Raw genomic sequence first — 144,179 nt, 5'->3', positions numbered from 1 at the left:
ATATATTTATACAATCACGAGTGGTGGAAAAATTATTCCCTTAAGCAACAGTAGCAATGCCAAAACACTCAATTTAAAGTAAAAGCCCCACATTCAAAATGAATCAGAATTACTGTATTACCGTGTTAAATTGTTGATGCTTTATTCCCAACTATTTTAAAGTGTTTAAGCTGTACAGTAGGTGGTCCAGGTAGCACTCGGTCTGACCACCTCATATACTGCCGGGTTGTTTAAACTCTAACAATACATTGTATTTTGCAAGTTTATTGGTTGTATTGAATTTTAAAACCATATTCTGCAAAGTAGATGTTAACTACAGCAGACAAGTAGTGGTGTAATGTGTATAGTATTTCCCTCCAAAATGTTTGTGCCGTAAAATTATCGTCTCAGAAAATGGATATACCCTAGTAAATTACCAGTATCACAAATGTACTTCACCGTTTTTTCCCCCATTATTTCAAATCCACGATATACTGTATAAATAAGACAGCTTCGGAGTTGCTGTAAGGTTCTTTTTTTTTTTTCACTGTGACAGAGCTAGGCTAATGACTCCTATAGACTTCAAGTCTTTATGCTAAGCTAACACAAAGCATTATCCATAGGAACCGAACCACTGGGTGTACAGAGGTGAAAATTGTACCGAACATCTTGTTTCGGTTTGGTTAAGTCTGAAAAAGCTTATTTTACTCTAATGGCAAATTCCTTTACAAACAGTAATTGAGTAAATACACTTACAGTAGTTACTTTCCACTGAAAACAGACAGCCATTGGAATGCACTATATAAAATGCTGTATATTGCTGCATCATGCCACAATCTGCGTCCATAAGCCCCATAGAAATCTATGCAACATAGTGTAATCCAATGTAACATGATGATCTGCACCACAATTCATCATGCCCTGCTGCATATATTTTTATTGCAACTGTAATACTAATTACTATTTAACAACCGTAGCACTGCGGTAGTACTGCCAAGGCTGAGCTTTCATCGAATAACTAAAAAAAAAAAAAAAAAAAAAAAAAGCCTACTGCATGAAGAACTGACATCTGAAAATACATGGGTGACTACACACATACAGACAGGCAGTCTGCTGTTTCCAGTGACAGACGGGCCTCTGTGGGCATGGTTACTTGTATAACTGACAGACGTGCAGACATTGGGCTTTAATCAAACGACCCTGTAACCCTGCAGTATGAGATCTGATCCGGGCCTCAGTGTGAGGTAACACGGGACAAGGGGGAGGAAGATGGAAAGTAGGAAGGAAAAGCACAGATGATGTATTCTGGAAAATGTGTCCCCATTTTGTAGCCACTGGAGTTTGTGAACCGTAAACCACTGCCAAGAGTGTGAGGCTGCCCCCTTTTAGTTGGCTACTTGATAACATGTTGTTTTGGTCTTATTTCACTAAGGGGGTTTAAGACACTACACTCAATTTGATCTCCTTTCCACTGGTCACACTGCTGTCACATCATCTGGCAAGTCTGTGCTAGGGGAAAAAAAGCAGACTAGTGAGTTAAGTCACAGCACCAAAACACCTCTCTGCTAAAATAATCATATAGGCTCAGATTAAGAGTTGGCACATGTAAGTCATAAAACTAAACTCCTGCTATATGTGCAGGGGAAAATATTGAAAATACTCCTGTCTCGCACTTGCAAAGGGTGTTTGTTTTTGAGTCAGCTGACTAAAGCAGGAGACAATGACAAGCTCAAAATAAAATACCAGTAAATGACAATATGAGATGAAGTGGGGGATCCCCAGTGGAGTCTTTTGATCACACATGTTACTCACCAAACAATTTTCAAGCAAATCTTCCTCCACTGTACCATGAGAACATCTCACACCAATCTCACTACTATGCCACGTCATCTCTTTTTAAAGGCATACCAAATAAAACTGCATTAAAGAGAGGACCCTTTAGACTCTCATCATCAGTTTTTTGTATATTTTTTTGTATACAGTTGTCCCTCGCTATAACGCGGTTCACCTTTCGCGGCCTTGCAGTTTCGTGGATTTTTTTTTGTGCAATTTTGCATGCTTTTTTTTTTTTTTTTTTACTGGACTTATTTTTCTACGAAGGTTTGAACTTGGAGAGTGTTTAAACAAGAGAGAAAAGTGAGAAAATGTTGATGCCTGTCTGAGAAAAGTGTATAAAGTGTGTAGTGAGGGGTTTTACAGCCTTAAAACATCTATAATAATTGTAAAAAATAAAGCTGACTACTTCACGGATTTTGTCTATTGTGGGTTATTTTTAGAACGTAACTCCCACGATTAACGAGGGACCACTGTATAACAAAAAACAAGTTTAAAGTAAATATCAGTGCCATTTTCATATAACATAAATACATACTCATTTTGCTGCTTTCTACCACTAACATAGTAATGATTCAGCCAATATCCTATATTCAATGACCACCTAGTGTCTGCTTTAGAGTAGGTGTGGGAAAAATGTGTTGTGTGTTTCTGGCAACAACAACAACAACGGCAGTTTGTTTGGAACAAATAGAAGGAGAAGAAGATGTGGGTAGTTAACATGAGCAGAGACAGCCAAAGGTGACACATAGAGGAACTCAAGCTTCATCTACAAAAATCTGAAAAGAAAAGGGCTACTGTACAGGACACACTGTTTGATGAGAGACTGAAATGAGACTGAAGATGAGCTTTCCACTTTAAATTTGTCATACAAAACACAATAGAGAGGGTTCTGAGTGAGAGAAAGAAGAGGTGTTTGACAGGAAAGAGTAAAGGTTAAACTTTGAGGGACTTACTGTCAGGGTTGGGGGATTTGCGCCCGGCATGGTTAGGCGAGGAGCAGCGGAAGGTGGTGACAATGGTGTTGTGGTGAGGGTTGGGGTGGTGTGGGTGGTGGACCGCTGGGTGGTGGCCGTTGTTCTCTGGAGGGGCTCTGGTGATGCTGATCTCAGGTTTGCGGACGTCACCGGGACTGGGAGGCTCAAACTTGCGAGTGTGATTCTGCTCGAGGGTCCGGCTGGTGCCGTTGTTGTTGTTGTTGCCCTCGTTACGGCGTGTCACTGGAGAATCGGCGGGTGTCTTGGCGAAGGTGACCTCCCTCTTGTGGCTCATCTCCGGAGTCTTGGAGTGGCCCAGGACCTCAGGGCGTTTCAGGGCGCTGTTGGTCACAAAGCGTGTGGAGGCAGGGCTGGTGGCGTTGTCCAGCTTGTTGGAAGAAGATGAGATGTCAATGGAGAGTTCGGAGCGGCGCGATACAGGCTCAGGAGTTTTGGAGCCTCCTCCTCCCATGATGGAGCGGGGCTGGGTATAGTTGTGGTTGTTGTTGTTGGAGACCGGGGCGGTGCCCAGGTCACGGTAGTAGATGCTGGTCGGAGACATGGCATTGCGATGAGGGGAGTTGGTTGTCCGACGTGAGCCAGGAGAAGAGTGAGACGTGTCAACATCCTCCACCTCAAAGGACCTTTTCAGAGCTGCATGGAAGGGAGAAAGACAGACACAGAAGCCATAAGTGATCAAGCATATTGTCATTTCACATAGGGAAAATGCTTTCTCTGAAGAAATTAACACGCTGGTTAACACAGCACGCAAAGTATTAGATTCTCAGGCACGAAGCAGTAGACGAACCATATTCTCATTTAAAAAAAAAAAACTCCTTATGAACTACATCCAAGTTGTAAACTGCCTGAGGTTTAAGGGCGGGGAAGCTGTAGAAGCAATTTCAGTGGCAACACAAAAGAAAAAGCATACACCAGCAATTAAGCCATACCTACCTAATCTGATTAACTCCACACCATAAACTGCTGAACCACACTGCGTTGGCCTTTTCTTTTTTCCACTGCAATTTTCACTATTTTGTATAAAACAGCACGTGGCATGTTTACATACATTTGCACGGTGCCACTTGTCTTTACTTGAATGCGTACGTGTGTGGCGCAGTACAGTGCAAAACGCCAGGGTTTTACACTTATTTGTTTAGCGGAGAGAGTTCCATGACGTATTAAGATACACACAATAAGCAAAGCATTTCTCACTCCCAAGTATCAAGACGGAAAACGTCTCTCGACATATGAGCATGCACAAAGAGGCAAATCCCTCCGCTAAGTTAATTGTGACATGAGAGAAAAGCATCATGGTCCAAGATGAAGATGAGCGATGGAATCGTCCCCCAGGCAGCGTGCAGCGGCTGAAAGTCGATTTGAATTTGACTCCCATCTTGGAGCCGCTGTGCCAAGCCAGTGGCCGTGAGCTAGTATCATAATGACACACTAGTTAGACCGGTCCACTCACGCATACCCATAAGGACATCTCTCTTTTACATCCAAAACACAGTGCTGATCGTGTGCTTGTGGCTTACTTGCAGAGCGCGTGTATGTGTTTGCGTATGTGCATGTGTCTTTTTACGACTGTGTATTTATGTTCAAAGTGCTTGTAAAACTGTGTCGGGTACTGTACGCGTGTGTTACGGGAATGTTTGTATATATGTTTGTGTTTATATTTATGCGACTATACGCCCACAGGGAGTGGACGATGCCCCAGTCCCACTCCCCTCCATGTAAAGCTGAAACTTTGTGACGGAGCGGAGCTGAAGACAATCACATCAAAGGCCTCCCTCAGCACACATCAGCCACCACCGCTAATCTAATTTACTGCTATAAGCTGTTTCGTTCCAACATAGCAGACATTTGATACAATTTACCCCCTAAGACAAATTCAGTTCTTGCCAAAAACTAATTTAGCATGCCGGAGCCCATGTCTTGGTCTTTTCTCGTGTGAGTCAGTTATCGGCCAAGCCAAGGACATTCTCATTCCACCATGGGGCTAAAGGTCCATTTCTGCACTCATGTTCTGCGGTGTATGGTGATTTGTGTTACAAATCTCCTTCATCCCTCCTTATCTAGACCTTTAATAGACTGTTACGGTCAACTTTCATCTTTGAAAGTTTGTTAGTTTGTCTTGGTTTCACTACAAGTCTCATTTTAGGTTGTAGAGCTAGTTTCAGCCACTCTGTCTGGACGGCATACTACTGATTAATATGTGAAAAGTGGAAAATGTCCCTGCAGAATCGCAAAAAAAGGCCTTAATGTCAGAAAAAACAGTAAACAGCCACTCACATGGACTTTAATAGTTATTTTCTCACACTCCCATCACTTATTTTCTTAGCTGAACTTTTGATGAAAACTGAGTTTAGTATTCAATGAGGCGCCGTAAAACGGTTTTAAAACCCGCCCTTTGATAGATATACATATAAAAAATTAAACACAGTAATAAACTTGCAATTTTCAAGTGGTGTCCAAACCCACGATGCCACTGGACTGTGTCCCTTTTAACCCCTGCTTTCCTCCCTCCTGTGTTTTATGATTGCTGAGAGGGAGTTCAAGGATGTGGCTACTTTCAACTCCGGCCAGCACATGAGCCGGTCTGCCAAAATCAGTCTGCAGATTTCATAAGGAGCCACAAGCCTGTGATGTGTGCTCTAAGACTGCACTGTGTAGCGAGGCATTCATTTTAGCCTCCACTGAGAGCCCCTGCAGTTTAGGAGCCTGCACACAGCCTAATATCTCCTGACGTTTGCTGTAGATGTTTGGAATGTGTTGGAGTAGCTGTAAATGCGAGAACTAAAGGTGATCATGGGAGAGATATCAGGATCTATAGGCACAACGTTTGCCAAAATAAGAGTGCTGATCAGAGACATTGTTTTGCCAGTGACCTGACCAATGATCTTAGATTAATATTTTGATTCTTGGCTGCTTTGTGAGTACATGGCCACAGGCAAAGGGACAAGAGTAGAGGACATGAACGCTTTCCGCTCATGGAGATTTTGTTTGTATTTACAGACCGTGCAGTCAAGAGTGTATGATTTAAGAGCAAAACTAAATTTGAATCTTGCAGTGGGTAAATGTTGTCTGGGAATAAAAAAGAATGGAAAGAGACATTCTGAGGATCTTTCGCTTAGATGATCACTCATCTCTTCTGTTTTCTAGGATCATGTTTTTCCCTGGAGACTCTGGGTTTTCCATGCGGCCAGAGGTCATTCTTTCCCTCATTCTTGATCAGCTAAAGCAAAAGCGCACAGAGAAAAGTGGGCTTTCATACTGTAAGTACAAGATCACAGAATGATAGGAAGAGCATTTCGATGTGTGCAATTGCAGGACAAGACAGACAGATGAATAAAGGAGTATGGTTCCCAGTGAAACAGCATTCCCAGACTATGAGCTGGAAAAGAGAGGTCCAGTCTACCTCAGAGGAACCCCATTTAACAGCAGCCAGGAGCCTAGTCTCCCAACGTACCTATCACTGTCCAGTGTCCAGTGTCTCACACAGTCTCATGTGGGAAGATAACACAGTGCAACAGAATATAGCTAAAAAAAAATATTGGGTCAAAAAAAAAAAAAAAAGAGATGGAAGCAGCTGTATCTTTGCTTTGGTTCATGCTCTGTTGTCCTAATACAGCCCAGGTGTTAGGTTAGGCTCCCTCTTTATCATCTAGATGTCTCAGCACATATTCTCAAGGACATCCCAACTAACGAATACAAACATACAGTATCATCGCAGCCCAGATGCACTAATAAGAAATAGCACTCTGTCTTCCAACTCACATCTGAAGACAGGGGAAGGGGGTGAGACAAAAACAGAGAGACACGGAGACAAACAGCTGAGACATGAACAGGTCAAAACAGGTCAAGACAAATTGGCCACTTCTACTGTACTCTGCTCACTTCAACTGTGCTCTCTAGGCTCTCCCAGTCGGTGCCATTAGCTGAGATTGACAGCAGTTTACAGCAAACCCCTTATAAAAAAAAAAAAAAAATAACTCAGTGAGAGGTTTGCTGTAGTTACAACCACAGCACGATTTACTCACAGATAAAAAAAATAGCTGAAAAATCAAACATGATAAATTCAGATATCATGAAAATGTACAAGATCTGTGTTCCTTTGATTTGGTTGACATGTTTGGTCTAAAGACAATGTCTAAAGCAATGCGTCATGTTCTGTGATTCTCTGTTGATGATGTTTCTGTACATAGTGCTTTTCTTTGTTAACCTCTGACTTTGCTTCAGTTTCCCCCTGGGTAGCTTTGAAATTTGAAAAATATATACATTTTCCATGCAATACTACAATGTCACTTGCAACACATCATGCGTATATTGATTGAAATATTCACAGATCCTAATGTTTTGTGGCCGTTCTATCAAATAGAAAATACCTGTGCATCATTTGATTTTACTTCCCTGTAATTCCACAGTTCATATTTGGATTTCACCAAAGGAACATGCATTTGTAATGACAAACCCTCCAGTGGGATCTGCAGAGAGGAAGAAGTTAAGCCAAGGTGGCTTTTGCTGGTCACGCTAACTTCTCAGTTCTTCTTCTGTTTATTCCAAACAAACGGCAAATGTAAAATGCATCACATCTTCCACACTATAGGAGTTTTCCCAGGGAAGACCTGCCAAACACCGGCTGTTTAGAATAACAAAGTTTTCATAAACTGTGTATAGGTTGAATCAATATTGTGTTGTATCAGCTGGTGATGGAGAGTCATTTATATTAGTCATTTATATAAATATGCCAGAGCTTATTAATTAATGAATGTAAAAAACAAAACAGACAGACAGAAAGTTTTGAAATCACGCCTAAAGCAACTCTGTGACAAATCACATTTTCCAGGTTTGTGTCTTTCTTTGCGACTGGGCTAGATCAGCTTTCTCAGAGAGGCCGGTCTAGACTGAGGCCAGGGAGACGACAGACGGTCTCCAACTGCTGAGGACGGAGACGCAGCCCCCCTGGGGACTGTTTAGTAGTCGACATGCTAAAGTCTCGTTAGCACAGAGACAGACCGAGAACATGGGAGGGAGTGGGGGACATGTGCGTCTGATTTCAATCGTTACTCTGATCCAGCGATATATTTAAAGTTGGGTGCACTATGACCTCCAGTTATGGAATCACAACCACTAATGCACACAAACATCAATCATATTTCCAGAAAAGCGGGCATTTTGGTGACATGTTTGGCCTAGACATCTGAGTTATTATGTTACTACTACGCTTTCAATTTGTATAATTAAGGACATTTTCACACCTGTAGTCCATTTGCTATGGTTCCAATCAGTGGAAACGCTGATACTCTGTTGCACTGTTCATTCGGTTCAGTTTCATTTCACATGACAAAAAATTCAAACAAACCGAAATGTATAAACAGAGGCCATGTGGGAGCTGTCAGCCTGCTCAGTGGTCAGGGTCAGACAAATATTTCTAGTCTGAAAGGTGGAGAAGGTAGGCATCTCCTTTGGGGGTGTTTTTTTCTCCCACTCTCACTGTGTTGTACAAACACTTTTGGCAAATCCAATATCCAGCATGGGCACTGAGCACCATCAGCAGCTTTGGTATTTCTTCATTAATGCAGTCGTCGTTGGGCCTAAATACCAAGAAGGCAATGTGTTTCTTGGTTGCTTCATGTCAACCCTTGCTTCATTGTGTTCCTGCAGTATGTTGTTGACTGCTAGTTGCTATTGCTACCGACTTTCTGTGTCAATAATGCAATAATTCAGCCCAAATGTCCTGTTGTGTCCTTGGATCAAACCTAGGTCAGATCACATTCACACTGGGAAAAAACAAAAAAAACAAAAACAACAACAACAACATTCTGCTCTGGAGTTTGGAGTTTGTTTGTCACAGTGCTGAGAGAGACCACCCCCTCGACAGGGTCTTGGTCCAGTTGTTGTGGTCCCGAGTGTGATTGCTGGTTTCACATCTGCCCAAATGTACCACACCGTGGGGGTAAACGCACCAGAGTTTGATTCAAACAGACTAAACAAGGCAGGTGTGAAAATGCCTCAAGGATCCTGTCTAAAAATGTCAGTAAACTGTTTATTTCAAATAAACGGGTAAACAAGGTTTCGGGGTGTTTTCGTGTACGTTTGACTGATAAAATTGACATATGACGACATGTCACACCTCGGCTTCTCAGAATATCAAAATGGCAAGAAAACCTACCAAACCTCACGGCAATTTCTGCATAAACGTTATGGATGAAAATACAGTATGTGGTAGCGTAACAGCAAAAGCCTCCGCTACACCAGCATTTAAAGTTATTGAAGACGTACTGCACATAACCTTGAACTCAAAACCAGCCTCATAATTATAGTCCCGAGCAATAAACAAATCGATCACTAGACATCACAATTATTCACAGTCAAATACTAGTTGAACATAACACCAGTCTGTGTATATCCACATATGAATTTAAGTGCTGTCAATAGCTGCAGAATACAAGCCCATGTGGTCAAAGTAGAAAATATGACAAAACCACCCGTTTGACAAGGCAAGGCCAAACAAAGAGCGGTAGAATTTCACTCCATGGTATTTTGCTTGGTCAGTCGAAACCGTAATGCTACGCTGTCAAACACATACTTCCCCCGGTGCCCATTGACAAAGTGGGATTGACTTATGCTGACCAACAGCAGCGCAGCCCACAGATTTACTGTGTGGTTCCCTCCTGGCCTGGCCGACACCCTGCATCCAGCACAAAGGAATTCTGGGAGTGTTGGAGGTGTTGGGTAAAGAGGGAGGACAGGGGATGGAACTGAGAGAGGGAAGGTTACTGCTAATCTGGGGTCAATATTTCCATTCTTCATAATAATGGGGAGGTGCCAGATGTCAACTTGACGGATCTGAACCCTATTCAGTGCCAAAGGGCAACTGTACCCTTGGTTGAGGAACTCAGAGTACACACACACACATGGACACATGCACACAAACACACAAACACACACAGTCGTTTAGGCAGCTGTTGTATAGCTGGCCTGTGGTGCTTGGCTTCGGGCTCTATTGGCTTCAACGTTTGGCAGGTAAAGCCTTGTTCTGTTCCTTTGATCAGCCACTGGTTAACTATGCCCCTCGCGAACAGATTGATTTACATCGCTGACCAGTGGATGTGGGAGAGAATGGCCGCATTCCAGTTCACACCTGTTAACACAGGCTGTTCAGAGTTTCAATGAGCTGCTGATAGAAGGGGAGTGGAAGGGAGAGAAGCTGGTACACACAGCCAGAGTGATATAGAGACGATGAAGCGTGTGATTAATTTGGGTTGAGAGGCCTCAGAGGGGAAATGAAATTGTTCAGACTGTGTACGCTTACTTTAAAGATTACACAACCCATCATGAAAACATGCTTCAGCAACAATTCACTTCTCAAGAAATCCAGACGCTGGGTTTGCCAGTAAGTCAGCAGGTAGACAACGTGATAACGCAAAGCTGTTTGTATGTGTGTGTGTGTGTGTGTGTGTGTGGTGATGTTCAGAAACAGAGGACAGCATGACTGACAGAGAGTGACATCATTCTAACCACACACAGATGTAGATATCCTTCATGCCTCTGTTTATAGTGATTGGCCCAGGACAGGCAGCAATACTTGATATGGTATTTCTTCCACCTGCAGCTGGATTATTACTTCCCTGAAAGCAAGACCACCGATAACTGTTGATTGATTCATTTATTACGTGTTTATATGTTACACACATAAGCCACTTGGACCGACTCGTCCACGCATCACCTCTCAGCCACATTTTGACAAGGTACCGCACTCTCTCTCACCCTCTCACATAGTTTCAACACAAGTTCCTCTCTCTGCCCCGATAGGTTGTACCATACCAGAGCAACAACATGGTGCCTGTAAGCAGATAATCAGTCCAAACAACATGGACTGCAAGGGAACCTCAGTTTGAGTTGGCAAACACAGAGTAAGCCCATGTACAAGCCTACAACGCCTCTCCAAATCTACAAATATGGCCTTACTCTGGGCTTATACTCTGGTGACTCATAGGTTTATACTCTGCAGGCTCATTTTCTACCTTTTAGCAAATCATATGACTGTTTCGGTTTATAGTTTCTGTGATAGTTTCTATCATCCACTATTAATCGGCCAAAGATGTCTGAGTCCAGCCAAGAAACATTATTACATTTGTATAATACCGAAAAGGTAATGGAGTGAGGCAACAGACCAATTAAGTTATTTTTAAGTTGTTTCTATTTTTCCTTCAGTGACTATTTCTTCCACGGAGCCAGACACAATGCAGCGTAATGTCCTGGCAAAGAATAATTGGGATTTACCCCTCAATGTGCCAGCCATGTTCCTCTCCCTGTGGCTGCTCCTGCCTCGTGTGTCAGCCCTGGATGGAAAAGCTGGTACAGTTGATTAAGACTCATTATAGTCAATGAAGGGGTACTATTACACTTTTTTTTTTTAAACAATGTTCTCTTACAGTATACATAAGGCATGCAACCTAACCATTGCCCATACTCCAGATAAGGTATTATTGAGGCTAATTTGTTTACATGAACCTTTCATTCCCTGCAGTTTAGTATCCATGTACACACCATTTAAGAGAATACACCTGTACATCAGCTGCGGTGTAAGGACAGCAGATAAACTGGTCCACCAAAAAATAATATATGTAATATAATATAATAAAAATAAGAATGAAAATATCCCGCTGCCAGCTACAGCAGACTCTGACGGAGCAGTGGTACGAGTAATTACTGCAAAAGGAGGAAGATGTTTACATGCAATATTAGACTAAGCAAAGAATCTTATTTCTCATAATCTCAGGGCACAATTTAAGTGGGCTCTTCTAATCCAGTTATGATGTTTGTATTTATATATGCAGTGATCAAAAAACTATTTAAGTAATCAGTTTTTCATGTATGTAAATGATTTAATGTTACAGCAACATGGGAAAGTTAATTTTTTATCCGGGTAATATGTATAATTAATAAGTAGAATTGCCAGCTGTGTGGGTAGGAATTTGCCCCCATCCTAACTATGGATTTTTGTTTATTTTATTTTTTCTGCCCCTAATCTGTGGAAGGTATTATACAGATGAGTAGTGTTTTTGTGTTGGTGGCACTGTGATGTTGTCATGAAATGTTTTTGTGATTATGCCACAAAGCAGTTTCCCTATGGGGACAAATAAAGCATCTATATACTATTGAAACTGCTTTGAAAGAGCCTTTAGCTGTTGCATGGTATAAAAAAACCTGCTTAACACATCAAGATTTTTGCTCATTTTTAAAAGTTTTTAAGGAATTATGCTGCATTCACACAACTTAGAAGTTTGAATTCCCAACTAGTAAAGCACAAACCTGCAACAACATTGCGTTCACAGTGCCAGCTTGGTTTCCAAGAAGGAAAAAAAAAACGAATTTTCCTCGAGGGGAGTACCAAAAGTATGAGTATTTGCTTATGCACACTTATACTGGTTCAAATTCTGCAATAAGCATCAAAAGAGAAACTGGTTTTCCATCATTTTTGTTTACTCTGAAATCACATGAACTGAAAAAAAAAACAAAACAAAACAGAAGCTCACGTTGCAGCATTTGTCTAATTTCTTTCAAGCTTTGCATGTCAGTCACCAGAAGCAGTAACTCTGATGTCATATTAAAGGAGCAAGCAACATCAAGCAATACAGGGGAGTGATGAGCGATGAAACAAATCCATAAACTGACAAATTCGTAAAATGACTTATCAGAGAAATTGTGTCACTTTTGATCATGTGAATGTTAATTGAAATATTGCCTTGGGCTGATTACTCCCTCTAAATAGGGTATTTATAGATGTAAAAGTATGTAATGGCTCCTGTCTTTTCCTCTCAGCATCAGTTCAAGGCAGCTGACGGTGACAGGGAGGCCCAGCTGGAGGAAGACAAACTCTGACCGGAGGAGGAACAGGAAAGAAGAGGGAGAGGAAGCAAGAAAGAATGGAGGAGGAAGAGGAGGACAAAGGGAATTAATGCCAGCAGCTCCACACACTGGCTTAGTAAACAAAGAAGAGACAGAGTTGTGAATGTTGTATGATGGGCCAGACAGATGTTTGCTCTTAGTGCTGAGGCTTCTAATGTCTCCCTCTCAGTGTTTTCAGCTCAGGGCTTTCCGGCACTGGAATCGTATTGTGTCAGAGCTGTGTTTGTTTCTATAATTGACGTAACGTGGATATAATCAATAACAGACGATGAGGCTACAGGGACTTGGCTAGTATGTGCCCACCGCCCTGTTTTCTTAACATACACAGACTAAGCAGATACACACACACACATGAAACAAGCACCCAAGTCAGATACTCACTCCCACCCACTAAATTCAAAAAATACAATTCAAAATCAATAGTATTTACGACTTTCACATTTGTGACAAATGTTATTTTACTTGTTCATGATCATAACCTGCCGGCACAAACTTTTAAAGTAAAGGAAAAATGGAAAATAAACAACAGACCTTCAAAATCAGAAATAATTCCCTCCAAGTGTGGATTGACTCCAGAATCAGACATCTTCTTAGGCATGAAATTTCACCCAACTGCTTTCCTTCTCAGTGTTCAGGTGGCCTCCTGATAATCCTTAACAAATTCCAAAATAGACTGAACAAGGAAAAAAAAAAAAGCACCACAAACTCTCTTAAAGGAGCAACTTATTTTGACTGCCTTCCTACTCTACTCTGTATATCTCTGCATTCAGACTTCAGAGAGAGTGAAAGGCAAGCCTCCTCCCTTCTCCTCCCCTCCCTGTGGCAACAAACTCACTCCCTCTTTTCCCCTCTCCCTCACTGTCGTCAGTGCATGTGTGTGTGTGTGTGTGTTCACGTTTCCCCTACCCCCTACCTACACACACACGCACACACACAGTCACACATATTCACATGCGTGTATGCGCATGCACTCACACCCTGTCATACCGCGAAACCTGCTCCCACCAAAGTGACTTTCAGGTTTGATTTCCTCCTCCAGCCTCTGAGCGCCTCTGACAGTGAGCGCGGACAACATGTCACACAGTCGCTTGAACCAAATTAACCTGTAATCAGACAAGATCCCCCATTACAGCTGCAACCGTCAGGCTCTCAAATGGCCTTCAGAAAAAAAAAAAAAAAAATGCACAGCTCGTTTTTACTCTAACACAAGCTGACCTCCTGTTACGGCTGTCATAGCCAACGCAGGGACTGTGGTTAAGTAAGAGTTTGGGTCTGCAGTCTTGAGTAAACAACCTCTACAAAACTCTCTGGCATGTTAATTGAAGTGCAATCACTTCTTCAGTAGATGCTTTGCTGTGACAGAAAAACCTGCAAGACTTTCTTTTAGGAAAATGACGTGAGGGCTATACAACAGTGCCTGTGGGCGATCAGAGAGTGATTTGTGCACCAACTCGTCCCCGCTGACATGGTATAATCAGGCAGAACACAGGAAGCTGAGTTTGGTGGACACCTCTAACCAAGTAAGCTGACACCACCGTTGCACAGGGCCCGACAATAAAGGAGTTTGGGGTGATGGGTACACTTTCACTTCCTGTGTTTGACACCATTGTCACTAATTTAATACTGACTCTTCGGGGAAACAGTAAAACGCTGTTGAAAAGGTGCTGACAAATTAATCGGTGATGAATATCAGTATTGTCCTCGTATTTACTTAACCAAGTCCAGCAGTTCCCTGTGGGATGTTGCTGCAGTGCTTCTTATCCGGGAATCTTCCTCTGGTTCTCAACAGCAACAAAGCAATAGCGATGCTATCGATGTAATTAGCGATGAGTGAGAGGCTTTTCCACGGTCACGGCTTCCTGTTTGGGACCAGACATGATTGGCGGTGAGGTCCTTGATTAACTGTCCCTGTTGAGGGATCAGTTTTATAATTCCCCCATTAATGGTTGAAGTTAAAAGGTGAATGGAGAAGCTGGTCTGTAGTCACAACTCCAACTCCAGCCCAAACCAAGGACCACAGGAAGTTGGCATTTCCACTTTCCATAACTAGTTCACATCGGCCATTTCCATAGCCAGTAACAAATATGACCAACCATGTAAGGCATATCAGCCCCAGTCGAGGCACAGAGGCACAATACCAGCGCCTGGTGCTTTTATAGGGTGCAAGTAATTGTGAAAACATAATTTGAATGAAAAGCTCCTTTCTGAGTGACATTAATAGGATGCCAGCCCACCTGGTGGCCCCTAACCTTAACACCTGAGAGGTCAGTGGAGCTACAGAACAACATTGTGTGTTTATGGCGTGGTCTGGTGACTTCATGTAACTGCCTGGAAGTGTTTCAGGAAAAGGAGCAGAGTGAGGCAAACATAGTTGTGTGTGTGTGTGCGTGAGTGCATGCACATTTTATTTGCCCGCATCCCAGATCCATCAATCAGGAACTTAACTGGGTTGAATATCTGTCCCCTGTGCTGCTTGCTGTCATGTGCTGTGTAATGAAGGCCTGCTGTGGCTTTGAGTGCATCTTGTTTGAATGTTGCCTATAATGTGCATCATACATCCTGACAGCTGTGTATGGGCATTTATAGTATGTGTGTGTGTGTGTGTGTGTGTGTGTGTGTGTGTGTGTGTGTGTCTGCTTGTTTCAGGCTTGTATGCATGTCTGTGTGCGGTGTGCAGCTCTACATGTATGTGTGTGCGTTTAAGTGAGGGAGCACATCTTTGTGCATGCATGTGTGTGTGAATTAGTGTTTACACATTACACATGTGCGTACATGTTAGACCTATATTTCTGTGCTCATATATAGCACAGTGTGTGGCCCCTGACGGTGCCCATGCAGGCCCCAGTGGGCTGCACTGTAAACCATATGCCACAAAGCCCTGTAGTCCTCAATTAAGCCAAAACACACGGTGTGTGAAATGCACACCTCCCCCAGCCAGTGTGTATTTATCTAAACATGGATACACACTCTGGGCTGGCTCCAAGGCAGAGCGAGAGAATGACGGAAAGCTCCAAAACAACATCTGGAGGAGTGTGTGTGTGTGTGTGTGCATGTGTGTGCATATATGTGTTCGTGAATAACTGTTCGTGTGAATATGTCCACGTGCATATATATGCTTGCGTTTATGTGACCATAACGATCAACGTGTGTGTGTGTGTGTGTGTCAGTACCCCTGAAATAGAACTGTAAACACAGTACTTGGAGGCCATAGAGCAAAGCAGGATAAATCTGCCTAACCAAAACAATACAGGCTGCCCTACATCTCAGCGGCACCGAAAGACGGCAGACTTGTGCTTGTTATGTGCCTCGTTAATATCAGCGACTCAGGGTGTGTACGTATGTAATCTAATTAGAGACAGAGTGGCGTTTTACAAGTATGTATAGTGGAAAGTTGTGAAGAAATTGTTTTCCATGGCAACGCTGTCAGTTCCTGTGATTCATGTTGTGTTCATCTCTGTGGGTTAAAAACTCATGTTGCAGCTTGTAAAGACCTTGATCTTCCTCATGATAGCTTTATTTTCAGTAAAGCTATATATATCTCCAATTTTGACATTTTGTTCATTTTTATTCTTATCTACAGCTGACCCTGTCTCCTATGGAATATGATTTCAGACCCCTGGAAAAACCCAGCATTGTAATACATCTGAAATACATGACATTTTTATTGAAATAAATTAGTTTTTCTTTGTTGATGAGATTTATGTAGGATAACAGTGTGCTATTATGTACTCTAATTTAAGGCTTTGTTGCTTGGTCAATTTAAGACAAACAGGAATTCAACACAACCACAAACATTCATCTGCAGGAAGCTGCACAAAACCAACCTCTCTTCTGTGTGTGTGTTATTTCAATTTGCCTCAGAGAGAGAGCTAATGTGGGTGGTTGCAGCATTTATCTAAATGACACCTTTCAGTGTTGATCGGTCTGACCTTATATTATGACCTTATAAAAATTACACTTAGGCTAATGTGTAATTAAATATGGTAAAAGGTAACAATTTATTAAGCTGAACAAATCTGAAGAAAATGACTAAGGAAACATACATACAACGTCAAAAACAAAAACAGAGAGGGACTGAGAGAAGAATGGAGTGATATGAAGAGTTCATTTAGGTGCGAGTAGCCATAAGCAGCATGTATGCAGTGCCACGTCTGAATGCGCTGCCACATCTATAACATCCAGTTGTAACAGAGAAAGTCAGTTGTGTGTCTTCATGAGTAAGCTTTTGAATTAGCTTAATAAGCCATGCAGCTGTTATTTTATGCTGACAAGCACAATACTAGTGGTCTTAAGACTTGGAAATGACTCATTGGGAGTGGAATTGCCCTTTCTTGCACAAATGATACTTGTAAACAGCTTTATATTTCTTGCAGTGTATTAGGACTCAAACACACATTCAAGTATCACAACCAAGCTAATCTACTGAAGCCTTGTGTATTTCCATCATTGTTGTGATAACATCAGACTTGAACCCACTTAGTTTCCTGTACATTACACCTACATGAAGAGGGGGGGAAATAGAGCATGTCATCGCTGGTTATCACTGGTATGTCATCACCAGCTGCTGGTTTTAGAAGTAAAGTCTAATCAAAAATGATGCTTTAATATTTTTAATATGTGAAGTCCATTTCACAAAATTCATACCCCTTTCAATCAGCACAAGGTTTGCTCATATGAATCAGATACCATATAGGCTATCAAAGAGGCTACTCACCTGGACGTCTGTCAAAGTCGACAATCTGACCATTAAAACCACTAAATTCCTCCACATGTCCTGACTTGTGATGATTCTTAACCCCCCAGGAACTTACTGCTGAGGGACAACATGGTTTCAAGGTGCATTTACTTGTTAACAAATAGGGTTTGCAGAGCTGGTGTCTGGAGAGCTAAGGTTCAACTGATCATTGGAAACAGATCAGAGGAATAATATTTATTGTACGAATTCTGTTACAGTATATAATCGAGGATTTGATGGCAAACCACGTGTCTCTGGAAATAATTTAACCCTTTGATGCATGAATTATGAAAGCCTGAGTCAAGATTTTTTTCGTATGTGTTTTTATTCTTCTTAGGGCATGAACACTTTTGTGAGTCTCCATACTTGTTTAAGGATGCAGGACTGGTATTACCATGTCATGATACTAGTATTAATATGTTTTCAGCAACAAGAATTGACAGTCTCTGTATAAACCTCAATGTAGGGGAGCAGCAGAGAGCATTCTAACAGCACATATGCAATTCCACCATTGAAAACATTGCATTTAGGAGAAATTACTTTAAAACAGCTGTCCACTGTAGTGACCGCTATGTGCCAAAGGGTTAAAAGTGAGGTGATGGACATATGACCTCTCTATAGGTACAGATCATAGAACAGGTCCATCTTTGGTGCAATTTCATATCCATACAACTGATGCATTTCTATCACAACTCCACACTAGTTTCCTGCTTGCACCTTCATGGCGTAGGCACAGCTGCATCTGACCAATCACGTGCAAAGAGCATCCACTGAAGAGAAGTTCCTCTAGCCCTGAAAATATCACCCCTCACTTGGCCTGTGTTTCCCTCATGTTGAGTAATGGTACCTGTCATAAACACTCCCTCAGGAGGACCGAAGGTGCGGCTTCCCTAACTTCGCCCGATCAGCTTCCTGTACTCCCTGGCCGTTTTCACGGGTCCCTCTCTTATCATTATTCGGGACAAATAATAATATGAGAAACAATATGAGGTGGGATGCCGGGAGGGCAGTGGGAGGAGAAGCGTGGGGCGTTGACTCATTGAGGATATCCTGTACACTTCTTTTATGGAACATGGTGAGCTGGGTGATTTCCTTGATTTCCTTCACTTGGCGTTTGTGTGTGTGTGTGTGTGTGTTAAGTTGAGGGTACACAGTGCCGTGAGCAGATACATCAGCACTTCCAAAAGTGTAGACTCACATCAGAGCATGCAAAAACAGAACAAAAAGGCTCAAAGGGACTCACAGACTGTGAGCTCATGTGCCCTTACAGTACCGCACTGAACATTATGTGCTGCCCTTTCTGCACTAAATACAGCTCGTTGAGAAAAAAGCATTCAGGAGCCCATTAGGCAGGAAGGGCTCTGGCATGACCAAAAGAAAGAGAATGAGAATGAGTCAAATGTTTGCATTTAATAGGGCGAGCAGCACACATACTAAACAGCCATGCATACTGTAACATTCAATATTATGTTAAAAATTGGTTGCAGCCCAATATGGGTCATGGGCCTGCTTCTGGCATGTCCCTCCATATGATAAGAAATGCTCATATGCTTTTTTTAATCAGCCTAATTCCCTGTGGGAGAGTACAAACACCACATTAAAAGGAAGACATTAAAGAGAGGGGTTTGAGTGGCCCACTTCTAATCCTCAGCTCCAACTACTGAACTGCTGTCTGTGTGTGCTGTCCACACAGGCCACACATGCACTAGCATTGGTGTAATTTTAGGAGACGAGACAAGGGTTATACTCGTGTCACTAGTAAGACATTAAGTGGCATTAACACAGCTCTTCTCAACACATTTCCAGACAGAAAACACTGTTTTCATTTCCTTCTTTTGTATTTTTAAAATCACTTGTCCCTCTGCGTCACTGACTAGTGATTACACCAAGTCAATGTGGGGACCATATGGGACAGGCGTGATGGATGACATGTCATATTGAACATATTATCTTAATCTTGAACAGGCTATAGGAGAGGGATTGGTGGCTGTAAACTAGAAAGCGCTTGACGCCAAAGGGGTGAAAATGTCATTTAGGTACCACAGCCTCAGCTCCTATCACTATCCAGTAAAGTTTAAGGGGATCTGGGATGCCCGTCGTCAAGACAAAATGTCTAAACAGAACCAAAGAGAGCAGGGTGAAGACCAGGAAGCAGCTCAGCCCAGGACTTCCTCAGCTGAGAGGAGGGTTGATCTGGTGTTGATGCCTGACACCAGTGTTTTGTTTCTTAGGTTGAAAAAATAATGCTTTGCCATCTCCTCTCTGCTCTCCGCTGTCCTCATCCCCCGCTGAAGTCAGTCTTCGCTAAATTCCTCCACCTCCCATAAAAAAATCCCCCTGTCTGCAAAATATGAATCATCCATGGAACATTTCACAGAACTCAGTGAAATGGTGGCTGCACAGACAGGACAAAATCACACAGCAACACTGCCACCAAGTGGTGATAACAACAGCTACATTGCGTTGGCATGCATCGTATCACTCGCTGAGCTTACCCACCTTATTAATGGATGAATTAAAAGCTAATTTGCAGATTGTCGCTCAGCATGATGTCCAGCCTTAATCATTGTCAGATGCTGGATTAGTCTTATCATCTCAGTCCAGACTCAACAACAGAAGTTCCATGGCATTAAGCCATCTCCATCAGCACAAAACTAACTGCACATTAAAATCAATAAAAGGTTCCTGATTAAAGATATCAAGGTGGATCACTGATGAGAAATAGCCATGCTGCTCTAGAGTGTGGAATGAGTTGTGACTGAGTGGGATGAACTTTGTAATAATGCCAGAGATGTGGGCAAGTATTCGCCACACTGTGACAGAAAGTGATGCACGCTAAACATTCCTCAAAAGAGCCTGCATGTGCTGTCTGCGGAGTCCAAATCATATTAGCTGACATATGAGCTTTGCTCTCACTCCCATAACTTAAAATAAACCGTCCCTGTCAATCAGAATTAATGTGACGACTGACGCCGAGCTGTGAGTCTAATCATGTGATGATGGCATAATGATTTGCAGTGCTCATTCCAAGCTTCCCAAGGTTTGTAGTTGTATATCTGGGTCAGCTGCAAATCAGCATCTCAACCAAAAGTGCCACTTAAAGCTCAGCAGTAACTTTTGCACTGGAAGATTAAGTCTCTGAATTCTGGAAAGTCATCTCTGACACTTCTTCGTGTGAGAATTACTCATTGTTGCTCTGCATATGGCACTCAGAGAGAGGCACAAAACAGAAATAGTGACGAAAATGCACAAACATCTTTGCCTTAAATCTTTGCCTTAAATTAATCTTTGTCAATGAAATGATTGAGAGAGAAGAAATGTTTCTCATTTTAGCTCAGGCAGGCTGTATGGTGATGGAATTAAAGAGGTAGGTTGACATATGGACAGACAGACGCACTGCCTGTCTGCCCCCACCCCAACTGACCAAGTAAAGCAAACACAACCCGGAGTGACTTCTAGCTGAGAGCTGCCACAAGCTCCCAGCAAGAGGCTGCTTCCTCTAAGACTAACAAAGGGAGGAAAAAAAAAAAAAAAAAACAGAAAAAAAGTCCCTTGCAAGAAAAATGTTCTCAGTGTTACAGTTTCTAAGAAGTTGGAAAAAGTCAGAACTTACCGGCTATTCTGTCTCGCTCCATAACTCGATCACTAGCTCAAATAGCCACATGTAACCTCTCCTTTTTCTCTCCTCTCCTTCCCTCCCTCCCTCCCTCCCTTTTCTTCCCGGAGACTTCCCCTTTCTCCTGACTTAGTCACCCTGTCCCCCTCTTTCAACCCTCCCTCTCTCCTCCCTCCTTTTCCTCCTTCTGTCTCCCTTGCTCTGTTACTTTCCTCTTTGTCTCAAGTTTTAATGTCTTCAGTCTGCCAGGATAACAAGTGAATGGAGCAGAAGTCCACAGCCATGTGCTGGTCATATGGACTCACTCTCCCTTGTTTTCTTTTGCTTTCTCTCTCTGACTCTCTCCGTCTGTCTTTCTTTCTCTCTATCATTAATCTCTCTCACACAGTTTTTTTTTTTTTTTTTCCCTGAGCTGGCACTTTTTAAAATTGTCTCTATTTTCCCCTTTCCCTGCCTGACTTTTACGCTATTCCCTTGATAATGAAGTTGTACTCTCTGTCTCTCTCTCTCTCTCTCTCTCTCTCTCTCTCTCTCTCTCTCACACACACACACACACACACACACACACAGTTGTCACTCCCTTGACACTGAGACTGCATTGTGTCTTTGAGCTTCAGCCCATTTGACCAAAGGTCCACAGCTGAAAATAAACTCTGTCCACTTATTACTAGAATGCACCAGAAACTCAAGCAGCAACAAGAGCACTGACACACACTCTGACCCATTAACCCTTTCCAGGATAGCAAATGGACCATTTCCTTCTCAACACCACTCCTCAAAAGAAACATATAGCACAGGGACCATGACATCCACAATTTTCAGCTCTTTCCAAAAAATGATGGTCTTAAACTCTGGCGGTTCTTGGCTCCTGCTACTCCGTCTCCTCTGATGTGTTCAAGTCGGACAAATTGGGATTCTACTTCAACTTGTGGTGCGTTTTCCAATATGGCCAATTAAAGCACAGATACCTAAACTTAATGCAGTCAAGCTGAAAATGAACCACAAAGGATGAATAAGAGACATGGATTTTCCCGAATAAATATAGTAATTGATTTACCATGGCATTTACGTTAATCTCTCTTGAAACAGCTGCTTAAACTGCTTCCTAGCAAGGTTATTGCTAGTCCACCAATCCGACAGCATTCTGCAAGGTAAGTAAAAGTCCTAATGGAAATGTAAATAAAAAACTTAATCATTCATCATTCTTACTCTCATTCAGATTATGGTCACTGGTGCAACAAGATCTCAGCTGACAAGTGAGATTCACATGCTGGCTGTTTTCTTAGCTCCATGGGAAATGAATGGACTGGACGAATGGAGACTGTCTGACTGAATTTTTTATCTCACTGAATTTATGACTGTGGACTCTAACCTTATTTAGTATTAAAACACTGGAGCAGTATACAAGAGCCAGTACCTAATCAGGATCACTCCTCTGTCACTACACACACACACACACACACACACACACACACACACACACACACACACATGCGTACACCCCATGCTGTGAGTTTGACCTCTGACCCTCACCTTGCAGCTCGACAAGGTCAAGGGCCACTTAGCGAGCCGCCGTCTTGGCGAGAAACTCTAAAATGCAACAAACACATGCACATGCATGCACACACACACACACGAACACACACACACACACACTTCTTCTTGGTATTTGTGTCAGGGGAGAAGAAAGAGAAGGGACCTTCCAAGTTGCAACATCACAATTCCCCTTCCTCTTTCTGACAGGGAACATCCCAGCTCTACCCACCCTGCAGAGTTACATGTAGCCAACAAACCAGCCCCAGCACGTAGCAAAATAAGGCCAGAGACAGTTTATTTCTCATACACTCATACGCAGGGATCTGTGCACTCACATGCATGCAAACGTGTTAAATTAAAACACACATACACACACAATTTCAGCTAAGAGGAAGAGTAAAGTAGTGATATGGTCTGGTGTTTCTCCAGGCCTGCCTGATGACAAACGCCTCTCCCTATCTGACTTGCTGTGAACCTATGCACTGGGCTGGGAATGAGGGTCTGTCTCTATTTCAGTGTGTGTGTGTGTGTGTGTGTGTTTCAGGAGTTGGCCATGAGGCTTCTTAAAGTTTAGATTTCTATGCATTTATAGATTATTCCAACACATTATTATTAGAAATGGTAAGTGGTAGATTAGTGGAGCATTGTGAGCTGCATTGGCCACAACATACCCATAACCACACACACACACACACACACACACACACACACACACCTCCCACTCCTGTGCAGTCCTGGGGCCTTATTGACATCAGCAGTGGAGGAGTGAAAAGAAGCAGAGCAGAAGAAGCAGATTAAGGATATTAGGGTGGAACCACATTTTGGGACTTAGACTAGATTTAGCCCCGGTAAGGTCTCCTGGCTAATTCTAAGGATCAGGGTTACAATATCACATCTTTTGTCTCAGAGGCACCTCAGTGTAGGCCATTTGGCTCTTGTGGTTTCTTAATGTCATTGGAGACATTCAGTCATGTTTAAATTTACTGGCTGTATGTTGTATTGGGAAATTGCTGCTTTTGTTTTAGAAAAAATATTTATTGTGGTGTGCATTTATATTCAAATGGCCTTAGTGTTACTCTAATATTCAACTCAGTGAGCTACAGGACCATAAAACGCATAAAAAAAAAAAGAAATCATAAGGTGTTTGTTTCACTCTACAGGGCTGGAGACTTAAGGTTTGGGTTGGGGGAGTGGAGGTCAAATAACAGGTTTTATTTTGACAGGGCTGTGAGGAAGCGGATAATCCCACCACTCAGTAAGGAGTTTGTGAGCTCGGTGTCTATCCCACTTTAAAAATCTCTCTTCTGCATGTAGAGAGAGAGAGAGAGAGAGAGAGAGAGAGAGAGAGAAGTCACATGCTTCCTTTTTTATTTGATTGTGCAAGTTTGCAGTTGGCATGATGACCGAAACAAAAATCAAAACACAGATTGAGGCAGATGTCTTGAAGAACCTCTCGTCTCAGCCTTCATTGCTGAATCATTAAGGGAAACCATGATATGATTGCTGATACGGACATTTAAAAACAAAGACATGTCCTGTTTCTGCCTCATGATCATTTTCCAGACTCTGTCAATCAAAGGGTCAGGAAAAATGCACACGTGCACTTGCAAAACAAACACAATGTGTGTTATGTTATTAAAGCATACACATAATAATGCACACACACATAGTACATACCGTATTTCACCAATTAATATTCCGGGCGTTTAATACGCAAAATCAACTTGGACCCCAGGCGTTTAAAAAAAAAAAAAACAAGCGGCTATTTGCGGCCCGGTGATTAATTGGTGAAATACGGTATACAGAAGCAGGTTTCCGCAACTGTGTGCACCGAGCATACAAAGAATTATTCAGGTTCTCGGTTAGCTGGCTGAAATTTAAAAGTCACCGAATGCAAATGACTGGGAAAATAGTGTTATTCCCCATGCGGAATTACATCATGTGGAGTCATGTGGAATAAAGCCATGTGGAATTACGCCAGCTGTCTGTTGCCTGGCCAGACGTGCTGATGACGTGTTTGTCAGATTTCCATCCCTTTTGACAGAACATTTCTGGATGCAGATTCGTCATCATTTGTTCACTCTGGGAAAAAAAAAATAACAACACTGAGACGACACCGTGAACAACTCCATTCCATTGTTGAATGTCTCATCATGAAGGTTTACAGGCCTGGTGAAAGGTTAAGATGATTGCAGGTTTTCTTCTGACTTTACACTGTTGACTATATTGGATACAATTTGGTTAGAGAAAACAACCGCCTCATTTCTAAATTGCTTGTTATTTACGGGTACACATGCACGTGTGGGCCTACACACACACACACACACACACACACACACACACACACACACACAAACCACAAAAAAATCATAAAAGTAGGTTGCTGCTCATGACATATTTTAATTAAAGAGGATTTTTTTGGACAAGGCCAAATGGCAGAGCGGCCCCTCAAGGTCCACACAGACACTCACTCTGCTCAACTGGCCTCAGCACATAGCATGCAGGGCCAAAATGGCACTCTGGTCACACACACACACACACACACAAACACAGGGAGGTTGCCATGCACGTATACATCCATACTCACGTATATATCCACACTCACACACATACATGCCTACACGCAAACTCACACACATTTTTCAGGCCAACACACACCCACTGACATTTTACAGACCATGTTTGCTCTGAATACCTTTACATAACTTTACACTCTGCTGGTTCCCCATGTTTCCCCCATGACCAGTCTTACATGGATGTACCCTCACGCCCATTTTAAATAAACTGATGCACAAAAAGAGACTTTTGCGATGAGAGTCATTGCGTGTGTGTGTATTTATGTCGATGTATGTTTGCACACACATGTTTGTGTCTCTAAGTGTGGAGATAATGTTATGTAAGACTCTTAGTGTCAACATACTGTGCTGTTATTTTCCACAGACTAAATAGTTCAGTTCATACAGCATAAAGAAATACATTACGTTAAGAAATGGCATCATTGGTCAAGCTCTCTTGTTAAGTGAAAAAAATATTTTTATGAATATATTTATTTTTAATTATACAGTTTATAGATTCTTGATTTGAAAAGTAACATATCATTAACCCCTAATAACTGATGTTGCAGGGTTTATTTTTGGAACTAATTGAGCAACTACATATTATCCACTGTTCAGTAATTTTTTTGTCTCCATTCAACCACCATGTTCACCTCCTATTGACATTGGAAAATTAATTTGTGGTAGAACTAATGTTAAGTTATTTTTCCTTTGCAATCCACACCAAAACGGTCACATGTTGCCACAAATTGTTTAAGAATACTGAAGCTTCACTTCAATTCACGACTGATAAAATGGTAGCTTCATATTATTACTTAAAATATTGCATGCTTAAAGTAACAATCCACTGGGAACAGACATGATTTTAATATCAGGGTTTTCATCATTAAAGCAATATTTCACCCAAAAGCTACCAAGCCCAGATGTCTTGAATGACTTCTGGGTTTGGTAGCTTCTATTGCTTCTACTGCATAAAGACAATTACACTAAGCCTTGTCTGCTTGGTGTTTCGCCTCGCTATTTTCCACAGTCCATGTGTGATTTTTGTAGCTTTCTATTGGATGCTGTGCTATCTATCTGGCATTGCGCGCTGTTATTGGCTGGGAGCGACACACCCACTGCCCAAAGGCTGACAAGAGTCCCGATCTCAGCAAAACAAGAAAATCCAGCCAGAGGTCAGGGCCTCTGCAGATACACACAGCAACACACACTTCTAGTGGCTCATAAGTGATGATAAAGTCGGGTTGTTTTTCTATGAGTCTATATGTTGTTGTTTTTTAGGAAAATCCCACTCATGCCTTTAAACATGACCAAAAAACCAATCCCCAAAAACTTGGTGTGTGCCTTTAAGCGTGTGATGCAACAAGGATACACCTCAGACAGCGGTGATGCAGAGGGAACAGACAGTGGGCCTCCCTCACTCATACCTTTCACCACCTCCCCTCTCTATCATCCCAACCTGCCGGCTGGAGAGAGCCAGACCCTCCCACTGCACACACACACACACGCACACACATACAAACATACATACACTCACACACAGAGAATTACATAGTAATGAGCACACAAACATACACTTAAAACCAGACACACACACACACACACACACACACACACACACACAAACAGACTCAAAGGGTTATCCAAGCAGATTCCTCTCGCATGACAGTACATCCCGTAAACACACAGAAACACACACACACACTTTCTCTCTTTTTCTGTGTGATGTACAAATATAAGGAACATTTAGCCTGTGTTTGCTAAAGCAGATGGGCATGAGGCGCAGACGGACACGTGCACATATTCACTCATGCGAGGCAAACACACACACACATGCCCCCCCTCCAAAAAAATAGTGTGTATCACACATTGACTACCAGCGGATGGTGAGCCTTGGGGCACACATTAATGTAAGCCGTCACTTCAGAACACGACCTATGGCCAAACGCGTGACTCAAACATGCTAAATTTAGCTATATAACAGTCAAGCAAAAACTCACCAGCATGCCAGCCAACACTAAAGGGATGCCTGTGAGGCATCGATGCACATTGAAGGAGAAAGAACAGTGGGAAGAAGATAAAAGATAAAAGGAGAGGAGGAGCACAGAGGGGATGTAGTGAAAGAGGTAAATGGAGGGGAAGAAGAAAGGAGATAAGGTGAGGAGGAGAAGGGGAGAGAGCAGGAGGGGAGGAGGATCTGAAGGCGCCTGTCCCTGTTTCTGCACATCTGGGCATGAGGCCTCCGGGGGGGCTGTGATGCACACACACACACACACACACACACACACACACACACACACACATACACAAACACAGCCACGCAAACTCACACACACTAAGTTGCTCAGACACATAGACCCAGTAAATCAAAGAAACACAGCATTCTCACCATCACATGCACAAGCATACCCATATGTCACACACACACACACACACATACACACACACTCCAGACTACCCCAACTCCTTCCAGTGCAGCAGAAGTTAAAGAATGCTCTGTACTCACACAAGAGGAGGAGGAGAGTGACACGAAGAAAAAAATGTGTGACGTGTGTGTTTGTGCAGCCGCCAGCCACAGTCTGATGACCTCACCAGAGCGCTACGCAGCACTCATCTTCCCCCTGCCTCGTCTCCATCATAGCCATACACAGAGAGAGATGGAGAGTGAGAGAGAGAGAGAGAAAGAGAGAGAGATAGAGAGGCCTTGTCCTCCTCATTTGTGTCGCCTGCTGCTGCCGCTCCAGCCTCCACATCCAACCCGGGGCGTGTACACGATGACACAACTCTTCACATCACTCATCAACAGAAACCAAACTTAAAGGCAGACCCTGGCCTCATGTAAACCAAGAGGGGATGCGTTTTTGTAAATACAAACAACTGCCATTGCCTGTAAGTCACCCTGTGGGATTTATTTTCATGAGTAAACACAGTACTTCTGAGTGAGTCACTACTATCTTTCAGCAGAACCCTTTAGTAGTACTATTATTATGATCCACTGTACTTATTCTGATGTTAAATCTGTCCTTTTGACTTGACGTCACAAAACGCATTGCATTTTGGGTGAGTCACCATACTTGATGCTTGCCTTCATTATATTTGGTCAGTCAATGGTTTATATCAAGGTCAGCTGAAGTAGCTGGCTTAGAATGTAGTTAGATTTGCTAATTAGTTACATTTTTATCTTGAATTTACTGTTGACAGCCACTCCTTTAAACATGTTTGAAGTTCAAGAATAAGCCCAGGAGTTATCTGGACATGGGAAGAAAGCCAATTCATGCTTCTTTTCAAACTTTGTGGTAGTTTTGGTCTCCGAATGGAGTTGTGTGCGTCTTTACTAACCTAACCCTTCTTACTCCATACTGGGGGAGAGGTGTCTTCCCTCAAAAATCCTGCTCTTACACACTTTCATCACCCCCCATATGATTCTCTTATTATAAATTATTAGTAAAAAAGGTGAAAGTTAATATACAATGTATGTACAATGTATATACAATGTAAAACACAGGAGCTTGTGGTTCGGGGGGCATCTTACCCTGGTTTTTGTTATACTGCTGCTGATGTCCGGACAGACTGCAAAAAGCATGAATTTGCTTTAAGTTGCCCATCATTACAGCAATCAGGGAATGAGGACGGCTGATTGTATCTCTATCATCCATTCAGCATTCCCAGCCTGTGTTGATGGCAGCCACATGGCCGCTGAATGGTTCCCACTGATGATGACTAAGCAGAAAGAGACAGACTGGATCTACACAGGATCTAAGTGTCTTCTCCTGAGAGTGCTGTGTCCAAGAGTTTTTTCTTTTCACTTTGCGTCACATATAACAGCTCTCTTCAGGTATAAATGAAAGCTGTATCCCAATCTGCCTCCCATTCACTAGTGTGGTATTTCCGTCTCAGGGTGCAAATTCAGGGCTGGTGACCTGCTGAGCTGAGAGAATGAAGCCAGTCTGGATTCAATAAGTGACTGTCTGAGAATTGCAAACAAATTATTGGCTGTCACAAAAAAAAAATCCATTTTTAATTCCACTTTGTTCAATCAGCAGGAGTTGTTTTGCACAAGTCCAAGAAAGTTCATCTAATTAACTTGTGAAAAAAGGAAGAAAAACACCTCTCCAAAATGCAAACATGAATTGGTCACAGTGTTGACGGAGGATCTAAACAGGAGCCATTTTGGATTAGGAACACAAATGTGTACTAAGGCAGGACTTGCACCTTGAACTAAAATGATCTGCATTGCTCAATTAAACAATGTGACTCATTGAAAAAAAAAAAAAAAAATCCGGCCTTTATATTAACTTTATTACCACAGCTTGTCAACCGCTGAAGATGTTTAACAGCTCATAAAATCAGTAGTCAAAACAAAGTGTGAAGTTCATGGCCAAGCCATTACTGGTGCTGACGAAGCAACTGGCACCGAAATGCAGTCACTCGACACAGCCAACCTCTGAGACAATGAACAAAGTCGAGATGATAACCAATATATGACCCTCTTACTCACAAACCCATGCACTCACTCACAGAAAAGCCCATCCCTTTCAGCTATAACTCAAACAGGCTCTTTGCTTCCAATTCTCTGACATCTTAAATCCCAGTTTCAGGTCATTTGGACTGTTGAAGGCTATAAAAGTGCTAGTAGTGCAGTCTGTCTGTCCATCCCAGCATGGCTGTGGTAATACTGCTGGCTATTTCCTCCTCACCATAAGGTAATCATTAGATGTGAGAGGGAGCAGGCGGCAGACTCGGTAAAATGGCCTATCCTCAACGTTCCAGATCCCTTGCAGGATAGAAACGCTCTGTTGTAGCGACTGATAAATATATGGACACTTATTTATTGCATTTACAGTAATAGCCATTGTGGATCTCCCAATACCCTTTGTCCATTCTGCAACATTTTTTTTTTTCAAACAATCAATTTTGGGGTTTGGAGCGGCAGTGCAACAAACACACAAACAGTCCAGTTTCAAAAAATCCATATGAAGCTTGTTAAGCCCAAACAATAACAGCCTGTCAACAGTGCTTAGCATTTGCCACATGATGTAATATATGTACGTCACCGTGCTTTCCACTGTAACAAATTATACGATTTGGCTGCTGATCGAGTCATTTAAAGGTAAGTTTAGGCAGAGAATGGACGGGAGGAGGCGAGCTATGTGATTTGGCTGATGCTGCTAAGGCACAGAGCGCAGCCACATCAGCCTGAGGTTCGCTGCATTCACCTAAATCTTGGCAAATTAGCCTGAACTGATGGAGGGCTGATGCTGGAAAGAGAGAGAGACAGGCAGACAGAGAGAGGGGGGAAGAGAGAGAGAGAGAGAGAGAGTGAGAGAGAGAGAGAGAGAGAGAGAGAGAGAGAGTTCCTGTGGTTCTGTGTGGCTTCAGACCTCTGTAATCAGCATGCCAAGCTCCTGATGTCTAAATCCACAACCGGGACTCAGGCAGTCTACACACACACACACACACACACACACACACACACACACACAGCTCCTGACACATGAGCTCTGTGGTGATCTCTGCTCATATGGAGTTTGGCGACCAAGTAAGTCCCAGATAAATGCAAGACCACTGAGTGTGAAATATATACTAACGCAGTCTTTCACTGGGCCATAATGCAATGCATAGATGGCGAGCTCATCCAATATACATTAGAATATGAATTTTCTGATTCACTGATTTGCTCAGTCGGGATGAAAAGTCCTTTTTGGAGGGGTTTGTGCGGCTCCACAGGTTACTAAGTTGAGCATGGCTTGTCTTAATTTCTGCTTTTGTCATCATGTATTGAGGGTTCGGTGCAAATAGGGCACAAGTGACATTTTGGTGTATTTTATATCATTGTGAAGCTCTTGTAGAGCTCTATTTGATGGTCAAAAGAACTCATTTGTCTTCATAAACAAAAAAAATATGTATAAAACACAAAAGGCATAAATGGTTCCTATATTAGGGTTTTAATAGAAAGGGTGCAATCATTTTATTATTATTTTCTTTTTTATTGGGGAAAGGTCACCTACTGTAAGCTTCCACTCTAAACTCTTGATATATTTCAAACAAATACATGCACATAAAGCCCATGTATGAAAATAAACTCCACCACCAAGAACTCAGAACACACATTTTCACCCAATTTGTTGTGCTGCATTAAATACACAACCGTTTGTTTAGCAACCAGTCCATAATTACAAGTTTTTGTGTAGATATCCCATGATGATCATCTCATGCTTTGCTAATGGCATCTGCTTGTAACATCAGGTGTTTCTTCAATGAACGTTGGGTAAAGCTGTTCACGACTGGCTGGCTGCTCATCATGATGAGCAGCAGTGACATTGCCTGTTTCCATCCTTATGTTATTCACAGGGGGCTTTGTTAAGCTAAAACGTCATCATCATTATAACGTGCATCTCTATTTATAGCTCAACTCTGGTACAATGGGAGCTGATGTGCATTTGTGTGTGAGTGCACGCACACACGCACAAAGAACGATGAGTGTTCATGTGACCATTCACTAGTGGGAGGGATGTTTGTATGTGCATCTATGCATTGTTGAAACATGCGTCAACATTTCAGAGCCTGCAGCTAGGTTTAATCAGATAGGAATCTCAGCTGTGAAAGAAGATAAACTGGGGCTAATAAAATCATGTGTCACTTCCTGTAGTGGGAGGGAAAAGATTAGGCCCACCACAGAGGGAAAGTTTATCTAACGGGGAGAAAAAACTTAAGTCCTTTTGATGAGAGAAACTTTTTGTCAAACAACCGGTATCTACTATGGGGGCCCTTAGGCTAAGAAGGTGAGCTTTTGTGCTTGGTACTTACATAAGAAGACTGATAAAAAGAAGTCTAATACTCATAGGAGCTTTCAAGCAGTGTGGTTTACTGTGATAAGGATTATATGAACAGGAGAGCCTGGCAGCTTGACTCTTAGGTAGTGAATACATGCTCACCAATGAATAGCTAAGTCTCCAAAGAGAGCTTTATTATCACAGGGAGTATTAACGAATGTGGTGGCAGGCCAGGCCAATATATGACTCACACTGAAGGGAATCTAGTTCAGCTGTCACTGAAGAGCCATTGTTGGAATTAAATAAAGAGCTGTATTGACTCCCCTCATCTGCTGGCTCTCAATGGGACCTGCTGGTGTGGTAAGTGGGAGGATGAAGGACACTGTGGCCCTCATAGTATTTAGGCATTTTCACACTGATTAAACCAACCCGACACAACCTAGACCCGGTCTGACAAAATCATCTGGGCTCACTTTCACAGAGAGATTGAGTATGCTGATCTGTGATCAGTTTGACCTCAGTCCTAAAGTAAAATTCCAACCTAAAACACACGAAACACATTTAAAAATCTTGGAATGGGGATTTGCATTGGGTTTCTGGTGCTGTTTTGATGTTTTCATGTCATATCTTTGTTATTCTGATAACCAGCCAAAAGTTAATCTACTGACATTACTGGGTGATATTCTAAGCACAGTTTAATGGGAAGTTTAATAGGGAGAAAAAAATCAAAGTTAAACAGAAATACATGGAGAAATAGGCTCCATTCTAGCTGCAGCTTCTCTCTATGTGCATTGTATTTGGTCAGTTTACCAATGAAAAAATGGAAATATGCCCTTAAACAACAAACTAACACCAGAAACACAATGTAAGTCACCAATTACTGTATTTAAACAGTGTGTTTTAGGGTGGGATTACAGTCATGGGAGATTTAGTGGTCCAAGATCAGTATTCTTACACTATCAAAGTGTTACACCTAACCCACACTATAAGCAAGCAAGTGATTACTCAACAACATCGCCTTGGGAAGAGTCATCTTGCAGAGTGGGAGTTTACTTGTTTTTCTGCACTTTCCCCATCTTTTTTCCCTGACAAAAAGAGTGAGCACCCATCCATGGTGGATAACGTTACTTACTTCAATTTAATATGTTTGCAATTTCCACCCATGTCTTTTTTTCAGGTCCTTATAACCGTCAGATTAGCTTTATGAATATTACACCTATCTGGCGTACGTGCAACAAATATGGAAAAATAATACAGAGATGATTTAGGTATTCAGCCCTTGGACAACACTGCACCGGTCTGATTATCCGCTCATTACAGTGACTTGATCTATGAACGCGATTGGAAATATTGAGCATACAGTCATTTGGACCCAGACAAGACTTGCAGTGCGAAAGTGGCCTAAACTCACTGGAAAATAAATCCTCAGTCTAGCACCCTCTATTGTTCAAGTAGAGCCAAGTCACACACTGTCGTGAGGGGGCTGGAGTCTGCATGGGTCCTCTGTGATCTACTCCATCTACGTATCTGTAACAAGTCACTCAGGTCTTCTGACCAGGACCCACTGGTTGTCATGACTAAAAACACAAGGTGATCCTGCCTTTGAAGTTGTGATTTTTTTATGGTCCCTTTTTGTAGTAGTCTCCTCTTGTGAAGCACTTTGTGGCATTTGCTCTGTGAACGTTGCTATATCAAATAAACTTTCCTCCGTTCCATCTGACACAGCAGGTTAGAGCTGGGCAGTCACCGCCTCTAGTCTGCTGCACAGCACCGAGATGTTTAGTCACTGGAGCATTGCAGTACTTAGTCATTTCCTTCAAATCCTGGCAGAGTTGAGAATGCCTCCCAAAGACATCCAGCCTTGTGGCATGCGCTTATAATGCCAACTCAAACTTAGATGTTGAACAAACACTTCACTGAAGAGACATTCACATGGAAGTAGCATTAACTCTATTGACGTACTTGTATTGTCCATCTTAAGGACAATTATTACTCCAGACAGCATCGTTATTAATGAAATCACACATTAATCACACATTTGGGATTAAATTTATACAACTTGAGCCATTTTAGCTGGCAACACATCTGTGAACGCCTTACATCCCATCTACGTGACATCAACATCACAGATGCCCCCAGGAGTTTTTATCAAATCTGCTATCAGAGATGTAAAGTCCACATAAACACCCCCGAGCAACTGCTTACCACAAAAGAGGCTATTCAATCTGAGGACAAGCCTATTTTCAAAAATGACCCAACCAGAAGAATATAGCACAGCTGACTAGGATCTCTCATGCGTAGGAAGATAGAAAGAAAAAAGGGGGAGGAAAAAACAGTGCATTTACTCCACTGGGTCTCCCTGTTCACTCAGGGTCATATTATGTGAAACTTCAGAGTACCATTGGTGCAGCCAGTTCATTAGGTCCAGCATGAGCCAGTAGAAACAAGCTCCAGGTCTCACCGGCCATTTCTAAATAGGAGCATGCATGTGTTTATTGGAGATTTAGGGGACAAATACTGATCTAATGCAGCCTTCAAAAGAGGGATGTAAAAATATTTTGGGACAGTTCTTAATAGGTGCTTTGACGTACTCTCACAGGTGGTTTTTGGACATTTTTATTCAAATCTTATGCTTCTATTACAGTGTATTCTAATCGAACAAAAAGACAGTTTTGCAGGACATGAAACACTTACGCTTCAAGTTGGTAGCGACTGAATTTGACCAAGAAAGGAGCTTTCATGCCACAACTTCTTAACAATTCATTCATCCACATCTGTGCTGATGCTCAGAATTGCACATCTGCTGCAGACTTCAGCACTGTCATGTGCTGAATGCAAAAAAAAAAAAAATCAGGACAAACGATAGAGCTTTTGCACAGCTCAGTACAAGGTGACAAGTGCATAGAAGATGGTATGTCAACAAATTAAGAAAGAAAAATCTCCGACACAGTGTCTGATTAACTTTGCAACGTCATTAGGAAAAAGATTTCATACTTTTAGTATCAAAATTTTGGTACTAAACACACACGCATTAAAAAAACTTCAAACAAGGCCAAAAAAGGCAAAATGAATTGTTGTGGCGTCAAGGACCTGATATTGTGCAATACCTATAATGAGAATAAATTCAGGAGACACATTCATCAAAAGATAAAAGTGCCCAAACTCTAATTGGGTTCCTCCTCAGTTCAGCCATGAAATGTTTTGACCTGACAGATCTTCTGTCACCTTGAGGTCAAAGCACTGAATGTATAAACCACGGGACCCTCCACCAGTTTTAAGCTGCCTGGAGCGGTGTGTGTAAGAAATAGAATTAACATTTAAGTCATTTAAGTTTTTGAGTCATCCTGACAGTCTAACCCAAACCTACAAGAGCAGATGTTTAAATTTGAAATCTTTGCTTTGAGGGACAAGTATTAAAAAAAAAAAAAAAGCAATGGCATCAAAACAAGAAGCTGATATTATCACCAGAGCCTTACTGATATAGGCCTATCAGCTGGCCATTATTAGCTCATCACAGATACACTGCACTGGTGTATATTTTGGCAGATTGCAGTAGAAAGCACTTGAGATTATTTAACAACAGTGCTCTCATTAAATAGTTTGTCCAGCAGGGCAATGCAGGGCATTTGTAAAGAGTCGGGTTCTGGATATCAGTGCTGGTGCAGGTGTAGCTGTGATGATCACCAGGGGTAGAGAGTGACAGGCGCTGATAAGACTTCTTAAACAGGCTGGTCCTTAACCTTTAAACTCGACGTGTCCCACATTTTCTCTCAGACTCTGGTTTCTTAGAGCTCCAGGTCAACATCTCGTTTACAACAGTTATTGTGTACATGGTTAGTACTTTGTTAATAGTGAATTTGATGACAAAATAAGTCCTCACAAAACATTTCAGTGTGAAAGAAGTGGGTTTCATGCATTCTGTGTTGTTGACGATGTATAACGTTGTACCACGAGCAGGACCAGAGTGCAAACCATGGCAAAGAATGAGCAATACAGAGCCCTCTTCAATCTGTCTTAATGCTGGGTTCTAATTTTGACCAAAGCCTTATGCTACATTGGCTTGTGCCACATTTCTGTGTCTGTCTGATCAACAGCACTTTGTTCTCATCCCCTGAGCCCATCCTGTGCTCCCAAATGTTGAGAGAAGGGGGGCACAGATGGGGCCTGAGCAAAGCCAGAGGTAGGTTGTATAATACACACACACACACACACACACACACACACACATGTAGACACACAAACTGAAGCGCACAGACGTAGACACACACAATGCAAAAGCAAAGCACACACACACACGCACATAGAGAAAAGCAGCACTATGAGTACACAATCAGAGCGCAGCCTGGAGGCGCCAGTGCATTCATACAGAAGGTCAGGCTGGGAAGGACAGAGGATGATGCACATAAGACTTTAATAGCTGGGGAACCCTGAGGTGTTTCCTTGGGTGCTGTACACTCAACCACCAATACACACTGGCCAAAAGGAGGAGAGGCCACAAAGACTCAGTGAAAAAGTTTGGAAAGTGGGAAAGGGTTAAAGAGGCCAAGTGAACAAAAATAAACACAAATAAACATTTATTGGTGTTTTACAACAAAAATGTAAGGAACTTTCAAATGGATCACTGGAAATATAGTGTGTGATAAGCTGTGTAAAACATAGTGATTTCATGGACGTTATATATAATATATTCACAAATAGAGGTTGTTTTAGACCTATTATAATTTTGAAAACACATTATTTTATTCATCATACTCATAAGGAACAAACAGCATATGCTTATGCAGCCGCTTGCACCAAAAGTAGGCGTAAGTTTTAATTCTCACTGCATTATGAAATGTTTTCCACTTTCGAGGATCACTTCAGGTTATTGTTGGAAATATGAAAATTGACTAAATAGCTGAAGTTAAAGCTCAAAGCTGCTCACTAAATGACTAAGCAACAAAATGGGTTAAAGTGTCATTAATTTCAAAGTGGATGCATTTAAAACACGGGACACTGTACCTGTGTTTGGAGTCTTCTTCATGCTCTGAGCTTGATCCGGTGCGCTCAGCCGTCAGTCACAGACGCGGTTCTCTCGTCAGAGGGAATCTGGGACTGTTTCAGGTGGTCCGCTTGTTCTCTCCAAAAAGTCGAATCGAGTCTGGCTCCGAGACTCTGCGCGCCTGTGTTTAAAGCTTCCGATCAATATATCGTGATCAAGCTGTGTGACTGCAGGCAGCACAGATGCAGATGTGCCGTGTGATCCGTGGAGGTCGATGTGCACTTAGCGGGATGCTGAGGATCTGGAAGTCACACGACCGTGTTAAAGGAGGGAATGTGAGCGCACGAACGGCGGGTGGAGAATCCCGTTGACGCGCCTTTTACGCACAGATACCTAGTGGAGACGCTCGCTGCTGGACCGCGCACACATTCCTTCCAGTTCAGCAAATGATGTTGGCATGACACATTTGTACTTAATGAGTCCCTACAGCAAGCCTCTTGTGCGATAGTTGTATGCAGAATTAATAATGGAGGCAGTATTTGGCAAACCAGGCTTGCCAAAGTGTGTTCCCTATCTAAAGAAAATTTGGTTTGCTACATCATAAAGGTAATATAGTCATTATTTTAGGCCATGAAGTATTGCCAGAACAACTATTATGTCTCTCAAACAGTTCAGTACCAAATTACTGTAATGGGAATTGTGGAGAGGAGTCATTCTCTAGCACTTTGTAAAAAATTAAAGAAAAAATGAATCAGCCACTCCAATAAACATAAAATAACCTATTTACACTTTTACTGTGATATTTGCATAGCAGTTTTTTAAAGATATGTATAATACAATTGCTGTTTTTTTTTTTTTTTGTTTGTTTGTTTGTTTTGTTGTTGTTTGTTTGTTCGTTTTATTTATTTATTTATTTATTTATTTATCTATTTATTTATTTGGAGATGCATAGAAATCCCAGAGGGCGAACATGGCCACACTTTTTGATAAATTTCATGTTTCTGCTGTGACTTTCATGCAGAATTTTTGCGTGTATATGTAGCTTAATACGACGACCACTAGAAAATCTGCTTGAGGTTATTTATAAATGTAAAATTCCAGATGAATTTGTCGTTTCCTTTTGATAGCCATTTAAACTGAATTTGATGTGTTTTTCTTGACTAAAAAGCAGCTGCACAGCAGTTACACTCCTTCCAGTTCAAACTACTTCAGTCTCCCTCCTGGAAAGCTGTCTTCTACAGATATCCTCTTCCATGTTTCATCATCATTACTGAGACTTAGAAGTTGCCTCTGCTGCGCTACAGCCTCAGTTAAAACCACTGGCCAAGTCTTTGCTGCTCCCTGCTGGTCATGAGTGTGACTGGCGATATTTTACCCTGATGAGAAACATGGATCCACAAAGTCACTTGGAGAATACTCAACAGTATCAGAATCAGCTATATTGGCCACGTGTGCAGCAGCTTCTAGTACTCACATCACCCAAGAACAAAAAAAAAAAAAATAAATAAAGGCAACAAGAAAGAAGCAAAGAATTAACAAGGACTAATAAATAGAATACTGTAGGTTAGTATGCAAGCACAATAACATGCCAAGGTATGTATACTTTAATGTTGTTGAATAATCTATAGCCAATATACAGCAGTTGTGTGCATTTAAAATTGCACGTTAACTCTCAGTGGCCACTTTATTAGATCCATCTGTACAATCTAATACAATTTAATACAACTGTTGTGCCACAACTTTCCTTTTCTGCTGCCTACAATGCTCAGGTTTTCTTTTTGTCACAGTAACAGAGGGGTTCATTCAATTCTATGTTTGGCATTGAGCTCATCGTTAGTGCTGCTGTTGTAGTGGACTGCATTTTATTGAGAGGTGTTTCCACTATTCTGTCCCCCTCATTGTATATAAGTATGGAGGACAAAAAATTAGAAACACCTCGAAATATAATGTGGTCCAGTACAAGACCTCTGCAAAGTACAACCTCAATAATAAACACTATTAAATTCACACATTCTCCAAAATGTCAACAAAGACTGGACATGATAAACTTTCTTAAAAGATCAAATTTAGATAGATAGATAGATTTTTATTGTCATTGCACAATCATATACGTATAATAATGCAACGAAATTAGGGCTCAGTCCTTTTGGTGCAGGGGAGAATAGAAAGCATCGTGCATCTTGCTTGCATATGGCAGAGCTGTTACATTGAACTGCATTAGATTGTACACGTGGACCTAATAAAGTGGCCACTGAGTGTATATTTTACATCTGAATTATCAAGGAGTGCACACCTGAGGTATCTAAGTATTACAGTTTTTTCTGAATGTTTAAACACTAGCAGTGATTCTTGAAGCACTATCTCTGAAACACTTGTAGCCGATGCATTTACCAAGGGTGTCAAACTGAATGCATATCCTCTGCTTTACACTTTTGTAATTTTGTAATTTTATAACACACGTCTAGCAAAAGTGTCAACACTGGTCTCTACATCACTACACCATTTTGCCTTTCCACACAGTCACAATGTGAAAACACTCAAACACTTTGAAGTAATGACTTCATTGACAAATCAGACCTTGAGCGCTGTAAATAGGCCACAGGTAAATGTTTGGTAAGAACTGACTTACCTCAGCTGATGGCCTGTGGTCTGGGTTTAAGGGTAGCAGCTGCCTGAAACCCCTAATTTGAATCTCTTTGTCTCCATTTTGATTTGTAGTTATCGCCTGGCTGTTAAGGTTGTATTTATTATACAGTATGGTATGTTACTTAGTATACTCTATATTATTTGTTTAATGTACTTTGTTTAGTTTAGTTTGTCTTTGTCTCCCCCCTTGTGTGTGTAATGGCCTGATCAGCCAGTATTTAATCCCCACTCTGTGTCTTGTAGGTAGGTCAGTTTCTGTTGTCATTTTCTTGAGGTACTTTCTGCTCAGCTGACCTAATTTTTGCACTTAGAGCCTTAGTTAAGTATCTTTGTTTTGGTTTCTGAATGGATTTTTTTCTTTCTTTCTTATTTTCTAGCCAAAAACCTGTGATTCCTTCTGCCTGCTTGCTTGGTCCCTCCCACTACCCCTATAAAGCATTTATGATTGGTTTATAATTTAATTTATCATTTAATAATCTTAGATCTTACTAGTTGCTTAGCTCACATTTTCTTGTCCCTTCATCAGTCATGTATGTACATATGAAAACGGTGTTATAACTTAATAATTTATAATGTGTTTACAAACTAATTAATAACCTAATTCTAAACTATTCATAATCCCTTTATAAGGGCAGTGTTATCATAAAGTGGTGCTTCTCTTACATTAACACACAGGTGGGTTCAGGGGTTGGCCACAGGAGGCATGAGCTACCCCTGGAATTTGATTGGCTGACCTAAAATTCAGATTGGCGTCTTTCACTGACTGTAATGGACTCTGTTTCAAAGCTAGAATTAAGATACTGGTATAATGTCAAAAAAGACAGCCTAAAGAATCCTGTAACCTAAAGAAAAATTAGAATAGAATAGAATAGAATAGAATAGAATAGAATAGAAAGCCTTTATTGTCATTGTACAACAAAAAGGATGGATATTGCACTTAAAAACATGTGTATTACTCTTAAAAATATATTGTATTTTAAATTGTATTTTAAGTTAAAGTTCTCAGCAGAGGACTGTAATTATCTATGGTGTGTGTGTGTGTGTGTGTGTGTGTGTGTGTGTGTGTGTGTGTGTGTGTGTGTGTGTGTGTGTGTGTGTGTGTGTGCTGAGCTCTGGTGGCCCAGAGGAAGACACTGTTCTTAAGTTATTTGTTTGGCTCTCAATGCACCTGAAGCAGCTCCCAGAGGGCAGCAGAGATTCCTAAGGAAACTAAGGCATTAAAATGTTAATAATTAACATGGCTTTTAAGAGCACTCACATCATTACAGATGCATGCAAATGAGTTCTTTAGGGACCTTGAGAGCCTCAACTTGGCACCTGCTTCTTAGACGTGAAACAGTAGTAAAATGTAGCATGGTGTTTTGTACAGATTTTAATATATCTCATATATGTGGCAAGCATAAAAATGTCGTTTACTAGTTTACAACAGTGGAATACTACATGTGGTAGCTCATTCATTATTTGGCTTTGCATAATGCTCTTTGTAGGCTGCTGAAGTTGTATGATTGTTAGCCGGTGCATGGGAGATGAGAAGCTGGAAATACTAGAGGTGATGCAATTCAGTCTGATGATTCACAAGCAGATCATTGTGGAAAAGAAGAAGTCAGACCAAACGTCTGCAAAATAAAACTGCAGTGGTTTCAAACCTGCACAGGCAGCCAGAAAGCAAGCGTAGCCCTCTATCACGTGGCGCTGCCAACTGACAACATGCCAGCTTGTTCACCTCCATATTTGTATTCAGGAAATCATACCACACCAGGATGTGTTGGTTATATGCCACTAAATAATAGTGAAGACAGGTTCTACTAGCCCAGAGATCATAAAGAATATATTAAGACATTTCTTGGACCAGTAGGAGCAATGATTCATTTATCTGAGTAAAACAATAAAGTTGCATTTTAGAAAAGAAGAAAAAGGAGAGGATTTTAAACTGATACCCTTTATGGTAAGGTCTGTGGTTTGGTTTTCTAGGGTGCCCTACTTTACATTTCGACATGTGAGCTTCCTGTTATGTGCTCATAAACACTTAGCGCCCCTCAGTACAAAACACAAGAGCCAACAAAAGTGAAGTCAGGTTCATTTAAGTTTTAAGTTTTTTTCCATAAATGTTTTATTGAGTAATCAAGAATAACATTTTTGTAAAGTTAGGTGCTGAGAACCCACTGTCTTAAAAAATACAAAAAACCCCAAAACAAGCAAAACAAAACTAAAAAAACAAAAAAACAAAACATGATGCATAGTTGTGAAGTACAGGTAATTATTACAAAGATAAAGGAATACTGATGATGGAACAATAAAGGTATATGTTGTCTTATCTTATCTTATCTAACTTTGCAAGAGAAATTGCAAAACATGTGTATGAATAGAATTCAAAAAGGTAGAAAAACAGGTATGGTGGAAATGAACACCAGTAATGGATGCAGCTTGAGCCAAGGAATCTGAAAGGGAATAAAGTTAAAATTAAACTTTCATTGGGTTGGATGGATGGTCATTCTTTGAAGTAGCAGGGACGAACTGAAACTTGCTCTGGGACTTGACGTCTCCAAGCTTGAGACCGTTTGACGGAAAACGAGACAAAAGAAAAATCCTAACAAAAACAAACAGAGCTGTGCTGGAACATAGTTGCTTGATAACAATAAAAACCTGGCCCTCTGTTATTGCTCTTAAACATGTTTGCAGCCATTTAAAGTTGTGCTATGCAAAATTGAAGGTTCGATTGAAGGCCCGATATTGAGAACGTAAAACCCGACCATGTAATAAAGCGTCCCAAGCCTCGTAGACTCAACATTCTAATGTGGTTTTGGTGCAATTTTAAGGAGTCATATTTACAAGAAAACACGTCATATTTACAGGAAAACACATAAAGCAAAAGCTCCTCACTGAGAGAGGTCACTGACAAAACCCACAGAGAGGCCTCGTGCTGTTTGACCTGCTAACCTCAAACCTTTAGTTGCACAAGAAAAAGAAAAGATGTTTCAGCTGCGTCGCAAACCAAAATTATTTCCACTTCCTGACTGGGCAGGGAGGCGCAGGTTTCCGGCCCAGCTTTGAGACAAGATACAGATCCAACCGGTCAGTTCATGTGACACTGACGCTGCGTGATAAATGTTCTGTGTAACATAACAATCCAGATTTTATTATTCCTCTTCCTCTAGCTCACCTGAAGGGAAAACAAAAACACGGCAGCCAAGTGAACTGGAGGGTATTCCACCAACCAAGATCAGAAAGTATGTTACATCCTGGTGACAGTGGTTTGAATGTTAGGTTTGGGGTGATGATCCAGTCAACCCTGATGACGGTTCCTAATAAGACAAAATTTCAGAAGGTATTCAGTGACATTTTTTAAAGTCATCTGGCTAACTTGCTAATCCTGCTTCGTGGATCACGACCCTGGTCACAGGAGACAAAATGCAAACCCAAACCTATGGGTGTGTCGACGAGTTCAGATGCCGAAAACCATTCCTGCCCATTTCTTCATACACGTAGTCATTGGGAACCTGGGGCAAAGGACGTCCGCCACCTCTGCTTTCAATGTACTTTTTCACCTGTTGGGAATGCAGTGTGACTGTAGATTGGCTGTGTATTTTCCCATTTTGCTTTTTTTTATTTTTACTTTGTTCTCTGATCAGTGAAATATATCCTGCTATTGTAAAATGTACATAATACTTCTGTCATGACTGAGTATTTGGGGCATTACATAAAGAAAATGACTTATGAAGATATCTTTCTATTCTAAACTAATAAAGACAGTATGTTGAGACAGTGTCTGAAAAAGTGGCTTGAATGTGCAAGAAAAAAAGCATCTCCTCAAAAAGCCTCAGATGCAGAGGTGTCACTGTCCACCTCAGAGAGGATAAAGCATCTCTCAGTCATTTCACGTGTTTAGAGGGTAAACTTGAGGTCCAAGCAGAGGTAGAGGCACATTTACTGCAGTGATACAGTTTTAATGTGGCATACTGATTGCATGTATCCTACATATGCATAACAAATAACATCTGCACATAATGTGGTTGAGTCTATGTTTTGTGTGTGTGTGTGTGTGTGTGTGTGTGTGTGTGTGCATTGAAAAACATCTAAAACCAAGTGCACCACAGTGTGGAGAGAAGACTCACCCTTGGGATGATCAACAGGATGACAATCATGGTTACCACAATGGTGATGACACAGGTAAAAATGATGGTATAGACCAGATAGGGCATCATGGCTTTGGTAGGATGCACATTCGTGGATTCCGCTTGGGATGGAGTGGTATGGAACGGTGACTCCTCTGTAGCAAAATGTGTTGACTCCTCCATGAACTCCTTCTGGCCGTTTTCTGCACCCAAGTTATACATAAGACATGTAGGAGCTGGGTTTGAGACCACACACACAGATTTTGGGTCTGTGCTAATGTTCACTGTAAGGACATTCACAACTAAAAACATGTCAGACACGTGCAGCACAATAATTATCATGTAGGAAATTGCCCGGAAAAGAAGCCTTTATCTGTTTTTTTCAGATGTAAAAAACAAAATAAAAAACACAATGCCAGACTAACACACACCATATACTGTAAGCAAGTGGACCTTGCATAGGGCGTTGATGTTGTCGGGATATTGATGGTAGACACAGGTATAAACACCAGTGTCGTTCACAGACAGGTTACTGATGGTGATGCTGAGCTTGGTAAAAGATCCCAGTGTCTGAACCCTGTTCTGAAATCTTTCTGTCGGGGTGACTTTAGATTCATCTGTATCTGAAGAAGGTGGGTGATAGTAGAACACTTCCTCCTGTTGCTCTAAATCTTTATATAAAAACATCCCAGTGAAATGTGAAGCACAGTTAGAGCATCCTGCAGTGGAACATTCAATGGTGACGCTCCCTCCAGCCTTCACCCGGGCAGTGTTCCCTAGTGCAAAAAAAAAAAAAAAAGGCAGAAAAGGATATGCACTTTAAAACGTGTCTCAGGTCTCAGCAGTGACACATTAATTCAGCAACTCATGACCCATAAATTCCTCATGATCGAACAATCTGCATTCAAATCAGAAAATGTCATTGGCTGCAGACCGGACACTGTGGAGGCTGTGGTGGAGAGGAGGACACTGAGCAAACTGTTATCCATTATGGATAACCCTGATCACCCTCTCCACCACACACTGGACAGACAGCGGAGCTCCTTCTCCAACAGACCGTTACAGCTCCGCTGTCGAAGGGACAGATACAGGAAATCATTCCTGCCACAAGCCATCACACTGTACAATAACTCACACCTGTCTGACAGAGACAACTGTCTGCTGTATAGTTCTGTTTTAACACTCCACTACTCAGCACCTTAATTGTTTATTTATTGTTTATTTATTATCCATTACCCAGCACCTTAACTGTTTATTTATTATATCCTAGGTTAATATTCATACTGTTTTTTATGCTGACTGGAGGGGAAGGAGTGATTCCATAAGGGGCCGAATCAAGTCTGATAGTCCCTGAATCCCAGTACCGGGCGTCGGGTTCTGCCACTTGGTTTCTTGGTTTCATGGTTTCATGCTAACTCTTTTTTATCTATTACAACCATCTGTATACTTCTATGCCACCTGTATATTTCATATTTATTACCATCTGTATATTTCACATTTCATATATCATATTCTTAGGTTAGTCTTTATTGTATATTTTTTGTCTTTATTGTATATATTTAGTCTTTATTGTCTTTATTGTATATACTTCTGCGTAACTTTATTTTAAGTTTCTATTGATGCTGCTGTAAAATGAGAATTTCCCAGTTTGGGATCAATAAAGTAAATCTATCTATCTATTGTGGAGAACTGGAGATGTGTAGTATTTGTGGGACGCTAGGTGTGACTTTGCAACACAAGCTATGCAACATTTGGATATAAGCTATGGGAATGTGATTACATTTTTTTTTTTTTTCAGGAACGCAAAACTTAGCACACATAAAAATCATTCTTGGCATTGTAGAAGAATCCATTTGCCATAAATGTTAACCTCAACAGATAAAAATTTTAAAAGACAAAATCTCTCTCTCTCTCTCTCTCTATCTATATACTGTAGATAGATACACCGGAAAATAGAAAGATAGATCTAAGGAACAGGAAAATACACTTTATTAGGTCCACTTGTACAATCTAATGCAGTTCAGTGCAGCAGCTCAACCATAAATTTTACCATTTAAGAAAGTTTATCATGTTCAGCTTTTGTTGACAAATTTAATTCTGTTTATTACTGAGGCTGTAGTTTACAGAGATGTTGTACCGGACTACATTATATTGAGTGGTGTTTCTATTTTTTTTTGTCATTTTTTTGTTATTTACAATGAGGGGGACAGAATAGTAGAAACACGTCTCAATAAAATGCAGTCCAGTCCAACAGCAGCACTAACTATGAGCTCAATGCCAAACATATAACTGAATGAACACCTCCATTACTGTGACAAAAAGAAAACCTGAGCATTATAGGCGTCAGAAAGGAAACTTTATGGCAGAACAGATGTACTGGATTGTTTTAAATTGTGCAGCTGTACCTAATAAAGTGGACACTGAGTGCAGACACAAATAAAAAACATATCACCTCCGTAGAAATGGACATACCTGCACTGACACAAAGACAGAGCTGCAGACCGGACCACAGTAACAGCATCATCTTCCACTTCAGCAGCAACCACTAAGTGTTTCTGTCTCTCCTCAGCAGACAAACACTAACACACACAGGAAGTATGTGTCTGTGCCATATGGGGCTCCTGCAGCTCTGGGTCAAAATAAGGGTTGTGGTCTTTAGCTTTGTTTTATCTGACCAATGAAAAAGTCAGCAATGTAGAACATGAAAATTATGCAGCTGAAAACAAACAAACAAACAAAAAAACAGGTAAGATACAATGGCCTAAAATAATCCATGGGGTTTCAGAATAAGTAGGTTAAAAAATAACATAGATCGCATTCTCATAAATATGATGATCTTTAACATCTTATGCATACTTTGAGTGTTTTCTTTTAAATCACTATAATCATTTGTAAACACCAATGTTCTTTTCTCCATTTCTGATTCTGTTCACAGCTCAAAGACTGTTTTGGTGAGAACCCCCTCTGCTGGAGGCTGTTAAATGTAACATAATAGAAGTTGTATGAATCTGTGCCTGTCACTAACACCGGATCATCAAATGGCTGATGGAGACTTTGCAATCGCATTACATGCATCTTGTCACATGTTCATGAAATAAAATACTGTCATTCCTACAACGTAACTTAACTTAATTCAGTTTCAGTTAATCCTGCTGTGATTCTTGGGTCAATATGAGCCAAACATAACGTTGAAGACAGAAACTTGCAAAAATCCTTGATATAGCATTTAATCTTTAATTAAAAAAAAAAAAAACCTCAAATAAGCTCTCAGTTCTCTGTTACCCCTCTGCCATACAGACACACACATGCACATTTATCTCCTCCTGTATTGCCAATCTGAATGGGAAAATATTGTATATATACACGCTTTTACATTTTGATCCACCAAAAGCTGGTTAGTTGTAAAACCCTTCCTGCTTATCCTCATACATGTACATGTGAAAATTAGTGCTATTGTCACAAAATCCAAATTGTGGTGGATTAAAATGATGTTCACAAAACTGTCCACAACATATCCTGCCATTCAGAGCTCATGCTCGCCTCACAAAGGTTTATGAATTTGTTGCTCTTTCATAGATAAATAGGATGGATGAACAGATATGAAAGGCATTACACATGTGTAAGAGATTGTGACATAGCTCTTATGGGCATGGGAAAGCTTCTACATCAAGAATATATATTAAAGTAATATATAATATACACCATTAAATGCAAAAATTTATTAATTACTAAAAAATAAAAATAAAAAAATAATAAAAAAAATACAAAGTCACCTTGCAACAGTTTTAGCAGGATGCTGTAGCCAGGTGATTTTTTTTTTTTTTTTTTTGTTGGTTTGGTTGGTTGTTTTTTGGCCTATCAGGCAGTTTTTAAGTCATTTGTCCAGTAGGTGGCAGCAGAGTGTTAAGATTTAAAACACTGAGGCAGACTCTAATGTTCATCTTCAGTGCCTTGATTATACCAAGTGTAATCAGCAAGAAAAAAAAAATGATAATACTTCTGAGAAAAGATTTGATATTTCTTAGAGAATGATGAATAAGTGATGAAGATGATGAATGTGATGAATATTCTAGATGCATAGGAAAGGAAATTATGACACAAGCTTAGTACGGTTCACCGGCAAGGACAAGACTGGGTCATAGAAATTCTTAAAATTCCCATTAAACACTACACTGATTCTTGGGAATTTGGATAAATCATGTCCCACTAAGAAAAATGTTATTTCTGTTGGAAATGTACAACATTTTAATGAATAAAAAGAATCAAGGGCATAATCAGGGGGTCCTTTGCACATTTGTAAGGTTCTTTTATAGGTTTATTTTTAATTTGTATTAATTTAATGATTATATGTTGGTCCATGGCCTACAAAACCAATTGTCCTCGGATAGGAGATAATCATTTCAACTTGATTAAAACAACAAAAAGTAATAATTTCATTGAATAATATATTTACCACATGAAAGAGTACATCATAATATCTATTAAAAACTGCAAACGATGAGTTTTGAACAATATTTACTATTATTTTGTGGTTGCTCAAAATGTGTCCCACATATTCGTCACCACTGTCAGATATTTATTTAAAAAATAATAATAGAAAAAACTGCAAGGTCAATTACATTCCTGAGGAGCCCTTTTCAAACCTTCAGCTCTACTGCATGCTTCAAGACCGCTCAGGCTCCTGGAAGTTTTCTATTTTCTCTTAAATCTCTTCATATTTTGGGACACTGCTACTGTCACAACCATAAATTGTCAACACCGTCACTTCTGTATAAAAAATATTAAATTAGATTATGGAATAAATGTATACTTTTTAAGAAGAGGTCTGATGTAGGTAGCAACAGGGTGAAAACAAGCTGGCTAATGTGAACAACTCATGCTTATCATGTGAAAGAGCAGGTTTTTGTCACCACCGTCAGACGTCACCACCGTCAGGTTTTCTGTCTGACGGTGACGACTGAAGTCTGAAAAATGCTTATAACAGTGCTCAGGATTGTTATTTTTTGTACCAAATAGTTAAATAAAGTTGTTAAGCAAGAAGCCATTGACTTGAGTGGTAAAAATTTTGGAATTGTATGTTTTAATGAGGCCACTGTCACCACCGTCAGATTAGTGTCACCACCGTCAGAGGCAGTTATATTTGTTTTAAATGACTATACGTACAATATGTTTCTTTGGTGCTGTTGAATTATTAAAGTAATCTTTTAATACAATCTTTTAGTCTCTTTTAATACAAAAATATGTTTTTCAAATTAAAAAAAAAAAACATTAAGGTGACGGTGTTGACAAAAACAAAGTAGCCTAATAACTGGAAAAACACCTATTTTATGAAAAAAAATGCAAAATGAGGAGGTTGCACCGGTACATTGCTGAACAGCCAAGACCTTGGCCTATAATGATATACTTTCAGATTTTGTAATTTAACGCACTTTTTTTTTTTTTTCAAAATTAAAACCTGTTTTATCCAAATTCCCAAGAATCAGTGACTAATAATCAGCTCACCAGCAACACATCATCACATCTGCTTGGATTTATGAAGATCAGTGTCTCACATCTTTTATCACAATTTTGAAATAATTATGACTTATGTTGTTAATTCAGAAAAAAAGAGTGAATGCAGCTGAACTTAGGTGAATGCAATCTGATGTATTTATTTTGCATCAGAATGAAACTGAAGCTGAACACACACACACACACACACACACACACACACACATACATGCACACAAAGATTAAAACTCGGCACATCCAACTGATCCAGAAGTGTAAAAGGCATTAACAAATACAGATAATTCGAATGCAAATGAAACCTTACCCAACTGTGACAGCCAGCAACTGCTGGGACTCTGTTAGGTTTTTTTTTTTTTTTTTTTTTTTTTTTTCTGAATGCTTAAACACTAGCAGTGATCCCTGAAGCACTATCTCTGAAACTGGTAACACTTGTAGCAGATGGATTTGCCAAGTGTATCAAACTGAAGGCTCATTCTCTGCTTTACACCCAGTTTGTAATTTTATAACACGCTTTTTGCAAAACTGTAAACACCGGTCTTTACACGGCTACACGATTTTGCCAACTGCTTTTCCACACAGACGCATGTGAAAACAAAAGTGAGTCAGAAAGTGACTTCACTTCATATCAGAGCTTGAGCCCCAGGCAAACATTTGCTTTGGACAACAGTGGTTGCCAGTGTTGCACAGGGAGGAAGAGGGGTGAGAACGAGGAGCAGGAAGAGGATGATGAGGAGGTGAAGAAGTAAAATGAAATCTAATGTCCAGACCCACAAAGAAGGAGAGATTTCACCCATTTTTGTCTTTTTTTTTTTTCTAGCACTGGTTTTTGGTTTTCTTCAACTTCTGCAACTTCAACTTCCTCAAAAAAAAGGAGAAAACTGATAGTGTGTTATGTTCAGAACACACATCCATTCTTGACACATTTACATACCTGTGTGTGTGTGTTTACTACATGTATGACGAACTGCTACCATGCATACAGAAAAAGCAAAAGCCACAAGTGCCTTTCACTTCCACTATCAGTGTTTATTTGGTGCTCTGTGTGCTTTTTTTTTTTTTTTTTTAATCATGCATTTACACAAAAACAGAACTTTTTAAAAGAGTTTGAAGAGTTTTGCAAGAATTGTTTGTGTAACGTTTTGCTGGTTTGGTGGTGCAAGATTTTGTGCTTAGTGTGTAGAGTTTTGCAAAAATACTCTAAAGTTTCAAAGACAGTTTTTAAACAGTCAGAAAAGAACTGTAATCAGAGCAGGTAAGAGTTGATTGTGGAAGCAAAACACCTCATCTGTGAAGCATGAAGGAAGCAGTGTGTGTATCTGAAACACACATGGCTGCACCTGGACCTTACTGATGACATCTCTGTTGATGGGAACAACAGAGTGAATGTCTAAACCCTCTACTGCATGAATTATTACTTAAACATGCGTTCTCATGACTTCACTTAAATAATGAAAATATATATATATATTTTTTTAAGGGGGGTAAAATCTAAAAACATCCCTTAATTGAAAACCAGATTAAACAGATCCAATTTAGTGAAATGCAGCCCGTAGCCCAATATTTACACAGTTAATATAATTTCAATTGTTATTTGGAATGTATCTGGAGAAAGGGAAATACACAGACACTGCTTTAGTAATCTCCCTTTTCCTGGTGGTTTGAATACTGCCGATTGTGCTCTAGCAGACTCTTTTTTTTCTGTCATCAGCAGAAGCGAAAATATGGAGGCACTGCCTGCGTATAACTCTAAACCCCCCCCACTGACGCCACAGACCCCCAGCCAGTCTTCTCCAGCCAGCCTCCAGCGGTCCTGGACCCCCAGCCCTGACCCCCAGCCAGCCGGCCAGCCACACCCCCACCCTTCAGCTTTGTGCTTGAAATTAATTTGTCCTAATGACCTTGAGGGGACTAAGCACACCCAAAAGTTGACATTTATACTTTTATTGTATTATAGAACAGACGTTTTATAATACTTTCAAAACCTGCCGTTTTACTTCTTTAACACACTGCACCATACAACAATTGAAAACTGAACATACAGACTCATTCCAAAATTTGGTAAATGACACTGGTTAGTTATTTGACATTACATTCTAAATACAAGATAATTTTCCAATCATTCTCCAGGCATGCTATGATTTTGTGACAGTAGTACAGGTGATGATAAAATTAATTTGCATTTTGACTTTTATGCTGATATAAATTTTGTCAGAATAACTATAAAACATATTTGGCTGCATTAAAATCCATAAGGTAGAAAAATAACAGGCATGCCATACAATAAAAGGCACACTTGGATCACAAAAACAGCTGATTAAAAATACAATTAAAAAATATTCACATTTAAAAACAAAGATACAAAAACAGTGGGTAATGAATAGCGGCTCAGTGTAATTACAGCTATGTTAGCACATATTTTTACACACGTGGAGTTTAGTTCAAATATCAGGGCTGTTTGTTTCCTCTTTCCAAAAGTCAATGATTAAATCAAGCACTTTGAGATATGGCCTTCAGATTAAAGATCACACCATGTGTTGGTCTACTATTCAAAATTTGCTTCCGTATGGACTATATGCAAAAAAAAAAAAAAAAAAAAAAAAAAAAAAAAAATCCCATCTTCCCAGGAAATCTTTTTAGGTCCCGTGCTATTCTGATGGGTGCGATAATGTTGCCAGCAACAAGCAGATCAGTGCTCAAGCTCAGGAATAATAGGCCCTCATTCCCTTCAAAAAGAGACAATCCGCAACAATCCGCAAAGAAGAGTGAAACCAAAAACAATGAACTCTGTTAAAAAAACATCAGGCTCAGCCAAAAGTTACATAAACACTATCACACAGTTTAAAGGAACTCAGTGTGTTTGGCCTTTGCACTCCTATAACTGACAGCTTTATCAACACAGTGAAAACTGATGATCATGTCAAAACACGGAAGCAATATCATATTTGATGAGAGATTTATTCTGTTCTCTGCAAAGAGGAACTGAATTTTTTTCTGTGCATGAATGGTCTCTTAAACAGGGCTACATTTTGGACTGACGGTTGTCATTGTTAAAAGCAACAAATTTTACTCTTAAGTACATCTTTTGCTGAAGAACAACACTTTGCTACATTTTAAATCACATCCATTACAGGATGAATTTTTGTCAACTCTCCATAACCATTGGAGACATACTTTACTTTGCTCGTACACTTTTATTATATTTTCCAAATTTTTGTGTAGTTTCAATGTAACTATATGTAAGATAGTGACATATAGTGATAGGATATGAATCATTTTATTCATGTAGATTTTTATAGTGCTACTTCTACTTAAGCAAGATATTCGCAAAGTAATAATATTTCAGTAGCTCTTTTCACCTACGGCACTGAATTACACACATTTAAATGAGCATGAGTTACACATCACACCTTGATAAAAACATATATGACATGAGGAGTTATACGTGGTATACATGATGTAGGACAAGTGGACACGTGGAGTGGACCAGTACAAAAAAAAAAAAAAAGAGAGAGAGAGTTCCACAAGTTTGACAGTTTCAGTGTCCTCAAAAACCTCTGTGACATTTGACTGCATGGTTTCTCTTCCCTGAAGTATCTGTGATTAGAAACTGAGACAGTGTAAGAGGTCCCACAGTGAACGACAAAACAAAAAGATCGGACAAGAGCTACAGTGAAACAATTTTCCTTCCAATAATAACTATGTGTTTTGAGCTGTCATAAATCACTTTTAAAACTCCGGATGGGAGACCTACTGATTACGTCGCTCAAGTTGCCCTTGTTTCTTGTGGACTGAAATTCAGTCCAAACAAGTGTTCACTTGTTGAACTGAGTCAGTCGAGACATTCCTCTGATGCAAAACACTGATACAGATTTATAATCTTGCTACATCCATCATGATTTTCAAAGCAGAGGGACATAAAAGGAAGTAGAAATGATTCCTGCCACCAGACAAGGAAGATGTTTGTTTCAGTGGTTGCCAGTAAGGAAGATGTCTTTCATGTCACAGGTTTATTTGTGAGCCTGAGAAAGAGGAAGATTCAGGTATTTGGTATTTTCTCACAGAATGGTAACACTTGCATAAAGAATGAGGTGAAACAAATCTTTTTAACGACTTAAATGGAAAAATATAGTACGATTCTAGGCCTTGTTATCTTATGGGCATTAGTCCAAAAAAATAAAAATACAAAGAAGTTATATGTCAAATTATTGATTTAAAAAAAAATCCCTTACCAAAGTCATTTACTATTACAAATAATAACAAGCCACCATCACAAAAATGGAAACGTACCATTCTAAACATCTTGGTCTTGTGGGACTGGATGTCCACCTGCAACAAATAAGAGAAGTGTGTCTTGGTTAAACTTTGCACTTGGTCAGATTGGTCATACGTTCCACAGACAAAAAGAGAAGTTAAGGGAAGAAATGGATTTTCCGATAAGAAGTAAACTGATCACCCTATGTGGCAAGACAAAGACACAAGCAGAGGAGGAGCAGACGTAATTGAGGCTCCATTTCTTAGGAACTAGTCAGATTTTGATAGGATGATTCAGACTTTTAATACGTAACCAAGGGCCCAGCCTGCATCTAGCCTGGGCAAACAGCCGCTGAATAGATTTTTTTGAAATTGTTTCTAAACAAGAAGAAAAGAAAAGAAAAAAAAACTAAAACTAAAACTACATCAACTAAAAGTAAAACTAAAAAAAACAAAAATGGTCCATTGTTGAAATAGTTGGCAACAAGTTCAAACAATTACAAATCAGTTTCAGTTTCAATTTTATTTGTCCAGTCATGTTAACTGCACAAATTGAATGCAACCCAACCTACAGACATGATGAGATACATCAATCATGTAGTTACTGTGTGTGATACAAACGGCTGAAGCAGGCAGCTCACTGACTGACTGGTTAATGTGTCTCATCATGTCGGTAGGCTGCACAGACATACATACGCATGTGTGTGTGTGTGTGTGTGTGTGTGTGTGTTAGTAAAATTATCAGGGAAAATTAGGGGGAAAATACATTTATAGTTATTTATAATTATGATATTATAATTATTATATGTTACAGGGAAAAAAAATTTGCCAATTTTCAGGTTGGTTTGTTTTTATTTATTTATTTATTTCCTTAAGTTGCTTTATGTCTTTTTTCTCATGTCCAAACAGGTTTCGAAGGTTGAAATGTTTGGCAGAAGTACATTCCTGGACTGGTGTGTCAGTGAGAAAGAACTATGTTTGTTTGCAGCGGTGAGCGTGATCCTGCTTTCACGTTGTGCGAGCGCACGGGATGTTGTCATTCATGAAATTCATCAAGGAAAAGCTGATTTTTAAAAATATTCTGCAGCACGCAGAGATATCAATAAAACATTTTGGTAAAAGATTAACATTTAACTTTAGAAACCACTCATCAAAGAAAAAAAAAAAACAGATCCATAGTAGTCCCAGCTTCAGGCAGCTTCAAATATACAGACAGAGGTGTTGCAGTTTGTCTTCAGGTTTTTATAAAGAAAATGGTGTGCGCTTATTCAATCAGTCTTAGATATCTTGTAGAAAATCACCTTGTAAAGACAGATGTTTCCATTCAACTAAATTTCCATTGTGGGTAGAATACAATAGCTAAACTCTCTCAGCCATTTTAATAATGACAAAGAAAGGACTTCCTCTTGGTCTGAATAAAATGGCTGTTTGCATGTGGGTGGGGGAGGAGGAGAGTGTTAAACCGGCTGCACAAGTTTATCCACTCAACCTTAACCTTGGTCTCAACTTTCAACCGATGTATGGAAATCCCCTTGTTCACTTTCTTTTACGAAACGGAACTACTGACATCCTCTATTGTAAACTTTAAACGGGTACTACAAAAATAGCAAAGCAAAACGTAATCCCAAGTAATAGACCAGACACAATGGAACATTATATTAACAGCCAAGGAGACGAAAGCAGGATGAGGTCATAACTATTGGCTACTACCACAGACAGACTCAAAGTCCCTAAATGTAATTTTATGGTGATTTCACATTAGGGCAGCTGGGGCTATGCTCAACAATATGTGCAACAATATGGATGATACACACAACATGTGATATTACACATGTTATTGCATCGCAAATAAAGTATTATGGTGCTGTAGAGATTCTCTGGTCTACAAATTGTATTTGACACAGAGCCCAGCAGAAAGAAATCACCATAACATTGTTTTATCCGCTTTTTCAGTGAAAAATTAAAAAGCAAAAATGTTTACTCCACCTAAAATCACGAATCATATCAAAATATTGGTAAAATGAATCCTTTTTTTTTTTTTTTTTTTAACCATACTGTTCAGCTGTGCCATGTCCACAGAGGTCCTCCTGGGCTCACAGCTGGTTCCTGGATCATTGGCATTTTGGTAAATTTGCTACACTTGACCACATCTATCCCCGTGCCTTTTTTCTGCTGCTGCATCTTTGTTTTAGTTCTCTATTTTGTTTTCATGTGGCCTCAGTGTGGGCCTGCTGACACACATGAGTGATCACATTCTGAAACCAAGCCGGGCCTCACCAGTTTGCAATGTGGCTGTTCCAGTCCCCAATATTCTCATCCATGAGAAGTGAATCTGTGTGTGGGTGTGTTCAAGCTCAAGCTCAACAATATGTGCACTGATGATACAGACAACATGTGTGACTACAAGTCTGCCATACTTACGCTGATTGCGCTTTTTAAAAAACAGCAGTGCCATCAGAAGGCCTACGATCAGCGAGCCGATGACCACCACAGGAGCAACCACCCTCGATGCTGAAGCCAACGATGACTCTTGTCCTAAACATTCAAATACAGTGGGGGTTATAGGCTTTTTTGGCTTAATTAATTTCCTCAAAATCTGTACATATCTCAACTCAACAACAAAACTAGTAATATATATGTATTTATATATATCAGTGCTTACTATACCACCAACGTTCACTTTCTCTTGTTACTCTCATACGAAAAGTTGGCATATCAGCACTGAGTTAAATAACCACCCCTGTGAGAAGGAAATGAAAGCCGGAGCAAACAAGACTGACAAGACTGGTGGTACAGGCGGCCATGGCTGTACAGGTAATACAACAGGTCATGCCAGGTGCACAACAGATACTAAAGTACTGATTATAACCTTTAGCATGGCAATTGTGAGAACGAAAGATAAAAGCTGCGTTATGGTGAATGTGTTGTTTCTCAGTGAACACTCCAATGAGTTTTTACACCAGTGACACTGAGCTGCTGACTCTTTAAAGGTTTGGTTCAGTATTTTTCAACCTAGAACATATTAAAATGTTGATACCAATCATCATACACTAACTTTTTTTTAAATGCTTATTATTTTGCAGTTTTGAGGAAACTCGCATGTATATTATTTAGAGATATGTTGCAGCCTGGCAACTATGTTGAAATGTGTACCAGCTCAGACAATGGTGTTTTCTTTACCCAGGCGGTAAAAAACAAACAAAAAAAAAAAAACACAATAGTGTTAACAAAAAGAGCCATCATGCAATATCTCCATCCCCTTTGGACATGGGATATATTTATATCTGTTTCAGCAGATAGCACAAGCTCTGTATGAATGAGGACATGCCAACATGTCCAATAGGGCTGAATGATTTTAGGAAAAGATCTAATTGCGATTTTTCTGGCAGATATTGCAATTTCAATTTTATTCGTGATATTTCTTCAAATCAGGCTTCAGTGCAATATTCACCATGTACAGTAAGAAATTTAAGACATGACAGAAAATTATATCATACCATCAAAACATTAAATGCTATTTACTCTAATGCAAGGATGAATAATAAAAGTAAGAATTGCTTCCAACATGTATTTATTGCCAAGAAACATCTTATTATGTTACGTCTTATTAGAATAGTGCAAAAAAATCCTTAATTGTGTATATTTGAAAAAAAATAATAAAATACAAAACAATTTTAAAAACGATGTTAAATGAGTAATAACACTCCACATTTTTCAGCTCTGTTACAACTTTTTCCTCACACTCCGCGTACAGCTGTGGGATGGGAACCTGGTTGAAGATAGATAGATAGATAGATATACTTTATTGATCCCAACCAGGGAAATTCTGGACGCAGGTGCAGGAGAGAATCATATCTTCTGTCCTGTGTGCGGAGGTTTTGAACTCTGTCTTTGGCACCATGTCTTTGGCAGTGTAGTGTGCTAATGCAGTCGTTATCTCCCGGCGTCTGTGGCTGTTTTTTTTTTTTATCTCTACTTTCTTATTCCTATCTGATGAAAGTTTAAGCATCCTGTAAGTATGGACCATTTTCTTAGAAATAACTTAGTTATTGCAGTGAGGGTTGAAGTGAAAGAATTATTTTCAGTCTTTAAGTTTGATGCCAATCCACAAGTATGCAAAACAGACAGGGTTAGTAATTACACCCGCTATTTGGCTCCTTGCACTGGAGTTTCAGCAATTTCTGTTTTTGGATGTTTATATATGGGTCATTCCATGTCATTTCACCAAATTTTCAGGGCATCCCATGCACTTGGGTCTCGACGTGCTGCTCTTTTGGGATTAAATCCCCTAACTCTGCTTCTGGTTCAGCTGAAGCCATTTCAAAACACATTATTTACAGACACCAGCTTGTTGTTACTGAGTGTGTATGCCGTCGCCGGGACAATGGCCGCTTCTGATTGGTGAGCTTGACAGGGCATGACAGCGGGAAGGTAGGAAAACGGCAAGTATGTGTAAAAAAGTTGATATAACAGATCCTGGGTCAGTCAGGAGTGCTGCAAAAAAACACAGCTTTTGCAATCTCAAGATCGCACTGTCTGAAATCGCAATTTCGGTCAGAAAACGATAAATTGTTCAGCCCTCATGTCCAAGCACCTCAGCCCTCAAGCTTCTTGTGTGTCTGACAATCAAGCATTTATAAACTGTAATTATCACTCAGCTGGCACTGTCAAATAAACATCCATCGCAACTGTCTGGTTGTTCATGCTCCCATTCAACAACCCTTGAACCCACACTGTAATCAAATTTTGAGTGTCACATAAACTCATGAGTGATCTTGCATTATTTTGACCACACACACTCTGTCAGATCTGTTTCTGAGTAAAGCTTAAGGAGTAATTCATCCTAAAAGGACTCAAGTTTGTAGTGCACAACAACATGTAGGCCTACCTTCCTTCACTGGAGTGAGCGGGACTTCAAATTTGGTCTCTCCCTCTTTGGTTCCACTGGCGCTGAGCACTGTGCATGTGTACTTGCTGAAAACAGAGCCTTTCAACAGAGTCAGCTTACTGGAGAGTTGAAACAGATTGTCAGCTGTCTGCTTGACCTCCATCTCAGAGCTGCTTGTCCAGTCATGGTTGTCTGCATCAAACCAGCGAAGTTTGCCTTGTGGGAAACCACCATCAGAGCTACAGAAAAGTGTCACATCGGTATTTGGAGGGATATCTTTTTCAGGGTTGGAGCGTACAGTTGGTTCGTTGTATTTGGCTGCAAAGAGAAAATGAAAAGTAAACATGGTCATTAACCTGAGCACTGCACCTGTACTTTGGTTAAATGACAGCAGTAAAGTTGATGGGAAAATTTCATCAATATCTCTGATTACTGTGAAGGACCATCAATTAACTGCCAAACATTCTGTGACATTCTGGTTGAATAAGTTCAAGTTTATTTAAAGTGCAATGTTCACTGTTTACACTCTCAAACGGCTTTACATGCCCTTTGAACAAGCAGAGCAAAGCCCCTGACTTACTGATCCTCACAGCAGGCAAGAAAAAACTCCCCCAAACCACAAGCTGTGACAGGAAACAAAATGGAAACCCCATTCCTGTCCAGACAAATGTGCAACGGGTGCTGACCCAGTGACAAATTAAGTGAGAATAAAGTGAATAAAACAGCGAAGGAACTAAAATGCAGGAACTAACTGTGACGGTGATAATGATCATAGTGAAACAGAAAACTAGCTCCAGCTATTAAAAGAGCAAGCCGAACTCAAGGGGAATACCGGTCTGTTCAAAAAGAAAAGTACCCTGAGCTCTAAGCATTCCTTTCATACATTCACAGCCAGCGCTTCTGTCTTTTCACAAACCATTTTCTGTGACGTGAAGGTTCACTATGACAGGTTTGAACTGAGGTAGCATTCATTTTTTAAGCCTTTACTGATTCAGTATGAACCTGTGTGTGAAAAAGGTGTCAGTTATGTTTCACTGGTCAACTATAGCATGGCTTGGTCGAAGAGAGGGCTCTCACCTGTCACACTGAGGCGGGCCTTGCTGGAACTGTCACCACTTGTGGTCACCACTTGCAACTCGTACTCACCAATGTCACTGGGTGTAGTGCCATTGATGAGCAAAGACACATTCATGTTCTTTTTGGTCCAAGAGGGCTGGGCAAGCTGAAAACGTGGCACTGATGTCAATTCACCATTGTGAAAAAATACTAAGGGTTTTTGATCTCCCGATTTCTTCCAAATGACCAGTGTGATCTCTGCATCTGCTGCTTCTTTTGCCATGTTGACAACACAATCCAGCATTGACTGTTGGCCATGCTGTCCGCGGGTCTGCGATTTACAATGCACATTTACAAAAGCTGTAGATTGAAAAGTGATAGCGAAAAAAAAAAAAAAAAATTAGATTACAACAGTGCCAAAGCAGTATGTCAGACTTTAAATTCTCACAATGTGTGTGCAGATCGAATGAAAACTTACAGTAAGCATTTCCAGCACTGATGCAGATGAGACTCAGAAACAAAAAGAGGATGCCAAGTGAAGCCATGTTCTCAGTCCTAAAATAGTGGAGCACAATTGTTAGTGTGGGATTGTTTATGGAATACTGTCCTGTAATGCACACACACAGACACACACACACGCACACACCCACACACTTGAAAGCGGCAGGGAGCCAAAGTACATTTTTAGACATTTTCCACTCCTCACTATAACCCAAAGCAAGCTCATTATTGAACAAGGTTCAATATTTACATTGGCATACATATAATGGTCAGATTTTTTTTAACTGTTAAGCACTCCAGTTTCCAAGCAGAGGACTTGCAACATGATTTGCATCATGATGACAAAAGAAAAAAGAATGATTCAGAGGCTGCAAAACAAAATACATCCATATGATTGCAATCCAGTTTTAGGATGAGTTGTGAGCAATCAAGACAGATAACGATACAGTACTGTGAACACCGGTGATATGAGGTTTTATTTGGGCAAGGTTGTTTTGAGAGCACAAACTGCCATGCAACCATGACCTATGACCAATATAAATTATCATAGTAAACAAATCTGTTTATGTAATCTTTTGGTTTCAGTTACACGGGAGACCCTCCTCCTTGAGCCTAACGTTTCTGAGCTCTCCTGCACATTTTTCAGTGAATAAACTGGTCACTGTAAGTCTTTTTGTAGCCTACATAGGTCTTCATTGCAAGGACTGAAATTATTTTCTGCGGGTTTTCGTGTTCACTGACAGCAGTCAATGTCTATTTTGTTGCAGCTGTACTTTAAATAGTTGTTTAGGCTTGTGGTCTCACGTTTCTTTGGTCCAACCTGATACTGAATACATTTCCCCCCTTTGCATTTTTTTTTTTAATCTTTACTTTCTTATTCCTATCTGATGAAAGTTTAAGCATCCTGTAAGTATGGACCATTTTCTTACAAATAAGTTAGTTATTGCAGTGAGGGTTGAAGTGAAAGAATTATTTTCAGTCTTTAAGTTTGATGCCAATCCACAAGTATGCAAAACAGGCAGGGTTAGTAATTACATCCGCTATTTGGCTCCTTGCACTGGAGTTTCAGCAATTTCAAAGGAATCTGTTTTTTGATGTTTATATATGGGTCATTCCATGTCATTTCACCAAATTTTCAGAGCAGCCCATGCACTTGGGTCTCAAAAAATTCTGAAAAATTCACCAGTTGTACCTTATGTATCCAATAGGCACACTGTAAAATTTTAGTTTGCTCGGATGGATACTTTTTGAGATATGGCCAATTTAGTGAGGGGAGTACGTGTCGATTTTGGTGCGATTTTGGCACGTCCTTATTTTTCCTCCATTTTCAGGTGTCAGTATCTCAGGAACTACACCACATAGGAAACTGACATTTGGTACTCTCCACCTACTCTCTCAAAATATACAAAAAACATCTGTCATACATCATAACTGGCAGGCATGCCAGCACCTCAAAAATGGAAAAAAAAATTACGCGGGTTTTGGGCCTTCAGAAAACAACTTTGTATTTGCCCCAGCTTCTTGATTTTTTCTGAGCTTTGAGATACATACATGGACTGTTCAAAGCATTAATGTTTAGTCAGATATATGCATCGTTTTCTGGATGGCAGCTTCTCCAAATCCAAAAAAACGTTTTCATGTCACATTTTCATTGGCATGTGGGAATGTCTTAAAAAATCTGATTTTTGTTTAATTTAAAGTTCAAAGCTTGCTCTTTCTTGGAATATAAAACATTTTTTCTTCATGCAAGTTCATCTTTTTTTTTTTTTTTTGTTATCCCAAACATGGGGCTATTTCACCACTCGCGAATATAGAAATTCCTCAATATTAGACTATTGTAGCTTGCGTTTGTGTCTTATATTCATTTATTGTTTGGAATTTGTTCATTATTAACCTAAAATACAATGACCATTGCACCAAAAATGCATTTCTTTGTCAAAACATCAACATTTTCATGAACTTTTTACCAAATCTCTTAAGCTGCACATTTTTTGGTTTGTTGCCTCAGGGCAACAACATGCTATCAGGGTACTAAAACGCCAAGGTGTTCTACATTATTTAATAAGTGTAATGAGGAACAAACAAGCAATAAATACATTAGAAGAAGTTTTATTTCAACAACAGCAACAATTTCAACAAGTTTTATTTCAACAACAGCAAGCATTTTCTTTTGATACATCATCTTCGTTTTCCTCTTCATCCACAGACTCAATGTCATCACACAGGCCATCTGTTTTCAAAGGAAACTAGGAAGCACAAAATCAGAATAGGGCTGTGTTCCAAATTGCATACTTCGACTTTTTACTTTTAGTATGTACTGCAGCTGCCCTTACAAAGTATGTAGTGTAGTATGCAGTATGCATGCGTATGCAGACTTTTGGGACACACTACATACGTCATCCCTAAACTCCGACCCTCTTGCTCACTTACGGCGCCATCCAAAGCGCCACATTCACACTTGAGTGCGCTGTCGTCTGTCATATTTCTTATCTTCTGTCTTTCTGCCGCTTCTGCTGTCACTGAGCCAGATGAGTGTGATGTGTGTGTTTTGTTGTCTTCCAGATGTGGGCGTGGCTTGTACACGCAGCTTAGTCAGTGCAATGTAACTTGCGCTACGCAAAGGATTGTGGGTCAGAATGGCCAGAGCAGCATGCTGACATGCATACTGCAAAATCTGACCGGATGTAGTAGAACATCCTGGTACTCTTGGCATACTGCATCTGACATACTATGTATTGGGACATACTAATTTTTTTTCTTGCATACTAAATAGTATGGCAGTATAGGTACTGGAACTCAGGGCTGGTGTCTGTGTAGATTCTCAGTCATCCAGCCATGAAGACGCTGAAGATGTTTCACCTATAATCCAAGAAGCTTCCTCTGTGGAGTCGTTAACAGGGTCGTTGATACCACTTGGTTAGTCAATACTCCTGGCTGTTGTGATGACGGTTGTTAGAGTCATTAGACCCATCTGGAGCCACCTGTGAATGACCAACACTAGTCACATGGTCACAATTACAATTTTAACCCCTCCCCCCAATAAAATGTTTGTGCATCCATTTCCTGTGATTAATAGTAGATAGTACAGCAAAAAAACTGATTATGGTGATAACTATGCATCCCTGCACATCTCCATCCATAAGCATGTTATTGTTCAAACAAAAGTGGTCTAACTGCACACTGTTGCCCTGAGGCTACGGATGAAAAACTACCATTTTAGTATATAAATAAAGACAAAAAGTGTCTTTACTCAATCAAATATGCTTCTTCACATATACATGCACATCACACATATTATTTATACAAAGATATTTAAATCTAAACATGTTAAAAAGTGAAATTTATCTTACCTTCTGCTAGCAGTGTGTCTATGCCAGCTATGGTCCCAAAAATGACTGTTCCACCTCCCAGACGAAAGGTCAAACCCATACCCACCTCAAATTTGATTGGTCACAGACTTGTCCTCAGACTTTTAATGTTATATTTTTCTTTAAAAAATTTAAAGGGGTTGTGTATGGGCCAAAATAGTGGTTTGTTGCCTGAGGGAAACACCATGCCATAGAGGGTTAAGAAGGTTCTAAGTAGAGCTTCAAAATGCAAAAAGAAGAAATGGGAGTGAGACGATGGCAAAGGCAAAAAAGCTTTCTCTCTTTGAACGCGGTCGGATTGTTGAGCTGCATAAGCAAGGCCCAACAACAAAGCCCTCGCAGCGTGCCATTGCTGCTGAGGTTGGACGCAGTAAGACAGTCATTTTTAACTTCCTAAAAGATCCTGAGGGTTATGGTCAAAAAAGTCAAGTGGTAGACCCAAAAAAATTTCACCGGCCCTGAGCTGGAGGATCCAATTGGCTCCAATTAGCCCAAATTAAGCTTGTCAATGGTGCCAACTGCAGTCCCATAACCATCAGACGGCATCTGCGAGAGAAGGGTTTGGCACAAAATTGCCCGTCTGGAGTTTGTGTGATGCCCACAAAAGTGTTATCACATTTGTGGTAATTATTATAATTTTATAATTAATTTTGTTTGTGAGTATTTGTTCAGGGGTATTTAACATATTTCCACCAACGTTGCACTAAAATATTTCATGTCCATATCGGGAGTAATTAATGTGTGATCACCAGCAGGGGGCAGTGTGACATCCGCTGGGCCCCAGGGGCTTTACGTCAGTTTGGTCCGCTTTGCAGCTTTCCTCTTTCTGCTGAGCGAGAGAAGACAAACGGATGTGGAGTTTCTCTGTTTCATTTATTTCTCCTGTTTACAGGTTGGTGGAATGGTAAATTAAGAAAAGTAATTGAAGTGCAGTATGTTAACATGTTGCGGTATGTTTTAATGTCCGGTATTAAGCTAGTTTTATGAATATGTGGACTGGACATATATGTGTGCGGAGTAGTAGCCGTATTTTCGCGCTTGATGACGTCACCTGTTGCTATCCAAGTCGCGCCAGTCATTTTTACTTTTAGCTCCTCGAGCATTTCTATGAAGCTTTTATATTTGTTCATAGTTGTAGTATTGTGTTAAATGTTAAAAAATGATTTCATGTACTGTAAAACAGGGTTAAAAGCTAATGTTAAAGATTAATTTTAAATGTTTTAAAAACTGGAACAATGGAGCTTCAGGTTGTGCAGAGGCGTCAAACAGCAGCTGGCTATGTGGAGATTTTGAAGGGGGCATCTCTCATGACTGAAGGCCATCGTCTGTGTGGTAATGACTGGGTTTTTCAACAGGACAACGCTGCAGTTCACTATACCTGCCTGACAAAGGACTTCTTCCAGAGAGATAATATCACTCCCTCTGTGAAGCCATCTTCACCACTTGGAGCAACATTCCCACTTGCCTCCTGGAAACACTAGCATCAAGCATGCCGAAACAAATTTTTGAGGTGATTACCAAGAAAGCTTTTTTGCCTTTGCCATCAGGAGGTCATGACAGTGTGGATACCTGACAGAAAATGACACTGAATCCACATTTTTGCGAAGATTTGGGCTTTTAAAGGCTGTGGTCTTAAACTTTTGATCAGCTGATGAACAGCCTATTTCAATTTAATGGTTGTTTGCAATAAATTGCTTACTCTTTTTTTTTTTTTTTTTTTGTCTCATTTCTTCTTTTTGCATTTTGAAGCTCTACTACCTTCTTAAGATCCAACAGTGCAAAATGTAAATTCCTGCAATTTCTCAACTGGTCTTGAGATTTTGATCAGGAGTGTGTGTGTGTGTGTGTGTGTGTGTGTGTATGTATATAGATTGTATGCAATTACTGGGTCCTTTTTCCCCATGCATTGACTTTATAAAGATAAAATTCATGAAGTGGCACTTATGACAATAATAGGAACAGCTCTGCCTAGGGCCCAACAATAAACCTAATTATTTTCAAAATTGCAACATGGCCAATTGCAATATCCAAATTGCTGGAGCTGCAACTTTTTGATAAAGATAAACTGTTATAAAACACTCTCTATCATGAAGTATTATGGTGCTGCAGAAATACTCTGGTGTACAAATTGTTTGGCACAGAGCCCAGCAGAAAAAGAAATCACAACATCGTCTTAACAGCTTTTTCAGTGAAAAATTAAAAAGCAAAAATGATTCCTTCAATTAAAATCGTGAATCATATCGCAAAATCGGTAAAATGAATCCCAATATCTTTTTTTTCTTTCTTTCTTTCTTTTTTTTTTTTTAACCATATCATTCAGCCCTAGCTCTGCCTGCCATGTCCACAGAGGTCCTCCTGGGCTCACGGCTGGGTCCTGGATCATTGCCATATTGGTAAATTTGCCACGCTTGGCCACATCTTTCCTTGTGCCTTTTTTCCTACTGCTGCTTCCTTGTTTTAGTTCTCCATTTTGTTTTCATCTGGCTTCAGTGTGGACCTGCTGACACAGTTGAGTGATCATATTCTCAATGTGGCTGCTCCCGTCTCCAATATTCTTATCCATGAGAAGCGAATCTGTGTGTAGGTGTGTGTGGTTTTTGGGGAGGGGGTGTCAGGCATTGACCTTCAAGCAGATATGTTGCCCTACCAAGTCCTAACAGTGGAAACATCTCATCTGAGCAGGTGTAGGAGTACAATGCATCATCAAACTGTAAAGAAGTCTGCTTTTCTTCCATGGTCTGGCATGTTGATAATGCAGGTTGTCAACAGCAGCAAAATGTCAATAACCCTCCTGTTAGCTTCAGATTTACCAACTCCAGTATCTTAAACCTCCTGAAAAGCATTATAATAAAAACTGTTACCCAAGTTTATGCGTCTTGTTGACTATCTAACTAGCCTGTTACATAAAACATAACCTGAGTTCTTGTGGGAATCAGATTTCTCTCCCCCAAATGGCACATTAACTATCAGTAGTTGTGGTACTACTACAGGTTAGGGCTCTAAAGAAAATTTGAGACAAGTCAATTTTTTTGAAGATTATAAATGGCATGTTATAGTTCCTCAGCGTCATCCAAACCAGCTAAAGCACTCAAAAAGCAAAAAAACTTAATCGTATATTTAGAGATGATAAACACTGAACTGGGTCAAATTGAACCCTAAGATAACAGGAGGGTTAATTAAATTATTTCAACACACCACCACACACATCACATCAATCACATCACCATGCACACTAGCAAGACGTATTAATGGACAGCAGAAAGAAGTAGGCCACAGGTCATGTTTTATTATGGAGGAGAGAAAAATAGTTTATCAAATATTAGATAAAGGTGAACTCTTTGACTTCCTGTAACAGGGAGATTCAACCTCTGATCGGTATAGGTCGGTTTTGTCATTTCTAAGTAAACCCGCTGAGAAGCTTAAGACTACTCATAAATATTCTTTGTTTTGGTGCTCCCACTGAGAGAAATGCCTCAGAGGAATAATCAAAGGGGGTGTTTCAGTGACATGAGGCAACAGACTGTCCTGTGACCTGTGTGCAATTAAATATTATTGCATATTGCATTCCATAGCCTATCTGTTCCCAGTGTACAAAATCTATGCATGTTATCTGCATTTTTCAAATAACTGTGTACTTTGAAACCTATGTCATATGTTTGCTTTTAATTTTCTATAAGGGATTTGAAGAGTATGCATATTTTGGAAAACACATTTTGTAAGGGGCAGGCTGAACAACAGTAGGTCTTTTCACCTTCGCCCTGGCTTGCCAATTAATCCACCAACTTTGCATTGCACTTCGACTCGCTGAACAGGAGGATTTGAACAATAGCAGCCCCCTACGGGATCGTATACTCAGCCGGTTCCTTTCAGGGTCTTGCTGCCCCTCGTTTGGAGTCCTAACACGAATGTGAGTGAATGTAAACATGCACTGGGGGAGTCTGTTTAAACTTTCGTTTAACCTTTAGTTTAAGAGCACCCAGCCCTCTAAACAAACCAGCGACAGCACCACAAGAGGCATTCCGGATACGTGTCTTAACACTTAACGCCACGATAATGGTTTGGTAGGCCAGTGCTATTGACCCTCTTCGTCCTCTAGTATTTATAGACAAATACTGAACTGACATAGGATGTTAAAATGAACACATTGCGCAAGTAAATGTAAGTGAATCGCCGCGTCACTATGCGGTTTCGCAAGTTGAATGATATGGATTTTTTGCAACGTCGGAGCAGATATTACAACACTCACATGGAGGCACCATAACCGCTCTGTCGCGCAAACTTTACGCGTTTCTCTCGGTTGTCGGCGCAGTATTTTTCCATTATCATCTCCTCGACTCGGAATATATAGCCAATCGACTTCATTCAACGACTTATCGTGTAACAGTAAACGTGGTTTAAAACAATCGTGCCCATACAGCCATGTTGCTAAGTCGTCTGATCACGCAGCCTTGGTACCGCATGTTGTAACAAAAAGGTGAATCTGAAACAGAAACGCCGCTAACAGATGAGAAATAAGAAGACATTACACTGACCATGCATGCTCCTCCGCGAGGGGAACGGACCGTCCGTTGTCGGCTGGCGGCTCTTGTATGACTCTTGGTTTCACTGGCTCTGGCTCATTATCTTACTTTCGGTTTCCTTATGACTAATGACCAATGCAACTTGTCCTCCGGTTTGATGCTCATGTGTTTTAGTTTTTTCTATCCTGCAGAGTGAAACGGAAAGAGTAAGCCCACCAGTCTTTTCGGCCTACACATCTGTTCAGGTTTACAGAAATTTTGATGCACCAAATTAAAGTACATACAAAGTAGAGTACATATATCAAGTACCGAGCTGAAGGTGAAGTTGGCGTCCCTTAGCGGTGTGAGGTGGGTAAAGTGCAAATGCGTTGTGGAAAATATATAGTTGTATGTACTGGACATTCATTGCTTGTCACATAATATAAATAAAAACAAATAAAACAGACAAAAAAAAATCCCGGGTCAAAAATGGCGTTTAATGTTCATTTTCATTTGTGCCAATTTAAAATTTCTACAGTGACTTAAATCCAGCAACAAGCCAGACTTAGTACAGGATGCAAAAAGACATGTCTTGCACCTAAAAGCACCGACTAAAATAAACCAATTTTCTCGTAACCTTTGATACAACTGATTGACCTGTTGGTTTTCTTGCATGACAGCTGGCTGACACAGCATCAGACCTGTGACACAACATGACAGAAGTGGGAAAGAGTGTGGATTCCAGTCTGGAAACCTTACCAAATCGCATCAAATGTACAAAAAGACTGCTTTACAAATTTCTGGTGAACAGGAACAAAAGACAATAGGAACAAACAATGTATAAAGGGGGGGAAAACACAGACATAAGTAGGCTGAGCTGTCATAAGGTCACTTGTCAAATCTAGGGTGGGTTTGCCAGAAACACTGCAGCAAAAAGAGCACCATCCCGCTGATTTACAGTAGAGGGAAAAGCATCTCAGTGCTGCTGCAAAGATGCATTTAGGAAACCCAACCCTGTTTGATGTTGTAGCCTAACACAGAAACAGGCACACTTTGTTTCAGAGTAAATTTTACTTATAAAAACACATGGCACTCAAAACCGGCACTGGGGTTACAATATTCTAAGGGCAATAGCTACAGTATAAAAAAAAGGCTAATTCCAATTCTGCATTTCTTGACAGGGGACCGACAGCATTCATCTGGAGACAATTGTTTGCATCCTTCAGAGTATAATGACAGTAATATATCTGGCTCCTATGTGGATAATAATACTGTTATCAGTAGAAAGATTCCAACTTCATGCAACAACAATACATAATTTATCCCACAAAAACGTAATTTAGTCCAGTGTAACCAGCTTAACTAATAATAATGATAATCAGAATAAAAACTCCTTCACAGTTATTTTTCTTCTCACATTCGTACATCACAGACCAGACGTGCATGCAGGTTGGCCAAAATTGAACACGGTGCAAAAGCTACAACTCACTTTATATCTATTTTTCTTAGCTTTTCTTTTAGAAACCGGTCACATAGGTCATGAGAACTTGTGCCATTACAGTGGGGTCACAGGGAAAGTTTAGGGTTTGTAGTTATGAGAGACAAACAAAGCTAACCTTGTGCCCTCTCCAGCAGGTGTAATGCACTGCAAGGGGAAAGGCAGGCTTTGAATCAAATACATAAAGATACATAAAGTGCTTCTGTCAAAAAACAAAGAAAAATATTACAACAGTACAAAACATTTTTCAAAAAGGAGGTATTAAAACAATGCACTTGGGGATGGGAAAGACACTGGTGATAAGTGAACACCAGATAGAATTTCTAGGGTACAGATGAATGGCAAGTTCCTGGTGTTAAAAAAAAAAAGTGTAAAGATGAGTTCAGAGAGATGTGGAGGTGGGGAGGGGTAGCTGGATGAGATTCAGCCCAGGATGAGGCTGGATTTACCCCCGGGGGGGTTCCTGCGGCCGGAGGGTAATCCTGCAGCAGGGTCTTCGGCTGGGGGGGCCTCCTCCTTTTGCTCTGGGACAGCTTCAGGCTCAGCACCAGTGGTGTTGTCTGAACACAGGTAGAGAGGAAGATGACTAGCAGGCTAACACTTTTACACTAAGTACCCAGGCTTTACACTTTATTTACCAGAGATGACCCAGTAAAAAGAGCATCTGACATTGTTCACACTGGCAGAGGCACTGTAGGGCTGGGCAATACAGACAAAATGACTGAATACCTCGATAGATATTGTGATGATATAGTAGGGTTGACTATTGGTGTTTTTCTTGAAAAACAATCAATAGTAAGGTGGATATGATGACTAAGTAGGTGTATGCAAATAAGAAAGCAGCTGTAACAGTCCAATAAATTCAGAAAATTACTGCCTTTTACTGTCATAAGCCTTTAAAACTTTAAAAATGTAACCTTCATTTACACAGGTAATTGAGACACAGGGTGTCATTGTCAACAGAGACCTGTCGAGGACTAACACAACAATACAACATCGAGTTGCAAGTAAACAGATCATCAGTACAGAACAGAAAACATGAATTAATAAAAATGCAAAACAGAAATACTAAGAACAAGAGTGTTGTCCCAAAGATGCTCTCTCCAGAGCCCCTAAAAGAAGTTTAAAATTCCCTAGGGAAATCAGGCTGGACAGCTGCAGTTCCTGTTGTAGAAAGTTCCAAGTTGTGGGGGCAGAGTGGGAAAATGCCTTTTGCCAAGCTCTGTACAGACTGAGGAGGCAGTAAAAGTAATGAAGTCCTGGGAGCGCATAGGCTATGACTGCTCTGTTTATGCGACAACTGAGAGGATAAATAAACAAGCAATATTGAAACGGTGGATTTGTAAATTAAACTGTATCAATGCCAAAATCTGTACATAAATAACCTTCACCAGTTGACCAAAGAGTAAAAAGTGTTGTTGTTGTGAGGGGTTTGCAGCCAGTTATGAATCTTACTGGTCCATGGGAGACAGCATCCAACCTGTTTCCAAGCAATCCCAAACATCCGCTATCCAATTACAGTATCAACATAACATCAATACATTTCCAAATAACAATCATGCAACCCAACTGAAAAATATTTTCTTTGGCATTTGCCCAAGGCTATCATTCATTACAATTTAACTATGGGCATAAGTCACAGTCCAATCCAAAAGATTTTGAGCTGACTATGACCATATTACATGCATTATACTGAGGTAAGGTTTGCCTACATACTGTTAGATGTAGAGCATGTGCTGTATCATCATGCCTACGTGGAATGCAAATTAATGGGTGACCAGTTAATACCTATGATGATCAGAGCCAAAGCCAGTTAATACATATGGCTGTTGCAAAGTTTAGCATGGAAACATGCGACTGTAATGCAGGGTTTCCCAATTTACTCTGAGCTCAGGTCCCAAATGGTGTAGGCCAGTTAAAAGGAGGGCAGATGTCAGTTAAATTAAAAACATACAAAGGAATGGTCCAGGAGGTAAAGACTGATGCCTCTTTGTCCTTCCCCCAGTCCCTGATGTTGCGGGATATGTCTCTGAATTTGTGGTCCAATTATATGTCACCCCCACCTCACCCACAATTATGCCCCAAAATGACAGAAAACATTTTGTTTACTTTGTAACATTTTAAATTACTTCACAAACGTAGGCTACATAGTTATGTGCTATCTACTGTAATTAAGGCCATGGGTAATGTAACCACATAAAAACATGCCCTTACCTGCATCGCCTACATGATTGTTTCCATCCTGAAGGAACATGAAGAAAACAGCCTGTTATCAGAATACTGTTGCAGGGAAGCAAAGCAAAACATGAACAGCTTTGAAAACCCAAACAAGCTGCTAAAAAAGCAGCTGTTAAAATTTCTGAACGTGACTGTATCTCTGTGGAAAGGAACCACACAAACAGAGGATGATATTTGACCAGCATCCACAGCAAATGGACGTGGTGCATTGTGTCACCAGTCTTAATTCATTAATTCATCAGTCTTCAATTCCTGAATGATAAAATAACTCTTGGCATTTAAGTCTTCAGTAATTTATTGGCTATTTAAATGTCATTTGGCAGTCTCTTCATCTTTGTTCATACAGAGGCTACTTTTGGGAAATAAGTCACAGGAAGACAAAAAAACAAAACCTTTTGAATTTTTAAGTAGTAGCCTCCCTCCTGTTTGCCTATCTTAAGCTTTTAGTTGATGTAACCCTAACTACAGCCCTTTTGCAATTCTCTGTAGTGAGCCATCAGCTGATGTCATTAGAATGCAAAATCTTGTGAGTAAATACAACCCATTCCAAGATCTTACTGCGGCTGGGGCCTCTGCAGAGTGGTTGATGGTGTGATTTGCTCCTCTCCTCAGGGGGGCGGAGGGCTCACCACACAGAACTCCTGTCGGCTTCCCACCTGGAGGAGCAAGGAGACATTTACCCAGATAAGAGGGTTTCACACTAGTAGTGCACTGATCATATGACCATCACTTATTATTGGCCACTAAAGTTGTGGCCAGTTGAAAAGAAAAAAAAAAATCCCTGTTACTGCATCAGAAAACTGGTTGAATGTATGCCATAAAAAATGTTAGTCAATTTGTATCAATCAACAGAATATTAGTAGAGCAGGCATGTCATCCATCTTGCAGTTGCCTTTGTGATAATGTTTTAAATTTCATAGACTGTGATCATTGATTTACTGCATTACTGCATGTATAATAATACAATACAATAATAATCGCACAGATTTCTCCTTTATTTTACAGTATACGATTTTATGGCTTGAGTGCACTGAATTGCTGTATTGTATTGTATTTGATTGTATTGGACTGCTGTTATTTTCATCTTTTTCACAAATTTATTGGCTTTTGTGTTGACAACTGGACCTAGAGAAAGCCAATGTACATTTGTACTTGGTGAATAAACTTCTGAATGTGAATTAGAACCACTTCAACATGTTGTACAGAGAGCAGAGCCTATGCTGCCACAACCTCACTGCCCCCCCCCCCCCCCCCCCCCCCCCCCCCACCCCCCTCTCTCACTCTCTCTCACTCTCGCTCTCTCTCTCTCTCTCACAAAACATTAATGTGTAAATAGTAGCATCTGAGTGGTCACTACCACAGTAGCAATTTAATAAAAATGTCTAATACTGAAAACCTAGAATTAATAAACACATGGATGGGCAATCTGCTGTATGTCTGACAGCCATAAGTTTTGCTAAACATGGTTGTGAATTAAAATGTTAATAATTATGCTTGCTGTGTGCTTTTAAATGATGTGATATGGTTAGCAGAAAGTTTAGGTAAAATACATTTCAGTCAGCAATACCACTGACGATTGGCTGATCACATTGTTACAAGAACAAAATCTCCAGTGCCCTTATTCTCACTTTTCATGGGGTGGACTGGGTGCTACTGTATCAAGTTGGGAAAAGTAAAAGTAAAGTCATCAAAATCAAAAGTGCAACTGCCACAATTAAGCTTTAAATTTCAGACTTTGCACACCTGTCTACAAAACAAAAGCTGGCAGCACTCCACATGCTGTTAGACACTAAAATCAGCTGCAAGGATATGACACTGACTCTTGGCCCAATGTGTGGAAATTCCCCACAAAGATTTAGTGCAAACATCTTATCCGAAACAATACAAACCGATCTTTCCTTGATTTTATTTTTGTACTGTTATGTGTGAACTGTGATTGTTTATCTGTGGTCTGCTGCAAGCTAAAGTAATGAACTGAACTGAACTGAAAGCATTCTTATTCCACAGGAAATCTAAGTAGTGACAAGAAGAAAAGACAAACATCCAGTGGGTGGACTGTACGACTGTTCACATGCTTTAACTCCCTGGACAGAACAACCCGTGTAAATGCTTTGTGAGGAAATTGCTCATACATGATGGGTTCTGGGAAATTCTCAGAGATCCATAAAATTTCACTTTCATACTAAATGCCACTCACAATTGCTCTGTTCACAGTAATGTTACTGAATTACACAAAACTAGTCACAGTCATTTGCAGTGTGGGTTTTATATTTTGTTTTTGATCATTAAGTCATCACTGGTGGCATTTTATTGTCACTCTTAACAACAATCCATCTATAGTTCAGGACAAATTAGAACTATTATGATTTATTTATAAGGATATTACACAAACTAGCTGCAGGAAAATCTGCATGATTACACTATTACTATGCACAATGGCAGAATGAACGTTTGACTTATTCCACTGTCACTGAGTTGCTGTATTATGTTCCCTCAGTAACATACGCACAAATTGTGTGTATACGAGTGGATGACAGTCAATATAGCAATGTAAGAAGAGGAGACTATTTTTTCTGCTGGCATTTCTGCCATCTGGACAATCTTTAGCATTAAGCTGAGGTTCCATCTTCAACAAATTGTGCAGTCTGAGGTCGTAGAAGTTGGCAGATGTTTCTTAAGTGATCAGACAAGTACTTGCTTCCCTTCCCTTTCCACAACCCAATATGTAAGATCATAAGACCATAGAGCAAAAGCAAGAGAAGATCCTATTTTCAATACTGGTGGTAGAACACATGTTATTGTCTTGACTGGCCAACATTTAGCAGTAATATTGCATCTCTGTCTTATAGCATCTCCACTGTCTGCACTGCAGTATTTCCCCCAGATTATTTTTCAGACCTGGTACTATCCACCAAAAACCCCCCTAAACTGGCACCGCCTACAGAATGGCATATTGGTGAGACTGGAGTCACAGTGTACAGCAGGCAATCTACAATTTTTAATTTGAGCTCAAATTTTTGTTCACTCTGTATTCAAAATTTAAAGTGATCATATAGAGAAGATGCTTGATAAGATGTACATTTAATACATAAAAATAGTTTGTAACAACATTAACAACATAACATTCCTCTGACCTTGCATTACATGAACTTGGTATGTATGATGCACGGCAGCTATGGCATCACTATGGCATCATCATAATAACTGAATAAGAGTAGTTGCTCACCCCTCTATGGTGTCTTGCTACCCTTCAACGATCCAACAGTCCATTTATGAAAATGGGAAACTCAAAACACAGTCCAATACATCTGGAAACTGACTATCTAAATACTGTTGTGCTTTCTGACAAATTCTGTCTGTACTTTCAACAAGTTTGGTCCGTGTAACCTGACAAAACCTGGCTGGACCACAGCCAGGTGTTTTTTATGTTGATTGTAAGCCTAACTGGCCGTTCCAAACACTGAAGTGATTCTAGTCTAACTGTGGGAGATCTGGGCCACTCAAGACAAACGTTCAGGGTTCAAGACTTGGTACTTTGAACTCCCTGACAACTCCAACACCAGTCTGAACCATACAAGACAAATGTGTTAGGTTTCACTCAGCCCAGTTTGGATGTGAAATGGTTCAAGATTCACCAAGACTGAAACCTGAGCATAATCCTGGCAACAGCCATAAAAAATTAAAATTGTTCAAATTTCTCTGCTAACAACATAAAAGTATGTAGGAAGAAAGATATGATTATAACCATTCCCCTATATATTTTTTTTATTCTACCTCAAACATGATCTGGCAAGGACTTAAGGCAGCTCATATCCTACTGCACATTGCAGGACTCCTCAGCCTTGGTAAGATCCTAAATATGGGAGCAGTCAATAAAAGAAAACCAGTGACTGAATATCTAATGACTATAGAGAAGGGGAATTAATTGACCATTGACCACTGAGGCCCAAATGATAGTTGAGTTTCACAGTGCTACATAGTGGTAAGCCTTGGTGCTTAGAAATGAAGGCATTTATGCTTATAGAGACTATTCAGCTGTTTGGGTTTGTAGGCACCCCGAAGCATGCAGCAGATCTTAACTGACTCAAAAAAAGTCAGTTAAGAAATGAAGAAAAGGGTTACGAAAAATAACTTTATTATCCTTAACTATTTGGATTTCAAAGGGGTTTTATGGGCCCTGGGCTGACAGAAGTTATATCACCCATAAATAATGAGGTGAACTTTCTACCTGGGATAAATAATTTAAAAAATGGAGTTTTAAGTGTTGATAGTAACTACAAGTTGTAGACCTAGGCTGCGAGTGTTTAGGATGAGGTAGGTTTTACCAGGTGGGTTGTTCCTTCGATGAGCATAGGGGTCCTCTGGCTCAGCGAAAACACTGGAGGCCATCTTGTTTTTTCGGACAGGTGGTTTCTCCTCATCTGTGCCAAAAGAAATGTTGGAGCCACCACCTGGAGGGCGCAAAACCCTGACATATGAAGGAGAGAGAGCAAGAGAAGAACAGTGCAGGTTATATAATTAGACAGTTAGATGAAAGATTAGATGAGAAAAAGATTAATTTAGAGGTCATACGGCAAACAACAGGGCTATAGATCAGCAGATTTACTGACAAGGGGGCTGAGCTAGCTGTTTCTGGAGATGGGCATCTTCTGCTCGATAGTTTTAGATTTCTTCATGCAATTTTGGACAACTACTACAGATGTGTGTGCTAGAAAGTTACTGAAACACAGTGGAGTGAAAGAAAACCTATACATCTATTACTGAATTCACTTAATTTCCTGCTCTGCTGAATGTGCTGAAGGAAATGACTAACATCAGTTTGGGAGGCTGCTACTTCCTGATCCACTCAATTCCATGGCATCTATAAGTCACTGAAGTAAGGGGACTGGCTGAGGCAGTTGACTCACACTGATTGCTCATAAATGAAAAAGCAAATCTGACAACCACTGTCTTAGCTAAACACTCTTTAAAAACAGTGCAGTCAACAGTAATTCAGATTTTAACCTTAATCTCAGTTTGTGCTGTAAAGCAATCAGGCAGATTTTCCATTAAATCCGATCTGTGGCACACAATGTAAAATGCAGTGGAGGCTGATACAGCCTCCCAATCCTCTCAGCAATGGCCTCGTTTCTTAACAGTAACTGTACCATTATAACAATAAGAATGCGCAAGTGAGTACAAGTTGAAACGTTTCTACACATACTCCGTTTTTAATTTAGAAATAGCGCTTGATAATTCTGATTGCTTTAACTATGCCACTCCTAGGTATTAAGACTAGAAAAATAGCTCCCATAAATGCCAGGTGTGGCCAGCGGTAATGCGGCCCTCACATCAAATTGATTTGATCAAAAAGGCCATATTGAGGGCAGATTTGATTGCATGTGTGCAGCGCATCACTGGTCATCTTGGTAAAACCACGGGGGCCCCACCCATCTACAAATTTAGCTAATCCGGCTGTCGAATATGACAGATCCATGTGCCTCAGCGGGGATGGACTGCAAGGTGCAGTTTCGCTTTCACACAATAAAGACATGAAGGAATACAGAAATGGGAGGGACACCAAACACATGTATGCAACCACAAGCCATGCAAAGCTGGTAAAAAATATCACTGCGTGCTAATTCACCTCGCCTGTGCTTGCTAGCTAAGTTACAGCTCTACAAAGAGAGGTAAGACGTGGGCTAGCTGACGTTGGGAATAGGAGAATGGTCCATCCATACTGACAAAAACGGCAAGGTGTGGTATCCAGCTTTATCCGAGCACCGCTATTTAACGCGTTCAGCCATTGTTAATATTGTGTAACGGTTTACTTTACCGCGGGGATAGAGGCCAAAAATGATGTCTTTGTTATTTTACGTTGCCCTACGTGACGGTTAGATTAGATTATATGCTGGTGGCTAACGTTAACGGTCCAACCGAACTGTCCGAATGGCTTCTTTTACCTGGAACTGCTTTTGGAACCGGGTTCCATCCCTTGAAATGTCGTGGTCGTCGTCATTTTTTGCACGGAAGGAGTCGTAAAATATTTATAAATCTGACAAGATAAAATAATTGTCTCGAATTACAATTTAATAACCAGTATTTCACCACCTCATCGTTGTCTGCCCTAGCCGGTGGCGCTTAATTCATCAACCTGCTGTACAGTCGGGCTGGACAAAACGTCAAGGCAGCTAGAATTAGCATTAGGTTTCCGGTTAAGTTTTTCAAAATAAAAGAAATAGACTAAGCGCGGACGCGACATTTCTTGAGCTGTACAAAATGCTAAAGTAAATATAAAGAATGTGTTTCAGGAGTACACACAATAAATAGCTGTGTACACGCCAACGCTTATTCTCAATCTTGGAGCATTCCAATTCTTGTACAGAAATGGCATATTTTTCGATGCCTTTTGAAGACTTCCGGCTTCTCTCTAATAATCTCTAAAAATTGACCTAGTTCTGTCCTGCGACCAACGTGGAGGTCGTATTTAGTGCCGAAGTACCGCCCACTTGTGGGCGGCCCTCTCGTCTCATTGGATATCGCGATTCCAATCATTCACGTAATTGGACAATCCGCACGTCTTGTGGAAACACAAAAAACGGCTTTTAGCTTTCTTTAACTTGTGGCCTTTGGATTAGCTCTGGCTGCTGTTTCCCAAATACAAACGATATGATGTAAGCTATTCTTTGTACAATTCTGAGTGAGCATTGTGTAACATTCTGATTTGAGCTGGGGATATTACGACTAAGCAACACTTGCAACATCAGATGAAAAATGAAACAATTGAGTAAGAAATGTCACTTTGTTACTGGCATAGTCAGAAATACAATGCAGTTCTCATAATGCATTTTAGTCAGTGGATCTGACAATCTCATGTTTTGACTCCTCACGTTGTCAACAAAATAACAAACAAAGACATATGTAAAAAAGACTCAATTTATTCAAATAACACATTTTCATAATAACAACAGATGTCAGTGAATTTAAAACGCTTACTGGACAGCGACAACATAATTCCATCCGAATCAAAGCCTCAATGACATAGGTATAAAAACAAAACAAGGACTTGGGACTTTATTCCACATCTTCAAAAAGAAAAAAAAAGGAAGAAAAAAATCATGACAGGAGTTTAATTTCTTCGGCACATTAGACTCAATGTAGCTCAAAAGTTGTCCACATTCCACAACTCAAACATATGTTAACATACCAATGATAGAATGATCAGATCTATCTACAACTGTGCTGCTGTCTATGAGCATTTTGTAAAAGTTTTCCACTGGATGGTATCAACACTGGTCATGAGCGCTTAAAGACAGGTCAAAATTAACAGGTTCAGGGGTGAGAAGGGGAGGTAGGGATGTTGGTTGGAAACAGTCTTTAAAGAAAAGAGCCTCCGGTTTGCTGTTGGAACACATCAATCGTGTCTTCATCCTCCATTTCTAGCTGTAAGAAAGAGTTTAAATGTCAGTAAAAATGCTGGGTCTGTTAGCGTTCTGTTACATCCTCCCAGGTATTTCTTTGTTTACTTAGGTCTTATATTTTACAGTGACAAGCAACCTGCCATGGAGCTAAGATGCCATGCAACAAAGGACATGAGCTAGATGCAAACCTATAACACTGTGCACAAAACAAGTGAATCGTGGGACACTGGATTTGGACCTCTGGGTGCCTGCTGTGTCATTCATGCCACAGTTTACTGTTGTTCCACGACAGCAAAAGTTCTCAGCTAACTCTGTACTACTCTGTTTAGCAGCAACATGTTCAATAAGTGTCATATTAGAAACCACTGTACTTTCACTACTAGATTCACAACTCCCTAATTAGCAGTGAAAGTAATTTTCAGTTCAGCTATTTGGCATGCTTTCTGTTCATATTTGTTAGGTTACAGATTTGACCTAAAGTTGGTCAAATTAACATGACATAAGACATCTGGCTGTGCAGCTGTAATTTGGCAATGCATGGACCAAAACCAGCAGCACTGATCAGAAATCTACAAGTGAAACCTCAAATTTCACTGTTTAATCCAAACAGGCCCGTGGCAGTAAAGACAGCTACTGCTAAAAAAAAAACTTTCCTCATTGTTAGAACATTCAGTGAGGGATTTTAAAAGATATTTTACCTCATACAAGGAAATTTCTCCTACTTGTCACTAAGATGACCACGTGACCAAGAGGGTGCAGGCCTACACTACAGCCTTACCTGCGAGGGCGTGTCTGTCTCATTGATGGGCTGACCGTCAAACCGAAACCGTATTTGCCTCATCGACAGCCCCTATGTGAAGAGACAGAGCAATGCAACGTTTAAAATCAGAAAAATCACAATAAATGTCAAGCCTTCAGAAAATCTGATCAGGGAATTGTACTAAAAACCACAGTGGAGCTTTCTCTGAATGTGCCATTGACTTTGAAATTCTCTATGTGAGGTATGGGGATCTAGCACAAAATGAGTAACAGTTTCATTTCCCAGTTATGGCCTTTACCTATAGCATTCACTTTCTGCAGATAATTTGCCAGATTTTTTAATCTTAGCTCTCCTTTTTCATAATATCATTTGATGGAATTTAAGCTTATTCCACTGTTGTATTCACTGTCTTCATCCATATCTATAATAAGAAAGTTAATATACAGATATATCTGGGGAAAAATCTCCTTAGACACTGTGTAGGTGACAGGTTGTGGCTGAACAAGGGCTCTCAACCTAAGCTAATTTACCCTCGGTCTGCAAAGACTATGAAAATACATACATAAAGATACCAATATCAGTTAGGCCACTGGCTCCCAAACCTTTTCATGTTAAGGACGCCTAGACAGATGCTGTTCAGGCCCAAGGTGGCACCTGATACAGCTCAGCTAATGCCATCTAGTGGCACTCTCCAGAGCATCTCAAAACTCTTTACACCTTCACGCAACTCAATAGGAACACAACCTACCTTACTGTTAAAATGACGTCAATATCTTTTCCATCTGAGGTTGTGCCTCAATAACTCCTTTTAATTCTTCCAATGTTTCACCTTATGATTTTTTTTAAACTTACTGTGCCATTAAGAGTATATGACACAGGTTTGTTTCAGGTTGCATTTGTCTGTGAATCGCTCAACTTTGGCTCCATCCTTTGCCTTATTCTGGCTCCTGTGGCTCCAAACATGGAAGCATACTGCCAGAAACTAATAGTTGATGTGACACCTGCTCTGCTATTACTTGCAGCCTGTTTTTACATTACAAATGCAATGAATGGACTCACCATATAGCTGTTGTCTATACTGGAGGAAAGTTGGTTAACAATACAGTGCAAAACTAAATTATCTCTTACTGACTGAATAAAAAGGAGAAAACTATTCCTTGTCTGGCAGATGACCAGACATTGGAGACTACTACAGGCTATAAGCAAAGGTGTATGTTAAAAATTAAGAGAAGCAGCATTACAACCACAAATGTATCTTCAAGTGCCTGAGGCACTCTTACCTGCCGTTCACAATACGCTTTCATCAGTTTGCTGAGAGGCGTATGCCTTTTGATCTTGAACTGCACCACTGAGCCATCCTGCCCGGCCACCTTCAGGTTAATGTGCTCATTGTTCTCTGTCTTCACTCCCTCCTAAAAGAAAAAACAGTGAAATGTAAACAAAAGTTTGCAGAGTGGTAAACTTCTTCTAACCTTTGATGCAGTGGTAAAAAAAAAAAAAAAAAAAAAAAAAAAAAACACACATTTGGGAGGCTCTGTCCTCCAGGCACCATGAGGCAAACACCACCAATACAAATACAAATTACTTATATTTTCTGAAACCCCGCCCCCACCCTGCCCCAAAGAGGTCCTACAACAACTAATATGATACTAAATACAATGCAGTGCCCTCATAGCAATTTTGTCGGGCACCAGTGGTGTATAAACTATACTTCACAAACACAGAGCTCAGTATACTGATGGATCCCTGCTTCTCTCTCATAAACATAGAGACGGGAAGGCACTAGTTACACTGACGCAGGAAAGGAGGGGGGCGCATAAGCAGTCAGCAAATAAAGTTACGCCGGCCTAGTTTGCAGTTGTGTTAATACACAAACAGTAGAAAGAAAATACGACTTTAAAACATCAACAAGCCCTCCTATTTTGAGCGAAGAGTAGGGGAACTGCACAATGGCAGCGTGGCCCCCAGCTATGTGGTACAGGATCCGACTAACGTTACTCCCTTGAAAGGAAACATTTCATTATTATGGCCAGTTAGCTTTCCGTTGCTATACGTTATTCACGTTGCTTGATTAAGCGCTTGCCGCACAAAACGGCAGTTCACCCAAAGCTTGCTAATATCGTGATACTAAGATTATAAACGCGATAATGAAGCACATTTATGGACTATAAACCACAGATAAGTTTTAATTCTCGGCCGGCTCTCAGGTAGATTAGCTGGCTAACGTTACGTTAGCAAAGCATGCTAACTTTCCTCGCTAGCTCCGCTAACGGTGGCTAGCCCTGGTGCGTGTTGTTACTTCTTTGCTTCTTTGTAAAAAAAGTATCGACTTAAGAAACAGGGGCCCGTCTTCAGTCGCCGTGCGTTGAATCCACACCACCGAAACATGTAAAAACCTGCACTAGATCCGCTCCTCACCTTGGGTTTTTCGTCTGCCATGGCTGCTATGTCTGCGCTTGTTGTAGTGCGGCTGCGCTGTCTGGCGCGCCAGTTTGCGTCGTCTGCAGTGTACACAACTGCGCCAAGCTGAGCTGAGCACCACTGAGACGCACACCACTTTACAGGCGTGCAAATGTCCCTTTGTGTTGGGGAAATTACAGTGTAGTGTACGATAACAATTAACGTGCCCACAGTAAAAGTACTGTGGACAGCCTGACAATAGATTTGAGGTGAGGCTCTACTGATACTGATCTGCCAACAATGAAAATAGGTTCAGTATGAGATGTATGAAATATGTAACCCAAAGAGTTTCATATATCATTATTTATTCTTCATGCAGAGAAACATCTTTTTTCAAAAATAAGTAATCAATGACACAATTTGACAATCTGAGACAAAATAATTTATAAGAAATGTCTATATAGCTGCAGTCACAGTCTTTTGAGTAACACATGGTAGGCCTACTGCATCGGAGAAACCACCAAGTTTTGATTGTGGTATAATACTTCCATTTTCTCAAGGCTTACTTAAAGAAATATATGATTTATCAGTTTAATAAAAAACTCACATTTAAGCATTTCTGGTTCGTCCAGGGAAGACAACCTAGCTCTGTAACATTAACCTGGTTTCCACTGCATGGTCTAGTGGGTGCAGTTAGAGCTTAGTCATTGGTGGCGTTGAGTTTAATTCAAAACAATAACACCTTTTGCTTAATGTTGCCAGAAATGATTTGTTAGATGGTTTATACTTCCAAATGAACACTTTCATACTGTCTTAATATAAAGTTGATCCTTTTACAAACCTCACTTTTACCTGCTTAAGAGAAAGGGACTAAAAGGGGTAAAACAAAGCAAAAACAAAATTATTTATCTACATTTTATCTGACTGACATTAAAACTGTATCTAGGATTCACAGCGCGGTGGGGTCAGACAGAGAACTGCACGCATTGTATTGAGAGACATGTAGTTCATTTCAGTCCAACCCTTTGTGCTACATAATGAAATAAAGTTCAGGATGTCTGTAACATCACTCGGTAATATTGCAGACAGACCACTGCTGTGCTGTCCTAACTGCAACATGACAGTGAACATCATAATAAAGGTTTGCAGTGTGAAACTGAAGTGCAATGCCATGAACAGTCAACTGATCTGATGACACCTTCCTCTCCAAACCACTATAAATAATACATTCATGACAATCATTAGTTAAAAAAAAAAAAAAAAAAAAAAAAAATGGACTGGGGCGACACACCTGCCCTAATACATAAGTATCCAAGCTAAAGGTGAAGAAAATCTCCTGACCAATGACTTATAATGTAACAACAAATAAATAATTCATATCAGGTTAGTCATCTCAGCTCCCCAAACAAGTACACAAGATGAAACAAGAAAAGCAAAACAAAGCTTCTGAAAATGAGTGACAAGTCAAAGTCTTCAGCAGTCATTTTGAGGCATCTGTTACAGGAGATGAGGATCTTAATGAGCCGATCCGTCAGTATCTTTTAAGTTAGTAACTGAAAGGTCATCGTTTGCTCCAGTCCAAGCATAAAACACTGTTATCGCAAACTGTCAGCAGCGCAGTCACTGTCCACTTCTTGTCACACTTAGTGTTTTCACTCTTCAACTATATGTTTGAAGACTATTTGGCATTCTAAAGTGCAATACTTTTGCAATCACTTCTGAAATGCTTGAAGGGTTGATAGCAGGATTAAATTTAAGCATTAAGTTGGGAACAAAGTTGCATACTAATGCTAATAGCACTTAAATAACTTAATAGCAGATATCAACAAAAAAATGATTTTCCCACACAGTTGTCCGTTGACCGGTTATGCTCAACCTGTTCATGTCTTATGTTACCGCACCATGCTGGCTTCCTCTGGCACCGCAGCGAGGTGTAAGGTGGATATACACTACAGGATTTTGGCCAACTTGCAAAAATGTAAAAGACAGGTGAAAATCTTCAGTTTCCATCAACTTTTCCACAGAGGTTTTGTAATACCACCTTTATCTTGAACTTTTAGCTGCACTGGCAATTTTGGTGACTAAACCGTTTATGAAATCTTCTTGTGTGTGACCAGCTTGAAGGGACAAACGGCGCTATAGGGCCCCCCATCTCTCAGCAGGTGGAAAGTGGTCGACCTCCCCCACTTCTGTGTATGGCTGCTCTCCCAGCGTGAACGTCAGCTTGTATCTCATCCGAACCTTCTCCTGCAAAACACAATGCACACATGCCAGCTTAACCTAGACCCCTCATTAGAGCAGTTGTGCTTCCTGTTTCCAGAATACACATGACATTGCACATTAATCAAGTCACTGACTGATTTAACCACACAGTGTACATGCTAAAATGTAAGACGCTGAGAGGAGATAATGCTGTGCCTTATTATGTGATCTCAAACATGGATAACATAGAAAACACAGACAGAATACTTAGCTCCAAGGTGCTGTGAGTGTTACCTTGAGTGGATTAGCCAGCAGCATGACCTGAGTGATGGCAGCAGGGGGAAGGATGGGGTTAAACGGAGCCAGCTCTATCCCAGAGGGTGGCTGCAATCTCACCTTCATTGACTGGAGAGGAGAAGGAGCAGATTAAAAGGCCAGTGTACATTATATACAAAGGTGACCTGTGTCTGATTCATTTTCACATAAATGTGTTATTTTATAAAGAAGAGAGATGTCTGTATGAGTTCTTTTAGCGATAACAAAAAACTCTGTAGCTTCCTATGCAGTTGCCTGGATGGCATGCGTGCACAGACTTTACCTTGGGCACAGCAGCCTGCAGAACAACATTCCTGACAGGCAGCGGGGCTGTGTTGAGCATGGATGCCACCATCACCAGTACATCAGGCCTCCCTGGTGGACAGTCAGTGGCAAAGTGTAGCAGGACACGGACACCATCTTTGTCATATGCCGTCACTGGACACAGCTTGCCTAGATAACAGCACACAGGAGGAAAATGGCTGACAAAGTTACAACTCCATTAAGGTGATGACATTTTGGGGATGAAATACTCATTTCTGGTGGAGAATCATGCTCAAGTGCTGTATATATTACTTCCTGTAAACAGAATATTACTTTAAACTCTAGATAGTTAGGGTGTCTTCTGCAATATGCCTGCACTGCTCCAATGTCATTTTCTGGCTAAGCTGCAAAAATGGAGCTCATACCACAAATTAATTACAATCAAGGGCTAAACAAATATTAAATAATAAAAACACCATTATTTTAACATCTCTGTTTCAATTACGTTTTTTTTTCTAAGACCAAACTGCCAAACAGCCTGGTACCACATTAAATCGAAGTGAAAATTTGACTCAAAATGTGATGCCATCCCCCGTCTCACTAACATTCTTTTTGTCATTCTCCAACATATAATATTCAACAAGGCATATCTGATTAAAATTAAATTAAAATAATCCTTAAAAAAACAATCAACCAAACAAAGAAACATGAAGCATATTTCCTGTTGCTTACTTGGCTTGATGGTTTCCAGAGGGACAAAGACGTTGGCCAGCGAGACCTCTTGTGTCCTGGCTGGACTGGCCTGGCTCAGAGGGAGAACTGGGGACAGTGAGCGTAGCAGAGGGCTGTCATCTGCCTGAGTGGTCACAGGTGGGGGGCCGGACCCTGCTGGCATCCCTCCCAGGTGCAGAGGGAGGGATGTGGAGGAGGGAACAACGGGACTGGAAGAAAGAGCAGCAGTAGCAGCCAGACCCTCACCCAGGCCCAGCAAACTTCCGAGGTCCATCACACCAGGCGTACTATGTGGATAATTAGAGATTAAGAAAACGTTTTAAAAAAATCCTGAGAAGTGTTTACACAGACACAGTGAAAACTGTATATAAACCTGTAGGAAAAAATGTATAGCAAGCAAAACAAATGGCAAATACAGGATTTAATCAACCATGAATCCAGGTTTCAAAACTGAACAATACACAATCATTTTTTGACAATTATGAGTGGGATCGTACAGCACTTGTCTTCATAAAAATGCAAAACTTCATCTCGGCCTCTTGACATTTGATCAACTGGCCACTGGATGCTGAGCAAGCCTTCTTTAAAAGAGTCAGTCCCAGTCTTTGCATTTTGATTACACCGAGATCAGACAGTCATGCTTTGGCTTGACATTTGATAATGTTCCAAAGCTCTAAACAGCATTTTATAATGTACTCTGAACAGTGTTGCTTGGTTACAGTGGCTGTGGGGCCACATAAATATCACTTGGTATGAGGACCTAATAGAGGTCCAGTGCATCCATTAGCCATCTGGCTGTGATGCACTTGAAATGTCAACAGTGGACCAAAGTGTTTTAAAAACTATTTAGAGTGGTTTAAAAACTGAGCATGTTGATAAAATGCATGTTATTTCGTACAAATAATGGAGTCCCAGTGAGTAACAAGTAAATAAATATTGTAAAGCATCTAATATGTCTCCACTGGGATTGCACAAATGTGCCTGTCATTGCCAAATCTGAAATTTAGTCAAAAAACAATTTGCAGCAATAAGGATACTGTGCATCTTTTAGTTTCACTGCGGGCAAACTTTACCAAACTAAAATATTACTCACTTTGTTGGGCTGCCCAGATCCAACATGGCAAGGTCCTGCAAACTGTGACTAAGAGATGCAGACTGGACAGCACCACTGGGATGAAAGGAAGCTGCATTGGTGAACTGTGTTGGAATGATGGGGGCGACTGAGGGAGCAGCAAAGGACAGAGAGGACGAGGCTGAGGAGGTTGGGGGATATGACTGAGGCAGAGCAGCTGGGGCTGTGGTGGTGGAGACTGCATTGTGGGACATCTGTGGGCCTATGACTGATGCCGTTGAGACAGATTGTGTGGAAACAGCAGGTGTGGAGAAGACAGGGCCAGGAAAGGCGGGGGCTGTTGTGGAAGACAGGGACAGGCTAACTGGGGCTGCTGTCACGGAGAGGACATCTGTGAGGAGTGAAGAAGTAGAGAATGCGGGCGTAGGAAGCGAAGTGGTGCCGAAAAAGTCCATATCCTGACTGGAATCCTAGAATAAATGATGATGAAAGTCATTACCATTACTGGAACAAAAAGCTCACAGTAGTGTTAATTAATTATTGTACAAATAATGTGCAAACCTGTAAAGATGTCAAATGATCATTCAGGTTTTCATGTTCTGGTATGGTTAATTTAGTTGAAACAGGAACAGGATCATCAAAGCCTGAAAGTAAACACAAATATTCCTGCTTTCCTCTCAACCAGTTACAAAATATTATCACTGGACAGAAAAAGTAGTAGCTAACAAACTCTCAAGTCAGTTCGTGAATATCCATTGCTGTCATGAAAGACATAAACATTACAACTATGGCTGGGCAATATAGTGATATTTTATCAATATCATGATATGAGGCTAGATATTGTCTGGGATTTTGATATCGTACTAAGGTGATATGGTATAAGTGTTGTCTTTCCTGGTCTGAATTACAGTCAGGTGAACTAACCAGACTGTTCTTGCTGTGCTATTATTTGCCACTTAGTTATTTTATGTGCATTACTGATTATTATTTACTAAAAATCTCATTCTGTCTATGAAACGCCAATAGTCATACCCACAGTATCACCACAGTATCAATATTGAGGTATTTGGTCAAAAATATTGTGATAAGTTGATTGATTCTGTCCATATCGCCCAGCCCTGAGTATAACTTATATATTTTTTACATTTACAATACAACTATAATTTTGGATGTGTTACCTAAGGATAACAGTTCTCCATCTAGAAGATCGAGTGCTGTGGAGGGTGTGCTGGTGCTGGCGGGTGGAGGGTTATGGGAAGTAGCAGCCCCATAGAGAAGATCAGCAGGGATGGAGAGAGAAGATGCTGGGGGAGGCTGCTCTGGTCCAGAAGGGCTCTGCACATCCAAACCGGCAAGGTCAATCAGGATCTCTGACTGCTTTGTGCTGCTGCTCGAGGCTTTGGCGAGACACAGAGAGCGAGAGGGACACATGAAAGAATGAAGATGCATTCATTTTCAGACAGGCAACGCCATCCAACTGTCAAGCAACTTTTAAGCAATCTAATGAAATGCTGCAAAAAGTCAAATGTGAATTAGATGAGGTTTCTAGCAGCTGGGCTGAAGGAAAAATATTTTGTGACCGTAAATGGAGCAATTACAGCAATTTTGTTAATTTTCTTTTGTGTCACTTTATGTCAGCCAAATATTATGTGGTCCAAAAACAAAACTGAAGACATGCAATCTGTGATATTCTAATGCACTAACTAATGGAATCAAAACCGTAATGTGTGACTGGTGCTGAAGTGCAACGTTGTGTGTTACATTTCAGGGCAATTGTGCAGAACAAATTTCAGAATCAGTTTTTGGCTGCAAATTCACTTGGCCATTATTTCTAAAATGAATCCATTACCACTGATATTTATCACAGAATTTGTTAATGAAAAACACAAAACTTTTCTGTCACATGTGTGCATGCTCAGCATTCACCCATCAAGACTTTCAGAGGATTTGGACAATGAAACAATGAAACCTCAATTTCTCTAAACTATACAATTATTAATGATGTAAACATTAAATTGCAATACACAGTTGTAAACAGTGGTGCAGTAATGTTTACCTTGTTTGGTTGATGATGGTGTTAGTGATTCTTCTCGCTCTCCATTGACAGTCTGTCCCTCCACAATCTTCTTGTAGGAGTTGATGACTCGGGAAAGGTCATCACTGGCCTGCAGGATGTCTCCTGCCGAGTGTGTTAAGGGTCAAGGGTTACACTGGGATCAGGTCTATAAAACATTAAGATCTAGACAACAACAAATCAATCATGTTTCCTTCACAATCAAAGCACATTTTAGCAACCATGGAATCTGCTCTGGGACTAGAAACTTTTTTTGACTCAAGTTTACAGAAGAAAGCTGGTTCCATGATTTAAAAAAAAACAAAAAAAACTTGAGGTCATGGTTGCGCCTGTGAGACACAGCTGAGAGATGCGAGCCAGGGCAAACAGCTGCATAGATTAAAATGAGAACATATCTGTTGCTTGTGATAGGCGTGTAAAAAAACAAGTCTAATATTCTTGTGGTCTAGACAAAGGATCCGTGCCAGCACATGAGCTCCATAAATCATGACTGATGCTTGTTATGCTTGTTATGTTGGTTTCTTACCCAAGCTGCTGTCATTGTCCTCAGTTTCAGTAGCGAGCTGAAATACAGAGCGCCTGAGTTTGTCACAGTCACTGTATAACTCCTGGAGAAAAAGAAAGAAAAAAAAAGACTGTGAATATTCACATCTGAAGCGCTTCCACACATAACAACTATTTGGAAAAGAGTGGCAGATGTCACTTCATTATGTTGTTGGCAAGCATCTGCAAAGGAGCCGTTCTGCCTCTGCATGAAAATTACCCTCACTTCAGTTATTAAATGAAATCTGTTCAATTACTTTGAGAACTCAGCTAAATTGTTTTGACTACTTGCAAAGAAAATTTCAAGAGTGGAGGACTTGTGAAACCCTATCTAAAATCCAATAAAGGATTTGTGCCAGTTTCAAATTAATCTGTTCTTTTCTGATTCCTGCAAGTTTTAATCCAGCAGTAGTGACTTGCCTCAGACTGCCCAGAGTTTGTATGGGTAGGGTTTTGATTTTGGTAACAATGCCACAAAAAAGGCCAATTAGAGTCAAAAAATATATGAATAAATGAATTCATTTCAAAAGGTCACTGGTGTCAGATCTGATGGAAGACGAACCCTAATGAGCTCTTTGTCTCCGTCGGTGGAGTCTTCGGGGCTGAAGTGAGTCAGCATCTCGTTGAGGAGTTTGACGCTGTTGTTGACTTCCTCCAGCGTGCTTTTTTGCTTCGTCACCCTTTGTATTCTCACCTCGTCCTGGAACAAAAACAGCATCTGACTTTTACACCTTGAGGCCGACAAGTACCTTATTACACGGCTGCTGATCCTGACTTGCAGCTCACATTGGGAATGCTCAAACTTGATTGCCTATATAAATAAACGCTTTGTACTGAGAAGAGAGGAACGGTGTGAATATCACTTTGTAAACAATAATCTACCTCTAATTTTGACTTCTAAAAGGTATTTGAAGGCTGCAGCAGCTTTCAACCATTCCCATTATATTAAGTGGACCTGAGAACAATTGTGTTAGTTTATGAATCATAAAAAAACAGTATGTTTCAGTTGCTGCAGTATTAATTGTTATCTTTTGCACTATATTCACAGGGCACTGGAGTAATGGCTGCTGAAAATGGGGCTTTGCAATCTCATGTAAAGACTGAGCTAAAAAAAAAAAAAAAAAAGTGATTTGTAACATTATCACTATACTGGCTTTGTTTTTGGTTTTTTTTTTTTGTTTGTTTGCTTGTTTTTTTTTTTATCAGTTTAGCAAGCAAACAAAACTTAACTTATATAGAACATTTCATTCCAGGTGGAAGCACAATGTCCTTCAGAGTGTGGGCTACCACAGAAGTTGCAGCTGCATAAACTATGTGGATAGTGTGCAAAATACTTAAATAAAACAAGATCATAAAACAAAATAATTAAGACCAGAAAAAAAACAAATAAGAAATGAGAATTTAAATGATTAAAAAAGTAGAAATAAAATAAAACTTAATGATTCCTTGGTGAATCAACGCTTCAATTTTTTTCAAAACACAAAAAATTCTCAGTGATTCCACACTTGAACGCAAGTGGAAGTGCACGTGACAGTTATCTAGGTTATGGCATTTTTCTTTTGCCACTCATGCAGACTAACCTCTTTGACCATGTTCTTGATAAGCCGGTTGGCCTCTTGCAGATCCTCTGGCTTTTTGCTCTTCAGTAACTCTGCTAATCTCTGTGGAAAGAGGGCAGAAATCAGTCAGTCGCTGTTTCCCACAGATCACCCGGCCACAGGCAGCCCAGCCATACTCAACTCCCAGACCTTGGAAAAACAAACTTCATTCATAGATCAACGTGAAGCAGCACAAAGTAAACATGCTGTCATGAACTGTTTTGGTCAGACTGTGCCAGAATCTGGGCGCAAGTGGGATGAAACCAGAAATCAATCATCTATCTGCTGAAGTCACAAGAGCGCTTTCAAAGTTGTGCACGCATCCCTAAAATGACCTTTACTTATGTGGAACGCAAAGCCCTTGGACCATGACGACAGACAGAAAGATACATCTTCTCTCTCTCGTGATCCTCTAAAACTGACTCATCTACAGAGTGCGGGGAGAATTTTTAGCATGCAGTATTAGCTGGAAAATTTGTTAAATGCTGTCACACATGAAAGGAATGGGTGATCGATGTTGGATAAAAAAAAAAATACGCATCATCTCACTGTTTTCTTTTAAGGAGCTGCGTGAACATGAAAAAATAAAGCACGTGTGCATGTATTTAAGCACGTGTACAGTGTTCAAGCCATCGCACCCATAAATTCTTCCTCTTACCCTGCTCTTCTCCTCATTGTCAAACACAGGGTTCTTGGGGCGTGGTGGCGGAGATGGTATTAGTGTATTGTCAAGAGGGATTTCTGGGTCAACTGAGACAATACCTGCGAATAAAAATAACTCCAGTCAGCTTCTGTGGTCCAAAAATAACATCATTAGGCCTGCAAGACAACACAAGTACATCAAAACAGTCTCGAGCACAGCAGTGACAGACAGCTTTATGGTGTACTTTATTTTTGATGTCACCACAGAGCTGTCATGCTGTGTTTATAATGTCTAATAGGCATACTGTAGCATGTTTTCACTCTATGGGATCTTACCCTGCGTCTTCAGCATCTGATAAGCTTCAAAGATCTTTGCCTCATCTGGCAGCGACACTGTCCAGCTGTACAGCATCTCGATCACTTTCGCCTTTACTCTCTCGGACACTTTGTCTCCCAAGTACTGAAAAAAAAGCAGATGCACAGCTTTCATAACCACAAGGTTGCATCTCAAGGGGACACATCTCCAGTAGAAGGCTTATAACCGCCACGATACTTACTTTGGGTGAAACCACTTTGATTAATTCATTTAAAAACCTAAATTTTCCAACTTCATTATGAAACCGCCTCCCACAGTTCTTCATGCACGCCTCGAGAACCTGTGAAAGGAAAAGGGGATGAGATAAACCGATGTCAGCTGCACAACAAGGTTACTGTCAAAGCCGCCAGAGTGGGAAATGCCATGAAAAGGTTAAGCTACACACTGTCAAAGCTTGTATCGCCTCCCATTCCTGAGGGGACTGAATCTTGTGAGCCAACAATCTGACGGATATCTGTGGCCTGAAAAACACATGATGGAAGGGGAAAAAATCTATTACAAACTCATTAGCACAAGAAAAACAATAACGCAGAGCTTTATTCTATTGCTTTACCACAACGGGAACATGGAGGAGGTAACATTAGATAAATGCGATCTAAGGTTATGTGAGAGATTAAGTGAACAAGACCATACCCCTCTAGTTCCTTATTGATTTGGTCACAGAATCCTAGAATATATTCCCAGTCTTCCTGTCTGTTGGAGGGGTTGGTGGCTTTGTCTGGACAAGGAAAAGATACAGGGTGTCATCAGTATTCAGCTGCACAGGGTTATTTCAAGACTAGACATAGATTTGTTGCTGAAGAACAAGCTATCCTGCCCCAGAAAAAAAAAAACAGGCAATGAAGGCTGGGCAGATGCTTTGTAATGCATGTATTTCATCAGCAAGGCTTATTCCCAGACAAATACTATACAACTTTTCTCTTCTCATTGGCTTCTACAGTGGTTCATCTACATTTTTCAAAGCCTGCAGGCGGGTTGCCTAAACTGAACCAGCTAAACCAGTTTGTTATTGTTGTAAATCTAGTTTCTACTTTAACTATTTAACGCTGACAGGTAAAGGGGAGACAGGTGCCTGACAGGCGGCTGGCAAAATACAAGCTTGTGCGTAAAACAAAAACAAAAAAAGAAAGAAAGAAAAGAAAAAGAAAGAAAGAAAATGTGGTCATCTTGTTGCAGCTACCTGCAGACTTGTACTGCAAGCTGCCGACCCAAACTAATAAGTAAACCAAACCATCACTGTTGATTTTGTCTTCATCCATCAGTAAGCAAGACGCTCTGACATGCTAGCCACAGCGGCAGCCAGTTTCTCAACAACACTGCAGAAAAGCGGCATATTTTGCGCAGACAGTGTTGTCATGTTGGTACAAGCGGCATTTCAGACACCTGCGGTTGTACTGCAAAGACGTAACTACGCACTGTAGGAGGAAATCCCGTTAAAAGCACTTTGAACGTGTACTTACTAAGCCAGGACTCCAGCGACTCCCCTTCCCCCGCCATATTTGCAATCTGCTGGAGACGGGCAGTTGACGGCGTTTTTTTTTTACCCACCCGCATTCCGCAAAGACCCGCCCCTGCTCTACCTCTGATTGGCTAATCTTAATCCTAGCCCCACCTCCAACCCCAGGTTTAATCAATCTCACCAACGGAGGTAACGAATGGCAGCGAGCATTAGTCAACCAGGAGCAGAATAGGGCGGGTGTTCACGGAATGCGGGTGGTAAAAAAAAATCAAGGCCAGTGGAGGCAAACAACGCGTGACTCGGGCTGCCTTCACGTGCTCTCGGAAATTTCCCACTTACATGCTGAATGCACGTGAGTGACCACATTAATCGGTGTGTATAACGGGGAAATTCCCAAGTTTCTACTTTGCTGTGATGGGATCAGTGGCGTGCACAGGATTTTTGAAGGACAGGGGCGAAAATGAAAAAAGGGCACTCTCCGTAGGGGGGTTCGGGGGGCATGCTCCCCCGGGAGAAAATTTTTGAAAATTGTACATTTAAATACATCAATCGGGTGCCTTTTGAAAGCAAAATCAAGCTAGATAGAATAACAGTGGTGCTCCGACCTATAGGTCTAGGGCTATGTGAAAATACAGGTGCAAAAAAACCTCTTGAATTGCAACTCTACTGTGACCAAATACACAGCAGCAGCAGCATTTTCAACCAGAGGGCACTTTAGCATGGCATTTTCAACCAAGAGAGCACTAGGGGTACAGCGTTTTCAACCAAGAGGGCACTTTAGTGCGGCATTTTTAATTGGGAGGGCATTTTAACGCAGCGTTTTCAACCAAAAAAAGAGGGCACTTTAACGTGCGATTTTCAACCAGGAGGGCAGCAGGGGGGGCGGTCGCCTGGAGACTGAGAATTATTTGCATTATTTGTAAATGGTTAGTATTTGTGTATTTTTTGTTTTCACTTATTGGTTTATTCTTTAGGTGTCACACACATGCGACAGCCTCTTGCTAATCCACAGAATAAAAAGGAGAAGGACCTTTACATCATAACTCTAGTGCAAAAGTATTTATTTTGTTATCTTATTCTACTTTGATGTCTTTTAACATCTGGAGAAATCAGATGAAAATTAGGCTCTCGGGTTAACTGGGTCCTTACAGGTTCACTGTGCACTGCCCCTGGAAATAAAACATTAAAATAAAATAAATAATCAACACAAATAACTAATTACATGCACAGCGGAAATGTTCGTCTCTTCAGTCTGCCGCTGCATCACAGCGCACTTCAGTGCTGCGTGAAATTTAAAAAAGAAAAAAAAAATCCAGTCATCCAGTCACCATAAGATTACATTTGTTTCCATTTGCCATTTCCAACCTGAAGTTCTTGAACCCACCGAAAATCAGAAGTGCAGGATGTTACGAGGAGCACTTGAAGGCAGCACCACGGACCTGTAAACATTGATATAAAAAAACTGATGTAGCTCATGACAATAAATGAGCTATTAAGAAACAAGATTCCGTCATTTTAATATCTAAAAATATTCCTAATTGGATTGGATTTAGTGCATGGATCTAGATATTGTATGGTGCTTAACATATATATAAAGCCGAATTTGTCAATGAAAATACTCTTGTCACCTTAATTTGAGTTTTTTTAAGAGTAGGAGAAGAGATAAGAGTGTTTAATAGATCGGCAGCTGAGAAAATGAAGGGAATTTGCACATTGTTTAAAAAAACAAAAGAAAAGAAAAATCATTTCTTCTGGATCTCTCCTTGATTTTCCAAATTCAGTACCTTAATTTTGACATTCATTAGAAATATGGAACTGTAGGCATTTCAATCTGAAATGCATCTCAAAAAACTGTTCATTTTCTCCTATTTTCTGTTTTAAAAAGTCGTTGTGAAAAAAAGAAAAGAAAAAAGTTTTACTGAATTAACCACTGAAAGCACGTGAGGACTGTATTTCCCTCAGCCGTTGAGATCCGAACAATTGTCTGGTTCTTTGGCCATAATGATTTGGTTCTTCAGTAATTTATTCATTCAAACGCACCATGAGTAATAATACTGCACTATTACCACTACTGCTAGTATTAGTACTAGTGCTACTAATACAGAGTAACTTTACATTTTTACAGGGTGTATATTAGTGGAATTGGCCTATGAAGACTAACGTGACTCAAAACTGTCAGTTCTGAATTGATTAAAACAAGATCCAGCCTGGATGACAGAGCCTGATGGTGAGTAGCTGTAGTGTGTGATGGCGCACCGGTTGTTATATTTCAGGCCGGGGCTGCTTGCCAACAAATGACCGGTGAATGGGCCTATTACAACAGCTTCACAGTCCAGCTGACAGTGAATTATTTCGTCTATTATGGGAACTGGGGTATTAGACAGGAGACTATAATGGCTCTGATTTCAATAGCACTAAAAGACCATTAGGTGGCGCTAAGAGCCCAGAGGATCCGTTCCAGGTGTTTTCAGTGCTCAGATGTTAGATCCTGCTCAGGTGTCATTCATTCAGCAAAGTGCATTGTGGTTACGCAGCAGGATGAGACGGACAAATGAAGGACTTTATCAATCCCCTGTCAGAGAGGAGACCAAAAAGTTTCTTAACTCTCTCTCTCTCTCTCTCTCTCTCTCTCTCTCTCTCTCTCTCTCTCTCTCTCTCTCTCTCTCTCTCTCTCTGTTTCAACTTGCTTTATCAGCATTACAGAGGGTAGAATAAAAGGGGGACAAAACAAAAACAAAAGAATAGGCTATTCATCAGTTTTTGTCATTTTGATTACAGTCTTTTGAATATGTTGCGAAATGAAGTGTTCTTGCAGCCCAGGCTCAATCTTTTCCAGGGCCAAAACCACCATTTCAGCATTGGGGGGGGGCAGATATGCCTGAACATTGAATTGCTAATATATTCCAACAATTTTTTTTTTCTTGGAGTGCATTTTTCTGAAGTGTCTGAATATAGGAGGGGACTTGTACCTCTCAATGTAAATTTATATGGGCGTTACAGCCTTGTTCTTTTCACATGTAAAGCCACCAAAAACAGGCTATTTCAGGCAAATGCTGCATTAGCTGATTACTAGTTGTTTATTAATAAGTTTTATTAATTTTAATTTGGCTGGAATCTGTTATAACTATACTCAAGTTTGAGTTCAAGTCCCCCCCAATATTTATAAATTATAATATATATTACTTTGGCACCCCTCTTGACCCCCTGACCCCCCGCTAAATGTGTCCCCCCCAATGTCTAAGGGAAATTTGTGCCGCTGCCCACAAGTTTTTCAACCAGCAGGCTGACACCTCCTGATCTAATCCTCAGCTGTGACAGGGGAAAAAATGGAAGAAATCTTGAGAAGGACACAGAGAGAGGAGCCCCCTTTCCAGGCCAGACACAAAAGAGAACACCGTAGCAGACAATATGACAACAGAAGCAGCAGGACACCCCGACTGAGACAGACACAGCAACACAGAACGAGGACTGGCCACAGAGCAGCCACAGAAGGGGAATGGCGATGAGGAGAAGAATGACAAGGAGGGATGAGGAGGATGGCAGGGGCACAAAGCATTCATAAGCATGAACAACACACAAACACACAGAAAATGAGGAGGAAACTGGGGAGAACAATAGTGGGATGCCAGGACTTAGTAAAGCGAGAAAGAACAAAATGGATAAATGTATTTTCTTATCTATTCAACAGCCACATTTGCTGCATGTTTTAAAAACTTCCATGAGCTTCGATTTGTTCACCAGCCAGCTCATCCTCCAGCACATCCTCCAGCTCATTCTCCTGGAGTATCTCCCATGGGAGCTTCCTGACCCAGAGCCAAAACCTGATCCTGGGCTGGAAGTCGAGGCGGTGCTGATGAGAACTGATGCCTGAGCGATCCAGATAACCCATCTCCCCGAGGCTCACACTCATGTCAACGACTCGTTCTGCTGCATTAATCCATCAAGTCTGAAGAGACAGGATAGTCGTGGAATTCACAGCTAACAGCTACTATGTCTTGATAATGGAGTTTGAATATAACATCAATAATACTGATATGCAGAGCCGAATGCTGTATGATGGCGCAACGTTTTTCCTTTCGGGGTGATTGACAAGACAAGCCGCTCATCCCATTTGTGATGCAGTTGTGGTTGATACAGTGGCAGTCCGGTCCTTGCACACACAAAAAACAACACTGAGTGTGACTCCAGTATTGTAGGAGGTGATTGGTTACTATTCCTTTGTTCAGAAATGGTGTCAGCATTGCTAAGCTTACCATTAATTGCATTCATCTGGGAGGCAGTGCAAGCTATGCTGCAGATAATGAAGGCTTGGCTAGTGGTGTGATCTCATGTGGACTTGAAAGAAGACGTGTCAAGCTGAATGAGTCCCAGCTGACTGAGATGGTTCTTGATCTGCCCTGTGTTGAGTCTTGAGTGGATTGTGGCACTGCAGCAAATTCTGCAGCTTTTGGAGAGATATCGCCACCATCAGCTCACCACAGAGGAAAGGGCAAGTAGGTTTTTCCCCGCAGCCAAGTATGAACAACATTCCTATTTTACAACCCCAACTAAGATTTCTTGTCATACAGGTCCTAAAAGGGTAGGAAAACGAATAAGCACACAACTATTTCCCTGTCTTTCAAGTCAGACTAGCCATATAGTATAGATGTTTGTCATAAATTTACACAGACAGAGCAGCAGCTTGGCATTCTTCAGCTTGGGTTATTCAATGACTCTTTCAGTGTGGATATTATTGAAACAGACCGTGTATTAGCAGCCCATTGAATAGCTACCATCATCATTCATTGCCAGTATCTTTCTGATATCTTCTACGGTATAGAATATGCAAATCTAGGCATTTGGTGTTACAGGTCATATAATAGGTAAGCATAAATATGACATTTCAACATGACGCACACAGTTTGGCACAGATGATGCCAGCTTGGTGATATCACTTATTCTATTATGAATGTCAACTGTTGAAAGGTGAAATGAATTAATCTCTATACACACTTCTATCATCAGTCATGACTCAGTTGATATTTTGTACACACTACTGGCTAATTGTTTTTGCGGTTATCTTGCTGTTTTTCTGCTTTCATGTGTAGGTCTACTGATGCCAGGTAAATACAACAACTTTTGCTATTGCCATTACTTCCACTCTGTCTTGCTTCATGAAAAAGTGTTTTGGTAAAGGATTTCCACTCTTCGTTGGCTGGCAGGTCAAACTGGTCACTGCAGACCGGATGGCCTGAAGGGCTGCACAGACAGGAGTGTTGGGATCCATTTGTAGCACAACTAGCCACAACTCTGGTGAGCAAATGTGTGTGTTGAAACGCACATTGTCAGAGACGCACAAACATGAACCGATGTTGCTGTTTTTTTTTTAATCTTTTAGATAAGCTGTGCTGTCTGCACTCCAGCACAACCTGGTCCTTCTCAAGATTTCTTCCGTATTTTTCCCGTCACACCTGGAGTTTTGCCTTGCCTGCTATGAGGATTAGGGGGTGTCATCCTGTTTGCTGTAAACTTGTGAGCCCTTTGAGACTGTAAACTGTGATTTTGGGCTTTAAATAACCTTGACCCCGAACAACAAACTCTTTCTTCTCTCCATCTCTCACTCACATTTTCACTGTTGTCTTCCTGCAACAACTTACCTCTCAGAAGATTTTAGGGCCAAACTTCTCCTTGAGTTAGACTTCTGTTGAGGTGGTAGACACACATCTATCTCTGCAGGGATCCTTTCCATAATGCTGTCAGACACTTGTAATGAAAAGGCTGTCAGTGGCAAAACGAGCACTTTTAGTGGATGTAATTTGATGTGCACAATTGCCCAGTAGGACACTGAAGCCTGTTTGGCGGCTGCCAGCTGAAGCATTCTCAAAAACGTTTTGTCCCTACAGCCCAGATGATGGGAGAATAAGGGTTGAGGAAAAATAGACAACCAGAACTACCTTTGAAGAGCACGGATACCTGCTACTGCTTTGTTGCTTCAAAAGTTGGTTGACAACTATTTGTGTTCATCAGCATCTCCCAGTGCATATTGTGAGATAAAAAGCATGTGTCAGACTCAATTATAGGAATGTGAAATATGAGGAAAAACACCAATTAACCTGTCCACTCGCTCACGGATAGTACTCTGTTCTCTTTCACAACAGATACACTGAACACACAAAAATACATAAGTTGAACATTTATCTTTAATATTTGATTTCATGAAAACTGCAGAAGCCCTTCTGATAATGCCCCACAATCCACATTGACATCATTTAAGATTTCACATGCAGTTATTTCTGTGCAACACACACAACTACACCACGGTTATTCATCAACTACACAATGGCACAACCCATATTTCTCTCAAATGGTACTACCAAAAACTGTCACCCTCAGTACACACAGGATTACATTACCAAAAGTAAGAAAATATCCCCTAAAAAATGTCATTACAAAGTCCCTATTCCCTGCTGAAAATATGGGAAATGCAGTTACAATTGTGATCTGAAAACATTAATACACACATTAAGGAGAGTATTTGATATGTAACTCAACCCCACTCGTTGACAGCCAAACAGAATGAGATAATGAGAAAAGACGTAAACAGTGAGGATCAAATGCATCCAGTGAATGAGTTTTTCACCTGCATACTGCAATGATTTTGTCGATTCAGTAATTTGTTTTAAATAAGTTATTGCTATAGTTTGACCCATTAACGTCCGCAGCAGAAATTCCTCAAATCGCTCAACATATGAGGCTGCAAGAGAACAGAAAATGGATTTTTCTCCATTTTCGTAGAGAATCACGTCTGCTACAACATCTCACTGAAGACCTGACAGTTTGTCCATACTTCCACTCATCTCCTCATCTCCGCTGTCCTCTGTACACACCTCTCTCACAGTCTGGAGGCTCAGTAAAAATGTTTGGTCTCTCCCTGTCAACTGATGTTAACAATCCAATCAGCTCCTGAGCAGCGAGCCTTTTGAGAGTCAACCACATTTCACTTACAGCACCTTTTCCTCTGCGTCTGCCAGCAAGACTAACAGAGGCAACCTGCTACAAACCACATCAATGGCTTTGGCTTTGGGTTGTTTACGTGAAAAAATGATCCATTGAGTAACCACATGGGACCAATGAGTAAGATAGAGCAACAGTTACATCATATACTTGGTATCATTGGATTCATTTTCAGTGATACAATATGTGCTTTAATGAAGTGTAAATCTGACATTTCGTAATATTAATGTTAAACTTATTTTTGTGATTTTTTTGTGTGTTTTTAAAATAAAATCTAATTTCGCTATCTATTAAGGCATGATAAATGTGCAAAATTAAAAATTTGGATTTTGCCATGTGTAGCCACATGTCTTGAGAGTTTCCACAGCAAATTTTGTGTTTCACAGAACAGAGAAAAAAAAAATCTTTTCTTTAACATACTAAACATAGTCATTGGTCATTAATCGGTTGACACTACATGCAAAACTGAGGTGTGAAATAATTTTGAGTTACCTCTCTAAATTCAGTCTATAGTAAAATATATCCATACTGAAGGCTGTGGCCCCCAAATCTTTTGCTTCTATCCACCAAGTTATTATTCATGATTATTCGTTCTTCTCTTTGAATTGAAGAGATGAAGAACAAATAGAGTTTCTTTGCCCCTGCATCACTCCACCAAATCCTTTACACCTCTTCACCTGCTCTATACCGCTTTAACTGGGGCGAGCATCATCTTATGTGATAGCTGAAGCATAGCATGCAATGCCACTGCACCCACATGGCCAGAAGACATCGAGACATGGTCCACTTTTCTTTTTGGACAGATATGACTACAATGCATGGTTGAGTGGCGTCACATAATTGCTAGGGAAGGTGCCTGTCTGGCTGTTGCACGTTCCTTTCCACCAGTCGGGATGGGACCTGTCCAGCACTTCAACGATGTCTCCACGCTTGAGGCCCAGCTCGCCCTGCTCCTGAGGCTGAAAATCGAACATCGCCTGAACGTACATGTTCTGAAGAGGGATGACAATGGAGAAAATAAAGGTTAGGATTTGGAAGGCAAAGTACAGTCATTTGTTTTGCTGTTCATCTGTGGAAATAGGGAAGATAAGTCATGAGCTGGAATTTTTTTTTTAACTTCATCAAAATTTGCTTATCCACATAGGCCTATTTGTAATCTCTGAGTGTTACTTTGTGCTTTTATGGTGTGTGTGTGTGTGTGTGTGTGTGTGTGTGTGTGTTTTTATCTCAAAGACTTTTTTTTTTTTTTTTTTTAAATAAAGCTCACAAGTAAAGAACAGATTTGGCACCTGATATATTAAATCTTCTATGCTCAAGATCTCAGAATTGCACTCTACCTACATTGAACCTTATTATTACAAGCTTACAGAGCACTATGTATTTAAATAAGGGTTTGAATAATGTATTTAATGATCACTTCAAATTCAGCAAGATTTCCTTTTACTTCTGTAAATTCAACAAGATTTACAGAAGCCCTATAACCTTCCAGGACACTTCTTTCTTTTTCCAAATCAATGCCATCAAATGATATGCTATAAATTCATTCACTGGTCTTTTTTGACACCTTGAGGACTTCAACAACTGAAACTCAGAGCTAACCCCTATTGCGACTTCTGTCCAGACAATAACATCAGTGCTTTTCTTCATACCGCTTATTAGTGTCCGTAAGTTATTAGATTTTGGGAAAAGTAATATATAATATTACTGAGAGAGCCGTCCCTCACTCATAGTCTCTGCTTCTACTTCATTATTCCTGCTCTTTGGCGTTAACTACAAATAATAGGCGCTTCTTGTTAGCTGGTCTCACAGCTGCTAAAAAGATGGTAGCTTATCGTGTGAAACCACCACCTGAACAGTCAGTAAGAGCATGGCTCTCTTCTTACTGGGATATTGTACAGCTAGAGCTTTCAGCACATCCAGCACAACAGCATTATGCCAAAACACAAAATATTATTTGCTGGACAAAGCCAATACAGAAAGTTAGTGCTATATTATAAATGTTATCTTTCTTTTTTAGAATATGCATATTATGCTGTATGCATATTCTTTGATTAACTTATAGATATACATATAATTTGTGTATTCTTATGGCTATTTCTGTGGATATCACCATGGATGATGTTGGAAATAGCATAATTATCTCATTTATGCCGGAATGATACACTCTCAGAAATAGAGGCACAGTGGGAGTTAATTTACCTTCTCAGGCTATTTGTTGGACCCCCAGGTAATTATGAATTAATTGATCACAAAAAACAGGTAGGAGAGGTTTTCCATTGAATTTCCTTTGCAAAAAGTGGGATCACTGTCATCACTTATGTGTATCTGAAAATCCCCACTTGAGTTCGACATGGCATTATTTACTGTCAAAAGTCAAGGATAATAACATGGAAAGTACGTGTTTGTTTATTTTTCTCTTCACTGTTGGATATCTTACATACAAGGAAATCTTAGCCTGGTAAGATGAAGTCAGCAGCCTTCTGGTCCTTTTTGCTTGAAGACAATGCTGCACCAGGCAGCTGACATGACTAACTGCGGTAGTCAACTCTAATTGAGTCCACTTGCTAGTCTGTTAAGCTTCGCAGTATTTTTGAAAGGATTTGTAGGATTTCCCAAAGGATTACATGATGCAATCTTGTAATGTGGTTGTCTGACATGAGGATTTTACCCGGTGTTTGTGTGTGTGCTTGTATGTGAGTGCAGCTGTGCACCCACGAGTGTCCTTCTGTTTGTGCCTGTGCTCTCTGTGCATGCACATCTGTGTGTGTGTGTGTGTGTGTGTGTGTGTGTGTGTGTGTGCGCACAGAGTTTGTATAAGCACCTTGTGTGCATGTGCATGTACGACTATGAGGACTTCCACATTGACATGCCTTGTTTTTAGCTTGATGACCGTGTATTTTTTTAGTGGTTATAAGGTTTTCATTTGACAGCAGCATTTTTATTACTACTGTGAGTTTTTGCCACGTCTCACCTGCTTGTCCATGTCCCGCAGCAAGATGGTCTGGCTGCGGGACACCGAGGATGTTCGATGGTACTCCACCAGCTGGTTTAATGAGTTGAACTTCACCACCCACAGGAAATACTTCCCTGAGCCGTCACGCAGGATCCTGAAGTGCTGGACCTCATTGCCACTCCTGGGGACGGTGAAAACATGAAAGACCGTAATGCATGTGTGCATTCTAAAAACTTTATTTTTCATGATGTTTTTTAATTTAAAAAGGATGAAGATAAAAAAATAAAAGGCCAGTTATTCAAGGTTAGACAGATTCATGAACTATCCAAAACACCACTCAGGAAGCAGGATGGCACAAACTTTTACATTTGCTTTCCTTTGAGATCTTTGCATTGTTTATATGAAAGATTTCACTGTGCTAATCCACTTTGAAATTCACCACCACTGAAAAGCAGGCAGCCACTGGGATTTCCTGTGGTTGCATTGCAAGAAACAAAGTGAGACTTCATCCAGTTTCCCAGGGAGCTCAGAGTGCAAATGAGCTTTCTCTGTCATATCCCATCATCACAGCCAGTTTGGTCTGAAAACATGATCCAGCTATCACAGTGAGAGAAGAGTTTTCACAAAGACACAGGTCACCTTGCCTGAGGCAAGCGAGTCTGGGACGACCGACTACTGAGCAACTAACTTTACATTAAACGGCATCTTATGAAAGATTTTTACTTTGATCTAGCCCACAATTATCTCAGCAGATCTAACGATGTGCTGGAAGGATGGACTTCTGTTCATTCCCAATTTGGCTTGTTGCTGCTCACTGTATTGAGTTTAATGTACATTTTCTGAACCATAAAAACCTTCTCCCCTCAAGCTGGAACCCCTCCCACCCCTTACAGCTCTAGAGGCTGCGACACGTTTCCCCAAACACTCGTATTGTAGAATGAGACGAGGGAGCAGCCAGAAGAAGCTGGAAAAGCGTGCTATGCCTTTCACACTGAAGGTTAAAAACAAGAATAAATATGAATATGGTAACACTTTATAATAACCATTATTAATAAATGGTAAATTGATAGGTAAATAAACTTAAGTTAATAGTTATTTTACTGTCAACAAACAATGAAATGTTAATAATGTGTACTAATCATTAGTCATGATATAATTTGTTATTTTAACATCAAATAAATGTAGTGCAATTAAAGTGCAATATTTCACTCTAAAATGTAGGGTTAGTGGCTGTGAGCCAGATAACATGTGTTTAACATTGCTTAGTTATTATTTATTAGTTTTTTTATTATAGCTTAGTTATGGCATTACTAATTAGAAAACATTCTTAATTATCATTTCATGGTTTGTGTACAGAAAAAATAACTTAGCTAAAGTCCAATGAACTATCAATTTACCATTTATGAATAATGGTTATCATAAATCGTTACCATAAATATTTTTGCTTAAAGAGAAGAAACCTGGCGACAGGCAAAAGGCATTCAAAGTGTAACCAAGAGGATGAAAAAAAAACTTAACGTTATGTCTCAAAAAATGTCTCACACACACACACAATAATCTGATCATTAGGACAATAAGAGAGATGAGAGCTTATCTGAAAATAGTGTAAATTTGTAATGTTTAAAATAATGTTTTATGTCATTTGCAGTGTAAAATAGCCTACTGACAGCAACTACCATCAATTTTTCATGGTGTCCAAAGCTCTCTTTAAACTGATGTGCAAAACATTACCAAGTAACCCTTCATCATTATTTTTGGTCAACAAATCCATTTCGACCACTTCTTTGCCTAACTGCATAATTGCTTCATCAAAAAAGCGACGAAACTTTTTTTTTTGTGAAACTGGCAAATTTTAGTTAATTTCAATCTCAAATTGAGCGACAAATTCACAGACTGAAATCCATCCAGTGAAGTGGCACTGGGGTCAAAAGAGAGACAAACATCAGAGAAAACGAGCAGGCAGGCAGGAATTTCACTCCTGGCTGAACAAGGTGCTGACCTGACAGAGAGGGAGAAATCTCCCAGCGTGGTCTCGCTCTCTCGAATGAGGAAGGCTCCATCCACTCTCTGCTTGCTCAGGAGTTCCTCAGCTGTGGCCCGCGCGATCTTACCGTAAAACCAGCTGTAAAAAAAAAAAAAAAAAAAAAAATCAACAGCACAAAAAACAAGTCACGCTTTACACCTGTAAAACAAGCTAGACATGACCAGTCACAGGCATCAACTTTGAAAAGAAAGATGACTTGAAAACAAAGAATTACTCTGAAGCTGAAGACATGCTCAAGGGTAGACAAGGTTTCCAGTTTTTATTTCTACACAAATACCTCAGTTTTAACTTTTTTTTTTAGTCTCCAATTGATAAAACAGTAGCATCTATGTGAACACAATGATGCCGCCTGATTTGGCCAACACTCAATACCCTCAAAAAATTCAGCTTGAAAGTATTCCATGCACATTTTTCTTGTTGTAATACCTACATCCAAAATAATTTACATTTATAATTTAAAAATCAACCATAAATGAGCATCAGCAAATGTTTATTTCTTTTTGTGACACGTGGTTTATTTTGTTAGTGTGAATATACTGTAGCTGTGTTTTATTGCTTGTGATGACACAGTTCTGCAACTGTAATGTCAGATGTGACTCGAACGCAGCATTCGAATATTTGAATGGTCTACTGGCCATTGAGCTCACACTAGTTAAAAAGGACACATCCAATGCTGCAATATATATGTTTCATGCAATGGATTATTGGATGCAGGCTGCTCTCATTGCACTGTGAGCATTACTGTGCTAAAAGGATATATTTAAACTGCTTTTTGGGCCCATGAGTGTGCAATGGACAGCAGCACTCCCTGCACACTGGAGCTTTATAAAGCTCTACAGTAAAGTGATACTATTTTGAACATAAGCAAATCTCATGACGATAAAAAACAAAATTAAGGAAATAGGCCCCAGGTTGAAAATAACCAGAATTATCCTTGTTATCCATAAATTAGTTTTCAAACAATATTAAAGTGCAATCACCATCGGTCACCTTAATGGCAACATGATGTTTTTTCATGTTATACAGCAAGCCCTCTTGTGTATTAGTGACAAAATGATGCAGTGACAAACCGCTCATTGCATGGTGAAGAAGTAAAGAGTTATAACAACTGTATTCCAAACAACCTGAAGCCTTAAATTTAGATTTGACCGTATTTTCAAAGGACCCCTGCATATCCAGGAAGAGAGAGAGACAGAGAAGCAAATAGAGACACAGACAGAGAGCTAGATCTCTTCCTGTTACGGGCAGTAAATTCAGAAAAATCAGTTTTCTGCCTCTCTGAGCCGATGCGGCAAGACACACCTGTGTACTGCAGAGTGATGTTAGATGTCATAAGATTTTGCTCACATACAAACAAGATCATTGTCAAAAAGAACTCTAAAATGACACCATTATATTTTTACACCTCAAAATACAATGCCTCTTGCCAGCAGCCAGCAGCACCTGTCAGCTACAGTTTGTTGCCTTATGCTGTGGGATCACAAGCTTTTGCATGGCGTCTCAAAGTAACTGACAATTATTATTATTATATTGAGTGCCGTGGAGTTGTTTTCTGTCCATTTTCTGTTCACTGTGATGGTAGAAAGTTCAGAACAACAGCTCAAAGCTTAACCTCTCCTTCTTTTGGACACACAAAAGACCTGATGAGTCAGCTGAGTGAATGTCACTTGACAAAATGTCAGCACCTTCAGCACACCTAAGGGAATACCACAGCTTGAAGGCAACTTTAATAAAATACAAATGACACATGTGGGTCAGCGATGTTGTGTAGAATCACCTGCAGTTTCAGCTCATGGGACAAAACATGAGACTTTTTCAGTCAAAGAAGCAAATGTTGAAGCCTGAGGTGAAACAATGACTACATTGTTGTCAAATCCATGGACACAAAAGATGAAACACAGAAAATAACTGCATGCTTTTGTACCCAGTATGTGAACACTTTGTGCGTGTTGCTGAATAACAAAGATAAGAGCTTTTATGCTTTTGCACAGCATAATTAGCATTTGTAATCAGATGAAACATCAAATGCTACACAGTTGAAGCAAGCTGGCCTCATCAGCTGATAGCATTTGCTCATGAGGTATAAGGTAGAATTATCATGAGCTATATGATTGTGAAGTGACTATAGGTTTCTGTGGAGGCTATCAGTCAATCTAGTTTCTAGATTGACTATAGTAACCAAGGAGTGGCATCTTCTTGACACAAAGGCTTAGAGGTTGAAGTGAGTAGACATCATGGCTGCACAGACTTCTTGAGTGCAGGGTAACATGATAAGATGGTCTGATAATCAGAAATAACTTTAGTTTTAAATGTGTTCACTGGCCAGCTGACAGTTTTCTCCCTTATTTATTACGTCTGCAGGAAAACTGACCATGGCAGACTGTGTGGAATGGCATTAAGGCTCGGACACACCAAACTGACATCAAAGAGCTGTTCCATCGCATCACGTCACCTGACCAGTGTCGTGCTCAATCAGTTGAAAAGCCACGGACAGGGGTTGGACTAGTGCCAACAGGACACACTGCAAAAACCAGGGCCACAGATGCTCACTGAAGGCCAAACACTGGCAAACAGCCGATTATTGGCTTGGTGCATCATGGCCTTTAATATACCTCCGGGACCTTCTACACAGTTGACCAAACAGTCACCACTTACTTCATAGAAGGACACAAGGCTTGATAACAAAGCTCTAAGCTGGTTCAGTCTTCTCACAGTTTTCACCCATTTCCCAGTTATTTGTTAGAAAGTCATCAATCATTGCAACAAACGTACCGCAGCATTGCACTGAACATGCACTTGTTATTGTAATACGTCAATTCTGACAGTGTAGTGTGGACAGTCAAATCAAAGTAATATGAAACTGTGTCGACTGAATTCTAGTTGGGGAACTATTTTATCCCTCTAAATATTTCAACTGCAGGTTTTAACAAACAATTGCAATATAAATGAAAGTGGAGAAAAGAGACAGGGTCAAGCTATCAACCACGTTTGGTCATTACAGACCATACGCACAGATTACACATGACATTTTTCAAGTTCAAGTGAATAAAAGTAATACTTGTCTGAGTTTCCTGGTTTTCGTTCACTCATGTTTCATGGCTGAATGACAATAAAGTCTGAGTATTTACAGAGGAGTATACTGAGCATAGCAGTGAGGCTGATTCAGAAGAAAAAGTCCAGGCACTGCATGATCTTTCATACAGATGGAGGGATTCTGAGGAGCCATAACAAAGTGATAAGAGCCCACAAGGAAGTGACAGCCGGCCAGCCTAAGCCACAACTCAGCTCCAACAGGCCGCTTACCACTCCAGGCCACCACTTCCTCCCATTGCATCTTTAAACCAAAGGCAAAACTATGAGCATACTGTGGACCTTCAGCACATGGGCTTGTAAATGAACACAGGGTGTGTACAGATATCAGAGTTAAGAGTTATGCTTTTAAAAAAGATTAATTTTAATTAATTGTCATTGATTTTGGGACAAATCATCTCTCTCTCTTATTCAAATAAGCATTACATTATTATACGGATAAGTATAAAGGTAAGTATTATAGGCCTTTGTGCAGTGCTGTGATGCAGAGAGAGAAATTTAATGGAAAGTTGTAATCTTGATGTTTCTGCACACTGTTATTTGAACAGCTTCTCAGTCTAAGCCCAGTTCAGACAGGACTAGTATTACCTGGGGTCCATATGTAATTTAGAACCCCTGCACGTTTGTGTTTTACTAGAATTTAGTGCCATTATCCCCCCAGATATGATTGAAAATATCAAGGTTCAGTCTAACATCAGCAGCAATAGCACCAAAAGCATTTGTAATGAGCCTGTTGAAAAAAAAAAAATGCTCCCTGCTGCACACATTATGCCATGAATGTCATCCATCCCAGCATCTTTTGAGATTTCGCCCCTCTGACGGATTTAAGCACGCTCTTTCTACAAATGGGTCTCCATGCCGTGTAGCGAGATGAGCATCCTGAATTTGGAGGAAAGAGGAAAGAGGCAGAAAAAGAGGTGCTGGAGGAACGGTCATGGTGACACCCAAGTTGACATACAACATGCTCTTAGTATGTGCATCAGAGTAATACACTCAGCATGCAATCCACCAATTACATTTTTGTGATATCTTGCATACAAGTTGATGTTTTGGCCTGATGGTGGAGCTAGAGGAAAAGTTACAGGGTCACTCAGTTGACAGGGTTCATCCTTGGGGAAGCCGAAACGTGCTCATCAAATTTCATGGAAATTTACCTGATAGATATTTAGACTTAAAGTAAAATGTTGAGTGGATAGACACACAGATGGGTCAGCAGAGGCTCCCTTAGGCCCCACTTGCCTATGGGGCAAAAATATCACCATTGTAGCGACCATTGTAATATCACTGTATTATATCCTTCTAGTCACCTGTCATGACTTACTCATGTGGATGAACTGTGACAAAGTTCTTGGGAATAAAACCCTCTTTCCCATCCTGTTCTGCTTTGTACCACTCCTTGTCAGAACTTTCACTTGAAATCTGCAGAAAAGAAAGAGAGAAAGAGAGAAAAACAGTGACTGAAAATGCAAAAAATGCGTAAAAATGTGACAAAATGACAGGAAAAATGCAGGTGGCTCTATTTCTTTTTCTGCAAAAACACTGCCCAAACACTGTTAAAACTGGCTGAACTGCAAAATTGCAGGTCCACTATAAAATGGACAAACTGAATTTAAATGGTACTTCTAAAAACCATCAAAACCAATTCCACTCTTCTTATCCAGGCTGACTTTGAAACCACCCAGGGATTTGGACAGTGATGTGTGTGTGGTGTGTGATGTATGTGATGTGTGTCTTTGGGACAAACAGACAAAGTGACAAAGACCATTTAATGCAGTTTTAAAGCTTAAGTGATCAAAGGGACTTAAGGGATCAATAAATTTAAATGAATATGAAAATGGTAGACCTGTCGATCCTCTCACCTAGCAAACCAAGAAACCTGAAGTTGAAACTGAGTTCATATGAGTTGAAATGTAGCATTTCAACTTATTTCACAGTGGAATTTCAAGGCCATGCGTTTAGACTATTCAGCCAAAATTAAAAAAAAAAAAAAAAAAAAAGACATCCACTCCTGCAGCCAAACACAGTAACACAGATATCTGTTATCTGTGACAATCCACAGCTTTTGATAGCTAACAGTTTCATTGACACTATTTGTAGGGTTGCCACTGCACTCTGACCAACTGGTGTGTTGTCCTTGGTAAATGGTCTGCATTTCTACAGCACTTTTCAAGTCTGCAGACTCAAATGTTTGCCTCACATTGACCCAGTCACACACTGATGGCAGACGCTACCATGTAAGGTGCCAAACTGTCCATCAGGAGGTTAGGGGTTCATTGTCTTGCTCAAGGACACTTCAACATGTTCTCTGTAGGAAAGGGGATCGCACTGGGAACCCTCAGATTACCAGACAAACGCTCTACCTCCTGAGCCACCCCGCCGCTATCCTTGGTACAGTACATGTTTCTGTGGTAAGAAGAGAGGGTCACCCTCAGAAATACAGCATTCAATAGGTTTACTTGATCAAACCATTTTCGGCCATCCAGCCTTCATCAGTGTGTACACATTGCAGTATGTCATCAGTGTACACACACTGATGCAGGCTATGATTTTCAGTCAACCAGCCATCAGTGTGTACACACTGATGAGGGTTGGATGGCCCTGTGTATCCTTCCAGCCCCAGAACTAAAGGTGGACAGATCTCCAGTGAGGGCTGTGCCATTGTTATGTGTCATTGTTTTTGGCTCCACAAACGAATACCCATCCAGCACCATGGCATCGGTGTGCCAGGTGACAGGGGAAATCACAGCAGATTGGAAACCTTACCAAATCACATGGAAACTACATGTGAATGGATAGCTTGGACTAGGGTTGAGTGGGAAAATAGTTTTATTTATTAATTTGGGGGAACTGCTCCTTAAAGACATTTAAGACTTTTTGAGGACTAACTGATGTAACACGTCTGTTTCCACAAACTGTTTCCCACCTGGCCGCCATAGCCCCCCACCTACTGCCATTGAGAGCCCATCTGTCACTGTCTCCATGCTCCAGTAGAGCGAGCAGGGTGACTGATGCCCTCTCATCAGGTGGGGGGTTCCCTCATGCTGACACAGTGATATATCACCAGTGGTGCTACAAAACATATAAAGTAATATATTCTTTTCTGTATTTCTAAAAGCTACTAAAGCTTGTGGTGATTGATTGGAAATCAGCTCACAACTCTCCCACTCTTTGTTGTGTCTAACTCTTATGCATATACTACCCACGGTGCAACTGTAGTAATTTGTAATTATTAAATATTGTCAGGGAGCTGCTTACACAGATATCACGATATACCTCCAGTGGTGATACAAATTGAAGTCAGTACTTGAGCATTTAAAACTGCACAGGAGGCAACGCTCATGGAGTTCCAAGGTTGGTGGAAATTAAATGTATAATTCATCACAAATATAAACTATTAATGGAATATATTTGAGTATCTTACTCTGTGAATGATATGGACTTTCAGACAGTGTGTCTGCATGGCCACCGGCATACACACACACACACACACACACACACACACACACACACACACACACACACAATACAAAAAAGCAATGTCAGCATCCTCACACAGTATAGAGCAAGTCCCAATTTCCCTGAGACTGCTGCTAAACCAAGAGAATCAGCGGGTCACTGCACACCAGTGGGACTTGAGCGCTCAGTCATTCGCTGGAACAAAAGATAACAGCTGGAGACTGGAGATCACAACTGCAGTCCCTTGAAAATAATGACCAGTGTATGTGGCTCCTGTAGCTGGTATCTAGTTCCAACAAACACTGATAAAGGACACTGGTAAATATACACTGATAAAGGAGGAGGGGCTCTATTTAGCTGCTGAGCGCGATCAGTGCTGGACTGGTCTGTCACTGCTCCCTAATGTGCAGCCATATCTACCAGCTCTCAGACTCTATCCACAGCATGGAACAGAGAAAATGGCCCTCTGTGAGTCTGTGTGTACTTGTGTGTACTTGTGTGTACTTGTGTCCGGCTCCTAAACTCTACTTCAATCCGGCTTTGCAACCAATGAATATCAATGACTGCAGTGATGGAAAAAGTACTCACATCTTTTACTTTTAAAAGCAGAAAAATAAAGATTGGAAAAATACTCCACTGAAAGTCATAGTCTTGCAAGAATGCTAAAGTAGTAGTAGTAGTAGTAGTAGTAGCAGTAACAACAACAACAACAACAACAACAATAATAATAATAATAATAATAATAATAATAACAATAATAATAATAACTCTATTTATGTGGCACATTTCATACATAAAATGCCTAAAAACTGAATGCAATAATAAGGGACAACAATACAAAACAAATACACAAACAAAACAAAACAAACAAACAAAAAAACAACAAAATAAATATACAGCGTAACTGAATAAGCAGGTCTTAAGATGTTTTTTTTTTAAAAGGTGTCAACAGAGATTGCATATCTAATGTAACTGGGCAGGGAGGTGATCCACAGTCTAAGAGTCATTTTGTGGACTACTTTACAGTTAATAAACCAGCATCAGAGGATCTTAGGGCTCTTAATGGTTGATAAGGAGTTTAAAAAGTCTAAAATTTAAGAAGGTCAAAAATGGAATAACTTTGGTAACATTTCTTAGGTGGAAGAATGCTGTCTTGGTCATTTAGTCAATATGTGCTCCAAAGCTTATGGAGCTTATGTCAGAGTCCAACATGACACCTAGACTTTTTGCAAGACTGGTGAGTCAAGTTCCTAAGCCTATTTAAAAGTGTCTTTCTTGCATTTAGCCCCTAGCAGTGGTATCTCTGTTTTTTTTTTTTTTTTCATTGAGTTTAAAAAAATTGTCACTCATCTAATGCTTTATTGAGGCAAAATAAGAAGTCAGAGTTGATAGGCCATTTGGCTTATTTGGTTCAGCAGAAATGTTTACTTGAGTGTCATCTGCATAGCTATGGGAATTTACAATGAAGTCACTGATGATGTGACTCAGTGGAATCATAAGGAGAACAGCAAGGGGCCAAGACAGGTTCCTTGTGTGATACCAAAAGGCAAGTGATGTTTCACAGATCCATGGTCACCCAGACTAACATAACATTTTCTGTCAACCAGTTCAAAGCACTGCCAGAGAGACCAACTCATCTTCCAAGACATTTGATTAGAACATTGTGGCCGATGGTGTCAAATGCTGAGCTTAAATCTAAAAGGATGACAAATGACACTTGATTCAAGTCGGTGGCAAATCTGAGATCATTTGCTAGTTTGACTATTTAAGGCCGTTTCTGTACTGTGGTTGAATCTAAAACCAGATTGGAACTTCAATAAAATGCTGTTCTCATTCAGAAAGGTATCAAGTTGATTAAAAAACACTTTCTCAAGAACTTCACTCATAAAAGGCAGGTTGGCCTGTAATTATTAAGGATGTTTGCATCTAGGTTTGGCATCTTTAATAGATGTTTCACTATCGCAGTCAGGAAAGACAGTACAGGAAAGGTACCTGACCTAATTGAGGCAACTCTGTCCTAAAAAAAAAAAAAAAAAGAAAGGGTAGCAAACTCCTCACATCTCTGGGCAAAAGCCTGCTCAGAATCACACAGAACCTGATTTAGCAGCCTTTTAGCAGAAAAGATGACTATGAGTTTCCACTATTCTCAGTTATCATCTCAGAAAAATGGATCTGTCTTTCAGTCCGAACAGTCTCATTATATGTGACTTTTTTTTTTCCTTTCAGAATACTACAGTGTATCTCTATCTTATGTTTCTTCCATGTTCTTTCAGCTTTCTTATGAGTCTGCTTTAATGAACAAATGTCTTTGTTCATTCAAGGCCTTACTTTCACATCAGACATTTGGTTAGTTTTCAAAGGAGCTTCTTTGTTGAGTGTGTCAGCCAATTCACTGTTGAAGGCATCTACCATTTCATTTACAGGATAATCAAAGATATTTTGATGTAAGAAATTTAAGCATGCAGAATTAAAGACCTCAGTTTTCAGTATGATTTTTTATAGTATTCAATAAAACATTAAAAGATACACAATAATGAACAGAGACAGTGATATCAGATACAGTTAGACCAGTGACAGTGATTCCTCAGGAAATAACTAGGTCAAGACTGTTGCCATGGTTATGACCGGGGCCAGTAAGTTCAAGCTGTCCAAGATATTTAGGAATTTTTGTGGCTTTAGGATCAGGAAAAATTATTTACATTGGAATTATTTGAACATAGCTAGTGATAATGAGGATAATGAGTGTCATAAGTTCTGAAAACTCTGAATAAAAACCTTTCCATAGCTTAGGGGGACAGTAGTATTGTAAGTATAAGTACCACTGTAAGTACCACTGTACTCAAATGTGGAGAAATCACCAAAATTGACCCTAGTGCAATGAGAAGTTATTGACGATTCAACCCCCTGTTTTATTTTGCCTAATCAAGTAAAAAAAAAAAAAATGTTAAGTGGACAGGTTTCAACAACAGCAGCACCTGAGTGTTTAAAAACTATATAAAATATGTTGTGTGTTAAAATATGTGCACCTAGTCTTCTAGGATGAATACCATGCTTCCAGATTCTGGCTACAACGATTGGTGCTTCCTCATAGTGGGGAGAGGCAACCAGAGATAAAAATACACTTGTCATAGTCAGTAAACGAGTGAGGGAGCCTGCTAAAAGTGTGGCTGGAGACATCATTGCAGCCAGCATATAATAACACCCAAACCCACATATGCTACAAGGAATAGCCATGGTGAGCAAGCCTTGTGTTTGTCTGACCCACTGACTGAATACGTAAAACACACACACACACACACACACACACACACACACACATGCAAACACAAAGTCATTCTTCAAAATGCTTTACTGAACAGAGGCAGTGGCACCAAAAACGGAATAGAGCAGCACACAGATATACAAACACATCCAGTCAGCCTCTAGCCCAGTGGTTCCCAAGCCAGTCCTCAAGGCCAGCTCTTGTTCCAGCTCTGCTCTTACACATCTGACCCAATTAGGGGCCATGCACCTTCATGCATGTCCTGTTAAAGTAGATCTGTTTCAACCAATCAGCATGATGCCCTTAAATGGATCAGATGAATGAATGAAATGAAACAAAAACCTGCAGGGCAGATGGTCCTTGAGGACCAGTTTGGGAACCACTGGTCTAGCCTGAAAGCACTACGGAGCTAGATCTGGCTCTAAATGAGATGGCAGTGATCCACAGAGAACAAACACTGAGGTTTAAACGGCTGATAAAATGGTAAGGTCCCCTGTCTAGACATAGCACATGTCTGAATCACCCTGACAGAGGATATGACGTCATGTTGCGGGCTTTGTTTGGGCCAAGATGGGTCAGAGATTGTCATGAGCTAATCTGTATGTAAGTGTCTGTAAGTGTCCGTGTGTGTGTGTGCGTGTGTGTGTGTGTGTGGTATAGGTATTGCTAATGTTGTGGGGACATAAATCTGTTTATACAGTCATGTTGTGGGGACTCGCCTCCCTTATGGGGACAAAAAGCAAGTCCCCTTAGTGAAAATCATCAGTTTTAGGGTGAAGACTTGATTTACAGGTAACATAACTTTAGGGTTAGGGCTAGGCAGGTAGTGGTTAGGGTTAAGGTTAGGATAAGTCTCCAGGAAATGAATGTAAGTCTATGTAATGTCCTCTGAAGTGATGGAAACACGACTGTGTGTCCGTGCGCACGAGCACGCACACATTTTGATGTGGAAGAAATCAGGGAGGGATAATGCTGAGGCTCTGACCTAGAATTCTAAATGTCACTATGCTGAAGAGGGAACATGCTGAAAACACAGAGAGAGAGGAGAAAGAAAGTGAGCGGCACATGGGAGAGATTAAGAGAAACAGAGGCAGCCATGAGGGGAGAGATAAAAAGAGGGGGAGGGACGGGGAGGGAGACAGGATGAGATAGAGAGATAAAGACAGAGTGACTGGGTGAGAGAGAGAGGAAGGGAGGGAGGCAAAAGTATAAAGAGGCAGCTGCAACTTGAAAGGAAGACATAAGATGCAGTATTTAGCTGGAGAGGTGTTGAGGTGTTTGGGATTGAGAATATGTTCAATATCTCAGAGCAGAAGTGCTGACTGAGTTTGAACAAGGGTCTAACAGGGCAATTATGTCTTGAGTTATGTCTCACTGACCTCATGCCAGGCTGTGAGGTCTGCGAGCTGAGAACACAGTGCTCCCACAAAACAACCAGTAAAACCAAGTCCACTCTACAGCAAAGCCAAAGTTAAGTGTTTAGCTCTCCTGGGTTATGCCACTGCAGAAACTGAAGAAAAATAAGCAGGAAGAAGCAGACTAATGTGTCAGTTCAAAAGGTCAAACAACTGCTGGTGTAGCAAGTGAAAGGACTCACGAAGAGAATAAGCATGAGTGGCCTGAATTAATTTACTTTGTAATTGCCTCCAACAAGCGGTTATGTGATCCCACCTATCTGTTTGCAAATCCAGCCGTCTGTCAGCAGGATAAGTCAAGAGGTGGTGGATGGATTTGCATAAAACTTCACAGGATGATTGGACACTCACCAGTGCAGAGACACTTTTGGGGTGTGGGGTGTGGGGTGGGGGCTTAACACAAACATGACCATAGTTTCCAAATGCATCCACATGACAAAACCCAGTAGGAAAGTTGCTCATGGCCAAACTTCTCTGCTGACTGGCCAGGAGTGCAATGTTATGAATTGTGTTTTGTGTTGTGTTGGATGTACTGCTCTCTCTCTCTCCCTCCCTCCTCCTCTTCTCCCTCAGTTCCTGCAAATCAGTGTGTTCAGTTGCAGGTGTGTGGGGTAATTGGTCAGCTGGCTGAAGGCTGGTAGCTGATTGGTTGGGGCCGACTATATACTATCTTCCAGCTGGTGTTGGTCTCCCGCCCCTTCTTCCTCTTTCCATCCCCAACCATGGAGGCCATGCAGAGATTGTGTAGAGAGATGTTGTGATTTGACTGTGTTTGACGGTCTCTTAGAGTGACCCTTTGTTAGTGTTGGTGCAAACCTAGTTATTAGGTCCTTTTATGTTGTACATTTTTGTAAAAATCAATTGTAAAAAGAAAAACACTGAGCAGCATGTAGGAAGGAGAATCCTCTTTATTTTGTAACCTTTTTCTTATGTTTTGATGTTAGGAGGTAGGTAAGATAATGTCTTTTGTTTGCTGTTGTTTTCTCTGTCAGGTAAGGGCAGGGCTCCTTTAGTTGTTTTGTTTGTTGTTTTGGGCACTTGTCTCCTGTCCGAGACTATAATAAATACGCTGCTCGTTAAACTTCACCCTGGTATTCCTACATTCTTGGGGATGAGAAGAGTGGGGGCTTTTCATGTTATGTATCCAGGTTCCCCTAGGCCAGGGACATAACATGCAACTCATGACACCACCATTGCCAAAAGGAGTGGTGGCTTAACACTAATAGGGATCTTCGGGCGTAACTTCCAGCTGTGACCTTGGCGGCGGTCAGTGCTACTGATTGCCTTCTTGTTAGAGAAGAGACATGAGTTGCAACTAACAAATGAAACTCACAGAGGGGTGACTTGGCCTTGGTCAACATGAAGGATCAGATAACCAAGCTCGAGACATCTAATGAGTTACTCCCAATAGGGAATAATGAATGACAAGAAAAGGCCGAACAACTGACAAACCACAAACTTTCATCTCTTTATAATGAGCAGGAAAGCTGAGAAAGTAAACCCTACAGATTTATCACAACACTTTTCAGAGATGTGTTCACTGAAAAGGGTCTATTGTGTCCACTAACAGCGGAAAATAGTTTGCTATGAGAGTAGGGCTGAAACGATTCCTCAAGTAACTTGAATAATTCAATTATTAAAATGCCTTGAGGCTTTGTGTCATTCAGCACAACTGTACATTGCATTGTGGTCATTTTTGTTGTACACCTATGCAGCCGTAATGTGGATGAGAAGCACGGATAACAAAACAATACCATACCACATAATACATCATCAATGCTACAGCTCTTTGGTAGAAAACATCCACTGTATGCATCCAGTTTGCCAAGAGGACCTGACACAATAAGGTAACGTTAAAAACGCACTTAATGGCTTTTAACTTTAACCGTAATCAATGAGTGGTAGCTGTGGTTAAGAGATGTAAAGAACATAACTGTTTCGTGAATTATGGCTTTATCTATTGGCTGATTAAGAACAGAAAACAATGCGGTGCCAAAGAATAATGTGAAAATGTACTAGAGAAAATGATAAGCCGTGGAAAATAAAATGCTGCAGTCAAGTTTTAAAGCCTGAGCGTCATTCTAGGAATGGCGAAAATGGAAAATTTTCTTGGTCGACCACCGGGCCTCATTAATTGGTTTATTTCAGTTAACCGAGAATATTATTTTACTGTCTGTAAACCATAAAAGAATAACCGCAACAAATAGAAGCTAGCAGCGCTAGCACCGGCGCCATTGTCTTGCCCCGGATGCATACCACTACGTCCGCGACAAACATAAACTTGGCTCGTTTCTCCCGTCGATATCTATAATATCTATAATATAATTATAATATACTATAATATAATTATTATCGATACCTATGGTTTCTCCGGTCTATCTCTACCGAGCTGAGCTCTGTGCGTAAAGACGTCATCGAAACCCGGCAGAGCGTCCCGTCGCCATGTTTACCGTATTAAACTGTATGTAAGCGCAAGAGCAACTTCTCCGCCTTCAGGAACAGTTGGAATTTTTCGATCGATAAAATCTTACGGTAGTTACGGTATTTACAATCTGACATGCACATTTGTGTCGGCGACGACACGTTCGGACTAGAGTGCCTGTAGAGAGAGAGAGTGGCGACAACTCCGTTCACTCCAACGGTTCCGTTTTTTCACAGCAATGGCGGCGTAAGGAGACCCTCTCTCTACAGGCACTCTAGTTCGGGCTTAAAGGGTTTTTAACTGACAAGATTATTCGGTTAAAGTTCAAACGGTCAACAACCGGTCAAACAGCCACCGGTTAGCATCCCTACGTCATTCACATTAAGATGTTAGACACACACGCACACACATACACACACCAGTGTGTAGAGACCTTTAAGGAAGTGTACTAAATGTATTCTCAAGAATAACTTTCATTACATGTTGGCTTTGTAAAAGCACTCAGAGGAAAAGGTCCATTTATTTTTCCACACCATAAAACCTCCACGAAGACAGCAAAGGCTTTCATTATGCCTGAGACTTGAGACCTTTCTCAAAGTGAAGCTGCACAAATAAAAGACAATGTTTGTTATTTTTTTCCTCAGTTTTGGGTCGATGTAAACCTTTTTCTTCATGTTAATTCTTTTTTTTTAATATTTTAATTTGTTTTTTGCACTTCAGAAAACCTTTCTTTTAAAAAATAATATAGTCTAATATAACACTTAGATGTGCTAAACAGGTTCTGTTTTTAATGGACAATCTTTGCTTTTTGAATTTCAAATAATGTTTTTTTCCCTTAAAAACCCATAATGAATTATGTGTGAAAGGAAAATACATATTTTGGGAAGCTCAGACTTCCTGACTGATTCAGACTGGTCACTAGTGTACCGGCGTACTTCAATAAACTCACATCACTATAGCAAAGTTCGAGACTGAATACAATGGTTTTCTTCAACATATACCAGTGGCATTTAAAGTGCACTTTTTGTTTCAACTATGCCAATTCAGTCAGAAGGAGCTAAACTTGTCAAAAAATTTTTAGGACTGTTTTTTTTTCCTGCTGCAGATGCATCATGTGCACACTTGCAGAAAGATGTTATTGCAACCTAAACAATAAAAGTTTAGATTGCAAATTAGTTGCTTGTTTAAGAGACTTCGCTTCCTATATTACCATTATATTATAAAATATAGAGTACCGGGCTTCAGCAAGGTTAGACTGAAGAAGTCATTTGTACATCAGTCAGTCCTAAAACGAAATCAAACTCTGTACCACTGATCAAGAGAAAATATTGATTATGCCTCTGTCTTGTATGTGTCTGTTATGAATTGTATGTATAGTACACGTGTATCTGCTGCATGTGCTTGGCACTTTTTTTTCGTGCTCTATGTTGCTTTCTGTTGCTTTATGTGATTATGTGTGCATACAGGTGCTGTGTCGTACAACCAATTTCAGTACTACTGACAATAAAGTTGTATCGTATTGTATCGTATCGCTCTTAAATAAAGCTAAAGTTGTTTAATGGAAAAGAAATTAATCTCTAGAATAACCGATAGAATACTCAGTTACTAAAAGAATCAACTGCTGCAGCCCTATATGAAAGTATGCCTGGAAACAGAAAAATTATAAAGAGAATACACCAAATATAATAGCCAAGGAAGTCATTATTTAAAAAAAAAAAAATGCAGCAAGAAAATGCAGTCTTCCATCATCATAAAAGAGAAAAAAAAAAAACATTCAGCTCAGACAGACATGATTATCTTGAAGGTAAACATCTTCATTTTCTACTGTCTTAATTCAGGATAGATTCATTGCAGCACAAACAGTGATGATCAACACTGTCTGAGTGAAATCCACTCTGAGCTCAAGAAAAATGACATCACACATTTAAAAATAAAAAAAGTATTTAAACTGCATTTCGTCCCCCAAGAAATGGACTGTCTCATATATTTTTTGGATATTTGGACTGTAAGCGTGATGTTTACGAGCCGTTTCAAATACATCTGTATGTTCCATTTGTAAAATACAGTTTAGAAATGGAGTGTCTTGCCTTTCCCATTTATAGGAAAGGCAAGACACCCGAGAAGAGAATATGTGCAGGGGTAAACATGGTGGACTACTTGTTAGTACCTGTAAACAAGAAAAACATTTCTTTCCTAGAATATCACTGCTTTAAAAAAATCCATTCAGTCTGCATGAACATATTCAGTAAACATCAAAGAGTAAGACATTAAATATATATGACATAAAAAATCTAGGGGTGATAATGTGTTTTTTAAAGCCACAGTCGTAAACAAACTTCAAAGTACACCTGTATCTCCTAACTGCAAACAGGCAACCTTTATACATACGCATTTACCGAAATGTAGGGCATGAACGATGAGAGAGATGATAAGCAAGATGAGAGAAACAGGGATAAGAGGAGAATAAAAGAGGGATTTGCCTTCACCTCACAGGGGGGCCTCTGAGGACGTGAAATCCATGACTAGATAGCAGAACCAGTGAGACTGAAATCTACAAATTCCAGAAAATACATATAGAAATTTAAAGAACGGCTAAGCAGCTCCCTTAAAGGTTTCCTATACAAATTTATGACTTTTAAATGGCAAGAGATGAAAAACCTGCATTCATTTTGCACTCAAACCAGAAGGTGAAGCTTTATATTATGATCTTTGTAATAGTGTGTGTTAATTCTGGAGGTAATAAGGCCCTTATAAGGCCTTTACAAGATGCTTATTAACATTAATAAGTGTTGAGACTACTTAAGTGTATCAATAATATCATAAACACATTTACTGCTAGAATATAAGTCATTTATCAGCACCTATAAGAAATGTGTTAACAGTTTATAGACTGCTTATGTACATTAATAAATGCCATATAAGTTTCTTATAAATATTTATAATTGCAGTTAAAACAAATTTACTGAGTTTTCTTGCTTTGTTAAGGTTAAAAAAAATATTATTACTATTACTCATGTATGAGCAGTTAAAGCCTCTGAGGAAAGTTTTTAACCTTGTTAACATGCCCATGTGGTATTTTTCGTTTGCTACAAGCCATATCAGGGGTGAACTCAGCAGTCAACACCATGGCTGAGTTTTTTGACTTTGAAACTGCAGTGCAGCAAGGACAAGATCCAAAATCTGTATTCACAACAAATCCTGCAACTGAAGGGGTGGTGCTGTCCATATTATAAGCACTGCCGGTCACAGGGCTGGTGCTGGTCATGTTTTTTTTTTTTTGTTTGTTTGGTTTTTTTTTTCAAAAATCAACAATATCAACTCGAAATAGCTGCTTTACATAAACAATATTAATGTAACTAAGAGATTCACTGCCAAAAATAATTTTTAGATGAACAGATTATTAAAGACGACAGACAGTTAGGAGCTGGTGTGTGACAGCACATTCTCATTCCTAGGTTGTCAAATGATGCTTTGTTGTATCCCGTCACATCTGATACCAAAGGGATAAGACGCACTGGACTTAATGTCATGTGGTGAGGTTTAGGCAACAAAACCTCTTGGTTAAGGTTAGGGAAAGGTTAGGTTTAGGCAAAGTCCATTAGGAGTCTATAAGCTGCTGACAAGTTTTCTTATCAGTGTTTACAAAATGTTTTATAATCTAACAATAAAAGTGTTTGTGATCTTTACTAATACACTTATAGTCTACTTAACACTAATAGCATGTTATAAAGGGCTTCAAATTATTATTATTACTGATTAACTATGATGAGTGGTAATGAAGTCTGGGTGAAGCAAATGAGTGACACTTCAATCAAAGCAGTGGACCACTAATCACAGACAGATACGCTGTTCATACATGGCATACAAAACACAACCACTTAGGAGAGCACTTGGACAGACATGGGTATCAGTCAGCTGCTGTGTGCCCTTCCAACACGGGCTGCAAGTCAGTGTGCCAATCAAACATAAAAGCTTGGGGAATAAATCGCAGCTCACAAGCCATTTAGCACCATAGGGAAAAAAAAAGACAGCTGACTCACTGAAAATCGACTCTCTCCTAAATGATTTGCCTCCTCTGTCAAGTGTGGCCATGGTTGATTGTCTACCTTTTGTCACAGACTAAAAACATGCATCTTATTCTAGCCTTTAATGTAGGACACCTTCGGGTGAGTCTTTCATTCCTAACACCTCAATTTACAGTTGCAGTACTTGGCCTATTATTATAAAGCCCTAAGGACCTCAAGGAGCATTTCCCCAATTTTCCACCCAAACTCTGGCATTTACCAGTCTTTATACTTCCAAATGTTGTGATTCGTGGAAAAAATCTTGCAGAGCTACAGTGCCTTTGGCAAAACCATTCACAAATTGAGAGGGGTGTGCTGAGCCATCCTTGCTTTGCTTGTGGGCGGTGGAAAGTCTGAACAAGGGACTATACAGAAACTATGGTGCACATTCATGAAAATCTAGTTTAAATACCTTTTTTAAAATGAATGATGTCATTTTTGTTATTCAGGAAGTAGGAAATGAAGATGCGTACCATGTAAAATAATCATGCCAATCTAACTTGAATGATGTTCTTTTGATGTATTTTGACATTTTTGCGGCTACTTACTTGAGTGTGAATACAACTTGAAGGAACACATGCATGGAAGCAGAGGAGGCTGTAGCTGCAGCTGAGCAGTGACTGGTGATGTAACCACATGTTCAATACAGGCAGTGACTTTGTCATAAGCGACTGGTAAATCATTTCGGTTAGAGCCAGGAGTGAGTGTGGGGATTGTTTTGCCGATGCAGACAGAGCAAAAATCAGTATTTATGTCTTTACTATGTTTTTTTTTTCCCTCATGCTTTACCAGTGATTGCAATCAATTATGATGGCCCAAAATTAAATTACTGTGAAATATTTTTGGTTAATGTTGTGCAACAGTCTAAGTGAGTCCCAGGGGGAGGAGGTGCACGGCGTACACTGTGTGTTGAAGTATTTTCAGTAGGAACAAATGCGGCCAACTTAGCTGATCTTCTCTGGTTACAGTGTGGGAATAAAAAAAAAAACAACAACAAAAAAAACCCAAACAAAACAAAACTATTTTCTGTTCATTTTTCACATAATGCAGACTATTGTTGTTGTACTTTGTTAAAATTTACATGGAAGCCAATTATATTGACATTTACTCTTTGAGGAATGGCATGAATCACCATTCATACTTTAGGACAGCTCATATGAATCAAAGTATCTCACAGCCGACTTGTGAGGATTTGCATGAAATTCTCAAACCTGCAATACTTCTGCAATACTTGTATAACCGCAGGTAGTGTGCATATGACAAATGGAAACCTGAAGGAGAAATATGACCATTTCTACATCAAAGTGAGGTTTTACAAAAAAAACTGCTGTGTCATAATTTTCTGTTTAAGCTTCCAAGATCAAATATGACTGTAAAACCTGCCTGTGACTGAGACCCCAGGAGACTTTTTCCGAGGCTTCATACAGGGAGGATTCAGAGCAATATGCGAAACTAGACACTTTTCTAGGTTTCTAGGAGGCTGGATTTCAACAACCCATTAGTGAACACATGAGGACAAAAGTTTGTGTGTATGGGTGTGTAGACATGCACAATTTGATGTTGTGTGGTGAATACACGTGAGGCAAGCGGCATATGTTCAATCAGCAAGAGCATCATCACCCCCGGTTTGAAAACTTCACAATTACACAGTAGAAGACATTTCATGAAAGATCTTCATTTAATAACCAATGCAGGCATTGTTTATCTCGACAGCCAAATGCAAGGTAGGTTCTGTTATTCAAACTGAGTGAACAAAAAGCTTTAATCCCAGTAACAGAGAGAGAAAGAGAAAGGGAGAAAATTGATAGAGGGCTTGGGGGGTGAAAGAGGCATTTGACTTGACAGACAACAATGTCTCTCTTTGCACACCGTCAGACACATGAATGTGCTCCGGGCTTTACGGCTGGTTATTTCAGTCAGAAGAAAAAGATCACTAGGGCCTCCAGTTGGGAGCCTTAAGGCAAATTATAGTAATTTCACGACCTCTGTGTCTGCAATCTCTTTTGCAAGCTCAATCACCTCCCTTAATACTTCAGTGCCTAACATAACCTTGCAATTTTGAACATTTCTCCAAGATGTATCCTCAGAGACAAGCGCCAAAATTTGGGGGGAAAAAATCTGCACTCTTTATTGAATGCATTCACATTAAATACTTAGTGCATAGCATTTAAACTTTGATGTTAACTTTGTAATTTGCCACTGCAAATCAAACATCTTTGGTCACAACATCCAGCCTCAGAAAAACAATAACCACAAATCTGAGATTGTCCAAAAGCTTTTAAATGTCCCTTGTTTCCCTTTTGTATTTCTTTCCTTTCTCTGGATGTTCAGAAACCCAGCATGTCCCTGGTAAATGCTGTCTGCTTTAATTAGGTTTACTTCAGGGTTAAAAGTATTATTAATGTAGCCATGAGCAAGGAGGATAAACCTCAGTTTGTACTAATAGATGGCCATAGACTTCAGGAGGCACAAAGCTGAGCCCACTCCTCTCCACATTAATGGAGTCTGCATGGAGAGGGTCCCCACCTTCGATTCCTGGGGACCCAAATATCTGAGGACCTCTCCTGGTCAGTAAACACGACAGCACTGGTGAGGAAGGCCCAGCAGCGAATCCACTTCCTGACTGTCCTAAGAAAGGTTAAACTGGAGGAAAGGCTGTTAGGGATATTTTACCGCTCCACCATCGAGAGTGTGCTGGCGTACTCCATCACTGTGTGGTATGCTGGCTGCACAGCAGCTGACAAGAAGAAGCTGCAGAGGGTGATAAAGTCAGCAGAAAAAAACGAGCGGCTGTCCTTAGCCCTCCCTGGATGACATTGACAGCACTCTCTAGAACAAAAAAGATTATCTGAGACCACCTCCATCCCGCACACCACCTGCTCAGCCTGCTGCCCTCTGGAAGGAGGTACAGAAGTATAAAAATAGGACAAATTCTTCTTCTGCTTCTTTCTGTGGGCTGTCAGGACACTCAGCACCCGCATGAGTCACTGAAATGTCATCTGATCGTATACTGTATAGTATGTGCAATACTTAATTTATTAAAAATAATAACGCAGCAAGATAAATATCATAAAAATAACATCCTACGACAAGTGCAATAACATCTGATATGTGCAATATACTTTGTCCTATTCTTCCTTTTAGCTCTTTCCCAGGCTCAAATTGCTCTTTCAGAGGTAATTTATTTTTTCTTCTTTCTGCTCTGCACATTACATTATCCAAAATGGGAAAGGAACCTTAAGCAAAATTATAATAACTTTGTACCATGACTGGAGTAATCACCTGTTTTGTTTTTATTCATCTTTTGCTTAATCCAAGTATTTTCTGAAGATTCCTACTTGTTTCCTGCTTCCAGTATCTCACATTGCATCACACTCTTTTTTTTACTTGGAGCAGTTCACTAACAGAAGCCTGAGTAGCATAATAAAACATAATAAACTCTCTTTGTAACTGTGGCTCTGGCATTTCAATCCACAGCTCTGTGTTACATACACAAGATAAAGGTGACAAGGTTAGTTATCTGAAAATGAGGGATGGAGGTATTCCAATAAGAGTAACTACTTCCTTCTTACTTTCTTGCCTCATTTTTTCCTTCAATTTAAGTGCATGTGGATATTCATCATCTCCTCCTTCGCTATCGGTGAGTCACAAAGGAAACAAAATAAACAGAACCATTTCTCCAGAGCTTCACATTTCCTGCCTCCCTCCCACTCTGTCCGTCTGATGGAAAGAAAAAGGTGTAAGGAAAATGATGGTTGAGTGAAGTTGCCTTTCTAACTTTTATTAGCTGAAGCCTTAGGGAGGGCGGGAGCTGTGTGGCTGTCAGAGAAACATGAAATAGATTACTGTGTCCTGCAGCCACTCTAAAAATGGCCACAATTGATTTGGGTGCATTTCCTCCTGCGACATCCTGTAATCTTCTTGCCAAAGAGCTCAACATCCAAAGTGTGGTGGTGTTGGTGGGAGGGGGGTTGTAAGGAGAAAGCTGATAACAATAGACGCAGCAATGCGAATGTACTAATGATAAAGTCTAACAGACAGGTAGAGTCCATAAAGGGACCTCACAGGAACCTCAGAGGACAGTCTCAAAGCACCAAGAGTCATTTAATGTTGACTGTCCCTAGAGCTTGAGTAATAAAGCTTCAACAATCCGCCCCTGTGCGTGAAATAGCCTGGGCGGGATTCGAAACGGAAATAATTTGCTCCTTACTGACACTGGAATAGCTGTTAGGACTATGGGAGGTGAACCTGTTGTGGGAAACTGCTGATGCTTGGACAAAGATGACTATTTTTGTACTGTGCCGCGCAACCAATTTCTCTCAAATGATCTCAGTTCAGATGAAATGTATTTATTGCTGTATATGTCTCTCTGTTGTGAGAAATGAGGACAAGTCTGGAGAGAGAAGGATGGTCCCATGCAAAATAATCAATGAAACAAGAGTTGAGGAGGGTGCTGGTGTGTTAAAGGCATGATAAAAACAGGGATTTTCTCATTTAGTATTATTAATTATTGAGTATTCTTAAGCTCCAAAGAGTCAACAAAAGGCTGCGTTCTCCACAGTTAAACATTCCAGCAGCAGTGGGTGGGCTTTAGTTCCCCTTGTAGAATATTGATATTATCCTAAACCTGGTGAGACCACCGACTGTGAAAATATCCTGCTTTTTGGCTCTGAGATAACTACAGGTCTTACAAGTGCTACAACAACAGATTAACAGATGTTCTCATAGTTAACACTTCTGTAGCTTACTTATTGAACTCTCAACACTTTGGAGGCTTGTCCTAGTAGAGCTGATGTAAGAAAGGTCATGACTGACGTTATCGCTGGCTAAAGCCCCATATTTAGCCGGAAGCACTCTCCTCTCTAGATTTGTAAAATAATTAGGCCTGTGATAAATCTGAGGGCCTTTCAAGAAGCTTCTCTATGGATTTCTGGACAGAAATAAAGTCCTATGGAAGTACTGCAACACTTAAATGTTGTTGTGTCAGAGCACACAGAATTTAAAATATCATCTAAATGCCAAACATGTTTATGCTGCAAAGTTCCTTCTGTTGAATGCAGTATATAAGAGTGTATAAGGGTCAAATCTGTCACCACAGAAGAATTGAGCGATGCAGCTGCTAAACAGAGCTGGAGAAGAAAGCAAATAATTGAATACATTCTAAATATGTCATTAATCATAATTAATTCATGATTACGATGCGATTAACATGTGACTGAAAAGCATAATCATTCCACTGCCCCAAAAAATGATCCTCCATAAAAGGGTGGATTTCTATCCAGGAACACCACATAATTGGCATGACTTTCTACCAGAACAGTGACTATTATTGCCATTTGCTGAACCTAGTGGAGGACAAGAGGTGCTGTTAAATAGTCAATCAAACGGTGGCAGCAGGAATAAAAACTGAGCTCATGTTGCAATTGGACTGCCCCCACTCTTAGTCTGTCATGGCAGCTCTGCTCTGGAGGAAGCCTCAGGGCATTTTCACACCTACAGTCCGTTTGCTGTGGTATGAATCGGTGGAAAAGGTGAACTTTTTTGCACTGTTCATTTGTTTCAGTTTGATTTCACTCTGGAAATAAAAGTATCAAGAAGCCACGTGGGACCTGTCAGCCAGTTGATTGGTCAGGGTCAGACAGATATTGGTTGAGAGGGTGAAAAGTGGAGAAAAGAAGTGTCTACTTAAGTTTTTTTTTTTTTTTTTCTATTTCACTTTATTGTACAAACACATTTGGAAAGTCAGTCCATAATATGCACCTGAGCTACAGGAACAGCTTCTGCACAAAATGCACGGTGCTTCATAGTTAGGTCAAATCTAGATCGGTTCACATTAAAACTGGAAATGAACCTCTCCAGACTTTGTACCTGTGCCAAGAGAGACCACAGGACTTACAGAGGAAATGATCAAGACATCCAAAGCATCATATGTATGGCATTTGTACAATTTGAGAGTAAGTGAATCACTTCATATCAAAATCAGCACTTGCAAAGTTTGAAGAGTACAAATTCATAGAGTGGTCTATTATTCAATTGAGAACGAGAGCCAATGTTCATGAATCTGCTCCAATGCTTTGACTGTGTTCTCTTCATCCACTTATCTTCCCAGCCAGCATTCACCACACTATGAATTAGCTTTTGTGGCAAAGTGTTCTTGCCTCATCTCGTCAATGTCAAGAGGCTTCAGGAAAATTGTAGCACATTACCTAAACCACCGGCTACACGAATAAATTACAAAAGACACTTTTTCCACAGCAATTGCAAAGTCTATGAACTATTTCTTTTTTTGATTAAATGATGAAAGGATCACATACCAATGGAAAGTATATTAATAAACCTAGGAATACAGGACTGGCAGAGGAAATGATCAAGACATCCAAAGCATCACATGCTTTTGTGCAGTTTGAGAGTAACCGGATCACACGTCATATTAAAATCAGCATTTGCAAACTTTGAAGAGTACAACTTACATCTATAGTGGTGTTATGGACAATGATTCTTCTTCCAAGGCTACGAATAAATGGGAGCTAGAGCTTGGAGTGGAGTTGAATGATGAATGGTGGTCATTCGCTCTTCCTCCTGCGCACATCTGAGTTTCATTCAGCTCAAACTAACACACAAAGCCTATTTGTCTGATAGTCGTTTGGCTGAACTCTACCATAATGTCAGCTCATGTGCACCGGCTGCTCCAATGGGCCTGTAACTCTTTTACCTGCATTCTGAACTTCTGCTCAGAAGATTTTGGTCAACTATTTTCAGAACTATCTCAGAGTGGTTAAATGTTCAAATTAATGGTTGCCCTTTTGATAGCAATTTTATTTATTTTTGTTTGTTTGTTTGTTTTTTGAGGGGGGTGGTAGAGAGGCTGGTGTGGGCGGTATTCTTTGGGTTAGTGTTAATGTTTTTCTTTGCCATTCTTAAAATCTATTGGTGTTGCGTAACCTTCCATTACAAGACATCCAAGGTACCACAGGAATGGCTTTTGCACAATTTGAAAATGAAAGTAACTGAATCACATGGCGTATTAACGGCTTGTGGCTTCAGTGAATTCAGGAAGACCTGACCATGCAAGCCCATCCTCTGTGGTCTATTATTTAATTAAGAATGATAGCTAACATTCCTGAGTCTGCTCCAATGTTTCGACAATGTTCTCTTCATCCACTTATCTTACCAGTCGCCACCCACCCTGCCGCCTCCTTTCCTCCCTTCATCCCCAGGATCTGGCATGCATGGAGGCTTGCAACAGAGCCTTTCCAAGAAGCTGACGGAACGCTTGCACAACTCGGAGGGAGTGGAGCGCTGAGATCCGGGCTGCAGGGTAAAGGGTTTTACCAGCCAACAGTTGCCACTGCACAAAAACACACACTTAACACTCTTGGGCGATAAATATTTTAAAGAGCTGCCAACCGCAGCCATACTCAGGCCCTGGGGACTTGGACAAGCTGGCACTTCTCTGCAGTAGGCTTCAGCACAGCTTGGATTAAAAGCTTTCCATTCTGAAGTTTCTCAAGGGGCCAGAATTCACTGACAGACACTGCAAGGGAGTGGGACATCTGTTGGTTTGGCCCCTTGGGTGATCAGTGTAGGCTGTCACAGCAACCAACTAGTTTCTGTTGTGTGTAATGCTGATTTGATCTAGTCTGTGTGTCTTCCCATGCTGGTGCATATGTGTGTGTGTGTGTGTGTGTGTGTCTCCATCTAAGTGTGTTGCCGTGTGTTTGCACAAATCACCATGCACTCATTGCTAAAATGCCTCCTACTATCTTCATCAAGCATCCTTCAGCAGACAGCCTCATTTACAGGCTTGACAGATAAAAAGGTGGAGGAGTGACAGCTTTGGCAGATCTGTCCTGGGGCATGAGAGTTTCAAGCTGAACTTGTTTTAGTGACTGGGGGCAGGGCTGCATGAAATAACGAAAAAAATCCTGTTTTTTTCCAGAAAATCTGGGTTTTCTATTTAATGTCTCTGACGGCTTCAAAAAACAGGAAATTTGGAGAATTTGAATGTAATGAACATTTTTCTCCAGTGTCCAACTTGACCTGCCAACCACAGTTCTACACAGGAGCAAAATACTGCATAAAAAGGCTGTCTGAATCACTTTTTTTTTTTTTTAAATGAGACTGTTCCCATTAAAAACTGCAGCAATACTTAGAGTCAATATTGTTTTTTATGCTGTCCCACTCTAAAAAATTACCTTTAAAACATCTGTGAGGCTCTGTTACAGTTGATGATAAATATCAATGATTATTCACCACCAGATGATGAGATTTTTGCCTCTAAAACCGCTGCTGTCTAGTCCATACTCTCTAAGCAAAACTTTGTTACTACCAGAAGTTGAAGAAACTCAAATACGTTCTTGTTTGGTCTCTAAACAGCTTGCATACTCATTTCTTGTACATGCCATGGTGATTCTAAGGGACAGGAAGTGTGTTGGGGTCAGAGAGGGCACAGATTACTCTGTGCTCCATTCAAATTCAAGAGAAACAGTAATAAGGCACAGGGTGTAGGAGGCAAAACAAACAACCATAGCTGCTGTACAGTAATGTTTTAACAGCAAAGTTTTCAGATTAAGCTCGGTGTCAGGGGATAAATCTGGCAAGAAGCATTTTAACAAGGCCAGCAACTGCAACACATGCTCAGGTCACTGCCCCAAAACATTGACAGCCTGCATACACTTTGCTGCGCAGATGGAGCGCTCCACTGTCAAAGCTGATGTGAGTGGGAGTTTTGTTCTGACAGACGCCTAAAATTACAGAGCTGTCCAGGTGCCAGAGAAGGAAAGTGGCTGTAAACATACTGCCAGATTTACTCTCTCTCTGTGTGTCTCCTTTCTCACACACACACACACACACACACACACACACAAACAGCAGCACTCTCAATATTCCACTGCTCAGCAGAGAAATCAGAAAGGATGGGAATAGGCCTACTGGAGACTTCCTGTTCTGATATCTCACCACTAAAATGTTCTATAAAAGTCTAGTTTTGTCACAAAGTTTGGACAGGTAATAATTATATTTGTTTATCTTTTTTGTTTTGTTTTTGTTGTTGTAAGTCTACCTCTCAAGGGTGGCAAACTATTTAGACTTGGCTTTCATCTTGAGTTTTAAAGCCTCCAACTGTTTGTGCGGGTAGTGAAAAGCCTATGAATTAATCTGTCAGATTACATTATTACATACTGACAAATTTTGTCCAGAAAGTAATAAAAAATGTTTGGTGATATCATTTTAATTAAAACTGTCTGTCAGCTCTGTGAAGCTGTCATAATAAATTCTGAATTCATTCAAAAATGATGACCAGATTCGGATTCATACAAAGAGCACACAGCATTGAAGCTGTTTCTGTCCCACTGAGTCATTCTGAAATGACGGATAAGAGACGTGTCTCACAGCTGCACACTTGCACTGATATTTTGCGCACCACAACGAAATGACAGGCCCACTTACCTTTAATATACTCCCACGTGTAAAACTCAGCTCCTCGTCTGATGCCGCAGTAAAGTCGGTCTTGGCCACGGCCTCCATGGAGCAAAAACTCACAAACTCTCAGGCCCCTTTCAAGTTTCTAGCGGAGAATTTATTACAGCTCCAAGAAATAAATCAAATGATACAGCGCTTGTTAATCACAGAGCCCACTGCTCACGTTTTCTCTCTAGAAACTAAAAAAAAAAAACCAAAAAAATTAAAAAAGGCTATTCCAGATAATTTTAGGTTTGTTACTGCACAATAGTGTGTATCGTTCACGGAGCAGCACAAGACAATTCCCCCTTTATAGAGCGGCTGCTGTTTGACATGCCGCCTCGCCCAGACAATGCAACATACATTAAAGCTGACTGGGACCGGCGGAGGAAGGAAACCACTGGATTGACGTTTCCTCGGGCCAATTACAGAGCACGCTCTCATTAATTAGCCAATGGCATGTGAGAGGACAGGGCCGTACAGTAACCAACGGGAGTATGTAAAGAGTTGCTGGCCGGAGACTGAAATGGTTTTTGAGTCTGTCAGTGCGCTGCTTAGAGTAACCGAATGTTTTCATTTCAGTTACCGACCAATAAATCGATTCGGCCGTGAGATTTTGTTCTTAGAGGTGCCATCTGTCATGTCCCAGGTAGGCTGAGTGTACAGGTGCGGTGAAAACAGTGCACAGTGAAACCTCAGTCAGCAGCAGCTCCCCGTCCCTGAAACAATTTCTCTTATTTTTTTCTACATAATGGTTAACTTTAAATTGTGTACTGAAACCTGTGAGTCTCTGCTCTACACATAACCACATGCTTATCATGCCATAACATGCATTTTTTTTAAAGCCACTGGTAACCAGTTTAAGACGATGTGATGTTAATTGTCATGTGTGCCAATTTGTAAATGTAGGCTATCAGCTAATATTGAAATACCACTTCCTCTTCGGTAATTTTAACCCCTTATTTATCCAACTAGACTGGTATTCTGATGTCATTAAATGTCACTATGGCTAGGGTTAGGGTTCCCAACCCAGTCCTCAATACCCCCCTGTCCTGGAGGTTCTTGTTTCAGCTTTACTCTTTCAAAACCTGATTCATTTAAAGGCTTCATGCTGATTGGCTGGAACAGATCGACCTGAGCAGGATATGCATGAAGGTGCATGGGTCTTAATTGGGTCAGGTGTGCAAGAGTAGAGCTGGAACAAAAACCTGGCTTGAGGACTTGTGGGGGAGTCACTGGTGTCACTGGGACACGTTGCCCTGGCTGTGCTCTCTCTCTCTCTCTTTCTCTCTCTCTCTCTCTCTCTCTCTCTCTCTCACACACACACACACACACACACACACACACACACACCATTCCACATTCTCACACCTGCAGTCCGGATTTATCCAGTGTCTTTGGTTTACTCCTTTCTCTAAGCATGTCACATTCTTAATTACGCTGCCAGATGAGTCACCTTTGATTGCGCAACACTTCGCGAAGCTCCTCGGGGGCCTATTTGTGACCCACGCAGCCTGACATGGTCATATTCAATTTCCGTGAAAGGGACGTGTGAGGACTCCAAATGAGAGGCAGGAGAGACATCTTGTGGATGAAAACGAAAACTCATCCATATGGGGAATGGATCCAACCGTGCTGTCTAGGTAATTTGCAAAGCAGTTGGTGGATTAATTTGCAAGTGAATAGGAAAGAGTATAGATATGGTTAATTACCCTGCAGTCAGTCTGGTAAAATTAGATTGCACCTTTTCTGGACCCGTCAGTCAAAGCCGCACCGGTTGCTCTTTAAATCTCACAAAGTAAGAAAAAAAAAACAAACGACATTGATCATGCTTTAAATATATAGGTGAGATTCAAAGTATAGTACTAGAATTTACAGCTGATGACATTTACGAGAAACATCGGGAATAGCCGACATCCTCCCAATTTTCTGCTGATTTATTTCAGCTTCCGCTCATCTATTTTGTGCACTCACTTGCTGGAGGAGTACATTTCTGGGCTAATTTTTCAAAACAGTATTACTTATTCATGACAACACTGGGTAGTCTATTCTATTGGACATGTGTGTCATGTGTCTATCCTGAGCGCACATTTTTTCCAAGCAGGATTCTTTAATATGGTAATATACTGTTGAATTTGTTTTGGGCGCCAGCAAGGGAAATCTTTGATCAACACTTGAATTTCCAGGAGTGAAAAAGCCATCCACCTCAATTACCTTTGCTGTTGAACATCACTTGAGAGTAAAACCGCAACGCAGCCTCAACTCCGCGCTGGAGGAGCGACACATCCGAGCGGAGACTCAGTGGAGCTCCTCTGTGGTGCGCCGCTGGATATTTTATTTTTATGTCATCACTGAAGGCAAGACGCTCATCACTGTGGTAATGGATGACATGCTTATGCTGTAAAATAATAATAATAATAATAATAACAAAATAAACTTGACTAATTAAAGAGAACAAGGGGAAGGTAGTACTTCAGATGCTGTTATTTTTGTTTACTGGGCAAGCAAACACCTGTTGACACTTTTTTCTTTTCTTTTCTTTTTTAACTGAGCTGCCTTTGGATATATATAAATACATTTTTTTTTTTTTTTTTACCAATGGATTTCCTGAATGGTTCTCTTGAAGATGCCAATTCCTCAACATCAGGTAGGTAAAATATCATCAGCAAAGTATACCGACTATTTTCTTTACAAGCAAGTCATTTTCGAAGATAATTATTTATATTCTTTTTGTAACATGTATATTTAAACGTTTATATAGGTCATTTTCATTTTCTTTTTTTTTTTTTCTTGTCCTTATGTCGCCTTACAAGTAATCCTGTTATACCAGCTTTCACAGCCCACCCCCCTCTCTCATAGACTGTGATCTTTTAAAATCACACATTCTGTGGGAAATATCCTGAAATGCAAAGCTGGGAAAAAAAAAAAAAAAAAAAAAAAACTATCACTAGCGACAAATGAAAATTGTCAGGTTCAAAACTGTTTCTTTTTTTTCCCTCTCTGGAGGCTAAAAAAATATATCATATTCATATCACTACTACTCAGAATAATCAATGTAAAGAAGTTGACACCCCTGAGTGGTTTTGGATTTGTTACATGTAGGTATAAACTCTGTCCACTTTTTAAAAATTATTATTATTAACAAAGATTAATGCGTGTTTATTCTACTGTCATCATCATCATTATCATCATCATCTGTCTTTGCTTTGTGCTGTGTGAAATGTGCCAGAACACACAATTAGCTGTTTGATGAAAATTATCCAACAAGAGGAAGTGAGAAATTCTTTCAGCGGATCCTGGGATAATAAAACTGCGTTCCCATAATCCTCTGGGAAACCAGCATTGTTAATACTCCTATCCTACTCTTGACTGATAAAATGTGATACAAATGTGTAAGCTTGTATTATAAAGATATACTGTATAAAATGATGTCATAAAGGCTACAATACAGTCTAACATGATATGATACCATATCACTAATAGTGTACAATGTGTTAAGGCATGATATGACTGAAGGCTATTCACTGTTGGCTATTCTCAACTGCTGCCCCCACCCCCTCTTGTCTCTAGCTGTGGACGGGGCCCCACACTGCAGTGCCATCCTCCCTATCATCTTTGGCATCATCTGCCTTCTGGGCATCCTGGGTAACTGCATTGTCATCTACACCATCATGAAAAAGACCAAGTGCCGTGCCAAGCAGACAGTTCCAGACATCTTCATCTTCAACTTATCCATTGTTGATCTCCTGTTCCTCCTTGGGATGCCATTCCTCATCCACCAGTTGCTGGGCAACGGCGCCTGGCACTTTGGGGCCACAATGTGCACAGTCATTACTGCACTTGACTCCAATAGCCAAATTGTCAGTACTTACATACTCACTGCAATGACCCTCGACCGCTACCTGGCTACGGTTCATCCCATCCGCTTCAACTACGTGCGCACACCTTGCGTGGCTGCTCTGGTCATTAGCCTGGTGTGGGTTCTGTCCCTGCTCACCATCATCCCCGTGTGGATGTATGCCGGCCTAATGCCCCTGCCAGATGGCCTGGTGGGCTGTGCTCTGCTTCTCCCCAACCCAGTCACTGACACATACTGGTTTACGCTCTATCAGTTCTTCTTGGCCTTCGCTCTACCCTTGGCCATAATCTGCGTGGTCTTCTTCAAGATCCTCCAGCACATGTCCACCAGTGTGGCCCCGCTGCCTCCACGGAGTTTGCGGGTGCGCACAAGAAAAGTGACTCGAATGGCAGTGGCCATCTGCCTGGCTTTCTTCATCTGCTGGGCCCCGTACTACATCCTCCAGCTGGTCCACCTCGGGGTGCAGAACCCGAGTCTGGCTTTTTCCTTTGCTTACAACATAGCCATCAGTATGGGCTATGCCAACAGTTGCATCAACCCTTTCCTCTACATTATCCTCAGTGAGACCTTCAAGAAGCAGTTCCTCAGGGCTGTACGCCCCGTGAACAGAAAGTTTCGTGTCAACCCCAGCACCACAGATGGTGGCAGCGTCAATCTGAGAATGGCACCTGAAGGAGTTCAGCATGAGGCTTCGTCCCGGGAGCTCATTCAAGCTAATATGGCTGCACACTGAATCACAATAAGAATCAGAATCACTATAGTTGGTCAGTACAATTATGGTACAAGAAAACCTGCACACACATCAGAAACTCTCAGTGATTATAATTGATATTGGCAACCATTATACACAGACAGCAGGACTTAACACTCAGCTAAGCGGACAATGCAGGGCATACAGCCTTGACACACCTTACACAAACAGTGTACATTTTTTCATTGTGCATTCATGCAGCATTGCATGTCACAGTTTGCAGCTGTACCTCAGAGTGCAGTGCAATGGAAGATAATAACTTGATACAGTTGTAGTTAATTGGATGGGAACACATGTAATGAGTTATGAGCACTGCAAAAATAGACGTCATTTCAGAAGCTAAAGTGAAGGGATTCTGAAAGATCCTTTTAAAATAACAGGGGGCTTGTCCAACAGCATTTTCTAAGGACAGTAATGAAGTGATGAAGTCAGTCCCTCAGTTTCACACTTGTATTATAATAAGAATGGATTTGTTTTTCCAGTAGTGAATGTAAATGATTTTAGGCATCCTGAAATCACAAAAAGAACTGAAAACCAAATCCCATCATTTTGCATTTTTATTCATTGCATTTTTGTTTTGCGTGACCGTGTATTGAAAGCTTATCAAACATTGCTTCTGTTGTCCTGATGATATTATATATTAACACATACAATCCTAATGGTGTTATTATATGTTTAAGGAAGGGTATGGTAAATATATATGTATTATTGTTAGTGTCTTAAGATTAAGTTGTAACTAATATTGTTCTATTGTTTGTATTATAAAGTGAAAAATGCCTTGTCAAATAATTTGAGACTTTGTTCCCTCGTTGTTGACCAAATGTTATATTGTGGGCCCATCCTTATCTTTAGTGTTGTGAATAATAAAATGACAGTGAGCCGTGGCATCGTCATTATTAGTTTAATATCAATATGAATGTGTTTAAACGTTGCACATGAATTAGGAACACATGGATACTCATGCATATTTATATATATTTTTTTTTCTTGTGGATTTCCTTTTATAAGTCTTTAACAGACTTTCAGCTGTGTCCTGTTTTTAACATGACGCATTTCCTGTCCTCATAAATGTTAAAACAAAACGATACACAAGAGCATTGTATAAAATTTATTACCAGAAACATTTAGAGCAATTTCAAGTTATTATGTGCACATGTCCTCATTTAATGTGTGCTGTGAATGTTATGTATTAAGTTCCCTTTTGGATCATTTATCCAGAGCACTGCTACAACGGATGGATTACATTTTATGTTGTTGGCCATTCCTTTGCCAACATTTTATCCATCTGCATGACACATACTTTATTATGAAAAAAAAAAATAGAGATCTGGTTGACAAGGACCCAAAGTGTGAAAATGTTCAAATCAATTTTTTTTTCTAACTACTTGTTACTACCTAAGCACTAAAGAGAACAAAGAGAGGTCAAATGGAAATTAATCACCAACCAAAAATGCTTTGTTAGTGCTGCCTTAGCACTGTATATTTGCAAATGTGACCTTTCATAGTTGAGTCATTTATGATTAATGGTTTTCTGACAAGTTGTCTCTTTATCCAGTCATTCGGCTCGTAAATATAATTTTGTTCTTACCAACCACAAAATAGATTTGTCACTATAATAGATTTCGACAGCCTTTTTACATGCAGCAGTCTCTCATGACTGTGCCCATGGTTGAAATGTCTTGTTTCATAATAACTAACAAAAAAAATGTAAGGTTATGTGGATAAAGATGCTTATCCCACTGGAGACATATTCCTATTTTCTTCCCCAATTTTAATAAAACAAATTTGTATCGTATTGTCTCTCGTTGCTGACAAACAGCTCTTGAGATCAATGGCATCAATTTGATAGGAGCATTGCATGATAGTTGCAGCTTGAATGTAGTTGGATTTTCAGGCTTTGTTGAGCTCTGGGAATTGATAGACAGCTTCATCCATTTTCCCCAGTAATGAGAACACTCTCCAGTTGGCTTAAGCCTTGTGAATCAGCCTGATACCATTCTTTGAACTGCAAAGTCTAAGTAATTATTTTAAAATGAAACCCTGTTGTGCTCCTCTGGTGATTTGGGCCTATACTGAGTTTCCCCACCGATGATTCTGTTTGGAGGCAGTCAGTGGGGAAAGACTTGATGGCCTCGGTATTCAAGCAGTGTACCATAAACACTGTCTTGTCAAACACTCTGAAAGTTCTCTTCTTTCCTTTCATTTTTAACAGTAGACTTCATTTCACGTATTCTGTTAAAGCCTGCAAGGGTCTGATTGTGTCAATAGGTACTTGTTACTGTTGTTTTTCTAGCTTTCTAGTTTTCCCTGTCCCTTATAGCAGAAGTGGAGCCAGGATAGTCTCTCCCTCTCAAGATGGTCTGGGAGACCATTAGCCCTCACTCCAGCATCTGATCTATTAGCTATCAGCCATCATGACAGATTGGTAAGGAGGAAGCCAATAGTACCACACTAAATCCAAGTTAATAAGGGATGCATTGGTGAAAATACTCACACACACAGCCACAGCAAACCCAGTCTCATCAGTGGTTCCAATGGCTCTGAGCCACAGTGTGCAGTGGAGGGACCTCACCAAAGTGGCTCAGACAGGTTACACTCAGCTCACCTACAAAATACTTAAACACATCAACGAAGCAGACACACAATGTAGAAATGGGTGTACTAGTGATTCACAGGTAATATCTCAGAATAAGAGTGAAATCAACAGTGAAGCTCAGAATGAGTTTTATAATTATAATTACATTACATTAATTATAATTAGCTACAGGAAGCTATGGCAGGACAAACATAAAGAACAGGTTGTCCTGGAACACCACAATAAGGAGAGTTTACCTCAGGTGCTCTTGTACAAAGCACCCTATCATCAATAGCTTCTGTATTCGGGGCCTATAACCAGCCCGTGACCTCAGCTGAACTAAACTCAGCCTACTCACACCAGTCTGCACCCAACTGGGGAACATATGACTGTCTTAACAGCAAACTTAATAGAACTCCAGAACTGTCAAACACAATAACCTATTACAGACTGACACAACCCACAGCACGACAAGAGTGAACTCCAGGCAGCCTGGGATTCAACATTGCACGCTGGGTGCCAAACTCATCCCCAATTATACACTGCAGTGATTTACAAATTTGATGATTGGTTTGTGCATGCAGCTGCTACCTCCCCACACTGATCTGCAGACCCATGCTCTTATATGACAACATTAACAGCCTTCTTGTCAAATCATTTAACTGACTTGAATTCTCTTGACTGATTGTCTAGAGTTCCCAGCTTCTGACCTCATTGCAAACACTCCTGTTTACACAGGGTACATGATGCACATGAAGAGACGATAGCTACTTCACTTTACAGCCATACTGGCGGCATCATCATAAGACTGACCTCACAATCCAGACTTTGGCAAAGGTAGACGGTCTTGCTCACTCCAGCCTCATTTTAATGCGCTGTGAATTACTAAAGATGCATTTCACACCTGTAAATTATTACAGGCTGGACCCGTGGATATGAAGGTGGGTTGGGACTCTCTCACTGTCATGGCTCTGATGTATGTCAGAAACGACAGATGAGGTTTAAAAAAAGAAATCTAAATGGTGAAATGAATGCACATTCACATTGTCACCTGTAGAATTTCTGTAGTATTGCCATAACTCAATCAACCTCCAGGTAGTTTTAATTCATTAACCAGCTGCTTTATAGCCGACCTTCACTTCAGATTAAATTTTATCCATCAGCTGACAGACAGTAAAAATCCTAATCCAGTTGATTTGAACTTTGGTTTGACCTGCACTATTGTGAAATCAGGTTTTGTCTCATTGATTTGGCAGCCCGAAGGTTTTTTCTTTTGTCAAGTCTTGGAGTACTTTGTGTCACCTGAGTTTCTTCACATTGAAAGTGCATTTGATAAAGCTTGGTATTCTGTAAGACTGTTGGCATCAGCTAGTCAGTTTTTCAGCTTCAACTCTGGAAAATGGGAAAACATGAAAAACTCCAAAATTCTGCTCATTTCAAGGTAATAGAAAATTAGCAAATCATCAAAAAGACTTTCTTTGCTCAAAACCAGACATAACTGTACTCCTATGAAACATGTTGTTTTATTTTTATCTTGCAAAATATTGCATTAGCCCAATGCAAATATGCCATTATGTATGAGCTGCATTTAGATGAAATGTTATAATTAATTCTAATAATTCTTAAAGTCATTGCTAAGTTAGAGGATTGCCTTCACCTATCTAGATATTCATTTGATTTAAAATTAAAGTATGTGCTACACAGGTCCTCAGTGATACACTGAAAAATAATAAAGACAACCTGATGAGATATAATGATTTTTGTTAATAAACTGCAGGCTTTAAGATATAATTGAACACCTGCAATACTGCTAAACTGCGTAGGCTGCTTCATATCTGTCATATTATGTCTTTGTTGACTTACTACATAACATCTTTAATTACCCGTTGATAAATAAGCGGTTTAGAGTTCTTCTAAATTGCTTTTGTTCCTTTCTTGAAACATTTCTTACATTCTCACAGCTCCAGGTGTGTTTACAAAAATAGCTTATGAGGTGCAGCACCATATTTCACCTGCAAAGGGTCATACCTCACCTAATACATTTAATTCATGTTTCAGAATTTAATTATTATGTCAATGAATAAGTCAGTGCCACCAAAATGAAAAGTAAAACCATGGTGATGTGGTGAAATATTTAGATGTTTTGTCAGTATAGAAGTGTGTTCTTTATTGCAAAGTTTCAATTATGTCCTACTTTTTCACTGACACTGAATGCGTTCTGCTCACCAGAATGTGATTTTTCTGTAGTTTGTTTAATGCTGGAAACAGGAATTATATTACCTGCTCCTCTCTTAAAAGTTACAGATGGCTCACCCTGTTTATTTTATCCCCCGTTGCTTTATTCCCTGTGCTGATTTCAACAGTGCAGGGTCTATTGTAAAAATAGTGAAAAATGGTTCTTGTACACACCTGAATGACCCATGCCAGGAGTCACTTGCAGCAACAAAACAAAACAAAACAAAACAAAATTAAAAAAAAAAAAAAGGCTGAATGTTGATCAGGTAAATGTCTTTTACCTGAAGCAAAATCTCACACTTGATATTTTCTTTTGCTATGCAGCAAGGGAAAAATCTCCTTGTATGTCACAACCATCAACTGTGAGCAGCATCCACTGCAGCAAGCAAAGCCATTGTGTCTCGAGGCAAATGATCATGTACTTTCTGCCTCCATGCAAAAAAAATTTCAGAATTCAAGAATGGAGATTATGGTGGGAGGAACTCCATCAGTATGCTTCGGTGGGCAACAAACCATTCCCTGATGACAACCAGTGCATGAGCAGGAAGCTCCTCTGTGTTAACCTGTGTAGGTGGACAATATCCACCCTGATGTCTTGTTGGAAGTCTTGCAAAACGAGAGAACTCTGAAAAAGTGAAAATCAGTTCATTAATTAAACTTGAACTGTGGGTCTGAAAGATTTCTTCATTCTTCATTTGGTCTTCATTTTGGCAGTAGAAATAGAGCTTTTGCTGCAAAATAAGTGCACACAATTAACTGGAGCTGTGGGGGCTGTGAGGGTGAGTTTGAGCCAGACCTCTCAGACTTTGAATCACAGATCAGCATATGATCATGCATGCGCTAGAGCCATAATAACTGTGACATGATGCAATTGCAGCCTGTGTGACTCGGCTCGTAAGGTCTTGGCACAGAATTAAGTGCCATAACTTGTTCTACATGACAGTTAGAATACTCACTGAGAGATGAAACACACGGGATGGTACTTTTTTTGGCATTTCTACTTTATTTGACAGTGTCAGCAGAGAGAGACAGGAACGGCAGGGGAGAGAGAGGGGAAGATATGGAACAAATGGCCGAGGCTGCTGCAGTAAGCACTCAGCCTTGATTCATGGCATGCACTCTGGCAGGTGAACCACTGGGGTGCCCCACACACAAGATACTGCATGAGCATGAGCACATTACACTGGCTTGGCCTGATGTTATGTCAGACACCACAGGACCCTGGAAGAGACAGTATTTTGTATGAGCAATGATTAAGCATCATCACGTATAACGAATTAGGGTACAGAACTAGAGCACACAGTGTAGAGGTGGAATACAGAGAAATGACACATGTACCTGCTGGGAGTCACTGCCGGTGGACTGCTATAAGAGCTCGGACACAGACAAACTAGTGCCCTAGTATTTTCTCTCCATGGTTTCCTTACCATTCTACTGCATATTTCCCCAGGCTGCTGCTGCAAACCCACCCCCTGTAAAGAGGAAGTAATCTGTCTGCACAAGAGCAGTGGTTATTTGTTCACCCCCCTGATGCACACACACTGGCAAAGTAAAAGCTTCACCTGGAGTAACACATTTCAGAAACAGATTCCATTTTACTAAATGCAGTCTGGGCTATTAATTTCATATAATGAGTATATTTGTAATAGGTTGTGTCTGTTAATGTGCGCCCTTTTTCTTCAACGTCTGCATGTAACTTTGGTGGAAACCCGTCACAATAAAGGCAATGGGAGAAATAATAAAACTGAATGCACTAAAATGTGCAGTGGTCTGAAAGCTGCTGAGAAAAAAAAAATAATTTGGTTGAAAATAGCAAAATAATTAACTTTCATTCAGTCATGTGAAAAGCTCTTTGATCAACACTGCTGCTGTTCAGCACAATTTGTCAGTCTCTCCCAGCTAAACCACATTCAGGAGCAAGATTAAGTTCATGTTTATGGAGTGTAATTATTTGCGACACTGAATGTTATTATTTGAATATTGAAAGAATACTGGGAAGTCAGTTTTGATGTGCGCATGTGAAGTCTATTGTTGTGATGGTGTTTGACATGCTAGCAATAGCATGTAAATCTCCTTTCTTTTCCTTTTCTGTTCTGCTACAAAATACAGCAGTTTGATATATTATGATGCCAGCTTCATGGTACCATCCATCCAGCTGATGAACAGGTGGGGCCATGAAGTTTAACGCAAGCTTGATGATGCCATCCATCCGGCTGATTTATATGCAGCCTGGTCACCTGTCTCCCTCTGGAACATCCCAGTGATCAGGAGGTTAAGAGCACACAGCACCTGG

The 144,179-nt window shown here is 40.3% G+C and overlaps 8 protein-coding genes across 12 annotated transcripts in view; 1 reads left to right on the top strand and 7 right to left on the bottom strand.

Annotated features, from left to right (window-relative positions):
- septin9b (septin 9b) overlaps positions 1-37,001 on the bottom strand; it is an 89,294-nt gene extending 52,293 nt beyond the window's left edge. The window contains exons 1-2 of one of the 3 annotated variants that reach the window (XM_030052424.1): positions 36,924-37,001; positions 2,769-3,443 (exon numbers count right to left, since the gene is read on the bottom strand). In XM_030052424.1, the coding sequence (XP_029908284.1) occupies positions 2,769-3,443; positions 36,924-36,945 (697 nt within the window). In that variant the 5' untranslated portion in view covers positions 36,946-37,001. Of the gene's footprint in view, positions 1-2,768; positions 3,444-13,238; positions 13,358-21,055; positions 21,093-36,923 lie in introns of those variants that run through there. The other 2 variants (XM_030052432.1, XM_030052415.1) reach the window with 2 other exon arrangements.
- A 4,796-nt stretch (positions 37,002-41,797) lies between these two features.
- LOC115359819 (uncharacterized) lies at positions 41,798-46,390 on the bottom strand. The gene is made up of 5 exons (XM_030052465.1): positions 46,134-46,390; positions 44,093-44,437; positions 43,662-43,864; positions 42,972-43,094; positions 41,798-41,987 (listed from the first exon to the last, which is right to left on the bottom strand). Exons 1-4 carry the CDS (start codon positions 46,183-46,185, stop codon positions 42,972-42,974), a joined length of 723 nt encoding a protein of 240 aa, XP_029908325.1. The 5' UTR covers positions 46,186-46,390; the 3' UTR covers positions 41,798-41,987.
- A 5,319-nt stretch (positions 46,391-51,709) lies between these two features.
- Positions 51,710-67,917, bottom strand: LOC115366854 (butyrophilin-like protein 1). The gene is made up of 7 exons (XM_030062506.1): positions 67,769-67,917; positions 59,846-59,922; positions 59,389-59,727; positions 58,312-58,629; positions 55,845-55,958; positions 53,460-53,498; positions 51,710-53,191 (listed from the first exon to the last, which is right to left on the bottom strand). Exons 2-6 carry the CDS (start codon positions 59,910-59,912, stop codon positions 53,464-53,466), a joined length of 873 nt encoding a protein of 290 aa, XP_029918366.1. The 5' UTR covers positions 59,913-59,922; positions 67,769-67,917; the 3' UTR covers positions 51,710-53,191; positions 53,460-53,463.
- A 294-nt stretch (positions 67,918-68,211) lies between these two features.
- jpt1a (Jupiter microtubule associated homolog 1a) lies at positions 68,212-77,859 on the bottom strand. Its single transcript, XM_030062344.1, has 5 exons — positions 77,414-77,859; positions 75,797-75,939; positions 72,030-72,127; positions 71,448-71,475; positions 68,212-69,793 (listed from the first exon to the last, which is right to left on the bottom strand). The coding sequence occupies exons 1-5, from the start codon at positions 77,467-77,469 to the stop codon at positions 69,657-69,659; spliced, it is 462 nt and encodes a 153-aa protein (XP_029918204.1). The 5' UTR covers positions 77,470-77,859; the 3' UTR covers positions 68,212-69,656.
- Positions 77,860-78,368: 509 nt separating this feature from the next.
- sumo2a (small ubiquitin like modifier 2a) lies at positions 78,369-82,199 on the bottom strand. Its single transcript, XM_030052645.1, has 4 exons — positions 82,050-82,199; positions 80,912-81,043; positions 79,650-79,721; positions 78,369-78,893 (listed from the first exon to the last, which is right to left on the bottom strand). The coding sequence occupies exons 1-4, from the start codon at positions 82,068-82,070 to the stop codon at positions 78,828-78,830; spliced, it is 291 nt and encodes a 96-aa protein (XP_029908505.1). The 5' UTR covers positions 82,071-82,199; the 3' UTR covers positions 78,369-78,827.
- Positions 82,200-82,376: 177 nt separating this feature from the next.
- gga3a (golgi associated, gamma adaptin ear containing, ARF binding protein 3a) lies at positions 82,377-93,365 on the bottom strand. 2 transcript variants are annotated; one of them, XM_030052632.1, is made up of 17 exons: positions 93,310-93,365; positions 92,483-92,567; positions 92,235-92,310; positions 92,031-92,129; positions 91,810-91,933; positions 91,490-91,593; positions 90,814-90,894; positions 89,796-89,933; positions 89,217-89,298; positions 88,673-88,795; positions 87,795-88,013; positions 87,178-87,260; positions 86,638-87,086; positions 85,545-85,831; positions 84,832-85,001; positions 84,528-84,638; positions 82,377-84,278 (listed from the first exon to the last, which is right to left on the bottom strand). In XM_030052632.1, the coding sequence occupies exons 1-17, from the start codon at positions 93,344-93,346 to the stop codon at positions 84,168-84,170; spliced, it is 2,379 nt and encodes a 792-aa protein (XP_029908492.1). In that variant the 5' UTR covers positions 93,347-93,365; the 3' UTR covers positions 82,377-84,167. The 2 variants fall into 2 exon arrangements, with proteins under 2 accessions (XP_029908492.1, XP_029908484.1); XM_030052624.1 differs by lacking the exon at positions 93,310-93,365 and adding an exon at positions 93,030-93,248.
- A 6,100-nt stretch (positions 93,366-99,465) lies between these two features.
- Positions 99,466-132,849, bottom strand: grb2a (growth factor receptor-bound protein 2a). Its single transcript, XM_030064825.1, has 5 exons — positions 132,455-132,849; positions 109,710-109,807; positions 105,254-105,376; positions 103,273-103,435; positions 99,466-101,293 (listed from the first exon to the last, which is right to left on the bottom strand). Exons 1-5 carry the CDS (start codon positions 132,530-132,532, stop codon positions 101,111-101,113), a joined length of 645 nt encoding a protein of 214 aa, XP_029920685.1. The 5' UTR covers positions 132,533-132,849; the 3' UTR covers positions 99,466-101,110.
- A 1,172-nt stretch (positions 132,850-134,021) lies between these two features.
- Positions 134,022-137,960, top strand: mchr1a (melanin-concentrating hormone receptor 1a). Of its 2 annotated transcripts, none has more exons than XR_003928744.1 (2): positions 134,022-134,109; positions 134,653-134,815. XR_003928744.1 is itself a non-coding variant. In XM_030059602.1 (2 exons), exons 1-2 carry the CDS (start codon positions 134,058-134,060, stop codon positions 137,056-137,058), a joined length of 1,074 nt encoding a protein of 357 aa, XP_029915462.1. In that variant the 5' UTR covers positions 134,035-134,057; the 3' UTR covers positions 137,059-137,960. The 2 variants fall into 2 exon arrangements, 1 of the variants encoding a protein (XP_029915462.1); XM_030059602.1 differs by lacking the exon at positions 134,653-134,815 and adding an exon at positions 136,037-137,960 and having other exon boundaries at positions 134,035-134,109.
- Positions 137,961-144,179: the final 6,219 nt, after the last annotated feature.

The sequence above is a fragment of the Myripristis murdjan genome, chromosome 1 (assembly GCF_902150065.1).
Source record: "Myripristis murdjan chromosome 1, fMyrMur1.1, whole genome shotgun sequence".
Classification (NCBI taxonomy): domain Eukaryota; kingdom Metazoa; phylum Chordata; class Actinopteri; order Holocentriformes; family Holocentridae; genus Myripristis; species Myripristis murdjan.
The sequence above is the reverse complement of the archived record's forward strand: the minus strand, read 5'-3'. Positions and strand labels throughout refer to the sequence as shown.

Coding starts and splice junctions, on each gene's coding strand:
- sumo2a (XM_030052645.1), bottom strand. CDS start 82,070: ATGGCAGACGAAAAACCCAAG. Junction 81,044..82,049: donor TGGCAGACGAAAAACCCAAG/GTGAGGAGCGGA, acceptor TTTTTCTTTTAG/GAGGGAGTGAAGACAGAGAA. Junction 79,722..80,911: donor AAGCGTATTGTGAACGGCAG/GTAAGAGTGCCT, acceptor CTCTTCACATAG/GGGCTGTCGATGAGGCAAAT.
- LOC115359819 (XM_030052465.1), bottom strand. CDS start 46,185: ATGATGCTGTTACTGTGGTCCGGTCTGCAGCTCTGTCTTTGTGTCAGT. Junction 44,438..46,133: donor CTGTCTTTGTGTCAGTGCAG/GTATGTCCATTT, acceptor TTTTTGCACTAG/GGAACACTGCCCGGGTGAAG. Junction 43,865..44,092: donor CCACTTGCTTACAGTATATG/GTGTGTGTTAGT, acceptor ACTTGGGTGCAG/AAAACGGCCAGAAGGAGTTC.
- grb2a (XM_030064825.1), bottom strand. CDS start 132,532: ATGGAGGCCGTGGCCAAGACCGACTTTACTGCGGCATCAGACGAGGAG. Junction 109,808..132,454: donor CACGTGGGAGTATATTAAAG/GTAAGTGGGCCT, acceptor TCTTTTCTGCAG/ATTTCAAGTGAAAGTTCTGA. Junction 105,377..109,709: donor GTCACAGTTCATCCACATGA/GTAAGTCATGAC, acceptor TTTTTTTTACAG/CTGGTTTTACGGTAAGATCG.
- mchr1a (XM_030059602.1), top strand. CDS start 134,058: ATGAAAACGAAAACTCATCCATATGGGGAATGGATCCAACCGTGCTGT. Junction 134,110..136,036: donor GATCCAACCGTGCTGTCTAG/GTAATTTGCAAA, acceptor TCTTGTCTCTAG/CTGTGGACGGGGCCCCACAC.
- gga3a (XM_030052624.1), bottom strand. CDS start 93,108: ATGGATGAAGACAAAATCAACAGTGATGGTTTGGTTTACTTATTAGTT. Junction 88,014..88,672: donor ACCATCATCAACCAAACAAG/GTAAACATTACT, acceptor GTCTCGCCAAAG/CCTCGAGCAGCAGCACAAAG. Junction 84,639..84,831: donor TGCAGGCTGCTGTGCCCAAG/GTAAAGTCTGTG, acceptor TCTCCTCTCCAG/TCAATGAAGGTGAGATTGCA.
- jpt1a (XM_030062344.1), bottom strand. CDS start 77,469: ATGACGACGACCACGACATTTCAAGGGATGGAACCCGGTTCCAAAAGC. Junction 72,128..75,796: donor TCGAAGGAACAACCCACCTG/GTAAAACCTACC, acceptor TTGCTCCTCCAG/GTGGGAAGCCGACAGGAGTT. Junction 69,794..71,447: donor CAATCATGTAGGCGATGCAG/GTAAGGGCATGT, acceptor ACCTGTGTTCAG/ACAACACCACTGGTGCTGAG.
- LOC115366854 (XM_030062506.1), bottom strand. CDS start 59,912: ATGGCTTCACTTGGCATCCTCTTTTTGTTTCTGAGTCTCATCTGCATC. Junction 59,728..59,845: donor CAGTGCTGGAAATGCTTACT/GTAAGTTTTCAT, acceptor TTCAATCTACAG/CTTTTGTAAATGTGCATTGT. Junction 58,630..59,388: donor GGCCCGCCTCAGTGTGACAG/GTGAGAGCCCTC, acceptor TTCTCTTTGCAG/CCAAATACAACGAACCAACT.